Consider the following 144,179-nt stretch of genomic DNA (forward strand, 5'->3'; position numbering starts at 1 on the left):
AGTTGTGAGATCACTCTCCTTTGTGCTGCCATTCTTTCTTTGCTTATACGCAAGTTTCATATTATTTGTTTCACATTCTTCCTAGCCATGGTGGCAACACAATTGTAAAGAAAGTAACAAGAAATCATAATTTTTGTGTGTGTATATTTGAATATTCAATATCAATTAATGTATAACAAAGAAAAGTTTTTTTTTCCTCAATTTTTTTTTTTGACATAGAAAAGTTTTTATTTTGACAAGAGCAACAAAGAAAAGTTGTTACAAATTATTTTATTTTTATGAATTATTTAAAATTATTAGATTTTAGGCCAAATACCTCCCGCGTTCCTTTAAGTTATATGTTTATAATAGATTAGTCCTTTAAAATTTTTTTCGCTACCAATTGGTCCTTTAAGTTGCTTTTTATTACAAATTGATCCTTTAAGTAATAAAATATTTACAATATATTCCATCTTTTCAGCCAAATTCGTTAAAAAGTGCTCATGAACCATTTAACATTAAGATGGTAGGTTCAAAAGTGCTTATGACATCCAACATGATTAATTATACACATCTTCTTCTTCTTCTTCTTCTTCTTCTTCTTCTTCTTCTTCTTCTTCTTCTTCTTCTTCTTCTTCTTCTTCTTCTTCTTCTTCTTCTTCTTCTTCTTCTTCTTCTTCTTCTTCTTCTTCTTCTTCTCTTCTTCTTCTTCTTCTTCTTCTTCTTCTTCTTCTTCTTCTTCTTTCTTCTTCTTCTTCTTCTTCTTCTTCTTCTTTCTTCTTCTTCTTCTTCTTCTTCTTCTTCTTCTTCTTCTTCTTCTTCTCTTCTTCTTCTTCTTCTTCTTCTTCTTCTTCTTCTTCTCTTCTTCTTCTTCTTCTTCTTCTTCTTCTTCTTCTTCTTCTTCTTCTTCTCTTCTTCTTCTTCTTCTTCTTCTTCTTTCTTCTTCTTCTTCTTCTTCTTCTTCTTCTTCTTCTTCTTCTTCTTCTTCTTCTTCTTCTTCTTCTTCTTCTTCTTTCTTCTTCTTCTTCTTCTTCTTCTTCTTCTTCTTCTTCTTCTCTTCTTCTTCTTCTTCTTCTTCTTCTTCTTCTTCTTCTTCTTCTTCTTCTTCTTCTTCTTCTTCTTCTTCTTCTTCTTCTTCTCTTCTTCTTCTTCTTCTTCTTCTTCTTCTTCTTCTCTTCTTCTTCTTCTTCTTCTTCTTCTTCTTCTTCTTCTTCTTCTTCTTCTTCTTCTTCTTCTTCTTCTTCTCTTCTTCTTCTTCTTCTTCTTCTTCTTCTTCTTCTTCTTCTTCTTCTTCTTCTTCTTCTTCTTCTTCTTCTTCTTCTTCTTCTTCTTCTCTTCTTCTTCTTCTTCTTCTTCTTCTTCTTCTTCTTCTTCTTCTTCTTCTTCTTCTTCTTCTTCTTCTTCTTCTTCTTCTTCTTCTTCTTCTTCTTCTTCTTCTCTTCTTCTTCTTCTTCTTCTTCTTCTTCTTCTTCTTCTTCTTCTTCTTCTTCTTCTTCTTCTTCTTCTTCTTCTTCTTCTTCTTCTTCTTCTTCTTCTTCTTCTTCTTCTTCTTCTTCTTCTTCTTCTTCTTCTTCTTCTTCTTCTTCTTCTTCTTCTTCTTCTTCTTCTTCTTCTTCTTCTTCTTCTTTCTTCTTCTTCTTCTTCTTCTTCTTCTTCTTCTTCTTCTTCTTCTTTCTTCTTCTTCTTCTTCTTTCTTCTTCTTCTTCTTCTTCTTCTTCTTCTTCTTCTTCTTCTTCTTCTTCTTCTTCTTCTTCTTCTTCTTCTTCTTCTTCTTCTTCTTTCTTCTTCTTCTTCTTCTTCTTCTTCTTCTTCTTCTTCTTCTTCTTCTTCTTCTTCTTTCTTCTTCTTCTTCTTCTTCTTCTTCTTCTTCTTCTTCTTCTTCTTCTTCTTCTTCTTTTTTTTAGACCGAATAACACACATATGAGCTATAGTTTTGAGAGCAATGAATTTGGACAAACCAACTTAACACATTAAGCATCCACATAAATACTTTTTGATTAAGTTTGATGAAATTAGGATAATGATGCAAATATTTTATGACTTAAAGGAACCAATTTATAACAAAAAAAACTTACAAGACTAACTTGTTATAATCATGTAACTTTAAGGACGGAAAATGGTTATTGGAAAAAACTCAAATCCCACATCGGATAGATAAGACTCTTGATGAAAATATATAAAGAGGAGGCAATCATCACCTTACAAGCTGGTTTAGTGAAGATACAAAAAAAATTGACGTGGTTAATAAATTAATTACCCACCATTCTTCAAAGATAATCTAAAAAAAGCTTGAAACAATCATCAACCAAACTTTACTTACTTTTAAGAATATTTTTGTTTTTTTGTTTTTTACAAAAAAATATTATTCTCGCATGTTGCCATAGTGGTGCCAACCTAAGGTTGAGGATTCATGTTTTATGGTTGGAAAAATATTTATTATTTCCTAAAATAATATGTAAATGGTTAAGGTACCGTTTGACCCGACTTTTTTTTGAGCTTTTCTAAGTTTTTAAGGAGAAGCTAGGCCAAACACAATATCAATAAAATACCTTCGAAAAAAAGTACTTTTTTTAGAATGCATAAAATTGAATGGAATGAGCTTTAACCAAAAGTTGTTGAATGCTACTTCAAAAAACTATTTCTCCTCAATTTATTTCACAAGCACCTCTCTTCAACTCCCGCCGGCAACCTTTTGTTTTATTTTTTCAATATGCTTTTTTCTTTCATTTTATTATTATTTTTTTTTTAACCGGTTCATTTAATTTTTTAATGAGGTTCCATTTAAGTTTATTATCTATTTTTTTAAGGAATTTTATTATCTTTTTATCACTTATATATTAATTTCAATATCTTTTGATCATCACAACCTCGCAAATATTTGTATTCACGCTGTCAATGAATGACACCGAATATTTTTATTCCCTTTCTTCAACCACGGAAATACACACACACGTTAGCGTTTAGAGTAATACTTTATGTTCTTCTTTCTGTTTTTTTTTGTTATGCTAATGCTTATAATTTTTGTTAGTGTTGTGTAATGCGTATAATTATTTTTATAAAATTTTGATTTTAATTAAAAGTACAAGTGTAGTTGCCTAAAAAAATTATACTTATATATAATTTACACATATGTATTGTAAGAAACTATGCATATCTTTTTCTTATTAAAAAAACTAAACATATCTTTTTCAGTGACACCAACAATGTAACAAATATAATATTATATAATATAAATTCTTATCTTTTTGACCAACACTAAAAATATGGCATTCTTATAACAAAATTTGTTATAGAGTATAATTGGAAAAGATACTGTACAAATTTGTATTCATGTTACACAAAATAAACGTCATTGAGTAAATATAGTATTGGTAAAAATATATCTTTTATATTTTAAACATTTTTTCCCTCCAAAAAATATTTTAGACATTTTTTTATTTATTATGTTAATTCATAATGAATTCAAAGTTTTTTTATTTATAGACAATGCATAAATATATGCAAGGTCCCGGGTTCGAACCCCAGACACCACCAAAAAATAATAAATTCAAAGTTTTGTACAATATTTTGCCAAACAGCTTTTAACTCAAAAATAACTTTAGAACTAAAAAAAATAAAGAAACCAAACAGCTTTGGCCTTTTTCTTAAAGAGCTTTATTTTAATTTGTTTTAAAGTAGCTTTTAGACCGAAAAAAAGCCTGGCCAAACGGTACCTAAAATAAGAGAGAGACGTGAAAGTGAAAGTGAAAATTCCATTTCAGCAATAACTGCAAAAACCGTTTTTCAGTTATCTCTTCCCTTTGAATGCACATTCTTCTTCATTCTCATTTTTTCTAATTTTTGATCCATAAACGGTTATACATTCTTCACTCTTTTTCATTCATTCATCTTAATCTGATTCAAAAATGGCGACTATGACGAGTTTGATCGGTCTGATCAACAAGATCCAACGTGCATGCACTGTCTTAGGTGATCATGGAGGTGAGGGTTTGTCACTCTGGGAGGCTCTTCCTTCCGTCGCCGTCGTTGGTGGACAGGTCTCACTTTTTTCATTTTGATAATTATATATCTTTTGTGTCTAGAACATTTACTTGTATATTGTGTTATTCATTTTTGGTAATGTATGTGGAAAATGAATACCAGAGTTCAGGGAAATCGTCAGTGTTAGAGAGTGTTGTTGGAAGGGATTTTCTACCACGTGGATCTGGTATGTAATTAATTTGTTTTAATTTTTTTGATTATTATCTGTTTATCAAAATCTAAATCATAGTAGTTATTTATTGATGTCCTTGATACCAAGTGTGAGTAATGGAATTGGATGTGGTATTTGATTAAGATCATTGAGTGCATTTAGATCAACAACTTAATTAAATGTCTATTATATATGTTAAGAACCAACACGAGAATAAAATAATCGTAGCAGAGATGAGGATGTTGCGTAGATGTGGAAAATAAGCTTAGGTGGTTTGGGCATGTGAAGAAAAGACTTGTAGTTTCTACAATAAGGAGAGTAGATATGATGGAGGATAGTTAGATCACATGAGGCTAGAGATTAATGAATTGGACCCAAATATGGTCTATGATAAAACATTATGGTATAATTTGATCCATCTAACCGACTCCACTTAGTGGGATAAGACTTGATTGTTGTTGTTGTATAAATGTTAAAAAGTCCCACAATAGATGAGATATGGCCTGACCATGTTCTCACCTTTCAAATCGATTTTGTTAGGCTGAGTTAGGTCCAACCCAAATTCTAATATGGTATCAGAGTCTACCCAAGATCTTTTTGGGCTACTGCTGTCAGGTCACCACTATCAGGCTTATATATTAACTATATCTATAATCAAAGGCATAATTTGGTTAAATTGTTTCATATAAATTACATTGGAGAGCTTATTAAAATATGCTTAAAGCAGTTTATGAACATGTCATAAATTATTTTCATAAGCTCTTCCAAACTCTTACACATTTCTTTATTGCATAAGATAAACTTAAATAACATGTAAGTTCTTCCAAACACACTCTTAGTAGATGCCTTTATGATATGGTGGTCATGATGTTTTTTCTTTATATTTGAAGATAAATATCATTTCATTGATGTGTGGAGAGTGTGTTTTTTTTATTTATTTTTATTAACTATTTGCAAGGTATTGTCACACGGAGGCCGTTAGTGTTGCAACTACACAAGACAGATGATGGACAACAAGATTATGCCGAGTTTCTTCATGCACCTAGAAAGAGATACACTGATTTTGGTAATAAAGTTTCTCAGAACATTTCTTTTAATATTTCAGTAATGATAAGCTTCCGACATCAGGTAGCGAATGCCAATTTTTTAGTCTTCGATTGATGATGGTCGGTTTAACCATCTGCTGCAAATTTGCTGCTTAATATGATACAAAAACCCACCCTATTTGCTATAATTTGCGACATAGTTAGTTTTCTTCAGAACCAACGATAAAATAGAAAAGTCTAACATGGACAACAGAAACATTAAGATAAGGTATCTTTCCACAAAGGAGCCAAAGATACCTGAATATAAATATTTTGGATTGGGTGAATTTCATAAAATATGATAGCTGTAGGAGATAAGGGAAATGCCTCCATCGAAGAAATGTTTCCCACAGTTTCCATATCTTTGTTAGATGCATATCTTTCTTTGATTTGCAGTTTCCAAAATTTACTAGACTGATGAAGGCCCTTCATTCTTCTACACACTTCCACAAGAAAGTCGCCTTTATTTATACATTTTATATCCCTTTCATTTTTAAATTCAATTGTTTTTTGACAAATGAAAATGGTGGAATTTATGAAAATGATATTGACATTAAAGATTGTTATGTATATAATATGAAAACCATCCATGCATGTTCACTTAACAACTTAAACTGTTAGATAATTGGTTTATGACAGTGTCTCAGACCTTCTTGACCAAGTGGTGTTCAGTTTAATCATTGATTTCCCCATTCTTCTAATAAAAAGTTGAGTTTTAGTAAAATAGGTGAGCTTGTGCTTTATTCTTTTTCCAATTTCAATGTGCTGATGCGAGGAGGATTATTATCGATATAATACAAAACCATTTACGTAATATGGGATAGTTAGTTCACGAAAAAGTTATTAATTGTAGATAGTAGCTGATCTTTTTGTCCAAAAAAAAAGATACGATTTTCTATTTTATCCCATGCAGCTGCTGTAAGGCAGGAAATTTCAGATGAAACAGATCGTATAACTGGGAAGTCAAAGGCAATTTCAAACATTCCAATTCAACTCAGCATACATTCTCCAAATGGTATTTATTTACATTACCTCTTCATATCATGATAGACGAAAACAATTCTATTTATGTTTTATAACCATTTTTACTTAGCAATTAGTGGCAGAATGTGTTGAAAAGTAAGGCTAATCATAGTAGATTAGTTGAAATAATGTTCTCTACTAAATATTGAAGGACTTTTTGTCAGATATGAGGAAGGCACATATTTGAATAACTAAGTTTTGACTGGTTGATCCAGTGTGAAAGGAGAGCCGTGGGGTTTCTCTTTTTCAGTTTTTCTTAATTAGCATTCTTTGGTCTTTTAAAAATAAACATTATAACTTAATGGGTTAATAGTGTTTTTCGCCCCTGTAATATATGTCATTTTCGGTTTTCGCCCCTATAAAATTTTCGGTTTGATTTGCACCCTTGTAAAATTTTTATTTTCCGGAAAACACCCTTAATAGGCCATTCAAAAACCAAAATTTCTTGAAAAAAAATTCTGAAAATGGCCTATAAGGGGTGTTTTCTGGAAAATAAAAATTTTACGATGGTGCAAACCAAACCGAAAATTTTATAGGGGCGAAAACCGGAAATGACATATATTACAGGGGTGAAAAACACTATTAACCCTAACTTAATTTGTAAGAAGCTACTCTATGGCGAACTTTAAGGATGAAAGAGATGAGAAAAGCTCATTGATATGTTCGAATAGATAAACGTTGAACAGATTGATCGCTGAGATAGATCACAATTGGGGGAGTTCCTGGTGGTGGCCACTTGCAGATACTTTGACAATCAAGTCAGTCAAGTGTGGGAGATGGATGTATAGATTGGGAATGAAAATGTCAATTTATATAGGAGCCTTTGGGGAACGTAAGCTAGAGTCCGTTGGTAGAATATATGGAAAGTATCGTATAATGTCATGATATTCTCTTCTCAGAGTTTTAGTTTCTTATGTTCTAACAATAAAAGGATATTTTTGCAATCTTATCGGGGACGAGGACCTCGCAGGAGGAAGAGTATGGTCCTCGTCCCTAAAATGCCTTTGCGGGAGATTTTCTTCACCGTCTTCTTGGGGAAATTATTCACTTGTGCACCCCAAATGAGGCAGTCTGAATTTTCTTATTTCTTGTGAAACATAAAATGACAGTATCTTCTTTCATAGATAATGTCCTATTTTTGTAGAACTTTAATTTGAGTTGCATGATTATTTTGCATGGTTTTGTTGGCAGTTGTGAACTTAACCCTCATAGATCTTCCTGGATTGACAAAGGTTGCTGTAGGTAACACTTTCACACATTTTTTTTAACAATTTCAGACAAATTTGTTGTTATTTTGAGAGGAATCATCATAATAATGTTTGAATAACAGAATTTATGCTTCGTACACAGAGGGACAGTCAGAAAGTATTGTTCAAGATATTGAAAACATGGTCCGTTCATACATTGAGAAGGTAATTGTTGTCTTGATTTAAGATTAAGTAGATACGATGGAAATTTTTAATAAACAAGCATGCTTCAATACATGAACTAAATCAAAGCTATTAAAGGAGGAAAGTTAGTTCTATTTAATATAAACTCCCTCTAAAGAAGACACCCTATTCAAGTAACCAACCTTTTATGTTTTCATTAACAAGTACAAAAGTTCCATCTTGTTTTCACAGTTTTCTATACAAATTTTTAAAAGAGAAAAATATTATAACACAATCACATTTTGTGACGAGTAGTGAAAACAAAATGTGATCTGATTGAATCTTATGTTTGTGCAGCCTAACTGCATTATATTGGCCATCTCTCCTGCAAACCAAGATATTGCCACTTCAGATGCAATCAAAATTGCAAAAGAAGTTGATCCCTCAGGTCTGTCATTTTATGCCCGATCAAATTTCAAGTTTAGATACTGTTTCCTTTGATCAATATCTCTCTTTTGCCTTTCTGTTTTAGCCAAGATTCTTTTTGGAAAACAGTAGTTATTTTATTCTTGTTTCAGGTGAAAGAACATTTGGAGTGTTGACAAAACTTGATCTTATGGATAAAGGAACAAATGCCGTTGATGTATAATTTCTCAAACAAAGTCATGGTTATCTATTGTTTTGATTTTCGACACCAAATTAAGTCATGTTATTATGTGATTCTTAAAGGTTCTGGAAGGAAAGCATTACAGGCTGCAGCATCCATGGGTTGGAATTGTTAACCGTTCACAAGCTGATATTAATAAAAATGTTGACATGATTATTGCTCGCAAAAAGGAGCGTGAATATTTTGAGACGAGCCCCGAATATGGACATCTGGCACATAAAATGGGTGCTGAATATCTTGCCAAACTTCTATCGGAGGTATTCTCATCAAAATTATTTCACATGATTTCCCTTTAGTTCTTTTTTGGCTGTAATTCATCAAATGACTGGTGATTTTCCTTCCTTTCCTTTACCGACATTGATCACTTCAGCATCTGGAGGTTGTTATTAGGCAGCGGATTCCTAGTATCATTGCCTTAATAAATAAAACCATTGACGAGCTTAATGCAGAGTTGGACCGTATTGGCAGGCCTATAGCTGTGGATTCAGGGGTCAGAACTTAGACCATTGTTGAAATCAATCTTCTAAGATTTGAAACTACTTGATTTCTGAAGTCTAAGTAGCGTCATTTTTTTTTCTTAGGCCCAACTATACACTATTTTAGAGATGTGTCGAGCATTCGACAAAGTATTTAAGGAACACATCGATGGAGGGTAAGTGCATTTCTTGAGTTTCAGAATTAGCTGCTAACTGTAGTTGACAAATTTTATATAGCTTCCCTTTTATTTAACGCCAATTCCCATGTGATAGAGTAACATAGAATATGCTATCTAGCTATGATAACCCATGTTTCTTGATAATCTGGTTCATATGCATATATGCAATCTTCAACTGGAATTTCTCTCATACATTCTGCTGGTATATTGTTTTTTTGTGTGCTTTCTTAAACTCTTTTCTATTGGATGCCTTTTTTAAAGTTTTACTTGCAGTCTCGTAGTAATTCCCCTTTTTACTATTAGTATTATTTTTCAACGAAGTGTTTGCATTCATTTTTTTTTCGAGAAAAAGAAAAGAAAAAAAGAGTAAGTTTGGACAAAGGTTTCTGATATCATTCCATGGGTCGGTAACTGCTGGAAATTGGATTAAACCAGTAACGTTTTTCAAACAAACAAAATCTTAGCTTTGACTTAGTAATGGTCATTCCAAACCAATTACCAGTGGACTGTCACTTTATTGTCAAATAATGTTATGCAATTAATTTTCCTCAACGTGCTATTCTTATCGGGAGCTAACATATTTGATCAAGTAACTGACGGCTATATTTCAGACGTCCAGGTGGGGACAAAATTTATGGTGTTTTTGACAATCAATTACCGGCTGCTTTGAAAAAGCTCCCCTTTGATCGTCATCTTTCCATAAAAAATGTCCAGAGAGTCGTTACAGAAGCCGATGGTTATCAGCCCCATCTGATTGCTCCAGAGCAAGGGTACAGAAGACTTATTGAAGGATGTTTAGGCTATTTCAAAGGCCCAGCTGATGCCTCTGTGGATGCTGTAATCCTCTTAACTCTATGTTTTGTTTAAATATTTGTTATATGTGGGAAACTCTAATAATTTTATTCTTCGATCAATTTGGTCTAATATGGATGTATTGCTGACAATGTACATCTACTTGGTGCCGGTGCACTCATATATCCGGAGTTGTAACCATTAGATTAGCTAATGACTTGATTGTTTGGAATTTCTGCAAATATTGCCTCCTCCTTGGATTTCTCTTATCCTTTTTTCTCCACTTAGAAATTGTTTATTGTCATCTGCTTTCAGGTCCACCTGGTTTTAAAGGAACTCGTGCGGAAGGCAGTTGCAGCAACTGAGGTTAGCAATGCTTTAAGATGTGCTAAAATACAAGTAAAACATTATAATATCTTGAAATTATCTTGAACTATTTCATTGGATTAGTTTCTTGTTTTAGATCATCTTTTAAGAATAGTTTTCGTATTTACTTAGTTATTACCAGATTTGATTCCCTATCCGTTTAGAATTAGGAGTCTTGTATCCCTATAAATATGGGTTAGCACTTAGTATTTTTTTTATCTAGTCAATCATCAATCATTTTACCGCATAATTATGTTTTAATAATATTTATTCTTTCTCTTCTCCGTATATCTAAGACCCATAACTTCAACAAGTTGATATAACTCTTTAAGATAATGCATGCTTCAATTCTGTTTTGCTGGAAGAAAAAAAAAAAATCTGTCTTCCAGTAGAATCTATAACAAAAGTCTAACTCTCACATTGCTTGAATTTTATAATTTGTAGTCAGGAAAACCAAGCATAGCTTTTCCACTAGGAAGTTTGAAAGAATAGCCAAGAAACGATTAATCTTTTGTCTTGTTAACTTGCTTTTCATAAAATGTGGCTTTACATGAATGGAAATTTAACATTACCTTTTTTTTTCTTTCTTTATAGGCAAATGTTAGCAATTAGTGGTTATGTTAGTGATGTTAATATTATTAGGAGAAACCCGAGTCCCACATCGGATAGACAAGACTCTTGAGAAGAGTTTATAAAGAGGAGGCAATCCTCACCTCACAAGCCGGTTTTGTGATGATGAGTTAGGCTACAATTTCAACATGGTATCAGAGCTTGTCGAATTCAAGGGCCGCCTACCTATTCACGCACCAAGCCCCAAAGAGTGCTGGGCGTGAGGGGGGTGTATTAGGAGAAGAGTTTATAAAGAGGAGGCAATCCTCACCTCACAAGCCGGTTTTGTGATGATGAGTTAGGCTCCAATTTCAACATGGTATCAGAACTTGTCGAATTCAAGGGCCGCCTACCTATTCACGCACCAAACCCCAAAGAGTGCTGGGCGTGAGGGGGGTACAAGCCGGTTTTGTGATGATGAGTTAGGCTCCAATTTCAACAAATATTACCTAGAATGACCCCCTAATTCACTCAAGATTCAGGAAGTCCGAGGTAAAATGAATAATATACTGTTATAACTTAATGGCATGCAGGAATTGAAGAGGTTTCCAACACTTAAAAATGAAATAGCCACAGCTGCAAACGATTCTTTAGAAAGATTCCGAGATGAAAGTAGGAAGACAGTCACCCGGCTAGTTGATATGGAGTCGAGCTATCTAACAGTAGAATTTTTTCGGAAGATTAATCTTGAACAAGATCAACCGAACCAGAACCCAAATCGGAATACTCCTAATCCCAATATGGAAAACTTCACAGATAATCACCTCAGGAAAATTGGTAAGTAACTTTATAAATCCCTCCTCAGTCCTCACTACATGAAAGACACAATCATTGATAATTCATTTATTTTGAGTTTAAATGTTGTGGCACGGATGTTTGAAATGCTGTTAAAAGTTATTATAATAAGCTACTAGGGTTTTAGTCTTGAGTGTACGAGCTCGTCTCACCTTTGTTTCTTGTGTACTACTCTCTTATCTATAGATGTGGTCCATGACCTGATATTATGTTGTTCTTCCTACCTAGTGGTTGTTACTAATACTATTCCTACTTGTTTTGGATTTTAACTCTACAATATTTACAATCTGTAAAAATCGGAAATTCATGATTCTGAGATTTTCCTTTTTAAAATCTCATTTTTCATTCTTGGTTGTTAAAACATTTTATGATTCTTATTTCAGGATCAAATGTTAATGCCTATATCAACATGATTTGTGACACACTTAAAAATTCTATACCAAAGGCTGTTGTTCATTGTCAAGTCAGAGAGGCAAAGAGATCATTGCTTAATCGCTTTTATGTTCAAGTTGGGAGAAAAGAGGTATGAGTCTGTATCTTTTTATTTAAATATTTTCAATTATATCGATCCAACTTCAACCTTTTGAAATGTGTTCTTGTCATGTGATTTACACTTAAATTTAGTGGGATCTGTATATATTTCAACGGAAGATAGTATGTTAAAAGAAAATTAGTGTGTGTGGTTGGAATTTCTCTTATGTGCCTTTAGTATTTACTTTTACGCTTTGCGTTTATGAGACTCTCATGCAAATGAGATCTTGGTGGTAAGGTTAAAACAAAAATGTGTGGTGAATGCAGAAAGAGCAACTCGGAAATATGTTGGATGAAGATCCTGCACTTATGGAAAAGAGATTACAATTAGCTAAAAGGCTTGAATTGTACAAGCAAGCTAGGGATGACATTGATTCAGTGGCTTGGAAATAATATGTTGCAAGTTGCAACAAAGATTGAGTTCAATTTTGTCGATCGAACTGGAAAAATAAAATATAAAGGATTGTTTTACTATGTCTTGTTTTACTATTTTTGAATACTGTATATTCCAAAACAAAACTATTTAGTAATGTTAATTTACAGACAATGCTATAGGGAAGAAAACAAACTTGTTTTGATAAATTTACAGACCATCTTGGTGGTCAACGGGCATCGAGCGAGCAACAACAGCGATGGAAGATGCCGGGTTACAATAGTGATAGTGAAAGGTAGATGAAGTGACAATAGTAATGATACAAACCAACAATAATGAAGAGTGTTTACTAGCGATGATGGTGGTGGAGCATCATAGGAGTCAAAACATATCCATTACGCCGAGTATTTTGGTTGCATGAGGTGTCCCTCAGATACAAGGTAGAGACTAATTGTCCGAGGTACGGAGATTCACCCAAGAGAACACATCTTTTAACAGGGGTTCTTCCTTAGACACTTGCTAACGATCGAATCTTTGACCATATGCTTAAGGGCACAATTTTCTATCAACCATGCCACAATATGATGATCCATTACATCAAGTTTGGTTCAACTTTTATGTTGCTAAATGACAAGGTCCTAAAATCTCATTGGCTAAATAAAAAGGATTACTAACTATATATGGGAACCTAAATAGTAAATAACATTCCCATTGAAGGATTTCTTATCAATTATTATAGCTATCAAAATGAAATGAACCACAAAGAAAAGAGTTTGATTTTGACAAATTTTCAATGTCAGAATTTTCTTAGTCAATCAATCAGAAATCAGCATAGATGCGATATTTAAAGTTGTTATAATTAAAGTCGAACATTTTTAATGATCTCAAGGTTATATTTGTTTGACAATATAAAATTTGTTACGGCGACAAAGTATACAAATTAAATCACAGAGAAAAAATTATTGAAAAAAATTTAAGAAGCTAACTACACTGTCTTTAGCTAGAAAGAAGATTTGTCTTGAATTCTTCCCATGGCACATCCTTCTGCAGATACTCTATATTGGCAGGGTCAAAAGGCCCTTTGATTCTATCTATAGACTTTATCACTGCCCTGGCTGGAAGAATGCTTCTTGTTGGGTCAGGGGAAGTACCATAGCTCAAGGATGAAGAAAACCCCTGTAATAAAATGGTTTGTTACTAAATTTCTTTCAAGAAATTTCTTTCTACATCAATTAGCCTACCATTATTTGTAAAACAAAAATTTGGTAAAATCACAAGAATTTTTAATGTACTTCTTGCCTTTTTCTAATCAGAAAAAAAGTAGATTCATATATTTATAAATAATTTGTTTGTTTTATTGGTTATTGGATAGCAAGACTCTTAAAATCAATTATTGACATATAGATTTCAAACTTACCTTGAAGATAAGCACTTCTACTTCATTTTGGTCCACAAGTGCATGAACAATGAGTGCTTCTCCTCTTGCTGATTGACTATAGAATTCCAACTTTGAAATTTCCTCATTGTGTCCAGACTCATCATCTCTTTCTTCATCCTCGTCTTGGTATCTAATTTGCCTCCTTGCTCCACACAAAAGGCTTATACCTCTTTGGTTGCTCAAATCTAAGTCTTTAAAGTCAAAACACAAGCTTACATTGTGAGTTGGAAATTTGACAATTGATAATGGTATAGGTAGCCTAGGCCATGGCATCATTGTCCATTTGGCCATACCCTTGGGAAGTATAGTAGGATGCATATTGTTTGGTACTAAATATGGTAGCTCTTGTGTTTTGTCAAATTATTATTACCTTATTTGCTTAAACAACCAAAGATGGGTGGAATTTGGAAATGTCTTGAAGATAAGGTTGGGATGGTGCTTTGGCAATTATACAAAGGTTGAAGAATGACACTTTTGGGCTCATAAACAAACTACTTTTTCCATCCCACAATTACAATGAAATTTAACTATTTCATATAAATTTGATAAATTAAAAAGAGAATGGTGATTTTATTATATTTATTTATTAATTAAATAATTACTTTAAGTGATGCACATAATATTAACTAGATGATAGATTTAAAAATAATCTATTAAAGCTACATTGAAAATTAAACATGACACATTTTTTATTAAAAAAATCAAAGGACTAACGTGACATTAATTCTCTTAAGACACTTTTTTAGTATGAGTAAATATATAATACGAAAAAACATTTATCGATTGTTTTCATTCCCCTCACCTTAAAGCGTCCACAATGGAATGGAAGTTGTTTTACTTAAGGAAATATATAGACACACAATATGTTGGTTGATAATTGATGTTTTTAAAAAAATTAAGAAAGTTATTTTAAAATAATCTATTTTATTTTATAAAAAAAACTCCATAGAATCTACTTATTTGTACGGCTTGAAGATGAAGTATGTTTAGTTTCCGTACGATAACCACCAACGAAGAATTAAAAACCTTCACAAAACACACAAGCCGTTAGATCTTAATTGAACGAATGAGATTAAACTCTCGAGATTCCCTCATTATCATATCCATTTTGGAATATTTCTTTTCGCACCTTTCTTTTCCTTTTTTGTACTCCCCTTCTCGCTTTAATTCAGATCTTTCTACTTTCTCCTTCCAAGTTCAAATCAAACTCTCTTTGATTTAATAGCTTCATATTTTCTCCACAGTTTCTTCTTCAGCTACCTCTCTCACTCTCTCATATTACATAATTGCCCCTACGGAAGAAGCAGCTATGCCTGCGTCGTTGCAGAGCTCCGGTGAGTTTCCGGCTGGGTTAAGGGTTCTTGTTGTTGATGATGACGTCACTACGTTGAAGATAATTGAACAAATGTCTCTTCGCTGTCATTATCAAGGTTAGTTTTTTCATTTCTCCAAATAATTTCGCTGAGTTAGTATTGTTAAGTCAAATATGTGTTCTTTTTACACAAATAATTTACATGGTTAATTCAATTCAACAGATGGTTAATGAATATACCAAAGTGTTGCAACTCATTGATCATTCATTGCACATAAATAATTAACCATGATTTTAAACTTCATTTACCACCACTTTGGTGTTCAAATGTAGATGATATTCATTATCCAATGATTCAGTTCAAAAAAACTTTAAAATTGTGGTTAATTGTATTTAGTGAATGATTAATGAGTTGCGACACATTTAATATTCATTAGTCATCTATATTGTTGTCAAATTGTTGGAAATTCTACCTTTATTGCGGTCCATCTTCATTGCAGCATCCAACACCTTATTGTGTTGGCTTTAGTCTCACATCGGATAGATAGGAGTCTTGATAAAAGTTTATAAAGACGAGACACGCCTCACCTTAAAAGCAGTTTTCTAAGGATGAGTTATGCTCAACTCAAATTTCAAGACGAATTTTTATGGCAAATTGGGTCAAAATATCATTTCTCTTTCAAATAGAGCTATGTTGCCGAAGCATTTATACCCGTGGTTGTCAAATTCACGAGTCAACTGTAAACTAGGAGGCCAAAACGAGTTGAGTCGGTCATACTAAGATAGACTGTTCATTTTGTTGCTGTTTGTATGAATGCTCTGTTTTTGTTTCACTCTTTTTTTTTTTTTTGTCTAAGGCGAGTGCTTAATGTTTCTGTTATCTCTATTCTCCAAAACTAGCATTGTTTTTAATGTTTTTTTTATTGCTCGTGTCCCTTGTGTGTCTCAAAAAAATGTCCCTTTGTATTGTTACAGTTTGAAATTGAAAATTTTATATTAATTGGTGTCCTAATATATATGTGTCATTTTAAAGTCATTTTTTATTTTCCATGGACTCTTACAATCTGCGAGTGGAGTCTACGAACCCTACACGACTCTATGTAGACTTGCCAGTTTGACAACCTTATCTATGTCGATGAAGACTAGACGGTGAATTAACTTTTACCGTGAAAGTTTATTTATGAAGTTGAAACTTGAAACATTACACTAATAAAAGGAAACATCGGCATTAAGTGCTAATAGGAAAGAAGGAAAAGCTATATCAACATGAGTACATATAAAGAAACAAGCGAAGTTTTACATGAAGCTGGTGAGGAAGAATGTGAAAGTGTCAACGATAGTGTTGATTCGCTTAGTGAAATGGGCTATGTTGAAGTCAAAGTTCACTTTTGGATTGATGTCTTGGGAATTTTTTAGTTACTATAGTATAGTTGTTGACATGCACGTTGAAGGCAAGGACAACTGCCATATATGTGACATGATGACAGATAGGTAGTTACAATGTAACGGCATCTATAAATAAGAGTTTTTATGGTGAAGAACAAGTTAATAACTTGAAATCTGAAGTCTAACTCCGAAACTGGAAATGGATTAGTGCTCTTAGAGATCAAGTACACCATCATTTGTCGACTTCCTGTATTTTTGCTTTAAATCAAGTTAAATATTCAAAGTCCTTTTATCATCTTTATTTGTTCTGATTGTTTTATGCTATTGCCTTTACCGCTGCTTTCCATTGCCACTTTCTCATTTGCATCATTCAATTTTTTCTTTCAAATTATTACTAAACCTTACTTGGCGCAACGGTAAAGTGGCTGTCATGTGACTGAAATGTCACGGGTTCAAGTCCTAGAAACAACCTCTTGTGTAAAAACAGGGTAAGGCTGCGTATAATACACCAAATGGTGGGACCCCTTCCTGGACCCTGCGTATGCGGGAGCTTTGTGAACAGGGCTTCCCTTTTTTATTACTAAACCTTACTTCAAACGTGCATTCTTAAATATATTTACTTACTCAACCATCCCAATTCAAGTGCCATTTGCTTTTATGTCTTTAGTTTCCTTGCAATTATCTTCTTTTCCATTTACATTTCATTCAACTTATCTTTCTGCAATTTAAAATCTTTCCTTTACTCTTGGTGTCATTTAACAGTTTTCACTCTCATTTAAAGTCTTTTCTTTTCTTTTTATGAATTTTCCTTCATTCTTTTGTTCTATGTTCTGTGCATGTTTACACATTGGTCTTTACTCTTAACAACTGTTTGCGTTTTTTGAATTCGATGTTTAATATCTATGTCCTCAACAGAATATCAATCAATTAAGAATGGTGTTCAAATTGTTTTTTAAATCCATCATTTATGAATTAGATTTACCTTATAACTCGTTAAACTTCACCATTTACTGATTAAATAATTATTTGTTGTTGGATTTGGTATGTGTCTCATTAAACCGAAATAACGGTACACAACTCAATGCTTGTTTTTGAAGATAACCATACTTGACTTAGGAGGAGGGTTAAAAGGAGGGTTTTTATTTCAAGTAAGTTTATAAATTCTACTTTTTATGACAAAGGAAAAAAAAATTAATTTGTAGGAAGTTTAATGTTTATTCATTTATTTATTTGAAGGGTTAAATATTTTTTTCTTTGCCTTTATACATTGTGGTAAATTTCTATTTTGGTTCCTATTAAAATTTAGGGTTCCTTAGGTGGACACGATATGACATCGATAAATCGAATAAGAGAGTTGAATAACAGGAGGATCAAATATGAACACAATATATGTAATATGCACAACATAATCCACCAAATAGTATATGTTACCCAATCTTATGTTAGAGGCAGATTAGATAATGACATGATGTAAATTATAATTATACAATAAAATCACCCTTATGTTAAGTATTGGTAGGGCGTGATCAGTTGTGGAGGTTTTAGATTTTTGAGAAATGATATCTGTACAACCAATTTGTGACAACTTTCTCTGCCATACTCACATTATGTTTTTACTTTCTCTCTCTATTGTTTTGGTTTTCGTGCTAATATCTACTTTTCTTTGTAAATCTATGGTTGTCCCATAAGTTGTCAAGCAAATGGATGTTCAAATAACACACCTCTAGATTTTTATATTTAGCCCAACTCATCCTTACAAAACCGGCTTGTAAGGTGAAGGATGCCCCCCTAGATTATTTCAGTCATTATCTCTATTCTATGCGAGACTTGAGCTTTTCCAATAGGTGTTGACAGCTACAAACTGTGTGGGGTGGTAGAAGTAATGTTTGGAAATGTCAAGTTTGCAATGGAGGTTGATTTTGAATATCTGTGGTGGCGGAGGGTCCTAAGTGGCAATTAGAATGGTGGAGGGTGCAGAGCAGCAGTTGCAAAGGATGCTAGGTGGTGATGACAATTATAGAGGGTATTGAGCAATGATAGTGGAAGGTGTCAGGCGGAGGTGATCTGAGAGGGTGATAGGTGGCATATGTCGTCGTGGGGGGAGGGAGGGTAAAGGAAGAAAGCGTGGGTCATAGGTAAGGGTGAAAAAGGGAAAAACTCTACACTATTATGTTTATTTCTAATTTAATTTAATGGCATTAAATTTGCAATTGACTTCCATAGATATGGTAGACCTAGTTCGTGTACGGGATGGGTTCCTGTAAATTCGAATAATATATTTTCTTCTTAATTTGTAATATATTTTTATTTTCATTTATCCTGCAGTCACTACATGCTCTGAGGCTACTGTTGCTTTGAAAATTCTGCGGGAAAGGAAAGGCTGTTTTGATGTTGTGCTGAGTGATGTTCATATGCCAGACATGGATGGCTATAAACTCCTTGAACATGTTGGGTTGGAAATGGACCTTCCTGTTATTAGTAAGAACTGGTTTCCTGTTCTTGTTCGTTGAATTAATTTAGTGTACTTGTAATACTTAATACTGAAAACTGGTTATGTTCTGCACGGTGCAGTGATGTCTGTTGATGATAGGACAAGTACTGTCATGAAGGGAATTAGACACGGGGCTTGTGATTTTTTTATTAAGCCTGTACGGATGGAAGAACTAAGGAATATATGGCAGCATGTTGCTAGGAAAATTTTGAATGAAAATAAGGAACATGATAATTCTGGCAGCATAGAAGATAATGATCGCAATACACAGGGGAATGATGATAATGACAACACTTCTTCTGTTGCTGGTGCAACAAAAGGAATAGTAAAAGAACAAAAAAAGAGGAGCAATTTAAAAGATGAAGATGTTGAGTTGGAGAATGATGATCCATCTGCATCTAAGAAGCCTCGTGTAGTGTGGTCAGTAGAACTGCATCAACAATTTGTCAGTGCTGTAAATCAACTAGGACTTGACAGTAAGATTTCCAACTTTTTTTTCTTTCTATTTCTTTTGCTTTTGCATTCAACGACGAAGACTTCTTTGGATTTAATAATCATAAAGCGTTTTAAGCATTTATTGCTTATCATTTATTTGTTATCCTTGTATTTCAGAGGCCGTGCCAAAGAGAATACTTGAAATGATGAATGTCCCTGGTCTGACAAGAGAAAATGTTGCAAGTCATTTACAGGTATTAGTCCAATTTGTGAAGTCATTGCTTACAATCTTCCTTGAGAACCATTTGCATTATTTGATGTACAATAGTTGAACATGTAACTGACCTAAAGTTTATGCTATTAGTCTCTTTTTTCTTCTTCAATTTTCATATCTTATTATGTGCTATATTTCATGTTTGGCCTTCAGGCTACCTTTCTTTTATGAAATGCTAGATGTACGGATTTCTACTGCCTTGATGGGAATTTCATACGTTGTCTTGACTTTTTTGTTGCAATTGTTGAATCTTCTGGGTATAAATGAACACTGCATAGACTTGGGCCTGATTTGACTGGTAGAAATCACATCAATCTGTTGTTAGGCTAGTTTTTGTATCTGTTTATATCCTATCATACATGCTACCACCTTAGTAGCTCTTGTAAAGAGCCTGTGTCAAAACTATCAGTACAACATGGAGTTGCTGTGTTTTGTCACTCCTTGATAGGATATTCACCAAAAAGAATCTATTTGCATGATTAGTCGTTCGTAATATTGATGTGTCAACAAGAGTATATTATCTATGAATGTTTTGTATGTCACAGAGAGGGTCTACAAGCTCAAAGTTGTTATGATAAAAGGCAATGAGCATTGATGAAAATGAAGAAGTTTAATTGTATCTTTTTATTATTCCCATTTTGGAGGGGGAGGTTAAAACTAATGCTGTTGGGGTTTCACAGTGGTGTTGTTTTGGGTTTTAAATATTAGGAAGAAATAATATGTTGAAAATTGATTCCAGTTGAGATGAGAATCTCTATTGGGTCATGCGGAAGGACAGCCTAAAAAATCATTACAGAACGTTAATACTATCATTGATTTGACTCAAGTTGTCCTATACTAATTTAAATACTATGTTATAAATATACGACATTGGTAAAGGTAATAATATCCTGGAATGAGACTAGTGATGTATGAGAAAGGTTAGGTTGATCAAGAATAATGACATGAACCCAAGTGATAGAATGAACTACTTTCTTATTAAAAATAATTAGATGTTAAGATTAAAAGAACAAAGATATGTGGTAATGAATATAGTCTGTTATTTAGTGATATATGCCGTTATATATGTATGTTTTCGAACGGGTGAGAAATATTATCTGCTCATATTTAAGTTTTTGATATTTTTGCAAACCGAGTCACTAGATTGTAGATAAATGAACTTGTGTTTTGCAGTGCTTTACTGTGGTTAACATTACCATTTTGAATTGGCAGAAATTTAGGCTTTATTTGAAGAGGTTAAGTGTAGTGGCACATCAACAGAATGGGATGTTAAACACAGTTCATGGGACTATAGAATCCAAGCTGGCTGCTACTGGAAGATATGACATACAGGCTTTGGCTGGTTCTGGCCATGTTTCCCCTGAAACACTTGCAGCTCTTCAGGCGGAGCTCTTAGGTCACCCGGCAACTAACATAATGCCTACAGTGGACCGGACTGCACTAATGCATGCATCTGTACAGGGGACAAAACATTCTCTTGCTGATGATCATGCTGTAGCATGTGGTCAGCCTCTTGTAAAATATCCTTCCAACATTGTCAATAATTTCCCTCAATCCATCTTAAAAGTAGATGATTCATCATCAATATATGGAGCATGGCCGCCATCTAGTACACTCGGGTCAGTCTCAAGTGGAAGGTTAGGCGTTCAGAATAATAACACGCTGGTTGATATATTGCAGCACCAACAACAGCACCAGCATCAGCAAAAACAACAGCAGTCTCAGATACATGATCAAAATCGATCAATCAATGTTCAACCATCTTGCTTGGTGGTTCCTGCTCAATCTTCTAATACCTTCCAGGCAGTAAATAGTGTTGCTTCTGTCAACAAGGATTGCAGTTTTAGCAGAAATGCCATTATTGATTATAGTCAATCATCACAAAAATCAAGTAATTCATCGAGTTCATCTCAATATCCTGGCGGAGAAACCAGAGCTACCTCCATTTCTCCTCAAATATCCTCTTTTTCAGTAGGATCCAGAAATAACAATATTCAGCAGATTCAAAACTCAACTTTAACATTTGGTGCTGCTAGACCTTTGCCTGGCCTTCTCCCCTTGACACTTAGACAAGTTCCATATGATATTAAATCCAGCGATTCACTTGATGAAGTATGTCTTAGGAATCTAGGATTTGTTGGAAAAGGCACCTGCATACCAAGTTTTGAAAATAAAATCCAATCATCTGCAAATGATTTTAGTCAAATGAAAGTATTCATGGCTAGCAATGGTAACACAGTGAAGGAGGAATTAGAGGAGGAACCAAGTCTTATCAGATATCCAAATGCGAGCCAGCCAGTTCTTCAGAATTATCCATCTCATGATCATTCAAGTGCATTCACTTAATAGGTAACTTCAACAATTTCTTCTACCATTATTTTTTATTTATGATGATGAATATGCGTTATACTATTTGATCAGTGAATGGGCACTTTATATTAGTTGGGCATAATGTGAATGTAACAATGGCTTTATTTTTGTTTCATAATCTCTAGAATAACAATGAAGGGGCTATTTAACTACTTTGATCTTAACCGTTAACTGTTTATCTTATTTCTCTGCATAGGCTGTCTAAACATTAATAATTTAAACTTCTAGACCACCTACCCGTCAAACACTATCTTATATGAAAATGTTTTCAGGTTGAAATGGAGAGAGAAGACCTTACCTCCAAAGGTACATATTGTTTCCTCTTTAGTTGTTTAGAAAAATAGTTGTTATAGTTCTATGCAGTATTGTTAGCTGCATTCTAGAGCCCAATGGTGACTCTAATTCTGTATAAAGGTTAGTATATATGAATGTTGGTTTAATCCTCAATAGCTGCACATGTAACTTGGATTGGTTTATAATTTATAAACTAGTCTGTAGGAAAAGAAAGTTCATCAGATTTCAACTGATTGAACTAATGGCTTCTTGCTGGAAAATTGGTATTTATAGGGCTTCTTTGTTTATAATGTATAATGGTTTGTATTTCAGATTAACTATCAACTTCTTCGAACTGTTGGTTACAACTTTTAGTATTTTGGATAGATTACATTATTTTGTGCATAGCTTGTCCTTTTTTTACCTTTCAAAGTTTATCGTATTTTCCATTCCAATTTATTGAGTGCATTTTCCCGATCTATTTACTTTTGAAGATAATTCTGAACTACAATAGTCAAGATGAAGACTCTGAGTATGGAATCCTCCCAGGGAATGGTTTGCTGTTTAAGCCTTTAACCACTTCTAAATTGTCTAGAAGGTTTTCTTATCTAACCCAAGTTAATGGACTGCCACTAACCAAGTACTAAAAACGCTTAATCAAGTTTTTGGTCCCTTATATTTATTTTAAATTTCAATTTGGTCCCTTGTGTTACAAATTTCTTTTCCCTCCAAAATGGTAAATGTCTTTTCCCTCCAAAAAGGTAGAGGATACTTGTCTGTAGATTTGCCAGAGACAAAAAGCAAAGATCCTTGAACGATTCCACTTGCTGCAGTAACAGATGGATCAACTGCCATAAGTTCCGAGCATTCCAAACAACTTTTGTATAATCACAAGTTAATAATATCTCCTACAAATTTTTGAAGACATGAAAACAACGAAGGCAAAAGAGGGGACATTGAAAACCATAATGCCTTGGTTTGTCTCTAGTCGGAACACAATCTGTACAACTCCAAAAAAAAGGTTTCACTCTTGGAGGAACCTCCATCTTCCATATACATTTCCAATTTCCTTCTTCATGCAAACAAGATGTGTTAATGAATTCTAACTCAGCAAACCTGTCTGAAACAGATCGATAGGATTTGGACCATAATGTGTTTCTCTTTGTTCAATATTAGTATTGCTCTTTTAGGATTTGACCTTGTTAAAAAGGCAAAAACAACACATCAATGTACTCTAGAGGCATTTAATAATGATTATGATTTTAAGAATAGCTTCTTGCAGCTCCATAGGGGAGGAAAAATATTTAGTTGAATAAATTAGAGCATGTTGTTTTACATTATAAAATGATGAAACAATTATTTCATGATTGCAGCAAATTATTGTCTTTCCGACCTTGATTGTCCAAACAATGTGTGTGACCCTCCTAAAGTTTTAAAATGCGGTTGGTATTATTTATTGTTCTTGTGCTAATGAATAACAGTTAAGTTTAAAAGAAATTCTTTATTACATAGACGTTTTTAATTGTTAGTAATTTGCAAATACATCTTAGAGGTCTTTTCTTAGTAATTTTATAAATTAAATTGATCAACAAAAAACACATTAAATGACAAAATTGACTAAAAATCGCATCTGAAGACCAAAATAAATAAAGATCATGAGGTTTTTGAAGTAGCGTTCAACAACTTTTGGTCAAAGGTCATTTCATTCAATTTTATACATTCTAACAAAAGTACTTTTTTTAAAAGGTACTTTATTGGTATTGTGTTTGGCCTAGCTTCTCCTTAAAAATGGTAGATAAGTTGAAAAAAAAAGTCGGACCAAACAGTATCTTATAGACGTATTTGCAATTTTGATACATTTAAAAACAAGTGACAACGATTTCACACTTTTAGAGACTAAAATGTTTGTTTACCATTAAGTTTATACTTATGTCGTAATATTGGAATTAATATACATTTATTTAGACTTCAATTTATATTTCTCTAACATTTTAAATTTTTGACAAGTTTGTATATCATGTTGGTGTTGTTAACCCATGTTCTATTTTAGAATACATAGAAAACAAGAGCCTCACAACATAATTACGATTAATTACTTTAAGTGCAATATGATTAAGTAAAGTTGATCCGAAATGGAAGAACGATGACAGATGGTTGTGAAAATATGTAATCAATTGGATGAGTGGTGCTAAACATTTGTGGCTTAACTTTGTACGGGCATTAAAATCAAATTAAAAAGAAAAGGTATTGACATTTGGTTTGATTCTGCAGTGTTTAAATGTGAAGCTCTAGTTGAGTACCATATAGATTAATAGATTTGTACAATACTCTTTTTTAAACACTAGTACTAGGTGAAAATAAAAATGCATTGAAAAGGAGAACTCAATTTAAATATTAGAATTCTGAATTTGATAAAGGTTTGCTTCGTGAAAAAATGTTACTTTATTGGTTCTTGCTGGTTAATAGTACTCCTTCCATCTCATTTTAACCATCGCTTTTACATTTTGCGATTCTTAAAGAAATGATTAGTTGTGTCAATTTTAATAGTATAATTTATTAAAATATTTATATTAATTATAGTTAGTGGAGTAGTTAAATGAAGTAAAATTCACTAAATATGGATATATGAGTAAGAGAAAAATAAAAAATGTTGTATTCATATTCTAAATGATAATTATTGTGAGACAAAAAAAATGCAAAAGCGATAATTGAAATAAGACAGTAAGAGTATATCGTATCTTACGAGAGAGCAATTATGGTGTGGACACATTATTTAATCACACTCATAAAAATGCACATCTTGTTGCACAAAAATAATGCCGATCTTATAATTATTTAAAAAAAAATGTTAAATATATTTTTGAGTCGTATAAATATACCAATTTTTAGTTTTAGTATCTCTAAAATTTTCCTTTAACTGTCGATAGAATCGGAGGTAGTTAACTACCGATCGAACCGACATTAGTTAACTACCGATCGAACCGACATTAGTTAACTACCAATGGGGTTAAAATGGTTATTTCGTGATGTTTCTTAGCATTCTTTGAAGTCTAAACATCAATTTTCAGGATGCATTGATTCCATATTTTTTGGCCCAACCCAATTTTTGATAGTTGCGATCTTTTAAATGATAGTTCTCTGTTAGAGATATGATTTCAGATCAGCAAGTCAAGATCCGCACATGAAGGGTTACTTGTTGAATAAGATATCTTAGGTTTGGGAAGATTAGCTCCAAATCAGCTAGGATATAGCATTAATTATCAAAGATAAATCACAAGAGGGGAACCACACCACTTGTCATGCCAAAATATGATAATGGAGCTAACTTTTGTTTCAAGCGAGGAACTCCTTTTGGCGAAATAATTCTTTAATTCCTTATCCTATTTTTGACACAAGGTTAGGGGGGGAGTTGTGCAAAGGATTGCTTTGGTTTCTGGGTAAGGAATTGTGAAGGCTTGCACATTGAATCGGAAGTGAAAATTGGTGGCGGTGGGTGGTTGTTAAGCTTACCTCAAAGAGAAGAAAGGTGAGAAATGTTGGTGGTGAACAATGTCATTTTCACTAGAGCAACTTTTTTTTGCAATCGAATAATTGTCAATGTGTTATATACTTTAAAAATGGGAGAAAAGATTGAATATTTTATTAAAATATATTAAAAATGATACGAGTTTTTATTTGGACTATTTTTTTTAGGTTCATATTAAACTTACTCTTAAATATTAGAATTTTTGTTATTAGAAATATTTTCTCATCAAAAAGCATGTTTAGAACAAATGTTACCTTTTGTACCTCATGAAACCCCACAATCAAAAACATTTTCGCGAGTGTACAAGTCCTTTGCACACCATCCAGACCATGGGAAAGTTGAGTTGTTGAATTCCATTGGATCCTCAACACTCATTCAGTCATTTGTTTCGGCTTCCTCAACTGCGTAACTACGAGGCACATACACTTTATAGATTAGGTGTGTTCCGGTGTCAGACATGTATCATATCTGATACCAACACATGTAATTTCACTGAATTATATGATTTTTTCAAATTATTAGCGATGTCGATGTTTAAGTGTCTGTATCCATACTTCATTGCGTACATATTATGCTTGAATGAGATTATCGAAAATGATAAACTGAAAGATGAAGGAAAATTGGTAGGTTGTGTGGAAATTAGTGGTACCTTCTAAAGTGTGTAATTGTGTTTGGTGAACAATTTGGAATTGCTTACCAACTTGAGCTAGATTGATCGATATGATGTTAATGTTGACATCCATTGTCTGTGGTGTAGTAGTAGTAGTCCAGAGACAACTGATAACTTGTTGTACAAGAAATGCAAGTTAGATTTTCGGCTGTCTTCTACAACTTAATAAAATGACATCATCTTTTATCATTCTTTGATTTTTAATAAAATGACTTAGGTACCGTTTGGTCAGGTTTTTTTTACGATCTTAAAGCTACTTTAAAATAAAGTTAAAATAAATGTCTTTAAGAAATAAGTTAAAGTTGTTTGGTTTCTTTATTTTTTATTTTTTAGTTTTAAAGCTATTTCTAAATTAAAAGTTGTTTGGCAAAATATTGTACAAAACTTTAAATTTATTATGAATTAACATAATAAATAAAAAAATGTTTCAAATATTTTTTGAAGGAAAAAATGTTTAGAATATAAAATATTTTTTTTTTACAAATACTATATTTACTCAATGACGTTTATTATGTGTAAAAGGAATACACATTTGTATCTTCATATAAAGGATTTGTTAAATATGTGAATATGAGAAATAATTTAAAGAGGCTCAAATAATAACATAAATAATATCAAAATAGTTTGAAAAATTAAAAACATAAATCATCTTATTTAATAAAACATAAATCATCACAAATTTTGTTATAAGAATACCATATTTTTTGTGTCATTCAAAAAGATAAGAATTTATATTATATGATATTATATTTGTTACATTGTTGGTATCATTGAAAATGATATGTTTAGTTTTTTTAATAAGAAAAAGATATGCATAGTTTGTTACAATATAAATGTGCAAAATATATATATATATATAAGTATAATTTTTTTAGACATCTATACTTGTACTTGTGCTTTTAATTAAAATCAAAATTTTATAAAAATAATTATACGGATTATGCAACACTAAAAAAAAATTATACGCATTAGCGTAACAAAAAAAAAAACAGACAGCGGACATAAAGTATTACCCTAAACTCCAATGTGTGTGTGTATTTGCGAGGTTGAAGAAGGGGAATAAAAATATTCGGTGTCATTCAATGAGAGCGTGAATAAAAATATTTGCGAGGTTCTGATAGTTAAACGATATTGAAATTAAATATATAAGTGATAAAAAAAAGATAATAAAATTCCTTCAAAAATAGATAATAAAATTAAATGGACCCTCCTTCAAAAAAATAAATTAAATGGACCGGTTAAAAAAAAAATTGAAGAAAAAAGCATATTGAAATATAATATTAAAAAATAAAATAAAAGGTTGTCAGCGTAAGTTAAAGATAGGTGTTTCTGAAATAAATTGCGGACAAGTAATTTTTTGAAGTAACATTCAATAACTTTTGGTCAAAGCTCATTTCATTAAGTATTTTTTTTAGTAGATACTTTATTGATATTTTGTTTGATCTAACTTCTCCTTAAAAATATAGAGAAATTGAAAAAAAATCGGATCAAACGTACCTTAGTCAGGTTTTAGACGGTCTTCTAAGTTAGGGAACCGTATAGATAAACAACTTATATGTAAGCTTACATAAGCTATTTTTACAACAAATAATAAAAGATTAAATTGTTTTTCATATTATAAGTTGTTTTCATAACCTATTTTAGTGAACTTATGAAAATAAATATAATTTTTTTATAAAAAATATATCATAAACTATATTTAAATGTTCCCATACAGTCTCGCAAAATTTATATCAAATAAGTTCCTTAAAAAAAAAAAGTGATTTACAAATAAGTTGCTCAAAATAAAAAATAAAAAATCATGAAAAAGTCAATCCCATATAGATAGATTATTTTTCAATGCATATATTTTTCCTGGCAGTCTAATATTCAGCTCAGTTCCGTTATGTCAACGTAATTGTTGCTTTACTGGCTTCTCTAACCTCCACGTTCTTCTTATTCACCTCTCTTCAACACATGTTCTTGCCGCCACTCTCAAATAGTGAAACCCAATCATTTTTCCTCTGTCAAATACTCTTTTCTTCTGCCCCCAAATGGCTGATGCAACAACAGACTTTGCACTCACCAAGCTCAAAAAGTCTGTTGAAAACCTTGGTTCTTCTACACAGGTAAACCTTGGTTCTTCAAGATTTTAAATTGTAGTAACTTTGTTTGAATTTGGATTCCCCACGGTCAGGAATCTCATCTCATCAGTCACAGTGAAATATGACAGATTTCAGTCAAATAGGACTGATGTGATTTTTTATAATATCACTGACGTAAATCATGGTAGCATATTATTTTTTTATATTAACTTGCAGGGTTATGGGGACCCTACACTGATGAGGTTTTTGATTGCTCGATCAATGGATTCAGATAAAGCAGCAAAGATGTTTGTCCAATGGCAGAAATGGAGGGCTACTATGGTGCCTAATGATGGGTTCATTTCAGATTCTGAAGTTCCTGATGAATTGGAAACTAGAAAGATCTTTTTGCAGGGTTTGTCTAAGGATAAATATCCTGTGATGATTGTCCAAGCAAGTAGACATTTCCCTTCCAAGGATCAGATTCAATTCAAGAGTAATTTCTTACTTTAACTTTATTAATTTACAAAACACTTTATGTTTTTATTTTATTTTTCATGGATTTAATTAGTATACACTGTCAGGTGCATCCTACCACGGCTCAATATGAAGATGTTTCCGAATATATTTTAGGAACTAACATACCAAAGTGTAATTATAGTGTGATTTGATTGGATCTATGTGTTAAAATGTTTTACACCGTTAATGCGTAGAAGAAACTGATTTAATTTTTTATATATAAAAGTAAAACTTCCATGGCTAATAGTAGCATTTTGTTATTTGACTTTTGAAAATTTGATGCTAATACAATTCGTTCAAAGATGCCAAATTGGTGTATTTTCTCCAAGTGGGGACCATTGGGAAAAGATTAGTCTAGAGAGAGGTACAGTTTAATTTATTATGTGACCAGTTAGAAACCCCATGCTTCACTTTCATTGTCCTTTTCCTTTGCCATGTGGAATTTATTGAGATACAGTTTAATTTATTGAGGTACAGTTTAAGTGATTTTGTTGTTTCCTCAAAATCAATTTTTTTTAGATAAGTCACTTATCAAGGTTACTTTCAATGTTCTTCTACATTGTGTTTGGTTGGAGGAAACTAGAGGAGAGAGTATAAATTATTTTATATTTAGTTGTTTGATTCAAAATCAATTTTTGTCACCTCAGAAGATCAACTCAATTGCAACTCTATTGTGATCCATTATTCATATCTGACTCTTTATTTCTCCACTTTTAACATGATCAAATTATTTTTTACTTAAATAGAATAAAGTGCTGGGCTTATCCAGATACTTGCACTAGAATTTGGTGGTTGAAGATTAGAATAAAACTGCAGTTATTGCCTCTAATATTGAACATCTTCCATTTGTCTTCTAGTATTTGTCACCCTTTACTTTCAAATGATATGGTTCATGAATTATTTTCTTTTATTTATTATCAAGAGATACCTTTAAAGTATTATAGCTGGTGCAACTCTCCAATAATTTCATATTCATGGTTAGTCACCACACATTGAGTTACTCTGTAGTTATGTTCTATTAGGTCCTCATGTCACACACTCGTGTGTACAACTTTTATATGAAATATTAGTATGAGTTGTGTTTGTGACCTTTTGGTTTTCTTGATCATGGTTGTTGAGAGTCTCATATTGGTTGAGATATGATCTGAAAATGTGTTTATAAGTGGGAGATATCATTGCCTCAAAAGCCAGTTTTGCAAGGTTGAGTTAGGCCTAACCTAAATTTTAAGAATGGTTGTTTAAGGGACTAATGCCATTTGTTCAGAGTGTATCCAATCCTCGGTCTGTTTGTACATTTTATCATTTCTGTATATCAAATTCTCTCCTCCTACTATGATAAAAAAGGAAAAGAAAGATGTTTTTAATGTTTGATATAGTGAGGTATTGCAGAAGATTCTGGTTAATAACTTGAAGGATTTTTATTCAGCTACACCAAAAACTAGTTGAAGTCATTAATGGGACACCTTAGTGATGGAGCATGGGGTACTCATCTTGATGGTGCAAGGTTAAGACAATTGGGGTTAGGTGGGGTGCGTGGGATAGGTGGAAAGGATACTTTCAAGCACATGTCTAAGATTGGATATCTAAAGTTTGACTTGTTTGAGTTTAATAGACTGTGGCCCAACAAATCTTCGATAAACTCTACTATAATATTAGGTTTTTATATTGGGCCCAACTCATCCTTACAAAGTTAACGAGCTTATAAGATGAGAGATGTCTTTCACTTTTAAACATATTTTCAGGTCATATCTTATTCAATGTGGAACTCTCATAACACCTCATTTTGCGTAGCCTCCATGGCTAATGGAAATTTGTTATCTGGTTTTTGAAAATTTGATGCTAGTACAGTTTGTTCAAAGATGACTTTTGATGATTTTTTCCAAGAGGGGACCATTAGGCAAATATCATTGTAGAGACTAGTCCAATTTGAATTTATGTGACCATATGAGTTCCCCCTTGGTTCACATTCTGTCTTTTTCTTTTGCTATGTGGAATTAAAGGATTTTGTTGTTTCCCCAAAATCCAATTTTTTAGATAAGTCACTTATCAAGTTTATTTTGACTGTTCTTTTTGATGGTGTTTGGTTGGAGTGAAATAGAGCAGATGACAGAAAATGGATTATTTTAAATTTTAATTGTTTAGTTCAATTTTTTTTTGCAAGGGATGAGATACAAAAGTGTCTTAATTAATGTTAAATCCCCTCCATTATAGGGAGATTTGAAAGGGAGATAAAATGTGTTAATAAATTTTTTAATTGATAGACAAAGTTGTGATCAGCTATTCATGTCTAACTCTCTGTTTTGACATGATCTAATTTTACTTGTTGTTATATGAGAAGTTAGGAAATGAAACTATCAAATAGAATGAAGTGTTGGGCTTATCCAGATACTTGCAGTAGAATTTTGTGGTTGCAGATTAAGTAAAACTGCAATAATTGAGACCTGAAGATTGTTTAGTTATCTCAAATATTTAACATGTTCCATTTGTCTTCTTTTATTTGTTATCTTTTGCTTTCAAATTTATTGTTCATGTTTTTTTATTTTATTTGTCATCAAGACATACATTCAGAAGATAATCTGGTATGCTTGAAGAAGATAATAACTTTTTCCTATCAATCAAATGAAAGAGTGAATAGGTAGCAGAGTAGAGAATAGAGATATGATATTGAAAAAATTGAAATGCTCTGACTTGGTATTCGTATATTTCATAACGACGACAACTATATAGCTGATTACTCTGCTTTGTTTATTGTTTCAGAATTTATTGTACATTTACTGGACAAGACAATTGCGAGGTACTGTCTAGTTTTACTACTACTTTGATGCTTTCTTATCTTATCTATTGTTCAAAGGAACTTGGGTCATGTGTGGCAAAAAAATAGCAGATAAACTAGTTGATAGTGGATAGTTGATATGCCATCTGATTGAATTTGAAGTGTTTGGTAAAATTAGCGGTTGAACTGGATAAAATGACATAGAATATACTTTTTATGGATATTTGAACTTTTAAATTAAGGACGAGGATAAAAAATGAGAGAAAAAATGACACGCTACTTGAAGTAGCTCTGGAAAAATACTATAAGCTCATGAAAGAACATTATAAACTCATGAGAGAATAAACGTTACCAAACAGTTATACAAGCTTATACGCTATAATATATCCGCTACAAACTAGCAATTTGGCCTCGACAAATATAGCATACCATTCGACAAAAGCATTGAAATTTACGTACTGTTATATTTCATGGGAACATACTTCAGCACCACTTTCCTTCCTTTGCATTCATTTTTGACAGAAATGGCTTTTGAGAGGAAAACCTATGCAAACAGTGTCTTTTTTGGGCATTGAAACACCTTAGAGTGATTAATTAGGAATGAATTGTTGGTAATAATGGCGTTATTGTTAAAGAGTAATTTTCATGTGTTCCAACTTCTACTCTCCTTTATCATCAGAAACTGAGAAACTAATTGTTAACTTTTTATTTTATTTTCAGTGCTTTCAAGGGAAGGGAGGTAGGAAATGAAAAGTTGATTGGGGTTCTGGATCTGCAGGGTATTTCGTATAAGAATGTTGACGCACGTGGTTTAATTACAGGATTTCAATTTTTACAGGTGACAATCTTCTCTTTTTTCTTGAAATTTTCACGTATAACATAAATGAAAATATATAAAATCATGCTTCTCTGTTTTCTTTTTCAATTTTTTTCACAATCACACTATTTCATAGCTTCTAAATTTGAGTGATTATTGCTTGAATTGCAGTCTTACTACCCTGAATGTTTAGCGAAGTGCTATATTTTACATATGCCATGGTTTTTTGTGAGTGTTTGGAGATTTGTTTCCGGCTTCCTAGACAAGGCAACACAAGAAAAGGTACTTTTTCCAATCTTAAGCTGAAAATTAGTGCACTGTGTGTTGTACTGATTCACATTGGCTATATATATGCATCACATATTTTTCAATGGCCCGTCTCTCAGTAACATGTTAGAGGGTATGTTACTAGCACTGGTCATTGACCAGATTGTATTAGTATCCCATCAAAGCAGACAAAATGTGATGCAAAATATACTAGGAATGCTCATGATTTTCAATCTGTTAGTTTCCATATGCGATGTCCTTAGTTAATATCATTATTCGATAGTATACAGTAATATACTAATATGGATAGAAATACAAGTAATTTGTATGTGTTTCAATGTTTACTTTTAATGTCAAGCATATCATTTTTCTTATTCTTAAATATCTAAAGCATCAGAATATAATATTATGATTGAAAAATAGTGTTGTCAAATAGCGATACTCTATTGTCCCACGAACGGTGTAGTGAAATTTGAACAAATCCCTATTGTCCCACGATACCTTTTCTAGTACAAAGTGTTGTCCAATAGCGGTGCAGTAACACTGTACCGTAGTGGAATTTGAACAAACTTCTATCTTTCGTGGTCCACGTTTGACAACACTGTTGGAAAACTTCTTCTTTTAAGGTTTTTTGAATATATAGGTAACTAGAAAACCATAAAAGTTTCTTTTGCGGTGCTATAGAAATACTCATATGATACCATAGCCGTTTGTAGAGGTTGAGACCTTTGGCAAAATATAGAGACCTAATATAAAGTAAAGTATCAATCTTCATATGCTATTCTTTTAACTTTTTCAATTGCAAAATCATTTACTTTTAACTTTTTCAATTGCAGAATCATATATTGAAGTTTATAATCAAGTAATTTTAACCATTAATGCATGCATCCCATTTTCACGACTTTGGTTGATGAATGCAGATTGTAATTATAAGCAACGAGGAAGAGAAAAAGTTGTTCGTAAGTGAAGTTGGCGAAGACATTCTCCCAGAAGAGTATGGTGGAAGAGCAAAGCTTGTACCTATCCAAGAGGTTGAAGTGAAACCCCCGGAAAACGGAAGAACGACTTGAATATAGTGTCTTCTTGGCAATCAAACAATCATTTGAGTCTAAGTAGGGGGCATCTGATGCTTGTAGTCCTAACCCCATTATCATCTAATAAAATTTCAACTATAGAGGACAGGTGGATATGATATATAGAAGTTTCATATTCTATTCTACTGGAAAACCAAATATGAATAGAGATATGATAAGATAATTTATCCTATTTTGTCTATTTTAATGTCTTGCTTTACTTAGGTAATGACTCCTAACTGCACAAAAGGAAGAAAGATTATCTTATCTTATTTTGGTACTTTTCGTAGGTACAATAGGACGTTAAGAAAAGAATGAGCTTCCTCTTTTTATGCTATACTTAGCTACGCATAGAAGAAAAAGCAAGGCACATATACTTAGCCAATTGCACAAAAATATGGAGAAGAAAGAATATGAATAAGAAAATCAAAAAGTTAAAGGAAAACAAAATTGTAGATAAAATATGAAATATATAAACTAACATAAGAACTCTGACAGGAGATTTGAAAATAAAGTAAATATCAAATAAAGTTGTAGAAGAAAATTTAAAATATAGACGAGGAGAGAAAATATTATGTTATTGATACGAAATTTCCGATGTCGTTTAATAGTGACAAATCTTCGTATGGGAATCTGTGAGACACATAAAGTGGGTTCTCCACTTTCAACTGAATTTTTTTTTCCATATGCATGAGTCGTAGACCAAACCTCTAATCATTTGCTTAAGGGGTCCAAGTCTTTTACCATTTGAACTAATTCGTTGGTAATGAAAATTATTATATTATTACAAAATATAATCTCACAATCATATAAAAGTGACCGTGGCATAATTTGGTGTAAAGAGACACTCTTTAGTAATTTCTTTGGTTCCTTTTGGAATGTGCTTTGGTTTCTCAAACTGCATTTGGTTATAGAGATTAACTTCAAATTTCATGTGAGTCTTTTATCCTCCTTGCATGTTGATGAATCACATTTATAGGTTCTTCACTTTCTTTTAATTTCTTTGAAGCTTTTAATTTCTTTGAATCACATTTACTCACGTTTTCTAGGAATCCTGTGTTTAGTTTTCATTTATCTATAAATTTCAGATAAACTAGCTATGTGTAAGACAATTCAAATACATGGATTCCCATCTAATGTTTCTGCTGAAGAGGTAATGAAATTTTTGGAGCAACATGCTGGATTCCAAACTGTTCTAGCTGTAGAGATTAAGCATCATAAAGATGGAGATTCTATGACACATGTTAATGTTCAATTCACAGACAAAAAAAGTGTTGAAACAATCTTAAACTTAGTTGCTAAACACCTATCTTACAGTGGAAATGTTCTAAATGCTACATTAATAAAACCTGACATTTTGTCAAAGCCAAGGATCTTTGCTTACAACGTGGATGGCGTTGGAATACACTTTGGATGTCAAACATCCAAGAGAAAACTTAGTGTACTTTGGGAACATTCAAATGCTTCTGTTAAATTCGGAGCCAGATTAAGAAAAATGTATATATTTTTCTGCTATTTGTCTAAGGATTATAAGATGCAGATCAATTCCGAGAGCATATCGCGAATTGAGATGCATCGCTCACATTGTCGTACCAAGAAACTTCTCCTTTTTCAGGTTAGTTGCTTTAGTTTCAGGGTTAAATATGTTTTTAATCCCTGTAAAATATTCCTTTTTTGAATGTAGTCCCTATAAAGTTTTAGTCATTTTTAGTCCCTATCTTAATTGTCAGTTACGCAGTGCTCCTCGGATCTACGAAAAAGATGTTTCTGAAATCAAGTACTTTAAGGAAGCTTATGACAACCATTGGTTTAGAAGTGTTGATTTCACCCCATCATGCTGCATTGGCCAATCATCATCTTTATGTTTTGAGCTTCCACAAAATACCGAGGTTCCGAATTTTTGTCAGTATTATAGAAATTTTTATAAAGTTGATAACACCTTTGATCTTGAGAAACAACTTGGTTTCTCATCAAATTTGAATTTTGTCCCCATGGTGATTCCGCCAGAAGGATTCAACTTGCCATACAAAATTCTGTTCAAAATCAACTCACTAGTTCAACATAGTTGCCTTCCTTTGCAAGCAATTGACACTAATCTTTTTCATATGGTTGATCCACAAAGAATAAAATTTGAATATGTAGAAAGTGCTTTGAATAAGTTATATCAGATGAAAGAATGTTGCTATGATCCTGTTCAATGGTTGGAGAAACAATATCAAAGATACTCAACAAATAGTTCAATTCCTATATCTAGTTCCATTTCTTTAGATGATGGATTGGTGTATGTTCATAGAGTAAAAGTAACTCCCTCCAAAATATATTTCTGTGGTCCTGAAGTGAATCTTTCGAATCGAGTTTTGCGCAACTATCCTGAAGACACCGATAACTTCCTCCGCGTTTCTTTTGTTGATGAGAACATGGATAAACTCCGTTCATCTGATTTGTTGTCAGGTTCCTCTCGTATAGATGTGGACGGAGAATCAAAGGTTCATCAAAGGGTACTGTCTACACTAACGAACGGCATAGAAATCGGTGACAAGAAGTTCGAGTTTCTTGCTTTCTCGTCAAGTCAATTGCGCGATAACTCAGCGTGGATGTTTGCACCGAGAACTGGACTAACTACGGGTGATATAAGAAAATGGATGGGAGATTTTCATGAAATCAAGAACGTGGCAAAATACGCGGCAAGGCTTGGTCAATCATTCAGTTCTTCAAGGGAAACAGTGAGTGTTGGAAGACACGAAATCGAAATCATTCCTGATATAGAATTGAAACGAGGCAAAATCAAATACTGTTTCTCTGATGGAATAGGGAAAATATCGTATGAATTGGCTCAAGAAGTTGCTGAAAAATGTGGTTGCAAGGATCATATAATTCCATCTGCATTTCAAATCAGATATGGTGGATACAAAGGTGTTGTTGCTGTTGATCCTAACTCATCAACTAAACTTTCCTTGAGAAATAGCATGTGCAAGTTTAAGTCAGAAAACACGAAACTAGATGTATTGTCATGGAGCAAAAACAAACCGTGCTTTCTTAACCGTCAAGTAATTGTTCTGTTGTCCACACTCGGTGTCAAGGATCGAATCTTTAAAAGGAAGCAAAGGGAGATTGTTAATAAACTCAAAATGATATCAAGAAAACCATTCAATGCACTAGACATGATGTCACAAGGAACAATTACAGACATGTTAAGGGAAATGATTATTTGTGGATTCAATCCGACAAATGAACCTTTTCTTTCCATGATGTTGAGAACAATATGTGCAACAAAGTTACAAGAGTTGCAGCTCAAAACTAGGATTTTTGTTCGGAAAGGAAGATCAATGTTAGGATGCTTGGATGAAACAAGGACATTAAAATATGGTGAGGTATTTGTGCAGATATCTCTTCCAAGAAAAAATGTTATGTCCTCAATTTCTTCTAAGGACATTGGAGCAAAAAAAGGAAAATATATTGTTAAGGGGAAGGTAGTTGTAGCCAAGAATCCATGTCTTCATCCAGGAGATGTAAGGATTTTGAGAGCGATCGATGTACCCTCCTTACATCATATGGTAGATTGTGTTGTTTTCCCACAGAAGGGGAGAAGGTAAGATTTTATTTAAGATTCCATAAATTTCTTATCCATTCAACATTTGTTTCAAAAACAACATAACTTAATGTAACTATATTTTGCAGTTGATAATATAGCTAGGTATGAGTAAAATAGTATAGGTTTAATATATTTCCTATCCATTCAATCATTTGTTACAAAATCGTCCATGCAAATATACCACTTTAGAAGATTGATAGCGAAGATTATATTCATTATGCGTATGATGATGTTTTCTGACTTCAAAGTGATTTCTTGTGTAGACCACATCCTAATGAATGTTCAGGAAGTGATTTGGATGGAGATATCTACTTTGTCTGTTGGGACCCTGCCCTTATTCCTCCTCATCAGGAAAATCCAATGGATCATTCACCACCTAAAGTCATGCATGTTGATCATGATGTCACATTACAGGTATTGATCTAAAAAAATTAGAATTACAAGTTTTGATAAAAGGACTAGTTTGACATGAAAAAAAGATAAAGATCTATTTGAAACTCTAAATTAAGTTAAAGAGCCTCAATGTGAGAGCTTTCTCATGTGTTACATTTTGTTGGCTATAACATATTACTACTACTTGGCTACAGGATGTAGAGGAGCATTTCACTCACTACATTGTCAAAGACACCTTAGGAGTTATTGCAACTGCACACACTGTGTTTGCTGATAAGGAACCTGAAAAGGCAATGAGCCATTCATGCATAGAGCTTGCGAAACTACACTCGATCGCCGTCGATTTTGCAAAATCCGGCGTGCCGGCTGAAGTACCACAACATCTGCATGTAAAACAGTATCCAGATTTCATGGAAAAGCAAGACAAACCAACTTATCAATCAAACAGCATAATCGGAAAGCTTTACCGCGAGGTGAAGAATGTTGCACAACAAAAAAGCCTAAAAAAATCATTCACTAAAAAAGCTGCAAACAAGTTCTATGATCATGACATGAAAATTGATGGTTTTGAGAAATACACAAAAATTGCTTGTGAATACAAACAAATGTATGATACCAAGTTGATGAATTTAATGGATTACTATGGTATAGAAACAGAAGCAGAAATAATTAGTGGCAATATTTTGAAGATGTCAAAATCTTTCAATGATAGAAAGGATAAAGAAGGAATAAATCATGCAGTGATGTCACTAAGGAATGAAGCTAGAAGTTGGTTTAGTGAGATGATAAGAAAATCAAATTCTCAAGGTGGTGGTGGTGATGATGATTCTTATGCTATTGCTTCTGCTTGGTATCATGTAACATATCATCCTAGTTATTGGGGATGCTACAATGAGGGACTAAATAAGGATCATTTCCTAAGTTTTCCATGGTGTGTTCATGATACTCTTATTCAGATAAAGAAGGATAAAACCAATAGTAGAATCTATGGAATGAAAGTTTGGAGAATGCTGAAAATGTTTTTCATCACATTAATGTTTTGCATTTTATTGTGGATAGTAGTGCATTATCATATGAATTTGTATAGCTAAATGTTGCTAATTCAAATTACTTGTTGTACAATTTATTACATGCGTAGTAATATACATTATCTATTTGTGATTGCCCTTTGTATTTTCATAATTATATTTCAAGGTTTACCTCATTTAGGTTTGTATAACATGAAGCTAACTAAGTCAAATTGTTGTTTCAGTCAACCACGTAACAACTTTCTTAACCCTCTTGTGTTGTTGAGATGGGACTTTGGAGTGTGACTAAGGAGAGGATGATCACTCTTCTCACTATCACTTTTGCTCAGAAGCACCTTGCAAATACTAAAATACTTTGACGGTAGTTAACCGCTGCTGGTTAATGCTGTCGGAAGTATTTTGATATTTTCATGGTGCTAGTTAGAAAAATGAAAGTGAGAAGAACAATTTTCTAAAAGGAGTAATTTACTTAAAAAAAAAGGGAAATGCTAAAGAATAAGGGTGGAAAAAAAACTAAAAATTTGAACTAAACTGCTGAACTGAACCGAACCAAACAAAAAAAACTGAACCATTATTAACAATTTTGGAACTGAACTGAAATAGTTCGGTTTAGTTTAAAACAATTTAGTTCGTTTCGAAACCGTTTGGTTTAGTTTTAAAAACTTTTAAAATTCAATTTTGTTTTGTTTTTTATATTTTTTTCAACGGTACCAATAATAACAGTTCGGTTCGGAACACTTCAGTTCGGTTAAGTTATTTTAAATTTAACAAACAATCTAGTTCCATACCAAACCATGTCCACCCCAGAATAGCACTTGAGTGACATTGGGTTGCCAATGTCATGCGACATTGGCAAACCACAATGTCACTAAAGTGCTACTCGTCCACCCCCTACTAACGAGTGTCTTGGGACGATTGTTAACAGTATAGGTGTTTGCGGTGCGGTTTGGATCAGTTTTGAGGCAGAATGTCATCCGATCCAAAATAAAAATCACATGTGGTTCGGTTTGGACGACTATTTTAAAAAAAATTGAACCGATTCAATCCAAATATATACGGTTTAATTTGGATTGGTAAAATAATGGATTTGATGCAAAATATATTAAAAAAATTAAAACTAGAGTATGAAAATTATTGATTAATTTTTTAAACATATGAAGTAATAATAATATAGATTAAATTAATGCAATATATAAGATTAAAAACCATCAAGCAACATAATAATTTAATATATATATATATATATATAATCCTAATAAAAGAATAAATAAGTAGGGGTGTAAGTGGTTCGGACAAAACCAACGAAACCGAAAACCAAAAAAATATCCGATCTTGTTTGGTTCAGTTTGAAACCGATCCAAACTAATCGAAACCGATCTAGTTTGGTTTGGTTCATGGTTTTTCATTTTGAGATCTGTGAAACCGATGAACCAATCCGATGATACTCACACTACTTATTTTACTAATATTATCCTACCTCACAAACTTATGGTTAAACCCAAAATTAAACATGAAATACTTTTTAATCAATTCACTTTCTCCCATCTTCATCTCATCTCATCAGTTACACTCTTTCATTCCTACTAAAAAAGAAACCCTAGCCGTTAACCACACCAAACCCATTGTTCATCGCCACCGGTCACCGCTGAGATCGTTCATTTCTTGGTTAGTTTTACATGTTTATGCCATTGATTTATAGTCATTCATCTGGCATGGATTTATTATTTTGACTATGTTTTAATTTTAGGATGTTCTTTTTGAAATTTTTGTATTTGTTGATGAATGATGCATGGATGGGTCATGAATGATTAAAATATTTGAGTTTGATGAAGTTGTTTTTGAAGAATATGAAATATTGAGTAAGATTAGTTATAAAAAGTAGTTTGAAAAATAGAGAACATGAAAATGAAAAAACAAAATATTATACAAAGTTCTATTAAATTTTGTGAGAATATGAATTTGTTTAATTGTATTTTTAAATAAACTGATCAACCGACCGATCCAAACCGATTAATTTGGTTCGGTTTATTTTTTAAAAAACAGTGAAAACCGAACCAATCCAAACCAACGAAGGTTTCATCAGTTCGGACATTTTTTTGACTGAAACTCAATCCAAACTGAACCGTTACAAACCTATAAATAAGTATTAATACTTTTGTGATTCGATTCGATTTTGAAAAAGTGATCCAAAATCCGATCCAATACAAAACAACATCTAAATACATTAAAAAATATTTAGTTTTTTTCGATCTTCGATTTTGTAGTTTTATTTTGGATGGATTTAAATTTGAACATAACACATGGCAAAGAAAGTTAAAAAAAGCTAAGGAGAGGACAGGTGTTAGGATATAGTTTGGACAGTGGCTCGTGGAAGACACAAGCTGAATGCGCGTGCTTGCCTTTCTTCCCTTCCCACTCAAAATAAACAACAACACTTCAATTGTGAACCACTTTACCGGAATGCAACACATGATCAATCAATGGAAACCACCGCCGCCGCCGCTAAACACCTCCAAAACTCCATCCCTTACGGCGGAAGATTCACCTCCTCTGCCCATCACCAATCGTAGGTATAAAAGATCGTTATTGCGGTTAGTTTTTTATTTTATTTTTTATGTTTAAGTGAGTAATGAATAGAGTGTGTTGTTGTTTCTGTAGAGAGAGGAGTGAGATGGTGGAAGTTGGAGATCCGACTGTTGTTGCTAGAAAAGTTCAGAAGGCTGACCGTGAGAAAATCAGGAGAGATCGCTTGAATGATCATTTTCATCAATTGGGTACCGTCATAGGTACGTTATTTAATCATGTGATTTTAGGAGTTAATTGTGTTTTTTTTAATGAATTCAAGATTTTTTCCATGGTTTAAATTGTGGTACTTGTAGTATTCCTTTGTTTATCTGTGGGAAAGACCTGTGGAAGCTCCCCAAAGGAGGGTAGATATTAGAATTCTCACATGAGCCGCCGGCCCAACAGACTAGATTAGATAAGCGGGCCAACGTTTTCCACTGGGCTACAAATACTATGGGTTGTGCGGGCTAACCGGCCTGCTCTGCACGCAGTCATAAGTCCAGAATAAGATAAGATATCATCTATTGGATGAAGAGTAGATTACTACATATCAAAATACATAGAAAATCTGAATTTTGAAATTTTTTGGTCAAGTTGCTTATAAAAATTTAGATTTAGAGTAAATATCCAAATTAGTCATGACAAAATACATAGAGACCTATTTAGTTCCTAAGAAATGAAAAATATTAATTCGATCCTAAAGAATTAGAAACGTAGGTCAAATTAGTCATTTTTAGGATAATTTTCAGAGACATTTGTCCCACATTGAAGAATCTCTAGGGTCATATTGTATTTTTCATTTCTTAGATTTGCTATAATATGTTATGGCATTGCTGTTTGATCCACATAGTTGACTGCATTGGGGGAAAATGCATTTGTTGATTGTTGTATTTTAACAAGCCAATTTATAAATTATTCATGCATTGCCGATTTGAAATCGGTGGTTGTTATGCAGTTGAGATGTTTATGTTCTGTTTAAATGATGCAGATCCTGATAGACCACGGAATGACAAGGCAACCATCATCACTGAGACAATCCAAGTGCTAAAGGACATAACATCTGAAGTTGATAGACTGAAAACAGAGCACAAATCCCTTTCTGAAGAGTCACGTGAAGTAAGGTTCTTATTATTTGTTCAATTTGTCTTTAAGATCAAGCTTTTGTGCAGCTTATTTATTCATTTGATTTTATATTCACAGCTAATACAAGAAAAGACTGAACTCCGAGAAGAGAAAGCGTCTTTAAAATCCGATATAGAAAATCTTAATTCCCAGTATCAGCAGAGAGTAGGAGTCATGCCGCCATGGACTGCAATTGACCATTCTGTTGTCATGAGTAGCCCTTATACGTACCCCGTTCCTATGCCAATGCCAATCCCTGCTGGTCCAGTTTCCATTCACCCACCACCTATGCAACCTTTTCCTTACTTTGGAAACCAAAATCCTGGTCATATTCCAAGTCTATCCTCAATGTATATTCCATTCTCGGCTCCAGCTATCCCTCCAATGGAGATGGCATCAGCTCAATATCCTTCTACATCCCACGTGTTTAGTCGAAAAGAGTCTCGAAGCAAGTCACTGGGTCACAGAAGAAGACCTAGTGTTGCAGAAAGATGTAGTGTATCTCCAGATGTGGCAACAGAGCTTGAGCTTAAGATGCCTGGATCATCAACACAACAGGTATATTATAAACAATTTATATATATCTTAAAAATCCAAACTTGTTTCAGTGCTAAAACTTACCGACCTTCATTCTGATTTCTGTAGGATTGCACATCTAGAGGAAAAAAGGAAAAGCATTCGGTGATGAGTGATAGAATCATCGTAGATGAGAGTGCTTCGAGCCGGTATTCTGCATCTCAGGGACTTCAAGATAGCTCCAACAGCGTCAGCAACACTCCAAAGGCCGGTTAATTGACTTTGTATATGGATTCTTGTTCCACTTGACCATATGTTAATTCAGGTCATTTAATTTACTAATACATATAGTTGTTTCCAATTCATAGTTTTTCCTGGTCTTGGGGTATAACTTGGCTATAGGTTCCTATAATTTCTACAACAAAATGATCAATAGAACAGTTCTTCCTCTTGCAGCTAAAACTAAAGCTGGGATCTTGCTGAGTTTCGCCTCTGCAACTTGGGTAGCTCAATGATGGTTCTTTGTCTAGATGTATGCATCATAACCCTCATGTGTAGGTTACATACCACATATATAACTAATTTTTGAGCCATTTGAATGCTTAAGAATCTCCCAGACAGTGTAAATATAGATTAGCATGTCATATTGTAGATTGTCAAGTTAATTGATGCAATACTATGTGAATTTTCGATGTGACTTTTCTGCCTATTTTCATCATCTTTTGGGATTTGGACCTATGCTTGCTATTTAACTGTTTAAGCACCCCCACAATCTAATTGACTGAGTTTCTTTTTTGTATATGCTTCTTGTAAACATTACATGGTTTGCTTCAGAGGAGCTATTGTCATCCTTCGTAGTGCTTCCATAACTCTGATTCTCGATCAAAGGCTCCAGATTACAATCATTTATATGTGTGATTTTAGAAGTAGATATAATTAATTTCACCAAAAAAAGAAAGAAATGGATATGATTAAAGCCAAACAAATATGATTTAATAGTTATGATTAGTGGTTAGTGTGCAAATTCTTTATATTTACCTTTAGAGAGGAGCCAACAGATGTTAGGTTTGTTTGGTTTACACCGAACATGGAAAAACATATTTAAAAATGAAACAATTTTATTTGGTTTGAGATTTTTACGGTGGTCAATATTTTACAATTTATTGATTATTGTAAGGGAAATGTTAACGAGTGTCTTGCAGCACTCTTTAAGCACCAAAAGTGGTAAGATTTTATGAAAGTTTGTGCATTTATTGCATTGGAATTGAAGTTTTTAATTTTTGTTAAAGGATAATTTCTTCACTAGGAATGTTTAAAGAGTGTCCCGGGATGCTCGTTAAAAAGACCGTTATTTAAAAATATATTTTTTAGAGAATTATTTTAAAATATCGATATGAGGATGTTTGATAAGACTGATTTTTGAGTTTATAGGAAATATCTTATAGTTTATAGGTTTATATCACCGAAATAAACCAGTTTAATAACTTTTTTTTTTATCACAAGCTTATAACTTATCATTCTTTTCTCGATTTTAGCTTTATTATCTTAATTAAAAAATTAAATATTAAATTATTTTTTTATGTTATTTCATATTTATCAACTAATTTAACCACTAATTTTACAAAATTTAACCAATTCAATCAAATAACTTCTTGTCAATTAATTTATTCGTTACCAACTAACCATGAGTCATCCATTACCTTTTAATTAAACAATTTTTTTGGTTTAAAAGCCTAATAAAGAGAATCGCACACGAAAATGGATCCTCTTAATTGATTTTTTTAGACAATAATGTGGAGATTAATAGTTAAAATCTTCCCATTATTCTTCAATTTTTTTTTCCCTTCTCAATTGGAAGAATCAACACCCATCCCACACATCAATTATGGATAAATGAAGAATCTATTTTGACTTGCGTTCCAAAACATTTGTGGAACGATTAAACATTTTTTAACGAGAGAAGTAAACAATTGAGAAAAGTTTAAAAAAATCAATACTTCCATAGATCTTTTTTTATAAGAAACAAAATATATCATTCATCAAGACCAATGAAACATATAGAAAATGGTTATTCACATTACTCCTATAAATAATCTAAAAGTATTTCATACATACCCTTATGCTAATTACTCTTAATTCTATCAACTTATTTTTAATATTTTCTTTCATAATAAATAAGGGTATAAATGAAACTTATCATCCAATACATTTAAAAATTGATCAATGTTTATAAAACTTTTGTTTCTTATAAAAAGAAAAAATGGAAGGGGATATTTTACTAATAAACGCTTGATAATTCTGATTCGAAGATGAAAAGGGTGGTGTAATAAACAGAAATAAAAGAAAATGTTTGTGAGTGGATTGATTCATTGACTGTATATTAGAATATTGGACGTCATTTTCACTGACTTCAAATGCTTGAAGATTGCTTTTTAGGCCCCCCAATATCTCTTTAGGCCCCCTAAAAATACAAAAATAACTTTTATAATACATCCGGTAGTTACATACCGGTAGTGCATTTTAAATTTTCACATTTTACACCTTCGGTATGTACATACCAGAGGCACATTTACAAATTTTCGCGTTTATCGCATTATGTTATTTAAATGTACATGTTCTGCTATGTTGGAAAATTCACAAACTTTTGGTAGGGTGCATAAAATTTACAGAAATAAAAGGATCAAACTTTTCATTGAATATGACAGAACTCTAAAAAAATTATGCAGAAACAATACGAGAGAGGAAGAAGCAAGGTTTACCTTCTAAATGATTGCAATTGAGTAAAGATTGACGCCATTTATTCTATTAATTGTGATGAAAACACAACAAAAATTGGCCAAAAAACGTAAGGTATGGAACAATATTGAAGCTTAGAAAATAACTCTTAAAAACCTGCACCGTTTTATACAGATAACAACGTGGGTGGAGTACGGTATATATATACCGAAGGTGTAATTGAGAAATTGCAAAATGAATGTTCCTCCAGAACATAACTACCGAATGCGATAAACGTGAAAATTTGTAAATGTGCCTCCGGTATGTACATACCGAAGGTGTAAAATGTGAAAATTTAAAATGCACTACCGGTATGTAACTACCGGATGTATTATAAAGATTATTTTTGTATTTTTAGGGGGCCTAAAGAGATATTGGGGGGGCCTAAAAAGCAATCTTCCAAATACTTAGTGAAGTGGAAATGCTGAGACATTCTTAATCTCTCTCTCTTTGGGATTCTCACTTCTTCCGGTTTCTCAAGGTGTGTTTTGTTTTTGGTCATCACTTTTTCATGCTTTTTTCTCTTTTCATTTTTGTTCTTATCAAGCTTTTCATGCACTGTTCATTGTTAATGTTTGATGATTGAATTGTATGTCTTTCTTCCATCTAGTTATAGTACCTTCATTTTTTGTTTTCTATATTATTTGAGTAAAGATTCTTTCTTCTCTTTTCTTTGTTTCTTTTTCTGAATTTCACCACAATTTATATTTTTTACTATCAAGGCAAGGGTCAATTTGGTTTTTGGTATGAGAGTCACAAATTCTTCAATCAGTTGTAAATTACAAAGCTGTATTTGATAATAATGTAGTCAATTTTGTATTGAAAAGATTATTTTACAAACATAATAGTAAAAGATATGATAAGAAAAAAACATAATCAAGCATTGCTATGGTAAAGTAACATATAATAAATCACATAATTTTTCCAAAAGGACGTATAATAAGATATTTACTTGGATCAAAATGGAGGTTTCAAATTTGAGTAATTTTGAGTTGCGTTCTTGTTTATTGCGGGGAATTGTGGTCAAATACAGCTGATAATGCGAACTAATTACTAAAATTCATGTCCGTGCTCACATTTTCTATATGAAAGGCATTTCAGGCAATGCTTGAACATAGATCTCTTGGGAAAGTCGTTTTTTCAAGGAATAAAGAACATTGTGTGTGTATTATTGAAAATCATTTCTCTTGTTGATAGGTGGGAAACTTAAATCTGTTCAAGAGAAAGAATTCAAATTCTTATAAACTTTCACTACTTGGATTGGACCATAGAAAATCATTGACTGTGCTTGTAAAATGTAAATTTAGATTGACATCATTTACTTGATGTCATAGTTTAACAGTACAGTCTTTTTAACATTAATTTTTTGAATTATTTTCTTCTCCTATCCTATTTAGGAAAATCAAAAGAGTTGGCATTGAAGATGGTTAAAAGTAAAACAATTGAGTTGTATGGATTCCCTCATTATGTGACTGTGCCTGATGTTAAGAGATTTGTAGAGCAGTATACTGGTGAAGGAAGTGTGGTTGCTATAAAGATAAGAGAAGGCAAAGCCCGTATTCGAACAGCATTTGCAATTATCCAATTCACTACTAAAGATCATGTTACAGATATGATGGCCTTACCTAGCAGAAGTTTGTCACCATTGCAGTACGGGAGCTCCTATTTAAAAGTTCGGGAAATGGAAAGAGATATTGTTCGAAGGCCAAGGGAAATTTTGCACAGTTTGAATGATGTGAAACTGTATTTTTGCTGTCAAATCTCAGAGGAAAGATTATCTGTTTTATGGAGAGAGGTGGATGTTAGAGTTGATTTTGGGATTGGAATGAGAAAGTGGCGATTCACTTTGTGCCATGACAATAAGACATTCAAACTTGAGCTTTCATATGAGAATATTTGGAAGATTGAGCTGCATCAACCACGGAGCAAAACTACAAAGTATCTATTGATTCAGGTTGTTAATTTCAACTTTTCATTAAGTTTTTTAAACCATGTTCTTCATTTTCCTTTTCATTAACTATCTATTGATTTATCTTCATTATATAGTGCTAAATTTGCTGCACATCATATATGATGGATCTTTTTTGTTTCTCTTCTGTTTGTAGTTAATTGGTGCTCCTCGGGTTTTTGAGCTTTATTCTCCTACTTCAGATGATGCATATAACGTATACGAAGATCTTTCCAAGAACTATTTTAGCGATCCCCCTGATGACCAATGGATCCGTGCAGTAGATTTCACTCCATGCAGTTGTATTGGGCAGTCTTCTGCTTTATGTCTAGAGCTTCCTAGCAACAGAGATTTTCCGAATTTCAGGGAAAACTTTGCTCAGTACGAGGAAAGTGCGGGTCCATACATGTTGGAGAGCGGATCACCTTTTTCTTGCAATCTGGATGTTGTCCCCATGGTTTCTCCTCCTCAAGGAATTCAAATTCCATTTGACATCTTGTTTAAAGTTAATTCATTGGTTCAGCACGGGTGTCTTTCAGGTTCTGAACTCGATAATGCTTTCTATCATCTAGTTGATCCAACTAGAGTGAATGTTGAGCTTATTGAGAATGCTTTAGAAAAGATGTACTATTCAAATGATTTCTGTTATGAACCTGTGAGATGGCTGAAAGATCAGTACAAAATGTACCATAGTTCAAATAATCTGCCTCGGTCACCAACTATATCTTTGGATAACGGTTTGGTATATGTTCGCAGGGCACAGATAACACCTTGCAAAGTATACTTTTGTGGTCCAGAGATTAATGTCTCAAATCGTGTTCTGCGTAAATACAAAAAACATATGGATAACTTTCTACGTGTTTCGTTTGTTGATGAGGAGTTGGATAAACTGTATTCATCAGATTTATCTTCACGTATTTCCGTGGGTGGAAGAACTGATATATACTATAGAATTCTTTCCATCCTTAGAAATGGCATAGTTATTGGTGATAAGAAGTTTGAATTTCTAGCTTTTTCATCAAGTCAATTGCGTGAAAGTTCGCTATGGATGTTTGCTCGTACACCAACTGGAGATACCGCTGGTTCCATAAGGGAATGGATGGGAGATTTTAGCCGGATAAAAAATGTAGCTAAATATGCTGCTAGACTTGGACAATCTTTTGGTTCCTCTACCGAAACTACAACGGTCAGCAGCACCGAAATTGAAATTATTCTTGATGTACATAATAAAACCAAATATGTCTTCTCTGATGGAATTGGCAAAATATCTCTTGAACTTGCCAGGAGAGTGGCTCAAAAATGTGGTTATGATTCTATGCCGTCCGCCTTCCAGATTCGGTATGGTGGGTACAAAGGAGTTGTGGCTGTTGATCCAACCTCATCGGTGAAATTGTCACTGAGGATGAGCATGCTCAAGTATGATTCAGACAACACAGATTTGGATGTTTTGGCATGTAGTAAGTTTCGGCCTTGTTATCTGAATCGACAGTTGATTACTCTCTTATCCACTCTTGATGTCGAGGACAGTGTTTTCGAGAAAAAACAAAAAGAAGCTGTTGATCAACTGAACACAATACTAACTGATTCGACAAAGGCACACGAGGTTTTGGACTTGATGTCTTCCGGGGAGGTCACTAATATTCTGAAGGAGATGCTTATTTGTGGTTACAAGCCTAATGTTGAACCATTTCTTTCAATGATGCTGCAGACATTTAGGGCCTCGAAACTTTTGGAATTGCGGCAAAAAACTAGGATATTTATTCCAAAAGGAAGAGCAATGATGGGAGTTCTAGATGAAACTAGAACCCTAGAATATGGTGAAGTTTTTGTTCAATATTCTAACAATAGGGAAGACAGTCTTTCTCATGTAGTTAACGGCAAGGTTGTTGTAGCAAAAAACCCGTGCTTGTACCCAGGTGATGTTCGTGTTTTGAAGGCTGTGGATGTGCCAGCTTTGCGCCACATGGTGGACTGTGTTGTTTTTCCTCAAAAAGGTCACAGGTAGATATATTCTTAAACATCTCAACCATTATGCATGTTCAACAAAACACTATTTTTATAGGATTATTTATGTAATATAACATTTAATTTTTGCTTTCCATAAATAACTAACTTTCTCCAAAATTTGTGTAAGTGAACTTGGGAAAAGTTATTAGAGTGCTACATTTCTCTACTAAATATGTTGCTGATACTTCTTACAAAATAATGCATCCAATCCAATGCTTAAAATGTTCAAAAAAAAATTCCTTATTACTTGACATGGTTTCTTTCTATTTTCTCATGGAACATTGCTATTTTACCGTAGACAGCGGCTCGTTTTAATGCTTCATCTATATCCTCAAAGATTTAATATTTAAATGTCCTTTGTTTATTCATTCAATGTAATAACTTTTCTATATTTTGAATATTCTTTTGTAAAAAACTAGACATATAAGGTTTTATTGTGAATTTGCTTCAAGAAAACCTTGCAATATGTTCTTAAGACTCCTATTTTGATCATCTTCATTTCTTTTAACCCTTTTACATAAACAGTTATGAGTTTTAATTCGCATTTGTAATTACATATAAACTAAATAAAATTAGTAAAATATAAAACATTTCATCCGTAAATATACATTTTTTTGCAAAGTTTGTTCCCTGTGAATATGAACTCGTCCACAGAAGTAGGTTTCAAATATTTTTCCGTTATTTATAGGTTTATCATTTAGAATGTTATTTTGGCAAGTGGAAATCAAGATGTTACTTACCTCTAGTTAAGTTTTTTTCTTTTAAAATTGTCTGTCTACACTCATAACTGATTTCTAATACCAGGCCACATCCAAATGAATGTTCCGGAAGTGATCTAGACGGGGACATCTACTTTGTTTGTTGGGATTCTGAATTGATTCCACCCAAGACAATTGATCCAATGGAGTATGATTCTGCGAAACCTATTGTATTGGATCATGATGTGGAGATTGAGGTATTGTCCTTTTAGCTTTACATCCGTAGGCAATTTTTCTTGTATATTATGTATGGTTTTAGCAACTTGTGTAATGTGATCTCTAGTTGTTTTGACATTCTTTGCTGTTTTTATTAATATATCACTCACAACATGGTATAAATCTTTTGGATTTAACCCCTTTGGTTTCTGAGGGAAATGGGTTGTGGTAATCTGGAGCAATAATTGTTTCAGCTAGGATTCAAACTCGGGTTCTACAAAAAGATTCATACTTAACTGAAGCTTATTAACTCTGCAACATGCAGTCTAATATAAGTTAATAACATGGTTTTATGGTGCAGGAAGTGCAGAAGTATTTTACCGATTACATACTCAATGATTGTCTTGGAATAATTGCCAATGCACACACTGTCTTTGCAGACAAAGAACCTGGAAAAGCAATGGCTGATCCATGTGTTGAGCTTGCAAAGCTATTCTCAACAGCAGTTGACTTTCCAAAAACCGGTATCCCAGCAGAAATACCTCGTGGTCTTTTCCCCACAGAATATCCAGATTTCATGGAGAAGCCTGACAAACCTATCTACAAATCAAAGAATGTAATAGGAAAACTTTTTAGGGAAATTCAAGGTATTTCAACAAAGGACGGCTCTATTACATCTTTCACATTGGAAGTGGCTAAAGAGTCCTATGATTCCGACATGGAATTCGAGGGCTTTATGGATTATGTTGACGATGCATTCTATCACAAAACCAATTATGACTACAAGTTGGGAAATCTGATGGACTACTATGGTATCAAAACTGAAGCAGAAATCCTAAGTGGAAATATTATGAAAATGTCAAAATCTTTCACGAAAAAAAGGGATGCGGATGCGATTACTATGGCCGTAAGGTCCCTAAGGAAAGAGGCAAGGAGTTGGTTCACTGACAGCGGGGCTGGTGTAGATTCTGGGAGTGATGATGCATATGCAAAAGCTTCTGCTTGGTACTATGTTACTTACCATCATAGTTACTATGGTTTGTACAATGAAGGTATGCAGAGGGACCATTTTCTAAGCTTTCCATGGTGTGTTTACCATTTGCTTGTCCAAATTAAGAAGGAGAAAGCCAGGATGAAGATGCATTCGAGAATGGAACAAAGTTTCAGTCACAGGTTGCGTCTTGATTGACATATCTGCTTATAGTATTGAACTCTGCATTTCATATTTATGGTAAGGTCAAGATACAGTTTTAAGTATAATGCAAACTCATTCAAGGTATTATGAATGAGTTGTTTTTTTCTTCAATGTTTCTTGTTTTGATTGTAAATATTATGAAGACCTGTAGTGGTATTATTCATGGGTATTTTCTATCTACTTATTTGCTTTTAGTGGGTGAATGCACTGTCATTTCAAAACATGCTAGGCTTTGGAGAGCTTTATGGACTTCTATTATGAGTACAAAGTGGAAATAAAATGAATATAATTTTTTTTTTGACAAAAAAATGAATATAATTTTAATTTGTGTTATTACGGTCATAGATATTTACCACAAAAAACCTGGCTTTTATAGCATATTTCGATGGAAAGTTTTGAGTAGTTAAGTCTATATTTTACTCACTCGTCCCTATTTATAAGATCTTTTTTACTTTTTTGTCTTTTAATATATGATGATTATTTACAAAACGCCACATGCGCTATGGATGAATATGTAAACTTACACAAATTTATTTTCCCTAACAATTTTTCTTGATACCTTGAGTTTTGCTAGATGATCTGATCATTTGTTCTTCTCAAATTCTCAAGTTGAAATCATAGAGAGTTTATTTTCGCTCGACTTTTTCTACTTTTGTATTGTTGTCAAACTAAGTCTATAACACCTTAAACCCTACAATATAATATTTAAAGATAATAAAACAACTTATAGCATAAAAACTGTTAGTTTAAAAATTATTTTGAATAAGGTAAAGGATTTCTCAATTCATACGCATCTCAAACGAGTATATGAAAAAAAAGTCATGATAATACTTGAGAATCAAGTTTTGGTACCGAATGACTTTAAGAAATTAACTCTCAACTTGCTATTATTTATAATGAAATTGTAAATAAGACCTTTTTCAAGAGCTCATTTGATGTACCTTAAGATTCTAACCACAACATCTAAATGGCTATGAATTGACAATGATGAAAATAATAGAATGCTTATGCAAGAAGAAGTTGCAGTGGATTGGTTGCAAAAAAGTACAATGATGAAATGAACCCACATATTATCCTTTGTCCCATTTCCTAGTTACTTTGATTCCTTTCGCATGTGAATCAATCCGACCTTTTTTTTCTTTATAAAGTAAAGTTTATGACTTTAGTCATTAAAAAACAAAAATGGGTAGCAAGGTTGATATTCGAACCTCAGATATCTTATTTGTTCATTTTAATCCTTCTATTGTTATCCCAAAAAAACCTCTAATAAAATTTAAACTTTGATATTATATTAATAGAATAACAAAACTATACTTCTAGTGGTAAACAAATAAATACTTGAGTTTTGTGAGCTGAAGACGAATAAGCTCATTGGAATTTCGAAACTCTTCGCAAGAATTTAGAGTTCGATCGAAGGTAAGTAAAGTGTAACCTTAAGAGTCGAACTCGTGTTCATCTGAACTATTCATTTTAAAGAATTTATTAGGGAGATTAGTCACTTTAATCCATGAATAGGAAAGAAGTCGTCACTTTGGTTCTTGAAAGCAGATAAATTGTAAAATAGTTCATGAATGTAGATTATGTTAGTCACTTTAGTCCTTGAAATTGACCAATAGAGTCTGCATTTAGGGACTGTTATACAATTTCTCTACATTCAGGAACTAAAATGACTACTCATTTTCCATTCAGGGACAAAAGAGACCCAATTTATTAACTACTTGAATCCAATTATACTCATATAATTTAACTAATAATAAACAAAATATTGTACAAAAAAAAAAAAAAAAAAAAAAAAAAAAAGATGTTCGTGATTCATTATTTATTGATCAAATAATCAAGTAATTCTTTTTAATGTAGCAAAATTAGAAAGTAATTGTTGATTATACGATTCCTTTGTCGAAATAGTTGTGCGTGCATTGAGTTATTAGTGAGAATAGAATGCACAATCAAAGTGGAATTTCGAAACTCATCACTCTTTCACTTCACACTGACTTGAAATAGTTTGGGGAAGTGGAACAGTTGAGTGTTGACCTGACATTGACTACATTCTTTCTTCTTCCTCAAAATCTCTCTGTCATCGTCATCGTCATCGTCATCGTCATCGTCATCATCATCATCGGTGATCACTTTCTTTCTCAACACCATTTTTTTCCTTCATATTTTTGTCTTTCTTCTCTTCTGTTTTCTTTATGTTGGATAAGGTGTTGATTTTTTTTTACTTAATTATTGATTTGTGAAGCACTTACATCTAACACTGACACCGTCAACAAAGGTAAAATTTGAGAAAATAAATTAATCCAATGTAACCACATGTGTCAGAGCTGGACACTCAACACACCTTTAAGTTGAATTATCCGTGTGTGAAGCACGGACACTCTTCGGATTTGGTGTGTCCTGGTGTCGGACACGCGTACCGACACTCACACGACACCTATGATTACATTAAATTATGTTGTTTTCTCAAATTATTATCCGGTGTCGGTGTCCGGTGTCCGTGTCGGTGTCTGTGCTTCATACTTGATGCCATGTGTTAAATATCATGCTTAGGACTGCTGATGTGGAGTCATTATGTATTATGTGTTGGTTATTTTTATTTTAGTAACTGCTGTTCAGTGTTCGTGGTAGTTATTGGAAGTTTTAGTATTGTTAAACTATGTAAAAGTGGTTGTGTATGTTTAGTTTGTATCATCAGACCAATTATTTGAATGAAAGCAGTTATTTCTCCTCTGTCTTGTTCATATCCTGCAACTATTTTCTTGTTCAATTAACAAGTTGTGAAGACTTGAAATTTGCTTTATTTCCTGATTCAGTTGAGAAATGTTTTTCATTCTTCAAATGAGCAAACCTATTGTTCTCATGGCACTATAGGGTATGTTCTGTAATTTATAATTAATGTGGTTGTAAAGTATGACTATGGTTTGACTGTATGGAATGTTAAAACACTTTTATGGAATGATGTGTATAAATTTTCACCGTTTGGACCATAGACAATCATTGATTATTCTTGTAAAATGTAAATTTAGATTTAAATCTATAACTTGATGTATTATCATAACAGTACCGCGTCTTTTTAACATTTTTTTTTTTTAAATTTTTTTTTCTTCTGCTATCCTATTCAGGAAAGTAAAAATAAGTTAGCACTGAACATGGGTAAAAGTAAAACAATTGAGTTGTATGGATTCCCTTCTTTTGTGAACGTGTCTCAAGTAAAGATATTTGTAGAGCATTATACCGGTGAAGGAAGTGTGGTTGCTATGAAGATTAGAGTAGGCAATGGCCGGGTTAAAAGAGCATTTGCAATTATTCAGTTCACTACTGCAAAACATGCTACATTCATGATGGCCTTACCTAGCAGAACAAAATTGCGGTTCGGAGACTCCTATTTAAAAGTTAGGGAATTGGAAAGAGATATTGATCCAAAGCCAAGGGCATTCTTGGACAGTTTAGACGATGTTAAACTGTATTTTGGCTGTCAGATCTCAAAGGAAAGATTCTCTAAATTATGGAAGGTGGATGCTAGTGTAGATTTTGGGATTGGTATGAGAAAGTGGCGATTCTCTATGCACCATGAAAATAAGAAGTTCAAACTTGAGCTTTCGTATGAGAATATTTGGAAGATTGAGCTGCATCAACCACAGGGTAAAACTGCAAAGTATCTATTGATTCAGGTTGTTAAATTCAACCTTTCATTAAATGTTTTAAACCATGTTCTTCATTTTCCTTTTTTATTTTAAATTATGTTTTTCATGTAATGCTTATTTTTCGCATTTAATGCATGCTATGTTTTATTTATGCTCCATAAGAACTATGGTGGATGTTTTCATAATATTATTATTTTTTTAAAATTGCCATGGTATATCTGATTTTGGATTACTTTCAGCAGTCATCTAACTTTGTCAGGAACATATATTTTTCATGTGTGTTGTCTCAAATTGACATGACTTTTGAGTAGTTTTATCTTTGTGAAATAGTGTTGATTTTTTTAATGAACATTGTTGGCTTTTTTTTCCATGTAAACCGGGTATCCTCCGCGTGCGCAGTCGCGGAGACTAATCCATCGAGCCTTGTGGAACATTGTTAGTTTATGGAGTATTAATATGGAAATAATATTATTTTGGTTTGTAGCTCAAGGTAAATTCAAATATTTAATTTGAGAAGAATTTAACTTTAATGTTAAAAAATAGCTGTTCAATTAAAACCCAAGATTAGTTCTCTTGAGAACATTGGTTTATGGTACATCTATGGCTATTCATGACACTATGTGCTATTATATTATACAGCTAGATTGGCAGTAAGATTTGAAGGAGAATGTGTTCTATTTTTTTGTTTCTTTGATTTCATGTTGAGCAAGTTTTCTTTCAATATCATTTCTTCCACAAGAGTTGCAGCTCTTAGGTTTTTATACCGGGCTTAACTCATCCTTACAAAACCAACTTGTACGGTGAGAATTGTCCAAGCTTTGTAAGCGCTGCATATGCCATATCTCTGGGCAATGTGTTGGAGGCTGCAATGAAGACAACCCAAATGCTGCAATTAGATGGCTAGAGGGGGACCACAATGAAAGCGGAATTTCCAGCAGCAGCAATTTTTATTTCTTTCTTTGTGCTAGATGACTTGCTATTTTTAAAGATAAACATTTTTATGCAATTTAATGTATACTAAATTGTGTATTAATTAAAGCCAATTTTGATCTCTTCAACTTTGAACTCTTATCGTTATTCTAAAATTTTTTGCTCTGTAATTGTATTGTGCTAAAATTTGATGCACATCCCATATGGTGAATCTTATTTGTTTCTCTTCTGCTTGTAGTTAATTGGTGCTCCTCGTGTTTTTGAGTGTAATGTTCCTACATCAACAAGTGTATATAAAGATCCTTTGAAGAACTATTACAGAGATTCCCCTGATGACCAATGGATCCGTGCGATAGATTTCACTCCTTGCAACTGTATTGGGCAGTCTTCCGCTATATGTCTAGAGCTTTCTAGTAACAGAGATTTTCCGAATTTCAAGGAAAACTGTGTTCATTATGAGGAAATCGAGGGTCAATACACATTGGAGAGCGGATCATCTTTTTCTTGCAATCCGGATGTTGTCCCCATGGTTGCTCCTCCTCAAGGAATTCAAATACCATTTGACATCTTGTTTAAAGTTAATTCCTTGGTTCAGCACGGGTGTCTTTCAGGTTCTGAACTTGATAATGATTTCTATCGTCTAGTTGATCCACTCGGAATAAATGTTGAGCTTATCAAGCATGCTTTAGAAAAGATGTACTATTCAAAGGATTTCTGTTATGAACCTGCCAGATGGCTGAAAGGTCAGTACAGAAGGTACCTCCGTGCAAATAATCCGCCTCGGTCACCGACTATATCTTTGGATAACGGGTTGGTATATGTTCGCAGGGTTCAGATAACACCATGCAAAGTATACTTTTGTGGTCCAGAGATTAATGTCTCAAATCGGGTTCTCCGTCATTTCCATCAACATATTGATAATTTTCTACGTGTTTCATTTGTCGACGAGGAGTTGGATAATATGTACTCAGCCGATTTATCTTCACGTATTTCTGAGAATGGGAGAACTGAGATATACTATAGAATTCTTTCCATCCTTAGAAATGGCATAGATATTGGTGGTATGAAGTTTGAATTTCTAGCTTTCTCATCAAGTCAGTTGCGTGAAAACTCGCTATGGATGTTTGCTCGTACAACAACTGGGCTTACTGCCGATTCCATAAGGGAATGGATGGGAGATTTTAGCCGTATAAAAAATGTGGCTAAATATGCTGCTAGACTTGGACAATCTTTTGGTTCGTCTACCGAAACTCTAAGCGTCCGAAGGAACGAAATTGAAATTATTCCTGACGCGAAGGTTAAACATGGTGCAACCGAATATGTCTTCTCTGATGGAATCGGAAAAATATCTCTTGAACTTGCCAGGAGGGTGGCTAAAAAATGTGGTCATGATTCAGTGCCATCTGCGTTTCAGATTAGGTATGGCGGGTACAAAGGAGTCGTAGCTGTTGATCCAACCTCGTCTGTGAAGTTGTCACTGAGGAAGAGTATGCACAAGTATGATTCAGATAACATAAAATTGGATGTTCTGGCATGTAGTAAGTTTCAGCCTTGTTATCTCAATCGACAATTGATTACTCTCTTATGTACTCTTGATGTCAAGGACAGTGTTTTCGAGAAAAAACAAAAAGAAGCTGTTACTCAACTGAACACGATACTAACAGATTCAACTAAGGCACATGAGGTTTTGGACTTGATGTGTTCCGGTGAAGTCACTAATATTCTCAAGGAGATGCTTATCTGTGGCTACAAGCCTGATGTTGAGCCATTTCTTTCAATGATGCTGCAGACATTTAGGGCATCAAAGTTGTTGGAATTGCGACAAAAAACTAGGATATTTATTCCAAAAGGAAGAGCAATGATGGGAGTTCTAGATGAAACTAGAACCTTAGAATATGGGGAAGTTTTTGTTCAATATTCTAGCAATAGGTTCAGCAGTCATTCTCGTGTAGTTAAGGGTATGGTCATAGTAGCGAAAAATCCCTGCTTGCACCCGGGCGATGTTCGTGTTTTGAAAGCCGTGGATGTGCCTGCTTTGCGCCACATGGTGGATTGTGTTGTTTTTCCTCAAAAAGGTCACAGGTAGATCTATTCTTAAATATCTCAACCATTGTGCATGGTCAATAGAACACTATTTTTATAGGATCATATGCGATCTAACATTTAAATATTGCATCTAATGAAAATTTACTCTCTAAAATTTAAGTGATTGAACTTAGTGAAAAGTGACTAGAGAGCTTAATACTACATTTATTTAGTAAATATTCAGTGATACTTATTACAAAATAATGCATCCAATCCAACACTTAAAGTTTTCTGCATTTTTTTCTTCGTCAGTCAATTCCATTTTCTCATTGGACATTACTGTTTTACTATAGATTTATCATTTACAATGTTATTTTGGAAAGTGGAAATTGATATGTTGCTTCCCTCTTCTGTCATTTTTTTTTAATAAAACCGTGTATTGTCTCCGATAACTTGATTTCTAATACCAGGCCACATCCAAACGAGTGTTCCGGAAGTGATCTAGATGGGGACATCTACTTTGTTTGTTGGGATTCTGAATTGATTCCACCCTTGACAATTGATCCAATGGAGTATGATTCTGCCCAACCTATTGTATTGGATCATGATGTTGAGATTGAGGTATTGTCCTTTGAGTGTGTAACGTGATCTTTCTAGTTGATTTGACATTCTTTTCTGTTTTTATCAGTAAAGTATTCACAACTTGTGCACATCTTTTCACATACACTACACACATCATCTTCTACAATATTCAGTAATGATGATCAACGAGGGGGTTAATGATATTAAATTTGATTACATGATTTTGTTTTTCTTTTCGGTAGGAGATGGATGAATGAAAGTGAAAGACTTGACATATCTTGTTTTAGATTTTTTTTAACTAAACAAATTGTTCAATTTAGATGCTTTTGCTCTTAATTTATATAGTTTATGACTAATGGTACTGTAAAAAAAAAATTATGTTCATACATGTAACCGTGATAATGTCCTATGTTTTTGACATTAGCAGTGTCAACGTGTTGTGTTCGATGTCTGTATCAGGTCAAAGTCCATGCTTCATAAATAAGGCATAAGAACTTTTGAGACAATTTAGAAGAGCTTATGAAAACAGCTTATGACATGTCCATAAGCTGTTTTTAGCTTATTTTCATAAGCTCTCTAGAATAACTTATGCAAACAGTTTATATGAATTATGAAAACAATTTGGTTTTATTTTATCTTGTCATAAAAATAGCTTACACATAAGGACTTACATGATAAGTGTTTATACTATAAGTGCTTAATTAAGTATTCAAGCAGGGATATGTTGGTAACATGGTTTAATGGTGCAGGAGGTGGAGGAGTATTTCACCAATTATATACTCAATGACAGTCTCGGAATAATTGCCAATGCACACACAGTCTTTGCAGATAAAGAACCTGCTAAAGCAATGTCTGAGCCATGTATCGAGCTTGCAAAGCTATTCTCAATAGCAGTTGACTTTCCAAAGACTGGTATCCCAGCCGTTATACCTCGTGAACTTTTCGCCAAAGAATATCCAGATTTCATGGAGAAGGCTGACAAAACAACATACAAATCAGATAATGTAATAGGAAAACTGTTTAGGGAAATTCAAGGAATTTCAACAAAGGACGGCTCCATTACATCCTTCACACTGGAAGTGGCTAAAAAGTCATATGATCCCGACATGGAAGTTGATGGATTTATGGATTATGTCGATGATGCCTTCTACTACAAATCCAATTATGATGAGAAGTTGGGAAATCTGATGGACTACTATGGTATCAAAACTGAATCAGAAATCCTCAGTGGGAATATTATGAAAATGGCTAAATCTTTCACCAAAAGAAGGGATGCGGATGCTATTACTATGGCTGTTAGGTCCCTAAGAAAAGAGGCGAGGAGTTGGTTCAATGATGGCAGTGCCAGTGTTGATTCTGGAAGTGATGATGCATATGCAAAAGCTTCTGCTTGGTACTATGTTACTTACCATCATAGTTACTATGGTTTGTACAATGAAGGTATGCAGAGGGACCATTTTCTAAGCTTTCCATGGTGTGTTTACCATTTGCTTGTCCAAATCAAGAAGGAGAAAGCCAGAATGAGGATGCATTCGAGCATAGAACAAAGTTTCAGTTGCAGGTTGCGTCTTGATTGACAAATCAGCTTATAATTATTGAACTTTAAATGTAGATATTTTTGGAAATATTGTGACATATAATGTTGAGTTGATATACAAGTTTCATCAACAATTTCCTTTGTATATTATATTATGAAGCAAACTCGTTTGTGATATTATCAAGGGTTTTTTTTTCTATGTTTCTTATTTTGGTTGTAAATATGATGAAGACTCATTAGTGGTATTATTCACTGGTTTTATCTGTGTGAAAAGTTAATTGATATGGAGTGAATGCATTGTCCTTTCAAAACATGCTATGCTTTGGAATTTGGAAAGCATTATGGACTTAATTATATTATGGGTACAAAGTTAAATTGTCCCATTACTTAGATTTTACACTAAATCAGCTATATAAGTAATAAAATGAATATTGTAAAATTGTCCCATTATCATAGATATTAACACACAAACATGGTTTTTTAGGTTATGTTTGGATGAAATTTTTAAAGAGTCAAGTCTATATTTTGATGTATACTTGAGATTTAAAAAATATATTAAAAGATAACATAATAGTTGATCATTTATCATTTCAGTTAACACTAAATTCATTTTTAAAACATTTTATAGCTTTCTTATTTTTAATATATACTCCCTCCGTTTCAAAATACATGTCCAAGTCAACCACTTCACATATGCCAATGCATAATTTTGACTGTTAATATCTTTAATTTTCTAAAGTAAAAAATTATAAAAATTTAATATTTTGAAAATATTTGTCGAGACAAATCAAACAACATCTTACATGCTAATATTTGTATTTATATATTAGTTAAAAAGTATGGTCAAAGTAAGTCAAGTGAATAGTGCACATTGCAAAAATTGGACATGTATTTTGAAATGGAGGGAGTATATTTTTTTTGTCAAATAATCTGGTGGCTAGAGCTCACACAGTTTAATTGTGGAAAAGTGGAGTGTCCGAGGTTCCCCTGTATATAATATGGAATATTCCCACCAACGGAACTAAGTTTACGAGGATAAAATAATTTCCTTTTTGTTTATGAATTTAAGGTTTAGTTGAGGTTCTCTTAAAAAGAAAACTTTATTTGAGGTTTGACAATGTCGACCAAGACATATCCATAAAGTATTGCCTGTTATACTTACATAACCATTTTTTATGGTCATAATATATATATATATATATATATATATATATATATATTAGAATCTTACGGTCATAGAATATTAATTCTCCTATAAGAATATAAAAAAAATATTATAGACAATAACTAAAATAAAAAAACTCCTTTAAAGAAAAACTAAAATAAAAAACTAATCAAATTCAATCCCAATTAAAAATTCAATCCCAATAAATTGGATCAATATGATTTTTTTTATAATACGATTAATTTATTTTCAATATCAAACTGATTGGATAATTAAATAACAAAGTCAAAGGGATATAATATAGATCAAATATTATTTTTTGCTCAAAATCAATCAAATCCAATCAGCAAATAACCCTAGAATTGGGTTTCAAACTTAAGAAAAAATCCTCTCAAAAAGAAAACTTAAGCAGAAATAGTATTTTAAGGAAAGGAGGATGCCAGTATAGGAGGTGGGGGTGTAGTTATGGTGCAAACCCTTGCAGAAATAATATTTAGAATCCTTATTTTTTGTTGTTTTTCTAGTCTCAAATTATTTGTCTATTTTATTACAACATTTATTATTCTTTTCCACTAATATACAATTATTTATTGTATTTCGATCATGTACAGCTACTCTACTAACTATAATTAATAAATGTGTTTTAGTAAATATATTTTACCATTAAAATCAACAATATTAATCATTTTCTTAATAACCATGTAAAACTCAAATGAGACACATAATGTGTGAGATGGAGGAAGTAATTAATTTTTGTTTGAAGTGCGCAAAATTTAAAATATGTAAAAAGTTCAATGCTCAATGATAAAACTCTAGCTTTGTAACTTTAATGGAATGTTCACTCTTATTAAAAAAAAGTTGGTAGTGTAGTTATAATATGTCTATTTTATTTATGAATAATGTATTTAAAATACTTTTTGTTTGTATGTGTAATGAATTTTGATTTTTTATATTCCAAGACATTCGGTAATATTGGTTAAGGGTTTATTTGAAAAAAGAAGCAGTATATGTATCTAGTAATTTGAAAAGGGGCCTATGTTTATGGTCAATTTTTTTTAATCAAATAGATTTTTATATTTAGGGATGGAGGGAGTATTAAAATAATCATTCATCCTTTTGGTCAAATTGTATATGAATTTTCAAGATTTAAATCTATGATTTTATTTTAATATGAGCTCTTATTAGTGTTAAAATTTATGATCTTCCACTTGTGTTTGATAAGAATTTTGGATTAGCTGCATGAAAGTTTATATGCCAATAGCCAAATAAACAAAAATAATGTGGAAAAAAGATAAAAGACGAAATCGTTATTTAAAATTAAGTTAAGAGACGGATGGAATCTGGCTGTCAACGTCTGGCATAAACAAGTTCCATCAAAGGTGTCCTTGTTTGTCTGGCCTAAACAACTCCAGATTTTATATTCTCGATGGTAAAACATAGTTTTGTAACGTGTTTAATTATGTTTGATTGTTTAATCTTGTACTAGTTTAGATTGTATATTTAGGATGTATGTAAAACACAATTTCACAACATGTTTGATTGTGTAATGTCTGTGACTATAGTTTGTAAAATGCGAACGTAGAAAATTACCCAAACTGAACGTCTGGATTCTAGGATCAGAACGTGTAAAAAAAAACTATCAAATTAGTTTGCAAGTCACATATAATACTTGATGTGTAATTAGACATAAATTGAAAATAACAAAAAAAAAAGGCCTTAAAACAATAATATGAGAGCAAAAATATAGTAACCAAAACGTTAATTTGTATGCAAGTACTCAAATTGGTGCAATACTTGCTTTGGTAGGTAACATACCATACTTGATTTGGATATGGTTCATCCTAAATAGAATCAAATTTAAGGTGTCGTCTGCAAATTGCAAATGAGATACTGAAACTAGAGCACTCCTCCCAACCGAATACCCATGAAAAAAAATTAATATCAGACAGAGATTTCATTAACACAAATAAAGCAAAGAGTATCTCAATAGCAGAATGAGACCGAATATAATTCATGCTGAATTTTCGACATTCCAAGGAAGACGTTAATGCTAGAAAATGGTTTGACATAACACACATTTCGCGCACCTGACTTCCACCTCCGTCCCTAATTATAGGACCCTTTTGAATAAAACACGAGAATTAAGAAAGTTGATTGTTGAATTAATTTTGTTGACAATTGTTATTGTTTTACATGTTTACCCTTTATGAAAAATAATTAGTTGATGTTTTCATAGAGTATTTATTATATATTGCAGAAAAATATGCAACATAAATTGAGATATAATGGTAAAAAAATAATTAATGTACATTGAAATTTGAAAGGGTCTTATAAAAAGAGACAAAGAAAAAACACAAAAGAGTCTTATAATTAGGGACATAAGTAATATATTCGAAATTTGTAATTTATACCAGTACAACAACAAATACAACATTCATTAAAAAACTAACACATGTTAAATCTAGGCCACGCCGTCCATATAAAATTGGAGGCCCGACTCTCGTAGTAAAGATAAACTTCTGGAAAAAAAATACATTTTTTTAAAAGAGCAATAAAGAACTTTATATTGTTTGTTTTATTTTATTTTTTAAGGAATTTTTATGAAAATAATTATAATGTTTGTTGTTAGAACTTGATATTCTATACAACACCGAGGTTGCAAATGTTGTCTACTGCTCAAATTGAGACAATCGTCGCCATAATGTGGAGTATTTGGAAAGCTAAGAATCTCAAATTATGGCAACAGGTGTCAGACTCGACTGTCACAATCCTGGAAAGAGCAAAACACCTTCTAGAAGGCTGGAGAAATGCTAATCGTAAGCAAATTTCTACAAGGCAGAAAAATGCATCTTCCGTTCCAAGTTCTTTCCACCACAATGGGGATGAAAACTTCAGATGGAGGAAACCGAGAAGTGGCAGATATAAATGCAATATCGATGCCTCCTTTTCAAATACCACAAATAAGGTAGGATTGGGAATGTGCATCCGAGACTCATATGGGAATCATATCCGCTCTAAAACAATGTGGTTTACATGAACTTCAACTCACAAATGTTGTGTTCAAGGTTGACTCAAAAAGAGTAGCTGATTATTTCAACAAAGGTCGTGAAGATGTCACTGACTTTGGTTCTATTATGCACAGTAGCATCCATTTCTGTAACACTTATTTAACAAACTCTCATGTCGAGTTTATTAGGAGGCAAACAAATGAGGTTGCGCATACTTTAGCTAAGGCAGTCACATCTAATACTAACTTCCAGATCTTTGATGATATTCCAACATATATTACTGATTTTATTTTTAATGAAAGCAATCAATTGTTTTATATGTAAATAGAAAGCAATCAATTCTACTTACCTATCTTTAGTGTAACACCAATTTTCCTTTTCCATGGTCAATACTTTTTGTTTTCTCATTTTTTCCTAATAAGCTTTAGTCTTCATCAAGTCTACACTCCATAAAAAAGGTGAGTCTCTTCCTCCCTTTTCCATCTCTGCCAAAACAAACAGAAAACAGAATTTGGTTTTATTTCATCTTATGGTTATAATGATGTATCATTAGAAGAATTGTATCCTATAAATCGAGAACAAAGGAATCACACATTCAAAACCATTAATTTATCAATCAATTACCATCACATTCGAAACTTGTAAATTTTTTACCATACATCAAATTTATCTTCATCATTTTCATTTCAAGAAACAAGAAACCCACGGCTTACAAACACCATAAAAAATGCTTCTAACACACTCATCGTTCAAGCCATTATAGTTTCAGCTTCAAATATGTTTCTACTAATTCATCACAACACAAAATATAAACAAAGAAGGAAGTGTTTGAGATGAAAACCATAGAGCAATAAGAAGAATAAGAGAGGAGGAAAAAATAAATGACCTTCCACTTCCGGAAATCAACCACCACGGCGTCCCTCCTCGCAAATGGCCATAACCATTGTAAGCTTCTTCATTTAAGGGTTTATGAAATAATATCTTCTCGTTGATACAAAATGGCAACTCCAATCAGCCAATCGCAAACCAAATGATATACAATATCCAATATCAACAAAATCCCATTTTAATTTTTAAATTAGTATGAAAACCATAAGTCTTAATAACAAAAACTGTTTTAGAAAGAAATAATCCAAATTATAGTACACCTCTGACTAACCATATTCATAACAAATTATAATTCTTAGAGCCTTTTATAAAGAAATAACCTGTTAAATCTAAATCATCACATAAACAAAAATCCATATATCAACATGCATCATTATCAAATGAAAAATTGGAATAAAGTTAGATGAATCCGATAACCACTTTTTAATATTTTGAAGAAAAAAAGTTGGAAATCAGATTCTAAAACAATGAATTGAATATGAGATTTTGATTTTGTGGCCTCTTTATTTTTCATTGGCAGTAATCTTAGAGTAAATTCGTTAGATGAATGAGTTCCAAGAACAAACGGTGTTCCAAGATCAAATGGTTTATGAAAATGAGTTGTTTTTTTCCATTTTTTTTTGTTGGTGGTGGACGAAGTTTCAACCCCGACCTTACATATATTATACACCGTCCTTGCTAAGCTAAGCTCATGAGGACTTTTTTTTCATATCTGAATTTAGGAAAAGATTAATGGTTCCCCGGAAGAATCACATGAAGATGAATAGTGTTTTCTTATTAAAAGAATGTGTTCTTTAAAAAGGAAAGAAACAAATTAGATATGTCAGATTTCCTTTCCTTTTGGTCCTAAGTACTCACTCATTGGTGCAAATGATAGATTTATGAACAAGTTATTACATTAGATTGAACCGATGGAGATAAGAAAAGGGTCAATTTTGAAGAAAAACAATTAATGAAATGTTTTGTTAATTTCCATAGGTGAGTTTAATTAATTAAAGGGAAAGTTTTCAATCAAGTTATGACGCACACTCCTCTTTTCACCTTCTCTTTTCTTAGTTTCTGAGAGTCAAACCCTAAAATTGATTTGTTATCACCCTCTTCACACACGTTGTATATTCATTCTATCCCTCTTATGTCTCCAACTGTCATCTTTATTGGTTCTCTGATGTCTTCTTTCATATTGTCGTTTGTCTACCATATTCGTAAAGGAGCGCGAATAGTGTGAGAAAATGCTCATTGAACAGTCTTTGGTTGTTTCTCAATTCACTCAACTTCTTTTGTTTCAAGCTTTACTCCGTATTGGATTGTGGCACTCAACATTTATGTGTCTTCTCTATCATGATTAGTGAATTGAATGAGAAAACAAATGAATGGTGGACGTCCCAGTTACAACCTGAAATGACGGCAACGGAATGAATCGATAAACGAAGATGGAGGAGAGGTCAAAGAGCATTTTATCGCACTAGTCACGGTTTCGTAAAAAATGGTGGACAAATTATTGTGGAAAGACGATGTCAGACTAAGAGATCCATGTAAGACGAAAGTACGAGACAAAAAGTGTGAGAATGGATAAATGTATGACGTGATAGCCAGGGGCGGAGCCACCCCCAGCTAGCCTGAGCACTATCCGAGACTCAACTTCTACTTTCTTTGTAGCAAGCCAAGCCATTACAAGAACCTCTCGCTTTTCCTGCGGATTTTGGTTTAAATTCCGCAGGAAGCCAAGGATTTAGGTTCCCGAGTAAATATAATACCTTCGTGGGTAATTGTTTTCTTAGGATTTGAGGATCCGTAAGAAATGTGCAATTATCCGTAGGAAGGAAGTAATATAATATGGGAAGTCTTTAAAATTATCCGCAGAAAATGTGCAATTTTTGCCCAGGCTCTATAAAATTCCTGGCTCCACCACTAGTGATAGCGGGAGACTGAAAAAGAGAAGATCTTTAGGGTTTGAGACCGAGGGAGTCTGAAATGAGAGAAAACTTAGAGAAAAGAGCCACGAACATGATAACTTAAGGATTAGAAACTTTTTCTTTTAACTAATTAAACCCATCAATGGAAAATACTTAAAACATTTCATTATAATTCCGAAATATGTCTTTTTTTCTTCATCATATTCTATCTGACGTAATATCCAGCTGGAAAGTCTATCTTTTGCACAGGTGTATATTAGTTGTCATTTTAAATGTTACATTTTAGTACTTTCTTAAGGTCCTTAAGATTTTATACCACATGGTTGATTATAATTTATTTATTAAAAGAGGTTAAAATACACTTTTTATTAAAATAGGTTTAAACACACTAAAAGTTGAAGGAACTTTTTAGATGGACTAAATCAAAAAGTTGATATATTTATAGAGACAAATAATATATTTAACCCTTAAATCAAACACAAAAACCTAATTATATTTATATAAGATAACACGAAATTGAAATTAAGGTTAATACCAAAGATATAAATTGAAAACATAAAATAAGCACAAACATGATTACATATGAGCCAAGGTAGTAGCAGTCTTGCAAGATGACTTGCTTTCTTGATTGAGTTCAATCATGCACGCCGCAAATTTTTTGATTATCATGGGACAAATAATATTTGTCTCAGTAGATTGAACATATATAAACAAGATAGCGTCTAAATTGACCGGTCTCTTACAACTACATTTAGTGACTATACAGAACATGATTTTACATCATCATTGTTTTGAAGTTTAATTTTGGTTAAAGAAAGACATCCATCCGAGCCGATCAATTAACGTCGATATTCAACAATGATCACCATTCTCGTATCATTGTAGTTAAGAAGACCATTCAGTTGGCTCTTCAAATCATAAAGTGTAACATTATCATTGATTCTAATTAACAAATTTAGTTTGCCACTGTTATAGTAAACTCGAGCTAGGTTAAAATTCATTTTGAATGAGTAAGGGTGTTTGTGAATGATAATAAACCAAATATACCAATTTATAATAATTCCGTGCATTGTATAGAAAATGTTGGTACATTTTAAACTACACAAATTGTTGGTGCAAAGTAGACCACATATTAGAAATTGTAAATGTTCAAGGTCTGAAATCCGGATGTGTAATTTACATTTTTTCGACAACTCAATTTTTTTTTGAACAAACTAAAATGATATATTAACAACTGTGATTTACCCCGCACAAGGTGTGCAAAACACAAATCACATAAGAGTATTTACAAACTCAAGGTGCAAAACACAAAGAAAGCACCAATCAACACCGACAAGAAAACTTACAAGTGGACACCCATACAAAGAAGCAGGTGTTTCCACTAATCATGATAACTGTAGTTAAACGTCGCCTATTTTGATTTCAACCATAAAAAAGAGTAGAGTTTAACCTTTTCGATAAGAGTTGAAGAATTAGAAGCCATGTTTTGGAATACACGGTGATTCCTCTCCTTCCATATAACCCAAATAGAGGCAAACCAAATGATTGTGAAGAATGAATGAGTGAATCTTGGCAAGTCCGCCATATTAGTAACTTGAACAAGATGTTGTCGGAGATCATTGGAAAAAACCGAAGAGATACCCAACCAAAGCCACACATGAGACCAAAGAGAGCTGAAAATATGACAGCCTAAAAATAGATGTGTCGCCGTCTCTGTATTCCCACAACCTGACACAAACGCACTATCATCGTGATGAAGGACAAGCCGCCGCACCAAGTTGTCTTTTGTTGGAAGTCTATTGCGAAGAAGACGCCACACACACAAAGACACCTTTGAAGGAATGTTATTATATACGAGATGTTGTCAACCTGATTCCTATCCATTAACTCGCTAAAGGTAGTGAGAAAGCAGTATGCTTCCCGCACCGAGTAGCCATGAACAGGGTCTAAAGACCACCTCCACACGTCATGGGCATTTTCCTGCAAAACAATGTTATGAAGTAAAACAGAACACTCCCTCACACTCTCCTCCACCCAAGCCAATGAACGCCGATGCCACATTCCATCCATTTCCCCATCCTCCCCCAAAATCCTCTTCATATCCACCACTTAACTCTCCTTATTCAAGGCCAAATCATAAAGTCGGGGAAATTTTATTTTTAGAGGAATTTCCCCTACCCAAATGTCATGCCAGAATAAAGTATCCCTTCCATCCCCGACCACCCTAAGAGTGTTATTTTCAAACCAATATAATTGCCTACTCCCTCACCAACCCCCTCGCGAATCCTACATAAGGAACGCCACCAAGCCGAGCAATGGCTGCCTCCCTCTTTCAAACGCCCTCCCTCCTCCCCATACTGAGCTTTTAAGACACGATACCACAAACCATCCTTATCAACCAACATCCTCCAACACCACTTCCCTAACAGAGCAATATTGAAAGCACCCTTCCGCCTAACCCCCAACTCTCCATTCTCCTTTGGAGTACAAATTGACTCCCAGTTTATCCAATAGAAGAAATTATACCTGCAGGGGCTTTGAAAAATGAAAGAAAGTAAACCGGTAGAGAGGATAGGACAAACTTCAGAAGTACCAGATTCGACAACTCAATTTTGATACTCCATCCGTTTTAAAATGTGTGTAACTTTAGCAAAAAAAAATATTGTTTCAAAATGAATGTCACTTTACATTTTCAATACAACTTTAATTTTTTTCTTCCAACTTTACCCTCAATAAATACTCCAATTTTTCTCTCACACAATTTCCAATGCAACTTTAAGTTTGTCTTTTTCTTTTAAAGTAAGGGCAGTTTAGTAAAAATACTATATCTAATGGTTATTTCATTCAATTTCTTAATCTGTATGTCGAAACCTTAGACGACGCTCATTATGAAATGGAGAGAGTAAAATAGGAAATGCTGTATTCAATACTCTTTAAATGACAACATCAATACATGCATCTGTTACTATTACCATTGCCCTTTAACCTTCCTTCTCTTTCTAGCTTCTCAATTTCTTAAGTAATTGTATACTGCATCTCTCTTTTATGCAGGTTCTAGCTCTTGTTTGATTTTTATTTTTTTAAACTCATTCTTTTATATTTTTTTTGGGGGTTGAATTGGCTCTTTCTATTATATTGGTATGCATTCGTGTATATATATATTAAAAACTTATTTTCTTTCAAAATTTAGGTACTATTCAAGTTTTTTTTTACCTTCTTGTTTTAATATGTTATTGTGTTTTTCTTGAGGGAATATATGTTATTGTTTTTACATCCTGTCTTTATGTTTTTTTTCCCTTGAATTGGTTCGAAAGAAAAAAATTATTAAAAAAATTTCACGGAAAAAAAATCGGACATAGTAAAATTCACATGTGGAAGAATTTTTTTTGATAAGACATGAAACGAAGCAAGTGGATTAAAAATAATGACTCGAAAAAAGTTCACAGGACAAACAAATGAAAGGAAGCACGTGTTGTGTAGCTATCTTTCTAAAGAGTATTAAATACAGCATTTTCCTAATTTAATTAAGTTGACTAACATTTCACTTTAATTGAGCTAAATTAAATAGGATCTATTAATTTTATAGTTTCTTAACCAGTGCCTCGGGAGCACCGGTTAGCAGCATCCTTTACATATTTAGGCACATCCAGATTTTATATTCTCGATGTGTAAAATGTAGTTTTGTAACATGTTTAATTTTGTTTGATTATTACTAGTTCAGATTGTAAAATTAGGATGTGTAAAACACAATTTTACAACATGTTTGATTGTGTAATGTCCGTGACTAGTTTGTAAAATGCGAATGTAGAAAATTAACCAAACTGAACGTCTGGATTCTAGGATCAGAACGTGTAAAAAAAACTGTGAAATTAGTTTGCTAGTCGCATATAATACTTGATGTGCGATTAGGGTTTTGCAGCTATAAAACAGTGATCTATATTTTAAAGTTTAAACAATTAATTAAATAAAGTAGTGCCATGTAATCAATCTGCTACTTTATCTTGAACTCACAAGCACCCTTTAGCTAGCTATAAAAGCATGCCTTGACAATAGTGCCCCATGCAAAGATGTCAACCATATCCATTTCTTGGAAGAACACCAAGAATGCCAGAAGAACATAGATGATATACTATGATTGACCTCTTGTGCATTTCTTTGCCCACTTAATCCTCTTCGCCATCACACGTCTTTGTTGCCTTAGAATGTTTTCAACTGTTGCACATGGTTTCAACCTCAAGGAAGGTAAAACTTTTAATTGTATTCTACGGCAGAAACATGATCTCATAATGAAACATGAATCGCTTCCTATTACAATGAGTCGCAAACAAACAATTTTTATTTTAGTCTTACTTTTGAAAGAGTTGTTTTGCATTGTATTTAAATACTCCCTCCGATCATCGTAATAAACAAATATTATTTTTTAAGGTTCATTGAATAACTGATATATCTGAATTATACTATAAATTAGATAAATCAATTATTCAATAAATCTAATTAAGAGAATCTTTGTTGATAATAGTGACCGGAGGTAGTGCATTTTTGTATAAAGGTCATGGTTATGCCATTTTGTCTATTGAAGTTGGTATCCCACTCCAAGATATTTGTATCTATCCATCATCTACTTTATAAAGTATTGCTAATAAAATCACACTACCCTGATTTCTATCTATATTTGATTCATAGCCCTAAACATATGATATTTTATTTTTTAGAGAGAGCTATAAGATCTCAATTGTTGTTTCACCTTATGGAATACATCTGCTATCAATAGAAATAGATTGAAAAATACTGTGAGTCTTTTCCTATTATTAACATATGAATGCAATAGGATGAAACAACAATGAGACCTTCATGAACCCTCTTAAAAACAAGATACTAAATGTCTAAGGTTACGATCGAATATGGAGAGAAATAAGTGAGTGTTTACCAATTTATAAAGATATGATAGATAGAGAAATTTTTTGTAGTAGTGAGATGCCAACGCCACTGTAATACTTACAAAACATATTTCACTATATAATGTAAACCAACTCTTTTAAAAGCAATACTAGAACAAAAGTTTGTTTGTGTGATTCGGTGTAAGTCACTGCAATTTAACAAACATACATTCTTAAAAAACACTTTAAACACATGCAATGAGAAGGAAAAAAAAGAGAGAAAAAAGAGAGTAGAGAAAGAGAAAGAAGGAATACATGCCACTTTAGAGTGGTGGCGGTGGATGGACCGATGGACGTTCCAACGTAGGCCGTGGTGGTTGCTACTTCCGCGAATGATTAAAGTGATGATGAAAAATGGTTTTTTCTCCTTTTATGATATCTATGTCTCTCCCTTTCTTATTGTTTCTAGTTTTTTTGTGAGGATTGGGGTTGGGTTTATGGTGGCTACTAGTTTAAGTGGGAAATAATCATGATCGTATAATGATTGTGAGGTAAAGGGGAGGTATGAATTAAAAAGTGATCCTTCTTTCTTATGTTTTTTTTTTGGCTTAATTACTCTTTTGGTCCCTTAACTTATTTTTTGGTTTCGTTTTGGTCCCTTAACTATTAAAAGTTTCGTTTTCGTCCCTTAACTTATTTTTTGGTTTCGTTTTGGTCCCTTAACTATTAAAAGTTTCGCTTTGGTCCTTTAACTTACTTTTTGGTTTTGTTTTGGTCCCTTAACTCTTCCTCCGTCAACCACTTTGGTCCTTTATGATAGGATGAATGTATTAGAGTTAAGGGACCAAAATGAAACCAAAAAATAAGTTAAAGGACCAAAACGAAACCAAAAAATAAGTTAAGAAACCAAAACGAAACTTTTAATAGTTAAGGGACCAAAAGAAAACCCAAAAATAAGTTATGGGACCGAAACGAAACTTTTAATAGTTAAGGAATCAAAACGAAACTAAAAAATAAGTTAAAGGACCAAAAGAGTACTTTTTTTTTTGCTACATTGATTATGTTGTTACAACTTACAACTCCCCCTTCTTCTTTTTTTGTATATTTATCCAGTTTTTTTTTTTTTTTTTCTGACGTTTCTCCTCTCCTCTTTTCACTCTTTTTTGCCTCATTATGGTGAGGAGTAATAAAGAAAAATGCATTACTCTACATGTGCTTTGGAGATAATACCAAAAGTCTGTGTGATGTTTTATGTAAAAATAGAAAAAGGAAAAAGCAAGTTAGAAAGTAAAAATGGGAGGATGTTCAAAATATAAAAACACAAGTTGGAATATAAGTAAGTGCATTGCAAAATTGTGGAAACTGGAAAAAGATCATATGGAAAGTGTTTTTGACTTATGTTTTTTGAGTGGAATCTTGACCAGTCTTGTTAATTAAGGACTAATATTGTAAACCCTTTAGTCATTGTTACAAGTAAAAAACCACTTTTTATAATTTAATAAATAATCGATCTATCTGGTTTATAGATTAGATACGTCGGTTATTTAATTAATCTTAAAAATGATTTTTAGTTTATAATAGAAGTTAGAAGCTGTCCTTTTTTTTTTTAAAGAAGTAGATGTCCTATTGTTTTGTAGCAAAATTAAAAGAAAGATAGTGTAGGCAGTGTTTTGTTCCATTCAAAAGTATATTTTGTAGAGGTCGCACTTTAAATATCTCACTCACAAGTTTAAACATGTGTTATAAATTTGTTATAAATATTAATAGTGGATATCCAAATAGCAAATGTGTTAGTGGATCATACTACTATGTTATTGGGCTTAATTCATAAGCTATTCTATTTCCCTATAAATAGAGTTCATTTGTAACATTGATATACACATCAATGAATAAGAATACTGCTCCTATTCTCTCTTCTTCTCCTTCTCTCTATTATTATCATCTCTATTTACTTGTATTCATAACACGTTATCAGGCTATTGTTACAATTCCATTAATTGGAATCAGTGCCTTATAGATACACAGTATCGTTATTTTGTAAATTATATACTGTTTATTTATTTCTAATTTAGCATTCTTGCATCCCCGAAGGATTGCATGAGAGATTGATCACATCTATCTATAGTATAATCTCGGAAGAACCATATTTATTAAGAAAAAAACGCATCCATCGCTTTAAGAAATCTATATTTTTAGATGAATTCTTGAAGAATTCAACAGTACTCTGAAGGATTGTACAAATAAATTTTTCTAATGAATTTTTGAAGAATTCAAGAGTAGTAAATCCCTGAAGGATTGCTTAAAACCTCTATTTTTATTCTCCATGAATTCTTGAAGAATTCAATTGTGACTTTGAATGATTGCACAATAAATGATTGATTGTAAACAGAAACTCAAATTTTATCCTGAAGAATAAATTCAATAATATACATCTATGAAGGATTGCTTAAACATAAAGTATTTTATTGTTACTATATTATATAGTTCCTGAAGAAGTAAAGTTCAATTTTTATCCTCTTTGGATTACTGAATAAATCAATATTGATCCTTCCGAGAAGAATTGAAGAATTCAATTATAATGCATTAACGAAGGATTGCATATAATATTGATGTGATTGTGTATAGTTTCTCTAAAGAACTTAAAGAATTGAATAGTGATGCATATATGAAGATGATTGCATAAGTATTTGATCTGATTGTAATTGTTGTTATTAACAACGTCACGCTTAAATGTTTTTGTGCCATCATAGCAAGTTAATTATTTTTTTGATTACATGGTTTTTATTTTTGTCAAGTTTCGGTTACAAGGTTTAATTACTTAATATCAATCCAAAACAAATATTTACTTGTACTGTTGTACATCAGCTGTACATGTGATGTCAATCCGAAAGAAAGACCAAATCATATGTACACGTGACTGTTTGATATGTTTGTGAAAAGAAATAGTCAAAGAGTTTTATACATTATTCATGTTTGATTTAATGGAATTGAATGGTTACATATTAGGCATTGAATAATATTTATTATAATTAAATACTTATAAGTATGTTGGTGTTGTATGTCTCGGTTTTAGCTTGATGCATGTTTCGATTGTACCTTAACCTTTTTGAATTAGTTAAAGAATTTTCTTCTTCGGCAAATTTGTTTTGTTTTTAAAGAAATTGTATGTTTTTTTTAGAAATATCGATTCAATTTAGCACGTCTGATATAGATCTAAAATAATGGTTTGTTAATTTTTCCTTAACAAATCTGATTTAATTTTTTTTTATCTTCATGAGTATATAAATATATTAATTTTATCTATGAATTCCAGAAGAATTCAATAGCAATGCATCTATGTTGAATAGTTCATTAATAACTTCAAAACTCGGTTTTCTATAAATTCTTGAAGAATTTGGTGATGATACATACTAAAGTATCATATGGTTATATAGTTCTTGAAGAACTTAAAAACTAAATTTTATTCTATGAGTCCTTGAGGAATCATCATTGAAGGATTCCACGTAATTGGTTTGATCGTGAATAATATTAGCCTTGAATTCTTGAAGAATTCAATACAATATTAAGACCAAATAAGCTCCGCTTGCGAGTGATTAGCATGTTAACGAAAAGTCGTAAAAAATTGTTTTTGGATTCAGGACATGAATTTGACAATCAATTGGTTTGGACTTGAATCTAAATATGATGATTGGTTTATTCTCAACAAATCTCTCATTAAAATGATCAGCACATGGTTCATAAGGTTTGAATCAAATACATACATATTTCTAAAATATGTGCGATATTTCTAAAATGATCAGCACATTAAAATGATCGGCAGTATTGGATTCTGCTTCATCATTGAATTTACTATTATTTAATGAGATTAATTTTTGAATATTATGATTATGTTTTTAGAGAAACATTATGATTCATTATTGCCTTCAATTACCATGAGTTTAATTTGATTAAATGACATGATTGGCCGAAGATAAATACAAAAGGAAATACATTTTGCTAAGGAAAATATGTTATTTTAGAATAACTATGATTACAAGTAATGCTATATTTCGATTGTATCTTAAGTCTTTTTAATGTGTTAAAAGAATTTTGAAAGGATTTATCAGACAATTTTGTTTTATTTTGAAAACTTAAGTTATTTTTCGCTAAAATTATGGATTCAGTTTGGCACGTCAGTGTATATCTAAAAAGTGGTTGTTTCCTTAATCTTGGTAGCTAATTTTTTTGTATAACAAATCTGATTTTTTTTATATTGATGTATAAATTTGATTGTAAGTTTCTGAAGAACTACACATATACATCTATGAATATGAGTTCCCAAAGAACTATACATTTAGATCATGATAAAGTTTAAAAGATCTATTTGATTTTCGCATTGATGCGGAAAAAAAGGAAAAGAGAAAAAAAAGACAATATGTTAATCTATACACCACTCAAATATGCTCCTGAAGTAGCACAATTAAGAAAACATCTCTTCAAAAAATATTTTTGAAATATTAGTTAAATTTATAAGTGGTTATTGATTAAAATAGTGAAATGTCACATCATAAATTGAACGTCATTCCCAGAAGTGAATGATTCATGCTATTTGTTTTATATATCCAACACTTTGGTTATGGAAGTTCATTTAGTACATATTACTATTGATATGATACATGTCAAAGTCATAAAATTCCACTAGTATGAACTTAGATGAGTTGAAAATTAGTATCAAAGAATTTTTGTTTGAGGTAATATTTTAAACTTCTATGCTTTGTTTTCTTTCATAAACTTACAAGATTGTTCTCATATTCTATGAACAAATATATTTGATTAAGATTTTCTTCTTCCTTATTCCACAAGATTTTTATCTTGTAAATATTACATGAGAGATATCCATATTTATTTATGTCAAACTTTGAAAATATATCTTATTGACAGATTGTGTTGCCTTATTACTCACATGAGAAATGTGTATGATTTATAAAGTCTTGTTTATTGAAGAAATTTTATGTTAATCTATATTTCTATCTATGGTAATGCAAAAGATAAATTTAGAATATTTATTATATTGTTTCACTTGGATATTTTTTTTTTTGGTCATTATTGTTTCAAATAGATAAGAACATATGAAACACGTAATATTGTAAACCAGAAGTTTACAAATCATGTTTAGAATGCTCATTTTGAGTGTATTAAAGATTGCTCAAATAATGATTTATCTTGATCATTTATGATATAGTTCCTCAAGAACTACATGATTAATGAAGGCTTCTGAAGAGCATGATTTTTTCTTTTGTTATTCGGTGAAATATACTCTGAAGAAAATAAGTGTTGTGGAAAAGTTATTTTCCTCTGATCTGTACTACACTTATATTAGTGCAACGGAAGCACATATTATTGTAAACCAGAAGTTTACAAATTATATTAAGTTTGTAGTTGGCAATACTGGTTGGGTTGTCCCGGATTCGTTATGATGCGAAAAATAAATAAATTTTAATGAATTTGTATTGAAGAGCCAGAAGATTTTTCAATAAAATACTTTTTGTGTCTTAACTATTTTTTCAAAGTAGAAAATTTGAGAATTTTGGTCTCTCAATATATGTAAATGCGTATAAGTTGATATTTATGAATCAATACATCGAAAGTGTAGATGAACTAAATGACATGTATGGTTATTATTAACCCACAAACCAGAAGTTTGTGCGATTATCTTGTCAACAAATTTGACAAAGAGTTTATTTTCTGAACTTTTCAAAAAAACATTTGATAAGTATTATCAATTGAAATTGATATTAAACAACTTGTAGCATATGCTCATAAAATGGACTTGAAGATCCATTCTTTAGACGTCTAAAGTTAATTGTATGATTTATACTTATGAGACCATACCTTCAAAACTCTACTTTGGGAATAACCAATATGTTGAAATATTGATTCGCATCAAGCCAACAAGTTACCATATGTAAGTCCTCCCCTTATTTTATAATTTATATTTTGGTTAAGAACTTAATATTTCTCATCTAAGTAAATTTTTGGATGTGTTGTGTCTATTACAATTACTCCAATATAATGCACTTAGATTGAATATGATATAATATTGGGAAAATCTATATGATATGAATCTTCATCTATTATAAAATGTATTGAGCCAACTTGTTTACAGCCTAGTAGGCTGATTAGTTTTCCCAATATTAGGGGGAGAGAATAAGCAGCTGAAAATGTGAACATGAAGTTCAAATGAATTATTTGAAAGAAAATATTACTGTCTCATCTTGATCCTCAAAATATAACTCGTTTGCAAAGTTAAACAAATAAAATAAGCAGCTGCTAATGCTCCAAACAAAATAGATGTCCTTGTCGATTATTGCAAATGAGTCTCAACTGTGCATGAAGCGTGGTAGACCAATCAGTTCCACATACAAAATCCTCAAACAATAAAAGGAGCTAAAAATAAAGATAACTCAAATAAGGATGTGTAAACTCTAAAAGAGTCATCTGACATATTTGATTTTAAGTTCCAGAAGAACCGACCAGGTACCTGAGATGTATGAAAAATAAAGAGATCTCGATAAATTGTGTCATGAATGGAATGAGGTGGAACAAAATTAAAAGTCAACGTTGACGATGTTTTTGCTTATAACATAGCGCTATATGTGATGAGTGTTAATGAGGATCATGGATTAAAATAGCGATGAGATTTTTCGCGCACTTAAAGATGTGAAGTTAATTAGATATATAAGATTTTTCGCGCGAAAGAGAATTACATTGATAAAATACATATGTAAAGAGTTTGATATGTTCACCGGAAGTGAGTTGATATATGTCTAACGTTTATGTTTAAGAGACATATTTACCTGAAGTGAATTCAAGAACTTTTTCTTGCTTGATTAAGTTTAGTATTACATGAAAGGCTCAATTTATATGAAAGATGTGTTGCAATATAGTTGTATGAATCACGTGATAGTGATGAATATATGAAACTCTCCGATAAAATTAATTTTCGTGAGATATTGAAGAAATGACATCATATGTCCATTCTAAATCTTTGAAAATGAATTTGTTATAACCATTTTAATGATGATGGTATAAATATTATTGAACTCCTGAAGAAATATTTGAAATTAAATATGTTGCATGCACAAAGTTTGTTTGGATTTGCAGATTTATTATTTAATTGAGATTTTGTGCATCAAGAAACTTATATAACAAATGTATTTGATATGGACACATCTAGTTGACTGTGTACTATAATGATTGTGATGTTACTTGATATTAGTATAGATTATGTCCTCAAGAAAATGATAAACAACTTGAATTGGTCCTGAAGTACCATATCCTAGTTCAAACGAGGACATCAATGTATTTTGTTAATGATATTTATTGTGGTATTTTGGTTTGCAAATGTTAGTAAATACAGATATCAGAATAAAGTCAAGCATATATTTTGTATCTTAAAGAAGCAACATAATCAAGGAAGTGAAGAACACTCTTTTATCAAGGATGATGATTTTACAAGTACAAGAAACTTGTTGATTTCTTAAAGGGGTTCTTGCAACAACTCAATATGAAGAAACTTCTCAAGCACTACTAATTTGAAGAAGACTATGAATATAAACCAGATATTTCAACAAAGTCGCTGCAAGTAAACTTTTGAGTAACTAGAACAAATATTATTTGACTTTCTTCGTCTCATATATGATTGTCTTTATGAGGGGGAGACATAAATGTGTTCTGCACTCTTTTTCCCTTAACCATGGTTTTGTCCCATTGGGTTTTCCTGATAAGGTTTTTAACGAGGCAGATTATCATACACAAAAGGGATATTGTACTCTTTTTCCTTCACTAGAATTTTTCTCCTATTAGGTTTTCTCTAGTAAGGTTTTAATGAGGCATATCCTCAATGGACATCCAAGGGGGAGTGTTATAAATATTAATAGTGGATGTCCAAGTAACAAATGTGTTAGTGGGCCATACTACTATGTTATTGGGCTTAATTCATAAGCTACTCTATTTCCCTATAAATAGAGCTCATTTGTAACATTGATATACACATCAGTGAATAAGAATACTGCTCATATTCTCTCTTCTTCTCCTTCTCTCTATTATTATCATCTCTATTTACTTGTATTCATAACAGAACAACACTTATTAGGTTCATTAATATTATTTTGATTGTATTCTAAAACTCTACTAGGACATATTGTGCTCAGATGGTCTGCTACCAAATTTATTTTGAAAATTACTTTCAATAAAAAAAGAATAAATAGAGCATTGATCAACAAAGTGAAGTTATTATTGTAAAAAAAAAGTGAAATAATATGCTGGGATTTTGTTTAATGGGATTGTTAATATGCTGTATATTTTTTCCTTTCTGAGTATCAAAGTTTAAATTAATTAGCTCAAATTAATTACCACATATATTAATATGTTTTAAACACATTATCATAGTTTCTCTAAAATCAAATTACAATATTTTAAACATATTTCCTTCCATTTTTTTAGAGGTTTAAACATATTTTGATGTTGACCATTGATACCATGCAAGAACGTAACAAATCAATCATTTTGTTCAAATATTCTCAATTCAAAGCCATAATCAAAGAGAGATCTTCTTAGCTTTACAGAATACACCTTTGATGTGCTTCATACCAATGTGACCAACACCATCAATCTACTTCATGGACTAATTGCAAAAAGTGCTAGTAATTTCAACTTAGCATATTTTGTCATGCTGGTTGCTACTTTTGTTTTATATATAATATAAGACTCCTTTGGAAAGATCACAAGAATTAAAAAAAGTTCTGTTTGCATTGAACATGTCAATACTATCTTTCTGAAATTACGCTTCAATTATTAAGTGGGAAAAATGATTAAAATGAACTACTTAAACTTATGGGTCTTGCATGTAGAAACCATTGTATTTTAGCTATTGTTAAAGATTTAAAAATAAAAATAATTGACATCTTTCATTAAAGACATATTGTTTTTTATGTTTCAATGTGTTAGAATACACAAATCTCAAGATAAAAATTTTACCTTAAACTTTTTATCAAATATCATTAGGACACTTGTTAGTATTTATCTAAACTTATTTTATAATTTACCTCTTAATTGCATGTATCATCATAAACACATCATTAGAGTGTCCTCGTGAGCTTAACTCAGTTGGTAGGAACAACACATAATATTATCATGTCAGGGTTCAAATCTCGATCACCACGGAAAAAGAAAAAAACATCATTAGAGTGACGCTTATGAGGTGTGCAATCAATATGTGACAATGGGATTGACTAAAATCTAGTGTTAAAAGTTAGGCTTAATTGGACATTTAGTCCCTTAATTAATATTGATATTTTATTTTGGTCCCCTAATTAATAAAAAATATGTTTTGTTCCTTTCATTCTAGCTCTGTTGTTAATTTTGTCCCTCTTGATAATTTTAACCCAAAATTATGAGGTGGACCAACCTTGTAGGTGGTTCACCGTAAAACTTATTAATTTATTTAATTTTAACTCTTTGATCATTTTAAAACAAAATAGACCATTGGATCATGCAAGACTATTAATACTGAATCACCAACACATAATTTTTCATTCCTTTTCTTCATCTTCTACCTTTTTATTATTTCTCCATCTTCATGATTTTCAAACCATATTCATCAACTTCAAACAAAACAAAAACAAAATAATAAAAGAACATAACCCAAAAAAAATCCAACACCGCCACCATCATCACCACTACCACCATCGCGGCCGCCACCACCACCACCGTAACCCACAAATTAATTTGAGCACCACCAACATCACACCACCATCTTTAATAAAATCATCTCAGCACCAAAAACATGATCAATAAAACTATGAAACAACAAATAAGCAACACAGTAACAACAAATAAATCCTAAATCTCAATTTCTTAGCTAAATCCCTAAATCCTTCTCCAAACTCCATCATTTCCAATCAACAACAACACCAATAACAACAATGATTTTGTTCACTGAATCTTTTCAATTCCTTCAACACCCTCACTGAGTTTTTTTAATCAAATGAGGAGTGTTTCATTGAAGAGTTGTTACAATACTTCATCTATTCAATGTCTTTTTCATCAACTCTTTTTTTCTGCTATAGCAAGGTCAAAGATTTGGATCTGTAATTTCTATATAAAAAAGGGTTTCGATAGAATATTGTTTTGGAGATTTTGGATCTTTTCTTCTTCTTTCGGGTTTATGATTTCTTTGAGTTTTGTTTTGTGATTCTTTAAAACATTGATTTCTTTCGGGTTTATAGTGGTGCATCGGGGAGGGAGGTGTTTGGATGGTGGTTTGGGTGGAATTCTTAAGGAGGAGAAGAAATATAAGAATGATAAAAATATACCCTTAGATCATGATTGGGCATGAGTTAAGTCACGTTGAGTGCTCAACGTGAGTTAATTCACGTAGATGGAAGGGCAACGTGACTTAATTCACGTTGGTGTCTAGAATTTGAATTTTTGCGCCAGCTTTTTTTTTCCTTTCTTAGGCTTGTTGCACAAGTTATTCATAATTTTTTTTCCTTGTTATTTCTTATTCAATGAATATAGTGATGGTTGAAAATGTGGTGGATGATGGTGTTGAGCCGAAACCGGCCATCATTGAAGCTTCCATTAAAACTTCTGTTGATGTCAAACCTACCGTTGAAGGTTCGGTTAATGTCAAGATTCCATTTCAAGCTTACATTCAAGCAAAACCTACCGGTGTTTCCAAGCTTCGTTATTATGAAGTAAACACCGCCTCATTTTTTTAACAAATGCTAATTTGGTGACACCTAGGAATGATCAACTTTACTTCAACAAACGACAACGAGTGTCAATCTGGAGGAATCTTCCATAAAATTTACCAGACCCAATACATTTTAGCATACCGTGTTGCATTAGTACTCGCTTTATGGGAGAAGCACCTTTTAATTCAGGTTTGAGTATTAATTTTATTTCTTTCTCCACTCTAAATAAATTCCAAGACATGATGCTAAAGTACACATTAATGCAAGTTGGCCTTGCCAAATGAACTTCAATAAAACCATATAGGAAGATAAGCTATTCTTATGAATGTCATTATTATCAACTACCAATTCAGTGATGAACTTTTGAAGTGGAGCACCAATCCCGGGGTACAAGGATGAATACTCTACTCTCTACCTACAGTATTTGTACGGAGGCGCACGAGGAAGCAGTTGAAGAAGCATGTTACAAAGTAAAAGAGGAGACGAGATAAGGGATCAAGATAAATGGAGGCCATCAGGAGGAGGCCTCCACCGGAGAACCTTATAGATGAAGCGTCAAGCTGCTGGCACCAAAATTATTCCCTGGAATAAAAGGTGTGAACTTTATTTCAAGGAATGTTCAAAAAATATGTTTGGTTGAAAATTTAAGTTCCTGGGAATTATTTTTAAAAAATATATATAATTATCAAAATACCCTTATATCATATTTGATAATAGAGATGTGTCTTCAGTTTTCTCTATTATTTCAAATTATTACTGTTCTTATCAGTGAACAATCAAATTATTTGATAGTTTTATTTCATACATCAATTCATCTATGTTTTCTTTTATTGATGCAATCAAAATATAATATGACTTGTAATAATAGAAAAAACAATGTGACATTTATTGTTCCAATAAAAGTGCACCGCCTAAACATCCAAATATTAAAAGTCGTATGATCTGTCCCATGGCAAAATTAGTGCAGAGAAGAAAAAATTCTGAGTGGCACATAAATTGGTGTATAAACGTGGATATGTAACCAAAAAACGTGGGTATATTGCGGTTATTTATGAGGGTAGAAATGGTCTTTCAAAACACAGAGGATGTTAACTGCCGGGAATAAATAAAACCCACCCTTTTTGTTGGGAATAAAAACAATGCAGTATAGTGTAAAAGAAAATTTTTGGGTGCATGTCTACCAAATATGGGAATAAATTTTTGGGTGCATGTCTATCAAATATGGGAATAAATGATTCCCATCTTAGATTTCTGAGAATTCAATTTGTAACCATGAAACAAGCGCCCCCTAAAAGAACGTTGTACGGAAGGCAACCCATGTTTTCTATTACTTTCCATTTGATTCAGTCTTGTTATTTACATTTCCTAAGGCAGTTATGACTTAATTTTTTACGTTTTGGCAACACCACTTGAGATGTTAAAATTATTATTGCTTTATCATGAGAATTTTCGGTTTGCTAATATTCTTGTTTGAATGATTTGAATGCCAAAGATAAAATATTTCATTTTTGTGGGATTATTTTTTAAAGCACCGCTTAGAAGTGTAAAATGGATGAAGAAGGAAAGATCACATGGCTATCAAAATCTTCAACTAATCATGATCGGTGAGATATTTGAGCAAAATATATAAATTTCATTGTTTACTTCCATTGTCTACTTATTCTTTATGGAGGAATGATTTTATCTTTGTGTTCATTTTCTGAGTTTGCGTTATTCTTTACATGCTTTTCATTTTATTGTACATGCACACATTGTGGCCATATTTCTATAACTAGAGCCTTTTTCAAGCCACCTTTTATGTTTATGATATCTTTGCTAAACCAAATATGAGCGTTCGAGAAATCACCTGTTTTCTTCTGTGACAAACCACAATATAAACCGGTTTAGACCTTTAGAATTGTTGTACTATTATTTACTCTCCTTGGAGTAAGGTAGAGGAATCAACATGATTCACTTAGGTTTAAAATTAAGTTGGGGGTTTCTTTTAGAATTAGCAACACTCTAAGTTGGGGACGGGGTACAAGAGAATCATGAGACAAAAATCAAGAATAAGTCTCTCAAAAAAATTATGAAGAAAAAAGACCACAAATATTAAAAAATTAGGTCCCTTCACAACAAAACTATTATAACAAATATTTTCTTTGTACTCAACCCAATTGATTTATGCTCGGTAGTTGTGGAAACATTAGATAGAGAAAAAAATAGGATAAACTTAACTCCACTACTTTTCCAAATTATCCACTCTAATCCTAAGCCAAGTTATAACCCACAAAAAGTTTTCTAATAATGTGTGTATTGTATGTACTGTTCAGTCTGAACAATGAATCGCTTCATGGGAAATCAAAATCATATCGTGAGTGTTGGAAGGAAAAATGGTATAATCAACCTCTTCAAGGTTCTCCTCGCTATATATTTCTCGAGTCGTGGTCCAACTTTGCGAAATCATTGGGAAACATGTGCCTATATAAATCTGACCTCTAGATTGACACTTTTGACGAGCAGAAAATAACGAAAGCGCGATCTAAGGCATTTCAGAACCATCAAAAGCATTTCTTGTTGAGCGGATGAATCATCACCGATGATTCTTTTCTTATGTTTGTTTATTCGTATAGTTTAGCATGTGTTTAGATATCCTGAGTAATTAAACCTCTCTAGGTTAGATCATGAAAGAGGAGCTTCTTGTAATCATGTAACTTAAAATAATTATTTGGATTTCAATTGATTGCTAAATATTTACTTATGTTTCATGCTATTTTTGTTTATCTGAGTATTGATGAATATATCTGAATCGAAGGACAACTAACCCTAGCCTCGATAGTAAACTAGTAAATATTGTTCAATTATTACCTAGCATAGACATATTCTACGAGTAATTGTGTACTTAATTTTACGTTCTTAAACCTTAAATGAGCATAGACTCACGTAAGACATTATGGAGCATGATCATTGAAGAGAGTTAGTGACAAAGATGTTGGTCTAACTATTTTGATCAAATGTCCTAAAGTAATGTGGTTATACTAGTGACTCAATGCGGCTTATATTTATATATAAATGAAAATAAATTATTATTTTCAAAAACAATTATGCCTAGTATATTTATCTTGTGTTATTTCAATCCCTAATTTGAAATGTGAACTTACAAAGTAAAAAGGAATTATTGGTAAATAACTTATTTGATGGTGGAAGCCTTCCATTCGAGTACAATTTCATATTTGAAATGTCAACTTAATAAGATGTAATGACAATTTTTTTTATATGATTCTTATCTTATTACCTCATATAGTGATTCTTGCATTATTGTATAAATAAAATTTGAAATGTGCACTAAATAATGTAAATATATTTTAAAAATGAACTATCTTTTAATCAATACAAAAAAATATAAATTATGTGCAAATAAATTTCTTGTAAGAACTTCTCTCGTATAGGAAGTCTTTTATTTGTGACCAACTCCAATTTTAAATGTATAAATAAGTGTAAATAAGTTATAAGTGTGCAAAAAACAATGCATAGTATATTTATCTTATTCTATTACACCCCGAATTTGAATGGGACGTTGTTAATACAAGTAAAAAAAATATTATTGCTTAAATTAACATAAACATATGTTTACTATATTCAAACTTCTTGTTTTAATTTTATTTGATTTTGGAAGCCTTGCATTAGAGTATAATACCATATTTGAAATGTCAACAAAATAATATAAATACTTGTAAAAATGAATGTTTCCTTCAATAAATATGAATGATAGATTTTTAGCAAGTCTACCAAAACTATCGAAGTAATAAAATTAAAGTTCGTTTCCACAAGGACCGTGATAATATCAATAAAACAGTAGCGTTAATAAATAGGATGTGTAAAGGTTATTTTGTTGCCCTAGGCAGTAGATTTGGTTTGATTGCAAAAAAAATTAAATAACAGAAAGTAAAGATTTGATTAGAAAATATAGACAAAGATGGGATCATGTCTTTCGAATCCTCTGATTTCCCTAATTGGTATACTGCACCTATTTCTTACGAATGAATCTCTAATTTCACAATGGTTAACAAAATAGCCCTAATCAATCCCTTGACTTAGGATCCTCTTCTCAGATTACAGCCCCTAATTCCTTAGGTGGTCTAATATTATTTGAAGGTTTTGTTGGGTATTTGTATTGACTCCATTGTTGATTAAACAAATATCCTTGTTTGTGTTGTTGGAACCAATGTTCCAACATGTGTTTAGACATCTCTGTAAGATGTTGGATACGATGTTCCAACATCATGGCACAGTTAAGTGTGTCTGGGTTCATGCCTATTTGTACGCGGACCCTTTATTGTTTAAGGAAAAACTATTTCCTTATCTTATTGACCAAGCAACGCGCATATCTTTACAGAATAAGTTGTGGAATATTTCTAAAGTAGTATTTATATTTTAGGAAATATTTGTTATTGTTTTGGACGATCCTAAAGATGTTACAACATTTTAGGATTTTCCATATTTGTTTCTAATTCTTGTTTTGCAGGTTAGCTGAACTGATCTGCTTTGTTTTGAAGCCCAACTAAAGTATTTGGTCCAAGCTGCTTCAGTATATAAGGGATACTTCAGTATTTGGTTTTGAGTCTACATGTGTTCTACTTTTGTATCGTTTGTGATTCAAGTTTAGAACCTTTATTGTGATCCTTTCTTGTATCGTTTGTGATACATGTTAAGGACTGTGTGTTGAGTTTGATACTCTTGTGTACTACACCGAAGTTATGAAACAAGGTGTTAGTTGTTTGTTTGAATGTAACTTCATATTTGAGTTTGTGTTTAGGTCTGATAGGTCACAGGGGTTGTGACTGACCATATAGGATAGTGAGATGGAATCTCAGATCTAGGAGTTCCTAGGTTGAAGTCTATACGGGTAGGTCCATGGTCTTTAGTGTAAACGAGGAGTTTGCTGAGAGCTATAGAATAAGGACTACACTAGTAGATTTCCTTCCTGGCTTGGTAGCCCCCAGAGTAGGTGTGTTTCTCATCGAACTGGGTCAACAAACTCACTGTGTTCTTTACTTTCTTTTCATTTATTTTCTTGTTTTTATTTATGTTTATTTTTTGATGTTGGAACATTGAACGGAACATTGTAAACGTTGAAACATCTTACAAACATATTAAAACAAGTGCGCTAGAATTTCAGGTTTTAAGAACGTTAACTTAATATCACAAATAAACGATTATCCATTCCTAGAGTAACCATATTTATTTGAAAAATTCAATTCGGTCTAAGTTGAAAGCTATGGTCAGTAGTCATTAATTCTCACAAAATCATGTTTATATTTGATCGGGATATAAAAAGCATTAAGAACAATTGAATTGAATAAAAACTAGATTATCATTCACAATAGATAGAGTTTCACAGCAACATGTTTTAATTAGGGTTACACAGAATCATCTAAGACCTAATCTCTAAGAGATTTAGCTACCCATAATCGAGTTTACAAATAGCATAATCAATATAGGAATCAAAACATACATGAACTGATAGAAGGTTGAAGAAGTCGCCCTCCTAGCCGTCTCTAGGTCTCAAAATCACACTATGCTCTCTCCGATTCGTCACCCTCGTTTTCAGAATAAACTTCAGAATAAATAGGCACAAAAAATCGCCCAAACATGTCACGATTTAAGTAAATCGTGTCACAATTATGTCTTGTGTAACAAACCAACTAAATTAGGGTTTCTCAAATCGTGTCACGAAAAGGCAACTGTGACACGTTTTCATCAATGTCGAATGCATGTTTTCAAGGCTTCAAACCATGACACGTTTTTCAACAGCCGTGTCACGATTTCATCTTCATATTCTTCAGTTTTTTTATCTTTTTCTTGCTGCTTAAGTTGCTTTGTGAACTCAAAATGTGATGAAATTCCATAAAAAATTACATGATGACAAGGTGTCATCAATGAACAATAGTATACTATGGACAAACCTTATTTTATAAATCTTATCTTATTATCTCATATAATGAGTCTTGCATTAGTGTGCAAATACAAACATTAAATTATCTTGAAATGTGAGCTAAATAATGTAAGTACATTTTAAAATGAATTATCTTTTAACCAATACAAACAAAGTATAAATATATGTATATTATGTGCAATTCAATTTGTTGTAAGAGTTTATCTCATATTGAAAGTATTGTATTAGTGACCAACTTCAATTTTAAATGTATATATAAGTGTAAATAATGTATAAGTGTCAAAAAATAAAATATATGCTTAGTATATTTATCATTTTTTTATTACAATCTCAAAATTGAAATGGGAACTTTATAATACAAGTATAAAAGAATTATTGCTTCAATCAATATTAACATATGTTTACTAAGCACAAACTTCTTGTTTGAGTTTTATTTGATATTTGAGGAAGTCTTATATTGGTGTATAATTCTAAATATGAATGTGAACCTAGTAATATAAATAAAAAGGAATTATTGCTTAAATCAATATTAACATATGTTTATTAAGCACAAATTTTTTGTTTAAATTTTATTTGATATTTGAGAAAGCCTTACATTGGTGTATAATTTTAAATATGAATGAAAACCTAGTAGTAAAAATAAAAAGGAATTATCGCTTAAATCAATATTAACATATGTTTACTAAGCACAAAATTCTTGTTTGAATTTTATTTGATATTTGAGGAAGTCTTACAATGGTGTATAATTCTAAATGTGAATGTGAACCTAGTAATATAAATAAAAAGGAATTATTGCATAAATCAATATTAAATATGTTTACTAAGTACAAACTTCTTGTTTGAATTTTATTTGATATTTGAGGAAGCCTTACATTGGTGTATAATTCTAAATATGAATGTGAACCTAGTAATAAAAATAAAAAGGAATTATTGCTTAAATCAATATTAACATATGTTTACTAAGCACAAACTTCTTGTTTGAATTTTATTTGATATTTGAGAAAGCCTTACATTTAGTTTATAATTATAAATATCAATGTGAACCTAGTAATATAAATACATGTAAAAATGAATTTTTCCTTTAATCAATAAAAACAAAGTAGAAAACGCACATGAATATAATTCACAATTAAATTTCTTGTAAGAACTTATCACATATAGGAAGTCTTATTTTAGTGACCAACTCCAATTTCAATATCACGTGGTTTACTCATATATAGGTGTAAATTGTAAAGCATTGCATAGTATTTGAATTCAATTTTCGTAGTACTGTTTCATTTCATTTCATTACTATGACTCATTGTTATACCACTATCTTGTACTCAATAGTCTTCTTCTTGGCTATGTTCTCCTTTTTCACTTTAAGAAAAACTAATGGCGAGGATATTCCTAATGTTAATGTTGCTCAGGACGGAAGTGGGATATACACTGAAGTTATGGATGTGGTAGGGCAGGCCCAATATATATTTAGGCCTAAAGCGAAATTTAAATAGAGGCCTTTTAAGTGCGTTTGGAGATAATAAGACAAAATATAGAAAAAAAAATTCCATAAGTTCCCTCAATCGAAAATAATTTTATATGATGTGTGTCTGACACTAATTAAATATGAATATTTTGTCAGCTATAAATCAAACATTTGTTTGTCACAGTGTAAGAGTATATCCCCTTTCACTATAATAAACCTCGGTAATGTGTGACCTTTTTAATATATATATATATATATATATATATATATATATATATATATGTGTGTGTGTGTGTGTGTGTGTGTGTGTGTGGGTGGGTGCGCGCGCGCACGCACGTGATTGTGTGTGTAGGCGCACACGCATGCGCGTGTGCATGCTTATGTGTTGAAAATAATATTTCATATAAACATTATTTATCAATTGCTATAGATCTTAAAATAACAAAATAATATTGAAATGATATAAATATAAATTATTTTTTTTACTTTTACAAACTTTGATTACACACTACTTGTCCTAATATATTTAGAACAACCGACAACAAATTACATTGATAAAAATCTGAAGGCAAAAAGAATTCAAGGTTCAAATAACCAATAAAATAGTTAGCATTGAAATCGAACTTGCTACATGAACCATGACTCCTCATTTACATACCACTTGAGCTTCGGGTGAATATGTTAACAAAATTTGACGTACGAAAATATAAACCCTAATACGGAACCTAAAAAACTTGGCGGCCTAAATACTTTGCTTTAGTGGCAGCCCCTTGTGCCGACCTGGGATGTGGTACTTTCTGCACCTAACACGAGCATGACACGCTATGTCATATTTGTAAAGAAAGGTGTCTACAAAGGGAAAATTGTGATTGGTCGCGTAAAGTGGAACATCGTAGTGATTGGAGAGGGAATGGATCCCACCATCATCTTGGGTAGCATCGGTTGTCATGGAAACAAGTCGAATGCATGCACATACGACTCGACTACATTTGGTAAGGATATGAATCCTTCAATCCTATTCTACTCGAATTTTCCCTCCTTTTTCTATGTTTTTTATTTGTTATCTTCGTGTTTGTCTTAGAAACTATAATAGTAGTAAAAATATCTCGCATGGGAATATTGAATTTGATATGTATCCGGTGATTAAGGATCTTTTTTCAATACAAAACTAAATCATGAAGAAGATGAATTGAATGTGAAAAATGAATTATGATTCAATTAGTTTGAAATTTACATTGCAAGAGTTTATATAGCTGTAGACTATACCAGTTTGTCATAACTGTCCTAACTAATTAAATGTGAGTGAAATGAAACTCAAATTACAAATGAAATTCAAACTCCTAAATGTAACTTGTAGCACAAGCTAAGTGACTTTTGCCTCATATGTTGTACATTCTTCCTCTTCTTTGTTTATGCTAATATATTTTTGTTTCTAAAAAAAGTAGAGCTCAATTATTAAGGTTTTTGGTGTATATAAATCTTAGATTATAAAATATGGTTACATATGGCTCATTGTTATACCACTATCTTCTACTCATTTGTCTTCTTCTTAGATGTGTTCTCCTTTTTCACTTTAAAGAAAACTAATGGCGAGGTTATTCCCAATGTCACTGTTGCTCAGGACGAAAATGGAAAGTACACTAAAGTTATGGATGCGGTAGGGCAGGCCCAATATATTTTTAGGCCTAAAGCGAAATTTAAATAGAGACCTTTTAAGTGCATTTAGAGAGAATAAGACAAAATTTAAAAAAAAATTCCATAAGTTCCTTCAATCGAAAATAATTTTATATGATGTGTGATTGACACTAATTAAATATGAGTATTTTGATAGCTAGAAGTCAAACTTTGGTTAGTCACATTGTAAGAGTATATCCTCTTTCGCTATAATCAACTCCGTTAATGTGACCTTTTTAATATATATGTGTGTGTGCGCGCGCGGGCACACATGAACGTGCGTGTGGGCGCACAAGCATGCGCGTGTGCATGCTTACGTGTTGAAAATAATATTTCATATAGACATTATTTACCAATTGTTAGAGATCTTAAAATAACAAAATAATATTGAATGACATAAATATAAATTATTTTTTTTACTTTTACAAACTTTGATTACACACTATTTGTCCTAATATATTCAGAACAACCGACATCGAATTAGATTGATCGAAATCTGAAGGCAAAAAGAATTCAAGGTTCAAATAACCAATAAAATAGTTAGCATTGAAATGAAACTTGCTTGCATATATGACTAGGCTACATTTGGTAAGGATATGAATCCTTCAACCCTATTCTACTCGAATTTTCCCTCTTTTTTTTTATGTTTTTTATTTGTTATCTTTATGTTTGTCTTAGAAACTATAATAGTAGTAAAAATGTCTCACATGGGAATATTGAATTTGATATGTATCCCGTGATTAAGGATTTTTTTTTAATTCAAAACTCAATCATGAAGAAGATGAATTGAATTTGAAAAATGAATTATGATTCAATTAGTTTGAAATGTACATTGCAAGAGTTTATATAGCTGTAGACTATATCAGTTTGTCATAAGTGTCCTAACTAATTAAATGCCAGTGGAATGAAGCTCAAATTACAAATGAAATTCAAACTCCTAAATGTAACTTGTAGCACAAGCTAAGTGACTTTTGCCACATATGTTGTGCATTCTTCCTCTTCTTTGTTTATTGCTAATATTTTTTGTTTCTAAAAATATGGAGAGTTCAATTATTAAGGTTTTTGGTGTATTTAAAACTTATATTATAAAATATGGTTACATATATATTATTTAAGCTTTATATACCCATATTATAGCAATGAAGCTCTATTAGTTTAGATATGGAGAAGATCCTAATCTTTGTATCCGTTGAAATTGCATGTATTGGTATAAACGTAATATCATAGTGTTATTTTAAAAAAGGAAATTAGATAGAAAATATGGCTTATTTCATTATATCATAGTTTGAATCTCTTGTCCTTTTTAATACTGCTGGTCCGTAATCTCTTGTCCTTTTTAATACGGCTGGTCCTTAAAATGACCAAGCAGTAGCACTAAAATCTGACTCCGACCTTTCTGCATTCTATAAAGTTGGGATATTTGGTTACCATGGAGGGCCAGTCCAATATATTTTTAAGCTTAAAATGAAATTTAAATAGAGGTTTTTAAGTGTGGTTAAAGAGAATAAGACAAAATTAAGAAGAAAAAAAAAAAAGTCATAAGTTCCCTCAATCGAAAATAATTTATATGATGTGTGTCTGACACTAATTAAATATAAGTATTTTGTTACCTAAAAATCAAACTTTAATTTGTCACATGGTGATAGTATATCATCTTTCGTTATAATCAACTATGTTAGTGTGGATGGCCTGTTTAATATATATATATATATATATATATATATATATATATATATATATATATATATATATATGTGTGTGTGTGTGCGCGCGTGTACGTGAGCGTGTAGGCGTACACGCGTGCACGCTTGCATGTTGAAAATAATATTAATATAAACATTATTTACCAACTGTTAGGATCTTAAAATAACAAAATAAGATTGGTATGATACAAATATAAATTAATATTTTACTCTTAGAAATTTGATTACATACTATTTGTCCTAATATATTCAAAACAAAAAGAATTCAAGGTTCAAATAACCATTTGTGAAATTAGTGGTACCGTAGATTTATTGGCCAACATAGTATATATCTAATATTGGCCAGAAAAGGGACGTCAGGAGAAAAGAACAATAACGGCTCAAGTTGGATTAAATGGAACGCCAGCTGGTTTTGTTTTTCAGTTCTGCAACATATAAGCAGATTTTGACCTTGGCATCCAAACTGGAGACTAGTTTTCATGCAATCAAATGTTGGTGATGTCTAAAGTCCCGAAGGGTGGTTAGAGTGGGAAGGGTCCTCCGAATATAAGAAATCAGGACCAGGAGCAATTCTAGAAAAAAGAGTGAAATGGTCAGGATACCATGTGCTGAATTCTATTCAGGCGAGTAACTTCACGGTGACCAACTTCATTTCAGGTGATCAATGGTTACCTTTAATCGGGATACCGTTTATTAGTGGATTACGAGATGGAAACACCACTCGGTGAAACATGTAATGAAAAATCAACTATTCGGTTGTTCTTCAAGAAAAACTCAGTTTAAACCTATCACTATTGAACTTCTCACGTCATTTCTCATTCTCTGCACAAAAAAATGTAGATATATTTGTAAGAAAATTAGATTTTATTTAGTCTGTGAAATGGCTTAAATCTATTAAACCAAGTTCCACACAAACTAGATTAAAGAAAATTACCCTTATTAGAGTTACAAATTACAATAGTAGTAATAATTGATGCATCAATGGAAACATGATCTTGTTGAAATTGGAAATGTCAAACATAGCGGTGCAATGAAGAAACTAGCATAATGGAGAGTCTATGCCATCTAGATATGTATTATCAGCATTACATATCGTGACATTACCATAAATATCTACATGCAAAGTTCAATAACTATAAGTAGATTTGTCAGTCGAGACGCAACCTGCGACTGAAACTTTGTTCCATGCTCGAATGCATCCTCATCCTGGCTTTCTCCTTCTTGATTTGGACAAGCAGATGGTAAACACACCATGGAAAGCTTAGAAAATGGTCCCTTTTCATACCTTCATTGTACAAACCATAGTAACTATGATGGTAAGAAACATAGTACCAAGCAGAAGCTTTTGCATAAGCATCATCACTCCCAGCATCTACATCAGCCGCACCGTCATTGAACCAACTCCTCGCCTCTTTCCTTAGGGACCTTACAGCCATAGTAATCGCATCTGCATCCCTTCTTTTGGTGAAAGATTTCGACATTTTCATAATATTCCCACTTAGGATTTCTGATTCAGTTTTGATACCATAGTAGTCCATCAGATTTCCCAACTTGTAGTCATAATTGGTTTTGTGATAGAAGGCATCGTCGACATAATCCATAAAGCCCTCGAATTCCATATCCGAATCATATGACTCCTTAGCCACTTCAAGTGTAAAGGATGTAAGAGAACCACCCTCAGTTGAAATACCTTGAATTTCCCTAAAAAGTTTTCCTATTACATTCTTTGATTTGTAGGTGGTTTTGTCAGGCTTTTCCATGAAGTCTGGATATTCTTTGGCGAAAAGATGAGGGGGTATAACTGCTGGGATACCGGTTTTTGGAAAATCAACTGCTATTGAGAATAGCTTTGCAAGTTCAATACATGGCTCAGACATTGCTTTAGCAGGTTCTTTATCTGCAAAGACAGTGTGTGCATTGGAAATTATTCCAAGACTGTCATTGAGCATGTAATTGGTAAAATACTCCTCCACCTCCTGCACCATAAAACCATGTTATGATTTATGAATATTAGCACTGCTATTTTTCATGAAGGATGCTTCAACAAGAAATAGAAAAATGTACGAAAATTAGGATACTTAGCAAGTGTTACTTCCGTCCACATATTATTCTTCCACAGATCACATTACATAAGTACAAGAAAAAATTTCCTATGAATGTAAATCTCAAAGAACAATACCTCAATCTCCACATCATGATTCAATAGAGTCGATTGGGCAGAATTATACTCCATTGGTTCAATTGTTCTAGGTGGAATCAATTCAGGATCCCAACAAACAAAGTAGATGTCCCCGTCAAGATCACTTCCGGAACATTCATTTGGATGCGGCCTGGTATAAGAAATCAGTTATTAGTGTAGACACAGTTTTAAAGGGAAAAAAAAATTGCCAATAAAGGGAAGCAACATCTTAATTTCCATTTGCCAATTAACATTATAAATGATTAACATATAACTGCAAATTATTCAAAGCCTACTTCTCTAAATGATAATGTATTATTTTGCAAGAAGTATCAGCAGCATAATTCACATAGAAATGAAGTATTTCGCTCTCTAATCATTTTCACCAAGTTGATTTACTCAAATTTAAGACAGTAATTTTTTATTGGACCCGATATTTAAATGTTAGATCAGATTCATATTGAAGAATATACCTACCTGTGACCTTTTTGAGGGAAAACAACACAATCCACCATGTGGCGCAAAGCAGGCACGTCCACAGCCTTCAAAACACGCACATCACCCGGGTGCAAGCAGGGATTTTTTGCTACTACTACCTCACCTTTCACAACATGAGAAAGACAGCTGTGCCTTTTGTGAGAATATTGAACAAAAACTTCACCATATTCTAGGGTTCTAGTTTCATCTAGAACACCCATCATTGCTCTTCCTTTCGGAATAAATATCCTAGTTCTTTGTCGCAATTCTAACAACTTTGATGCCCTAAATGTCTGGAGCATCATTGAAAGAAATGGTTCTATATTAGGCTTGTAGCCACAAATAAGCATATCCTTCAGAATATTAGCGACCTCTCCAGAAAACATCAAGTCCAAAACCTCGTGTGCCTTCATTGAATCAGTTAGTATTGTGTTCAGTTGATTAACAACTTTTCTCTGTTTTTTTTCGAAAACACTGTCCTTGACATCGAGAGTGGATAAGAGAGTAATCAACTGCCGATTCAGATAACAAGGCTGGAACTTACTACATGCCAAAACATCCAAATCTGCGTTAACTGAATCATACTTGCGCATGCTCATCCTCAGTGACAACTTCACAGATGAGGTTGGATCAACAGCCACAACTCCTTTGAATCCACGATACCGAATCTGAAAGGCAGATGGCATAGAATCATAATCACATGCTTTAGCCACTGTCCTGGCAAGTTCAAGAGATATTTTCCCAATTCCATCAGAGAAGACATATTCGATTGCACCATGTTTAACTTTCACGTCAGGAATTATTTCATATTCGTCCCTGCTGATGTCTAGAGCTTCGGTAGATGAACCAAAAGAGAGTCCGAGCCTAGCAGCATACTTGGCTACATTTTTTATCTGGCTAAAATCTCCCATCCAAAACCTTATGCTATCGGCGGTAAGTCTAAGTCCAGTTGTTGTAGGAGCAAACATCCATAGCGAATTTTCACGCAACTGACTTGATGAGAAAGCTAGAAATTCAAACTTCTTATTACCAATAACTATGCCATTTTTAATTATGGAAAGAATTCTATAGTATATCTCAGTTCTACCACTCTCAGAAATGCGAGAAGATAAATCTGCTGAATACAGTTTATCCAACTCCTCATCAACAAATGAAACACGTAGAAAGTTGTTGATATGTTTACGGAAACGACGGAGAACACGATTCGAGACATTAATCTCTGGACCACAAAAGTATACTTTGCAAGGTGTTATCTGAACCCTGCGAACATACACCAATCCATTATCCAAATTTATAGTCGGTGACTGAGGCGGATTATTTGATTGAAGGTACATTCTGTACTGATCTTTCAGCCATCTTGCGGGTTCATAACAAAAATCCTTTGAATAGTACATCTTTTCTAAAGCATGCTCGATAAATTCAACATTTATTCTAAGTGGATCAACTAGATGATAGAAAGCATTATCAAGAGCAGAACCTGAAAGACACCCATTCTGAACCAATGAATTAACTTTAAACAAGATCTCGAATGGAATATGAATGCCTTGAGGAGGTGCAACAATGGGGACAACATCCAGATTGCAAGAAAAAGGTAATTCTCTCTCCAAAGTGTATTGCCCCTCAATTTCCTCATAATGAGCAAAGTTTTCCCAAAAATTTGGAAAATCTCTGTCACTAGGAAGCTCTAGACATAAAGCCGAAGACTGCCCAATACAATTGCAAGGAGTGAAATCTATGGAACGGATCCATTGCTCGTCGGGGAAATCTTTATAATAATCCATAAAAGGATCGTATACATTTATTGAATTGGGAATATCAAGCTCAAAAACCCGAGGAGCACCAATTAACTACAAACAGAAGAGAAACAAATAAGATTTGTATAATGTGATGCAGCAAATTTAGTAGTATACAACAAATAAAGAGCAGACAATTTTAGAATTATCCATAAGAGTTCAGAGTTAAACATTAAATTACCTCCACCATAGTTCATCACAAGAATAAATGAGATATATCACGAATTAATGCAACAAACAAGCATTACATGAAAATCAAATTTAAAATAAAAGGAAAAGCAATGTACATATCATGACAAGGATTTTATTCATCATATAAAAGTTTAATTTAGCAAACCTGAATCAATAGATACTTTGCAGTTTTACCCCGTGGTCGATGCAGCTCAATCTTCCAAATGTTCTCATATGAAAGCTCAAGTTTGAACATCTTATCGTCATGGCGCATAGAGAATTGCCACTTTCTCATTCCAATCCCAAATTCTACACTAACATCCACATCTCTCCATAATGCAGAGAATCTTTCCTTTGATATCGGACAGCCAAAATGCAGTTTCACATGATCTAAACTTTCCAAAAATGCTATTGGTCTTGGATCAATATCTCTTTCCATTTCCCGAACTTTTAAATCGTAGCCCCCATACCGCCATGTTGGCAAACTTATGTTAGACAAGGTCATCATATACGTAGCATGTTTAGCAGTGGTGAATTGAATAATTGCAAATGCTCTTCGAACATGGCCTTTGCCTTCTCTTATCTTCATAGCAACCACACTTCCTTCACCGGTATAGTGCTCTACGAAACTCTTTACATCATATACAGTCTCATAACAAGGGAATCCAGATAACTCAATTGTTTTACTTTTACCCATCCTCAATGCCAACTCTTTTGATTTCCCTGAAATCGATCTATGTTAAAAAAAAATAAAAAATTATGAATGTCATCACTACATCAAGTTATAGATGTCAATCTAAGTTTACATTTTACAAGCATAATCAATTATTTTCTATGCTTAAAGCAGTGAAAGTTTATACACACCACATTCATATTTCAGAACATACCTATTGTGCCACAGGACAATAGTTATGTTTAATATCTTGAAAAAAATAAAATATCTCTTAACAGGTGAAAATAATTGTAACATATAGGTATGGGTATAGAAACAAAATCAAAGCTACATAGGTTATTACTTATTACATTAGATCTTCTTTGACTAATCAATAATCTATCATCAAAGTAATAAAAATATTGATATTAATTCAAATGCATAAGAATTTAACTTCTTCAACATAATCTAAGTAAAAACATGTAGAATTAATGCAAAATATACTCTTCACAACTCAACCCTGCACATTGAAGTTCAAACTCCAAGTGTGACCCTCACCCTGCTGCAATAAAGAATAAGTTCAAGCATGTAAAGACAACTTGTATATATCTTAGGACCATTTTAATCCCTTGATTACATATAAAGAAGATGAAGATAGAAAAAAAAATATTAAAACCAAATCGTTATTTTTTTTGAAGAAACTAAATTAACATTGAACATGAGACCTCGAAAAGGAGCACACTTCCAGATCCCAAGTCAATGCCACTGGACCAACCCAAGTGGGTTTAAAACCAAATCGTTATTAAATGACTGTATACACAAAACTTGACAACCTTAGCATCACCTCTATGCTTGAACCATGTAAACTCTATGCTACCTCATTACTCTAAATAATCAATGTTAGAGCCTTTGTTTTAGTTCAATACGTTGATTCAAACATCATAAAAATCAAATGTATCTCCAATAAAAAAAATAAAAAATTGAAAAATTAGGTTAAAAATTTGATCTTGTTGTTTTAAATACTATGTAGGGTTGATTATACTTTACAGAATCAATTGTTTACACTCATACCAAAATTGACCCTTCAAAGTAAAAAATTACAGCTTATCAAAAAATAACTTCAGCTGAAATTCAGAAAAAGAAGCAGAAGACCACCAATTTAAAAAAAAAAAGTAAATACTTGAGTTCACTTCTAATATATATTAAAAAATTAAAATATGAAGGTGTGATAAAAACGTAAACTTTATAGATGTAAGATACAAAAAAAAAAATGTTAACTTTACTTGAGAGATGAAAAACACAAAAGTGTAAGTTTCCGTTCACTTCAAATATATATAAGAAAGAAAAAGTCTAGAAGTCCTAGCTCAACTGACAAATATCGAAATTGCAAGCCCGAACGTTGTGACCCTGGTTCGAATTCAGGACTTCAGAGTTGTGTGTGAGTTTATTTTCAGTGGATTACCACTTCATCCAAGACCAAAAAAAAAATATAAGAAAGAAGAAAAAAGACTAAAGGATTTTTCATTCTATTATACAACCGTACATGAAAAGCTTCATTAGAATATAAAAAGAAAATAAAATATTAATGAGGGTATATGTTATAAGCAAGAGAAAATGATCAGCACTTACCTTGATAAACAAAGATTTAAGAAAATAAAATGTTAATGAAGGTATAATGTCGTTGTGTTGAGGAGCATGAAGACACGGAGAGAGAAAGAATGTACATGTCCTCAATGCCAGTGCAACACTTTTACATTGCCAACCCAACTATTTGAACTCAGTATCGTGAGCTCCAAGACTACGAATTTAATATATATATATATATATATATATATATATATATATATATCATAAAAAAAAGCTTTATACATGCATTCAATCAAAAATATCTTTAAAATTATTTATTTAACGTGATTTGATTAGATCTATGTGTAAATTTTTTATTTTTTTTTATCTTTAATGTATGAAATTTAATCTATTTTTTCACTAATTTATAAAATTAATAATATTTTATGTACTTTTTTAGAGGAATATTTCATGTACTTATCAACAATATATCATTCAAAAAATCATTTGAAACATAAAACTAAAATCTTGTAAAACAATAAATTAACATTGAAAATAAAATATTTATATAGACAAAAAGTGAAAAAGAAATTTAGAAGAATTAAAACAAAAATATATTTTGAGGAATTAAAAATATATTTAACATCAAATTCAGTTTTGACAAATGGAAAGTTGACAATACAATGCATAATATATGCAAGGTCTGGGGTTCAAACCCCGGACACTACAAAAAAATGGAAAGTTGACAACAACCTCTTTACCAGAGTATTAAGATTAAAACAAAAACATTGAGAGTTTCTCTCAAAAAATAAATGAAAATAAAAAAAAAATGTTAACAAGCTCTGCTTCTTCAAAAAAAAAAAAAAACGTTAACTAGGTCTGGAACCGAATAAAATTGATATATTACTAAACGAGAGAAGAATTGTGAAAAAGAAAATAAAAGTTTTATTTTCTTTAAACGGCACGCAGCGAGTGAGGCTTTGTTCGGGGCGCATGAAGCTAACAGAGAGCAAATGCTCTATGTCCCATGCGCCTGGGGCCCGTGGCCTCAATCTTCACAAAAAAGCTCATCTAAGTTGTTGCATCTCATTAAAGGCATTCATGTTTGAAAATCCTTCACACACAATGAAAAACCGAAATGATCAAACTCAAAAGAAATATTATTGTCAATGGTAAGTTTTCTAACATAAATAAGATTTTGAACTAGTTTTTGTTCATGCAAGACATTTTTTTTTTATAGGATTCTTGCAAGACATTTTTTTCATGAATTATAGGGGAATTAAGCTAAAGAGTCATACCATCAAATTATGGGAAAGGGTGATTGAGCGAAGACTAAGAAAAGAGACTTGAGTTACCGATAATCAAATTGGTTTTATGTCTGGGAAAAATCAACTATTCAGTTGGTTTTCTAGAAAAACTCAGGTTAAAGGCCCTCTTATAGGTTGATGTTTGAAATTAAACCTATCACTATTGGACCTCTCACGTCATATCTCATTCTCTTGTAAAAAAAAAATGTAGATATATTTGTAAGAAAATTAGATTTTATTTAATCTGCGAAATGTCTTAAATCTATTAAACCAAGTTCGACACAAACTAGATTAAAGCAAATTACCCTTAAGATAAAAATAAATGAAGGAATTAACCTAATTAGAGTTAAAATAGTAGTAATAATTAATGCATCAATGGAAACACGATCTTGTTGAAATTGGAAATGTCAACATAGTGGTTCAATGAAGAAACTAGCATGCTATGGTGGTGGCAATGGAGAGTCTATGCCATCTAGATATGTATTATCAGCATTACATATCATGACATTACCATAAATATCTACATGCAAAGTTCAATATCTCTTGAGAAGATTTGTCAGTCAAGACGCAACCTGCGACTGAAACTTTGTTCCATCCTAGAAAGCATCCTCATCCTGACTTTCTCCTTCTTGATTTGGACAAGCAAATGGTAAACACACCATGGAAAGCTTAGAAAATGGTCCCTCTGCATACCTTCATTGTACAAACCATAGTAACTATGATGGTAAGTAACAAAATACCAAGCAGAAGCTTTTGCATATGGACAATCACTCCCAGAATCTGCACCAGTATTGTCTTCATTGAACCAACTCCTCGCCTCTTTCCGTAGGGACTTAATAGCCATAGCAATTGCATCTGCGTCCCTTCTTTTGGTGAAAGATTTCGACATTTTCATAATATTCCCACTAATGATTTCTGATTCAGTTTTGATACCATAGTAGTCCATCAGATTTCCCAACTTGTAGTCATAATTGGTTTTGTGATAGAAAGCATCGTCGGCATAATCCATAAAGCCCACGAATTCCATATCTGGATCATGTGACTCTTTAGCCACTTCAAGTGTGAAGGATGTAATAGAACCGTCATTTGTTGAAATACCTTGAATTTCCCTAAAAAGTTTTCCTATTACATTCTTTGATTTGTAGGTGGTTTTGTCAGGCTTTTCCATGAAGTCTGGATATTCTTTGGCAAAAAGATGAGGAGGTATAACTGCTGGGATACCGGTTTTTGGAAAATCAACTGCTACTGAGAATAGCTTTGCAAGTTCAATACATGGCTCAGCCATTGCTTTACCAGGTTCCTTATCTGCAAAGACAATGTGTGCATTGGCAATTATTCCAAGACTGTCATTGAGTATGTAATTGGTAAAATATTCCTCCACCTCCTGCAGCATTAAACCATGTTATGAATATGAGCACCGCAATTTTTCATGAAAGAGAAAAATGTACGAAAATAGAATAGTTTACCTAGTAGAAAGTAGGTGGTTATTATTATAAAGTGTTACTGCATTTCACATATTTATTCTGTGAGCATATATTAAATTACATGTTGCTTGCATGAGTCCTTTTTTTTTATTGAAAAGGTGTAAAATTTTCGATAAAATTGTTGTGAGTTCTTATTAATAAAAACAGCAAAGAATGTCAAAACAAATACGAAAATCACATTAAACAAGTTGCTAAAACCATACGAAAAGTACAAGAAAAAACTCCTATGGATGTAAATCTCAAAGGAATACCTCAATCTCAACATCATGATCCAATACAGTCGGTTGGGCAGAATCATACTCCATTGGTTCAATTGTTCTAGGTGGAATCAATTCAGAATCCCAGCAAACAAAGTATATGTCCCCGTCTAGATCACTTCCGGAACATTCATTTGGATGTGGCCTGGTATTAGAAATCAGTTATTAGTGTAGACAGACAGTTTTAAAAGAAAAAAAAAATTGCCGATAAAGAGAAGCAACATCTTAATTTCCATTTACCAAAGTAACATTCTATATGATAAACCTATAACTGCAAATTATTCAAAGCCTACTTCTCTAAATGATAATGTATTTTTTGCAAGAAGTACCAGCAGCATATTTAATATAGAAATGAAGTATTTTGCTATCTAATCATTTTCACCAAGTTGATTTACTAAAATTTAAGACATTGATGATTTTTTATTGGACCCGATATTTAAATGTTAGATCAGATTCATATTAAAGAATATATCTACCTGTGGCCTTTTTGAGGGAATACAACACAATCCACCATGTGGCGCAAAGCAGGCACGTCCACAGCCTTCAAAACACGCACATCACCCGGGTGCAAGCATGGATTTTTTGCTACTACTACCTTACCTTTCACAACATGAGAAAGACCGCTGAGCCTTTTGTTGGAATATTGAACAAAAACTTCACCATATTCTAGGGTTCTAGTTTCATCTAGAACACCCATCATTGTTCTTCCTTTCGGAATAAATATCCTAGTTCTTTGTCGCAATTCTAACAACTTTGATGCCCTAAATGTCTGGAGCATCATTGAAAGAAATGGTTCTATATTAGGCTTGTAGCCACATATAAGCATCTCCTTCAGAATATTAGAGACCTCTCCGGAAAACATCAAGTCCAAAACCTCGTGGGCCTTCGTTGAATCAGTTAGTATTGTGTTCAGTTGATTAACAGCTTCTCTCTGTTTTTTCTCGAAAACACTGTCCTTGACATCGAGAGTGGATAAGAGAGTAATCAACTGCCGATTCAGATAACAAGGCTGGAACTTACTACATGCCAAAACATCCAATTTTATGTTATCTGAATCATACTTGTGCATACTCTTCCTCAGTGACAACTTCAAAGATGAGGTTGGATCAACAGCCACAACTCCTTTGAATCCACCATACCGAATCTGAAAGGCAGATGGCATTGAATCATGACCACATTTTTTAGCCACTCTCCTGGCAAGTTCAATAGATATTTTCCCGATTCCATCAGAGAAGACATATTTGGTTGCACCATGTTTAACCTTCACGTCAGAAATAGTTTCAATTTCGTTCCTGCTGACGCTTAGAGTTTCGGTAGACGAACCAAATGACTGTCCAAGTCTAGCAGCATATTTAGCCACATTTTTTATACGGCTAAAATCTCCCATCCATTCCCTTATGGAATCGGCGGTAAGTCCAGTTGTTGTAGGAGAAAACATCCATAGCGAGTTTTCACGCAACTGACTTGATGAGAAAGCCAGAAATTCAAACTTCTTACCACCAATATCTATGCCATTTCTAAGGATGGAAAGAATTCTATAGTATATCTTAGTTCGCCCACTCTCAGAAATGTGTGAAGATAAATCTGCTGAATACAGTTTATCCAACCCCTCATCAACAAAAGAAACACGTAGAAAGTTATCGATATGTTTATGAAAACGACGGAGAACACGATTAGATACATTAATCTCTGGACCACAAAAGTATACTTTGGAAGGTGTTATCTGAACCCTGCGAACATATACCAACCCGTCATCTAAAGATATAGTCGGTGACGGAGGCAGGTAATTTGACTTGATATACATTTTGTACTGGTCTTTCAGCCACCTTGCGGGTTCATAACAGAAATCCTTTGAATAGTACATTTTTTCTAAAGCGTGCTCGACGCAATCACTGGTCATTTTAAGTGGATCAACTAGACGGTAGAAATCATTATCGAGTTCAGAACCTGAAAGACAACCATGCTGAACCAATGCATTAACTTTAAACATGATATCAAATGGAATATTAATGCCTCGAGGAGGAGCAACAATAGGGACAACATCCAGATTGCGAGAAAAAGGTAACCCTCTCTCCAAAGTGTAATTCCCCTCAATTTCCTCATAATGAGCAAAGTTTTCCCTGAAATTCGGAAAATCTCTGTTACTAGGAAGCTCTATACATAATGCCGAAGAGTGCCCAATACAACTGAAAGGTGTGAAATCTATGGAACGGGTCCATTGCTCATCAGGGGAATCTTTATAATAATTCTTCGCAGGATCTTCGTATACATTTTTTGAATTGGGAATATAAAGCTCAAAAACCTGAGGAGCACCAATTAACTACAAACAGAAGAGAAACAAATAAGATTCGTCAAACGTTATGCAGCAAATTTAGTAGTATACAAATAAAGAGCAGACAATTTTAGAAGTATCGATAAGAGTTCAGAGCTAAAGACTGAAATTGGCATTAAGTAACACATTATTCAGTAAACATTAAATTGCGTGAAACTGTTTATCTTTAATAAGTAACAAGTTATCCAGTATATGCACAAAAATTTCCTGCAATGCTATGGAAGAAATGGTATCCATTGAAATCTTACTTAATATGAAATGAAAATTGTGAAAACATCTACCACAGTTCATGAAGCATAAATGAGATATAGCACGCATTAATGAAACGAAAAAGCTTTGCATGTCAGGGATTTTATTCATCATATAAAAGTTACATTTAACAACCTGAATCAATAGATACTTGGCAGTTTTACCCCGTGGTCGATGCAGCTCAATCTTCCCAATGTTCTCATATGAAAGCTCAAGTTTGAACTTCTTATCATGATGGCGCATAGAGAATCGCCACTTTCTCATTCCAATGCCAAATTCAACACTAACATCCACCTCTCTCCATAATGCAGAGAATCTTTCCTTTGAGATCTGACAGCCAAAATGCAGTTTCACATCATCTAAACTTTCCAAAAATGCTCTTGGTCTTGGATTAATATCTCTTTCCATTTCCCGAACTTTTAAATCGTAGCCCCCGTACCGCCATGTTGGCAAACTTATGTTAGACAAGGTCATCATATATGTAGCATGTTTAGCAGTAGTGAATTGAATAATTGCAAATGTTCTTCGAACATGGCCTTTGCCTTCCCTTATCTTCATAGCAACCACACTTCCTTCACCGGTATAGTGCTCTACGAAACTCTTTACATCATATACAGTCTCATAACAAGGGAATCCAGATAACTCAATTGTTTTACTTTTACCCATCCTCAATGCTAACTCTTTTGATTCTCCTGAATTGAATTTATTTTTTTTTAAAAAATTAAGAGAAAAAATTTAGGTATGTATATCACTACCTCAAGTTAAAGATATCAATCTAAGTTTACATTTTACAAGCATAATCAATGATTTTCTTCTATGCTCAAGAATTTAACTTCTGCAACATAATCTAAGTAAAAACATTTAGAATTAATGCAAAATATACTCTTCACAAGTCAAATGTGTACCTCTTCAGCATGGGATTCAATCATCATTGTTAAACCACTCAAATTTAAAACCTTCATTTTTTTTAATTTTGTAATTTGCAACTTATTCAAGAATTTTGTCCTTCCATTTTTACCCTCATACCAAAACTGACCCTTCAAAGTAAAAATATTAAAGCTTATCCAAAAATAAATTCAGATGAAATTCAGAAAAATAAGCAGAAGACCACCAATTTAGGAGCAACACCAGAGACATAAAAAAAAATAAAAAAAAATAAAAAGACACTTGAGTTCACTTCAAATATATATTAAAAAAATTAAAATATAAAGGTGTGATAAAAATGTAAACTTGAGAGATGAAAAACACAAAAAGGTAAGCTTCAGTTCACTTGAAATATATAAAAAAAAAGACTAAAGCATTTTTTTTTTATTCTATTATACAACACAACACCATGAATCATCAAACATTAACAACGAACCGTACATGAAAAGCTTCATTAGAATATAAAAAGAAAATAAAATATTAATGAAGTTATATATAGTAATAAGCAAGAGAAAATAATCAGCACTGACCTTAATAAAACAAAGATTTAAGAAAGTGATATTAGCAAGTACAATGTTGTTGTGTTGAGGAACATGAAGACACGGAGAGAGAAAGAATGTATGTCCTCAATATATGCCAGTGCAACACTTTTACACTGCCAACCCAAATATTTGAACTAAGTATCGTGAGCTCCAAGACTAAGAATTTCTTTTTTTATGTTTAAAATGTACGATACAACGATCAAATATTTTATTCTCGGGAGCGTCTAGGGTTCAAACCCTGACCATCTCAAAAAAAAAAATCAACATTTTCTTTTATTTATTTATTTGATTTTGTTTGTGTATTTCTTTTTATTTATTTATCTATTTAATTTATGTACACCGATAGCGCAAAAAGCTTTGCACTACATCCAATCAAATTATATATGTGTGTTTTAGATTACTTTTTAAAATATCTTTACAAAAAATTGTTGAAGAAATTTATAAAAATATTTAAGGAATTTAAAAAATATTTAACCTCAAATTTGGTTTTGGCAAATGGAAAGTTGACAGAGCAACCACTTTACCAAAGTGTTAATATTTTATTAAAACAAAAATATTGAGAGTTTCTTTCAAAAAATAAATGAAAATCAAAATTGTCCCATCAAAGAACAAAAGATATCTGCATTCTCTCTTGTACTTTCCAACAACTACGGCTTAGCCTAAAAAGACTTGCTATGTCTCAACTTGATCGGTTCGTTTGCTCTAGCAAATTCACACAGTTTCTCGCAGTAGCAAATCAACATGATCTAAAGAAACGATCAAAATCTGATATTGTGTGAAATTGTTGAAATCGGTATTGTGAATTTGAAACGATCAGGTTATGGATTGATGGCTGAGATTTTCTACTACAGCAAACTGCGTGAATTTGCTACACCAGCATATCCAGATCATCTGCAATCTTATGGCAAAATTAGTTTTGCATATCCTTTTTTAAATAAGATTTTATGATATAAATAGATGATAGATAGATTTTTTACATAGTCAATCAATTACAAATATTAAATCGTTACATTGTCAAGCAATTACAAATATTGAATCATTAAAAATACCCGACTTTAGATAATATTGTTATTTAATACAGATTGTTCAAATTCTATTATTTATATGTAAAGAATAAGGATTGAAAATAAAAATCTCTATGCTTACGTATAGCCAATGTGATACACAATGCATATTACAAACTCTTTTTTGGACGAAAATACATAATAAAATGTGTTCACTTCTAAAAACACATAATATTCCCTAAAAAAAAAACACATAATATAAAATGCATAAGGAAAAAAAATAATAATAATAAGTGCATTCGAGCATGTCTTCAAAAGACAAGACTTGTTGATCAAATGCATACCTTAGAGCAAATACATTGTGTGGCATGATTAGAAAGAAACTTAGAATTTTGTTGTGAATTCGTTAAAAATCACACCAATAAAATAGTTATGTGCGGAGTAAATTAATCAAGCAATCAATATCAACTTGAGTGACAATTATGAACACAAGCAAGAGTTAAAACAGCAAGATAGAAGAAGAAGAAACATAAGAGAATTTGTTTACCCAGTTCAGTTCAATACTGACCTAAGGGAGAGAGCAGTTCTCCGTTCCACTATAATGATGAGTAACTTTTCAAAGGGTTACAAGAATCGGTTCCACACCATATAACCCATGTTTTCTACTACTCTCAACGCTCTTTTCATCCGATGCAAAATCTAATATGTATTTATAGAGAAGTAAAACTCGTAAATTTGGAACAGATATCACATAGAATATACGTTTTTTTTTTCTCTCCTTCAGCGCAAAAATATTTGCATTGAATATTCCCTTTAAAAATATATTTGCATCAAATCTTCCTTCATACGGTACAAAAATATATTTATTGTCCATAAATATATTTTCAGCAACAATCTTTTGAAAGCACGAAATATATTTAAAACAAAATTTTTATAATTTTAGCAATAATCTTCTTCATCCATCAAATTTTGAGTCAATTTCAACAAATCTCAACGAAGAATTATTGTCAATCTAGATTAGTTAGACCAAATGACCCTATGTGGATCAGTGATGTGGGGTACTATATGTTTGTTTATTTGTTTGTAAGACCTAGTTTATCTGGTATTGTCAATACTCAAAAATTGTTAGATTGGATATTTTATGTAGATGCTTAGGTTTGAACCTATAAACTTTCTTTTTTATGTGTGACTTTATAAGTGGTGTTTTGTACTAATCCGTTCGGACACTAAAAAAATACATATTGATCTACATTTATATGTGACGTTAAGCATTTGTCTCATCTAAAGAAAATATCTCTTGATTGAAGCAAAACAAGATTCGAGCTAACTTGTAGTTTTGTGAAAGCGAAGTGGAGAACAAACTGTGTAGTTTTAATTGAATAAGAGAAACTTTTTTATCAAACGCATCTCATTTAAACAAACAAGGTTATAAGTTTTTCTAAGTTGTAAGCTAATAAGCATTACCAAAGAGAGCCTAATTGTGAAGAACCGTAATAGAATTTAACAAGACTACTTGATTTAATTGTGCATAAAGATGGTGTGCTGTAGGTTTTTCAAATGTATATTTATAGATGTTTTGTTTAAACATATTTTTTGGCTAATTATGTAACACACAAATGAGATAAGTCTTGGCCTAAAAAAAGTGAGGTATGTTTTACTCCTTTCTTAAGTTCTATTAAGTGTTACATTGAGAAGTTTCACTTATGAATCATAGAATTATCTTAGTTCTTGACCTAAACCTATATTTGGAATGGAAATTCAGGTACAATTTAATCCACTATTTTTTTGGAAAAATATTATTAATCCACTATTAAAAAGTTAAACAGAGAAAATTTGAAAATAACCTAAATAAACAACTACCTTTTTTTAGTTTATGTATTATAATTTTATTTGATGAACTTCATTTAAGGATAAATCGTTCAATTGAATACAAGTTTAAATACTTACTAAAATAATCTTTAACCAGATTTTATCTGCCTCACGTGCAAATTCTGAATTAGCAAGACACCTTGTGTTATAACCCTTTCATACTTTACTTACTTCATGTGCGAACTCCGAATTACAAGGAAAATTTGTTTGATTTTTTTTGGGTTTTTATAGCTTAAAAATGTTGTGGAAAAAATTATAAATTTGTATAAATGAATTTTTTTGGGTTTTTATAGCTTAAACGGTATAAGTAAAATAGCAACAGGGATAAACATATACAGTATTACATTTTTTTTCTAATAATAATCAATAACCATACACAAACATGACTCTCTAAAAAAAATATATTTTTATTGAACTAGTCCATAATAAATGACCCAATCTTAAAAAAAGTTCCCACTAAAAGATTTTGTAAATAATGAGACCCTAGCTCTAGTTAGTATTACAATAAATAAAACTAATAATTTTCAAAATAGAATTTTAGTCCAAAACAGAATGCAGCATGTCACAGCACAACATAACATAATTTATAGCTGATAACCAAATATATACAAGTTCTCTGAGTAACAACTTCCTTCAATACATGACATGGAATATCAAATATATCAAAGATCATAATTAAGCTTATATGCTCAATAACAAAGAAAAGCAACCATAACACCATTCACCATCAACTATCCTGAGCTTAGAATAATATTTTTTGGTCTGAAACACAGGCTAAACCCTGAATCAATCTCACAATTTCAGCAGTATCATCTAGATAATACTTAGCCTTACTTGGTTTCCGACAAACGGTACAAGCAAATACTTCAGCTTTCGGTGCTATTGGACCGTTCATTGAACTCGTGATTACCTCAAACATATCTTCGTCAGATCTGTCATCTCCTATGCACAAAACAAAATCAGGTGACATCTCCTTTTCTTGCATGGATGAAAGTAAGCGTTTCGCCACTAATCCCTTGCTCACACCCTGCACGTACATACATGTATTTAGTAGAGGCTATATAGTTTGTGCGTGAAGTAAAACCATCAAGACCCGGTTTGCCTTTAAAAACAAAAAACAAACCCGGGTTTGGATAAACCACTTATACCATAAGCGCTTATGTACAAAGTATATCTATAACAAATGAAATAGAATCCAATTGTTTTCAAATAAGCTATAAAATGTTTTTATAGACTATTCTGGAAAGCTTATGAAAATAAGTTGAAAACAGCTTATGGACATGTCATAAACTGTTTCCATATGCTTTCCCAAACAATCTCACAGGAGTCTTATGCTAATAAATAAGCTCAAATAAGTCAATCCAAACAGCCCTAATGGAATAACATAAAAGTTGAAGTAAATCACTATTTCGCAAATTTGAGGACTAAATTGACCGACCATTACAATTTCAAGGAATATAATGCCTATTTACTCAAAAGTTGGCATTTCACAAAAACAAAGTCTAGAATCAGTTGGTTTAATAATGAACTGATGATGTGGCTGCTAACATCAACATCTAGTATATAGATTGAATCAATGACTAAAACTCATGCATGGAATGTTATACACACCTGCGGTTTAACCTCTACATAATTCTGGCCACTTTTGACAGTCACTGGTTCATTTGCCAGCACGCTTTCAAGATGATCGAGTAGTTCCTTAGCTTGGCATGATCCAAAATCTGGATCTGCATCTTCATAGCACCAAACAAGTGCAGTCTCCTTATCTTCAATGGTGGATCCATCAGTTGTTTCAGTATAAAGTTTCATCACAGGCTCTGCAATTTGTTTCCAACTACAATCTGTTGCAGGAACACAGGTTTCCCATTCACCGTCTCGCTTCATTCTGAAACCACGCAAATCATATAAAAAGTAATATCAGACATTACCTAACCTAATGAAAGCACCAATCATCAAAAGGTTTGAAACAATGTTTTAAAAACTGAACAGATTCAGCCATTGAACTAGGAACCATCCAGTTTGTCGGTTGGTTTGATCCCCCGTTGTATTGTAGTTTAAGAATCGGGATGAACCCCAACCATGACCCAAAGGTCTCGCCGGTTCAATCTCCAGTCAGTTTTTAAACATTAATTAGAAGCATTGAACAAATCTTACCTCAGAAAGTAACCATGCTCGGCCGCAAGCCCCATATTTTCGCAAGGCGAAAACCATTCCGAAAGTGTCGCTCGGCTTCGCGCACTAACAAGAAACACCATATTGTTCTTGTCTCTACACAAGCTATTAAGAATATCAATGGATTTACCTGTCGGACTCTTATCAATGGAAACCTGAGGCATTAGTGTACCATCATAGTCTAGAAGGATTGCCCTACATGTGGTCCGCCTGTAAGCTGAAACTATGTGATCCACTGAAAGCTTCCTGAAGTTTGGATCGAGTGCTACAACTTTAAAACTTAATCCAAATCCAATTCCCCACCACCTTCGTCGTACGTGATCACAACAAGCCCTTTCCAAATCCTGCAAGAAGCTACGAGCCCAGTACCCAACATCATGAGTACTAACATATCTATAATGCTTTTCATGTCGTAGCTCTTTTTCCGAATCGGCCATTCCTAACGCAGAATCCATTGCATCAGCCACAGCATCAATATTCCATGGGTTCACTCTGATTGCTCCACTTAAAGATGGCGAACAACCAATGAACTCGGACACAACTAACATGCTTTTCTTCTTAGGGGAAGATCCTATTTTCAAAACTTTATCCAACGTTTCATTTCCTTGACGACTGACTATATATTCGTACGGTATGAGATTCATTCCATCCCTTACCGCGGTGACTAAACAACACTCGGCAACAACATAGTAAGCAACTCTCTCATAAAACCTCAGTGGCTCCTCAATCAGAATAACAGGATCATACCCTGGTTTCCCGAACCTTTCATTGATCCGTTTCACCGTGGCCTTTGTCTCCTCTTGCATTTCTTTCACGTCTTTCCCTCGTCCCCTAGCAGGATTCGCGATCTGAACTAATACCACTTTTCCTCGATACCGGGGATGCTGAACAAGAAGCTGCTCCATGGCCAAAAGCTTCAAACTTATTCCCTTAAAGATATCCATATCATCCACACCAAGCAACATTGTTCTACCTTGATCAGAAAACTGTTGAATGAGCTCACATACTTTCTCCTCAGTTTCTTGCAGCCTTAAAACTGACTGAATCTGACCCATATGTATACCAACAGGAAGAATCTTGATATTAACAGTCCTACCATAATACTCAATCCCGATATATCCTCGCTTTGATTCATAGGTAAGACCTAGCATCCGACTGCAACACGAGAGGAAATGCCGCGCGTAATCAAAAGTATGGAACCCAATCAAATCAGAATTAAGTAAAGCTCTCAACAACTCTTCCCTAATAGGCAATGTTTTGTAAATTTCTGATGAAGGGAATGGACTATGAAGGAAAAATCCAAGTTTCACCCTATTAAACCTCTTTCTCAAGAAAGTTGGTAACACCATAAGATGATAATCATGTATCCAAACATAATCATCTTCAGGGTTAATAACTTCCATAATCCTATCAGCAAAAATCTTATTAACAGATACATAAGCTTGCCACAAAGACCTATTAAACCTACCACCAAGTTCCGGTGACAAAGGCAACATGTAATGAAAAAGTGGCCACAATTGCTGTTTGCAAAAACCATGATAGTACTTGGTAAACATTTCAGGTGGAAGAAAAGTAGGGACACATTTGAAATTCTCAAGAAGTGTCATTGAAACCTCATCTTGTTCATTAGGATGAACATCTTCCTTTAAGCAACCAACATAAATAACCTCAATATCATCATCACCTATTCCATCTTTCAATTGAAGAAGTGAATTCTCATCCCAATCAAAAGACCAATAACTCCTATTACCATCATGATTCTTTTGAGCTTTTATAGGAAGCTGATTAGCCACTATTATGATCCGGTCGCGATGTACCGAAGATGAAGATAGATCAGAGGCAACACTCTCTACTTGATCATCATCAATATTAACTTCAGATATCAAACCAGCCACAGTCATAATCCTTGGAATTCTTCTATTCATTAAACCAAATGATGGAGTTTCACCAGAAGCTAACTCTACTAGGTTTGAATAAGATCTTGAAACCATTTTTGTAACACTAAATCCAAGGTAACAATCTCTCACAAACAACTTTGGAAAATCCAATTCAACCAAAAGGGTCAAAGAAAAACTAAAGATTGAACTAAAAAGACAATTTTTTGAGATGTGGGTCAGCTAATACCAGTTCTAAACTTTGTGAAAGAAAAGTTACAAAGCATAAAATGACAAGAGATACAAGTTGTGAATCTATGATGAGAAACAAAGGAAAGCATCAAAAGGGTGTTAGGAATTTGTTTAAAGACAATAACTTTAGAGATTGGTTTCATAAAGGAATGAAACAGAACAGATTCAGATCACATAAACAAGAAACAGAAACAAAACAAAACACAAAGAGATTGATGTCAGAAACTGAAACAGCAACACAAAATGGAATTAGTAACAGTTTGAAAGAAATTTACCAGTTTTGGTTGAAACTTGGATTTCAATATCACTTTAATTTAGTGGATATAGTGGAGAAGAATATAAATATTACTATATTAGAAGATTTTGATGTGAATGATTTTTTTTTTCAAACTTCAGAGGCTTCTCGTTGATCACAATGGCCACCCAAGTCCATAGTGTCTCTCTCTCTCTCTCTCTTTCTCTCTCTTACCACTGAACAAAACCAGCATGCAACAGTGTTATGATCTTTTTAGAAGCTCACTTGCTTTCATGGGTCAACTACTATTTTTTTTCTTCTTCATTTTTTTTTTTTTATTAATGAAAGTTTAGATGAGTTAAGTCTTGACGATGACTCGTACGTCAGAGTAAACTTTAAAACTCAAATAATATTGACAAAATTATTTAAAGATCATTGACTAAAAAGATCGTCATATAGACTATGGAAGTTGAACTCAAATCCATACGACAATCGAGTCAATTCTTTACAATTGAAACCACTTTCATCAGACATTTTTTGACATAAACTACGAGATTCACAATTTGAACATCTAAAGACGTTCAACTTAACAAAACAAACCCTGTTCAAAAAAAACTTAACAAAACAATTTCGATATTATCAGTTGAGTTGAGTTAGAAGCTTAAGATAGAAGCCATTTTTCGTGTTTTATTTAAGATAAATATGATAATGGATTTAAGCCGTTGGATGCATGAGGATGGTTTTGTGGTAATCAAAATGGACGGTGGTGATTACGTGGTTGATTATGAATTATGCATGTGAGGTGTATTTTATAAATTCTTAATTGAGTTTGATCTTATCCATTGTTTTTCGGCAAGTCCGTCACCGAGGATTATGTTTAAAGTGGGACCCACTTAAGAGACTTGTCTAAAATTATCTGCTTTCCTCGTTTGTCAAGCCACGTTCCTAACATTCATTGGTTGAGTTAGCTCCACCGTACACGTGGTGGGTTTTAAACCCTTCTTTAACTTCGATATTCCAAACAGGTCTTGAATCAATGAATACCATGATTCTCTTTTTTGACAAAATATTTCTCTGCCTATTCCAAACATTTGGACGTTCTTACTTAAAATAAAAAATTGGATTTTTCAAGAAAAATTATATTTGTACCACTATTTTGTGTTCATATTGACATTATATTATTATGGATGTTATTAACGAGTGTCTTCGGAGCATTTTTTTAAGCATTCTTAATGAAAAATTATTCTTTTAAAAAAGTATAGACTTCAATTTCCAATGCAATAAATGCACAAACTTTCATAAAAACTTTACTACTTTAGGTGCTTAAAGAGTGCTCGGGTCACTCGCTAACATTTTCCTATTTTTATTTTATTTCTCTATTTTTTAAGAAGGTTTTATCTCCCTATTATTTTTATCAATATTTTTATTTCTTTATAAATTTAGGTTGATGTTACCCGATGTCTGATGACACTGATTAAGAATACTAAAAAAAGGAAGTTATGATTAAAAAATAATTTTTTTTAACTTTTATAGATTGATTACACAATTTTCACTCTTTACATGTATTGAATAATTAATATATCTAGTATTATGTATCAAGTCTACCTGATACATTAATTAGGGCTATTTTGAACTTTTTGTCATAAAGTTGGTGCCTTCTCCATGTTTATGTCCATGGAGGTGCATAAAGGTTTTGAGCGTGGGTCCCACCTCAAAACTTTCTTTCCTTTTTTATTGAAGTGCTGCCAAACAATGGAAAGTCACTTTTCCACTCACTTTTTTTTCTTATCCTTTCTTTCCTTTATCTTTCACCTATTCCAAACAGCCCCTAACCGTCCATAACGTTTCCAATTTTGGAAGTATGTTTCCAACAAACTTTGAGACAAGTTTTTGATAATGAAAATTGCTTTTCACAATGACACAAGTAATTTACTAAATAGCCTCCAGCGGTAGTTAACTACCGTTCATATTGATGAGAGAGAAAAGTATCTACAGTGCAATTTACTTTCTTCATTCTTGTGGGTTTGATTCTTCACACTTGTTGCTGTTGTTGCTCTTGTTTAGGAACAAGAATGGGTTTCAATCACATAAAACAAATACAAATAAATTGAATCAATGTCAACAAAACCTGAACCCATTTTTTTTCTTTCTGTTTTTCTTCCTCTGACATTTTACAACCAAAAATGGTGAATTGGTTTTTTTTGTGTCTTATGCTTTTCTATTCAAAATTAATAATTTAAGAACATAAAATCAATCCTAATAAAATCCAATTGTTAATTCTTCCATGGCAGATTGTGATTGTGGTCTTCAACAAATGTTCCTCTTTTGATGGCTTTCAAACAAAAGTTGAGATTATGTTTTTTAACAATAAAATAAAATAAAAATAATGATTCCAATTTCTAATAGAGAAAGAAATGATAAGATGAAGAAATCATCCCACAACAACAACAACACAAGGAAGAAGAAAGCTTAAGAAAAAAATTTGACTCACCCATGCGTTTCACTTTCCTGCAATGTCACATTTTTCTTTTAACTTGTATCTTATGAACGATGGTTAACTACCGCTGGAGTCCAGCGGTTGTTAATTGCCGCCGCTTAGCCCAACGGTAGTTAACTACTGTTGGAGGCTATTTAGTAAATTATTTGTGTTATTGTAAAGTTCTCAATATCAAAAACATTTTTCTTTGAGAATTGATTCCCATACCGAAGAACTTGAGAGAGGTGTGTTGGGCCGGCTAATAGTTGGGGTCACATGTTTTTCCTTATATTCATCACTTAGTTGTCCTCGTGAGCTTAATTCAGTTGGTTGGGACAATGCATAAAATATGTAAGGTCCAGGGTGCAAACCCTGACCACTACCAAAAAAAATATTCATCACTTAGTTACCCCCAACTTCTTCTACAACATCTCGGCTAGCCACCCTCTTTGTGAACAAACTTGCAACACTCAAGTTAATAAAAAAAATGACATAATACTTACAAAAGTAAGAAAATTGAAGTGACCGAAATACTTATATCTTCAGATATGCAACATTGATGTTCAAAATATTATAATTGAAGTTGTTACAATGAGTCAAAGTCAATACGTTGTTCTGAATGGAGCAAACACCGCAACAAGACGATAAAAAAATTACCTAGCAAGATGGAAAAATCAAACTGTGTTGCAGTTAAACAACCAAATAACACAAACAATTAATTGTTGAAGCACACTTAATAATTTTTTGGAAACTTCTTTTGACACCTCTTTTAGAATTATTATCCAAAGTGAAAGAAAAATTAAAACGTTTGTTTTCGAATTTACCCAAGCAGTTGGGGGAAATTTTTGTTTATTAATTTAGCAATCCAGACGCGAAAAAGAATTACATTTCTTTCTTTGTTTAGATGGGTAAATTTGGAGGGGTGTGGTTTTTTAAAAAATGGTGTGGATAAAAGTTTTTTTTTTTTTTTTTCATAGAAGGATCACTTTAGCCCCTTTCTCTACTAAGTCCATATCTTTTTACAATCCACACCAAGGAAAAATTTATTTTGTACCCTACATTTCTAGTTCTACCCTTACAAACCACTTAAAATGTCAGTTTTTTCCTTTTTTCATTTAACTTTTTACACCTTCATTTTTCACTCTCTTTTAGCTTAAACTGTGCTAATCAAAGATGAGAAATTGTGTTTTCTAGAAAATTTTGTTATCTTATGGAAAAATAGAAAATGTAGTGTTAATCCTTTAATGCTAGTACTTCATACGTTGGAAGAAGAATGATTTAAATGGTTCTTAATTCCATGCAAGCCATATTTGGTTTTCTTTGGTGTATGATTGGCAACGATGTTATTTTTGGAGCTCATGAGAAATATGGAAGGTGTTTTCCAAATAAAAACTTAATGTGATGAGTTTTTAAATTGGACTAATGTGAATAATCTTATAACAAAGTGGTTTCTTTAGAGGGTTGAAAGATGCATATAAATGTGTTATGACTCTTATTTTGGGAAGTTTGTTCTTCAAAGATGTATTCAAACTCCTCATGACAAGAGCAGCTAGGCAAAAACTATCCAAGCTTCCTCTATTGCTCCTGCTGAATCCTTGGTTCCTTGGAGACTCATGCACAATGCAATTGCCAAATATGACAATGTCATTTAAAAGAGGTCTTAAAAATGCATATAAATGTGGACTTTAATCTCATTAAAATAGGGTTCAATGATATTGATGTTCGCATGTGGTGTGGCTCTACTATTTAGAAATTGTTCTTCAAAAATGCATATAAATGTGGTATTCAAACTCCTCTTGACAAGAGCTAGGCAAAAACTATATATACTTCCTTTATTGCTCATTCTGAATCTTTGATTCCTTGAAGATTCATGCACAATGTAATTGCCAAATATGACAATCTCATTAAAAGAGGTTTCAAAGATGCATATAGATGTGTGTCTGTGGCTCTAATTTTGGGAAATTGTTCTTCAAAGATGCATATAAATGTGGTATTTAATCTCATTAAGAAAGGTTCAATGATAGTTGGAATGCTACAAAACTTTTCAAATCCTCTCTATGTATTTTATAGAGGTGTTTGTAAAAAAAACCAACTCAAAACTCGATTTCTATGTTGAGATTTCTGTTGCTTTGTTTTTTAAGTTTATGGTGCTTTAAAAATTCATAATAAATCCATCTGATATTGGAAATTGTAATTTTATGTGAAAATTCATAATTTAATGTCCTAAATATGCAATAAAAAAATAATGAACAAATTCAACATGTGGGTCCCATTTTCTGGACTTTATGTCTACAAGGAAACAACGATGCTATTCATCGCAATGGAAATCCTCACGAGGGACTCACGAAATGAGTTTCTTAGTTATATTGGTCCAATTGAATAAAAGGCTGAATTAATGGAATTCAGGTGTCGCTGATGTCATGTAGTACAAATATATATATATATATATATATATAGGATCCGTTGACACCAAATTTCAACCATCTATCTATTTAATCCAAAGGCACATATTAATGGTGTAGTGAACTGGCGTGAGGTTTTCCTGTACGCAACGTTTTGCCGCCGACTGTGTTTTCAGAAACAGTGGAAGCCTGTCATCTTTATCGATTCAATTACACAATAACCTCCTTGTTCATTTTTCTCAACAAAAAAAAACCTTGTTCATTGTGATTTCAATCACACAATAACCTCCATCTTCATCGACTTTTCAATCAAATCAGTAGGAGGGATGAATGAGATTGCAATGAAGCCATGTTGTGCAAATCTAGAAAAGCTTATGTTTTATTATCATCCTCTTCCATGGTTTTTCAATTTCATCGAAACCATTAAATTAATTCTTCATATCCATGCTCATGAGTCATAGAGATTTTCCATATATTGAAGAACAAGAGGTTATTGCTCATAAAATTGATCTCCAATCTATAAATTAATGATTTTCAATCTATATAATTGATATCTAATCGATTGGAGAAAGGATGAGAACAATGAGATTTTTGATCGTATAAATTTCCAATCTATAGAGTAATGGTATACAGTGAGAGAAAGGATGAAGAAAAGAAAAAAAAAGAGGTATTAAAGTGTGAAAGTAAATTTGATGTCATGGTGCACTTTTAAGTGAATAATTAATAGCCTTTAGATTAAACCAATTTAATGGATGAGATTTGGTGTCAACGAATCCGTTGACACTTGGTGTCAATGGATCCTAACTCATATATATATATATATATATATATATATATATAGATCGGGATAAATTCGAGAAATTTATGTCGTTGTACATAGCATTTTTCACAAGGTAAATATGAGGTCAAAAATAGAAAGAATATCATAGTACATGATAGAATTTCTGCATTTTTTTTTATAGGGTCATTTTTCAAGCTTCACATATATTATAGGGCCACTTTAAACAACTAACCCTTAAATCATATATGAAATAGTAATCTCTTAATGCTTCTATTGGAGATATAAATTTTTTGAAGTAAGAAAATTATGGAGAGAAAGAAGAAAGAATAGCTTAGAGAGAAGAAAGAATGTAGAAAGAAAGTGTAAAATGGAAGATTATATAAAGGAAAAAATTGACCATTAACCTTTATGGCGGCCTCATTTCGCTGCAAATCCGTTGAATTTTGGTTGTTAGCCTTTGCGTCGATTTCTATCTACCGCAAATGTTAAGTTGTTTAAATTTATTTTCGCCCTTACATCTGAGTGAGATGTAGGTCGCCATGAAAAAGTGACCACCGTAAATATTTTCTCATTAAAAAATGCCACTTACATTTGCGCGGGCCTTGTGCTTACCGCAAATACAAGGCCGCCACAAATTTGCGTGGGCATTGTATCAGACGTAAATTTGGGAAGCAAATCAAGGAAATTTTTGTAGTGTCTGGAGCTCTAAGATTCATGATCTTATTCTTGATATATACAATTGTTAATATCTTTGATTTATGTTAAGAGTTTTATTCACGAGTCAGCTCAACATTCTAAGGGGTGTATTTTTTCTTCCATCAAATAATTTGTGATTCTCAAGCATTTTGAAGTGAAATATCATCCTCCTCCTCCTTCCATCAAGCAAGTTAACTAGAACATGCCTATGGGGGGACACTGATATATTCGTCATTGAGTTTCTTCATGCTAAGGGATGGACCAACATGTGACTTTGACGTGAGTCTTTTAACAATTCTATTTTTATTTTTTTAAAATCTCAGCCAGTTACAACATATTTGTCTGAAAAATAAAAGTTGAACTTCCTTCCTCCAAATGAACCATCTCTATGATAGAGTTTTGATATAAGAAATCACATGGGTGTAATTTACATCATTCTTGAAAAAATAATTTATTAGGTAAATAATATTGGGAAGCAAATTGTTCTTTATAAAAATTATAATGTGATGAACACAAACAAATGAACATAATACTGTAAACAAAAATTATTCACAAAAACTTACTATATTAATTTTTTTTTTTTTTTTTTTTGTGTGAATCCATGCATCTCTAGCCTCCAGTTGAAAGCCAAATACTAATCATTCAAAATACTAAAATTTATTTATTTAGACATCTATTGACATATGCAGTTCTTTTACGATAGGGATATCAATCATTTTCATTGTATGTTTAATTAAGATGCATGCTCACTATCTATTATGCCAGATTTGATTCATGGCATTGGTATACAGCTCAAATATATACTGATTTAAATGCATAATTAATGATTTAGTTAGATTGCATTAATTGCACAAGAGAGACTGGAGGGGAACCTAAATCACAAGGGGATTATCATATTAGACTAAAAGTATATTATACAAATAGTTTGAACAGCACGTCTTCACTTAAATTTGTAACGTTTAGTTTATGGATTCTTTTATTTATATGTTTATTAACATCTATGTATATTTCATCCAATATGATTAGACGAGACTTATAAATACTTGATACACCAACAATCTCTCGATCCTTCAAATGTGAGACTCCGAACATCAAACTGCACTCCAACTCTTCTATCAAGTCGAGTTAGGATATGATACTATAGTTGGGACTTAACAAGAGCCAAAAACATTAGATAATTATCGAGTAAATAGTCAATTTCCCCTCTGAAATTGTAAGTTTCGTCAATTACCCCTCCGAAATTAACAAAACTTCAATTACCCCACTGAAATTGCATAACATTAATCAATTTACCCCTCTGTCAAATTTTTCTGTTAACTGTTTACGATTATGATCAAATACCCCCATGAAATTTTGCACTTATGTGCAAAATGCCCCCTAAACTTAAAAATTTAGATTTTTTTTCTTACCAAAAATCATACATTTTGTTCTTCAAGTAGTATATTGTACCTATTGTCATAAAAATTCTATTCACAAGAAAATGAATGAATATATGCCAAAGAAATCATGGTTTTGTCATGTGCAGTCTTTTCATTCATATTTCATATTTATCAACAAGCATTGTTTCTTCTTCCTTCTGCAGATATTAACCTATGAATTTTCTTTATGGACACACAATTATCAAAGACTCGTGTACTTTATGACTGCATACTCTAACATAATTACCAACTTGTGTAAAAAAAAAGTCTTCTATATATATGTATATATTTAAAACACATGAGAGTAACATACCTTCCATAAAGATTTATATGACCAATAGCTGCATAAACATACATTCCATACAGATTTATATGATCAATAATTGTTAATTTGTTTGCCTTTAATATCTTTTGAGTCAAGGATAAAAAAAAATATAAATTTTCAAGTTTAGGGGGCATTTTGCACATAAGTGCAAAATTTCAGGGGGGTATTTGATCATAACCGTAAACAGTTAACAGAAAAATTTGACGGAGGGGGTAAATTGATTAACGTTATGCAATTTCAGGGGAGTAATTAAAGTTTTGTTAATTTCAGGAGGATAATTGACGAAACCTACAATTTCAGAGAAAAAATTGACTATTTACTCAATAATTATCACATTAAACTAAGAGCAACAAAAAAATATTTAAATACCACACTTTTGCCAAAAACCTTAAAATATTCTTTATACAAATTATCTCAATTATATATTGAACACCCACTTTTTCTATCCAATATGAAACTGTCAAAGATAATGCTTTTATCATCGCACTTTTAATAAGTTGATCTTTACTAACAAAGTAGGTGTAACTAGCTGTTTACCTCGTAAGGAAAATGATGCAACAAAGTGAGGAGTTCCACTTGTGAACAGTGTAGTCAGAAAAATTTGTCAAAGGAAATGAAAAATTGCCTATGATAGGGGGGAATATAGAATATGTCCAAAAATATGGTACAGGTAACAAAGACCTGAAACATACTTTAATCATATCATAAAAAACTTTGACATGTTACTTTCAAGACCAAAAAAGAGAAACAGGTGAAGCCCACATAGTTTTAACCTTTTATTCTTTTTCTCATACATTCACTTGTATTCATACTGATTTTTACCTCTAAAAGTTAAATAACTTCAAAGAGTACTTCTTGATAACCACGTTTCTATCACTTACACTTAGTACCAATTGGTTAATAACCATAATACAATAATTTTTTTTGTTTTGGATGAAAAATTTCTATATATGCACCTAGTGCTTGTTTGTTTGTGCCAAAGTCTTTGATTCGGTTGCTACATTTGTATAAGACATAGAGGGTTTGGATTGTGATAGATAGAGAGAGAGAGAGATGGAGAGTAAAGAAATTGGAAAGGGAAGTGATGTTGGAAAAGAAAGTGAAAATGAAGAGGTTCTAAAGAAGATTATTGCAAGCCATCCTTTGTTTGAAGTATTGATTGAGTCTCACATCAATTGTTTGAAGGTAATTAATTTTATTTTTTTTAAGGAAATTAATTGTATTTTTGTTTAGTTTTTTTTTTAAAATCAAAATATCATCCTTAAATTTTTATTTAAGAGATTGACATTTTTCGACATATATTTTTCCAATTTTTGCTCTCACTGTTTTACTATATTTTAAATAAAACTTTGTATAAAGAATACTATAGTGTATAATCATGGAAAGATTTCTTAGGACCATATTCACTATGAGGAATACATACAATATTACATATTAATATATACACGAAAAGGGTAAACAATCCCTAAAAAAAAAGGTGTAAACAAGACAACAAGAGGGTAGAGAACAATATCAATAGAAAATAGATAAAAAAAATAATAGTCTAATTTCCAATGTATTTTGATCTTGCTTTCACTTTAATTTATTTTTCAAGAGAGAGCAAATTAACTTGATATTTTAATACAGCTACGTGTATGGAATGAAATTAATTATTTATCGTCATTCCTTTATTTCTTCTTAGGTTGGATCTGAGGATGCAGGAGAGTTAGATATAACAAGTGATGCATGGAAGAAATTGGTCAACACAAAGTCCAAAACAACGACTAGTCCAAACAATTCAGAGCTTGATCACTTCATGGTATTACATACATTAATTAATGGTCATAGTTGAATCATTCGATATCTAAAAAGATTTTACTTGTTTTTATGGTGAAGTTATATGTATTATCTGTTATATTATAACGATTAATTGTTGAACATTTTTTGTGTGTATAAAATAGATATATAAATTCTTTACGGAGCCAAAACATCCAAATTAATTACCAAGTAACAATTTTTATGGTTAAAATTATATATTTACTGCAATACTTCAAAACTTTCGATTTTCGTAGCCCTAATGTCAAGTTTTAGTTAGTTACATACCGAACCCTCAATCCACATGCAAAACCATACGTACGTTACAACGTATTTTAAACTATGAGTCAGTTTGATACTGTAAAAAAAAAAAAAAACTATGAGTAAGGTTTTTTTTTTTTTTTTTTGACAAAAATAAAATGATATTCATTCATTCAAATCGAGAGATTACATCATTCAACACCACTAAAAACGTAAAGGATGAATCTGCGAACAAACTCACAACATCTAAATTAATAGCATATCACGGCATAATGCCTACAAAAATATATGATAAAATTAAAGTGACCGGAATATATATCGCTTTATGTGGGATCCATTTCCAATGTGTGGTACCCACATGAATTTCACTCAATAAGAGAGTGAGTGTTAGAGAGAGTGTCCATAGCACTCCTCTTAAGAATAATGATCATTTAAAAAAAATCATGAAGAGCTTATATATGTTTAAATGAAAAGTTATTTTGAGTAGTTTATTATTAAAATCATCTTTTATAGATTATTGTTTTACAAGTGACTTTTATAAATCTCTATCTTTAAATTATTGAATACAAAATTCATATATATATATATATATATATATATATGTATAATTATTTTGTATATGTTAGCCTAGCTCACATATAATATGATTCATTTGTGTATATAGGAAGCATTTTGCATGGCACTGAGCAACCTCAAAGAAGTGATTGATGAACCGACAAAAGAAGCAAAAGCTTTCATCGATGCTACATATATTCAACTGCAGGAACTTGGTGAAGGAAATAACCTGCACCTTAATTATGATAATACTAATTAGCAAGAATGTTGATGATGGAAAATTGTCTCGTTACTTTTTGTAACTAAAGATTTTCTCTTAATTGTTAGCACGATTTGCCGATTAGTGCATATTTTGAATTAATGTTTGTTTTAAGACATGAATCAAATGAAATCTCCCAATTTATATCGATACCCTAGAGAATTACTAAGAACTCTCTTCTAACACCATGTAACATTTATTATCTTATCGAGTGAAATCTATGTGAGTCTCGTCACTTTATGTGAAATCAATTTTTAAAATATGATACTTATAATTTTATTATGTGTTAGGAAAAAGAGTGTTCATAAATATCAATATTATATGAATTTAATTACAAAAACATTGTTGATGTATAATTAATTTACACATACATCTAATGATATATTGTCACATTAATTAATAAAGGCTAAAATATGTTTTTGATCCCTGTAAATATAACGAGGTTGGGTTTTGGTCCCTGGTAAAAAAAACTTTTGAAATACGCCCCTGCAAAATTTTTTGTTTTTTAAAATAGTCCTTGCACCTACTTTCTTGATGATGTGGCGAGTTTTCGCTTATGTGGCACCAAAATTTTTTGTTTTTTAAATTTTTTTGTTTTTTCAATTAAACCATTTTTCTCACTGTTCTTGTAACACTGTTATCGCTGGGATTTGGGTGGTTTGATGGCGTTGCCTCTACCGGCATTCTTGTAACACCGATCTGTGGTGTAGGATAAATTGTTGTATGCCGATTCAAAGAGTTAACAAAGTTGTTGTTGTTGTTGATTTCAATTGCATCTGAGTTGTTGTCCGCAACACAATCTTGTGAAGAAGAAGAAAAAGAATAAGAAGAGGAGAGGAGATACAAGGAGGAAGAGATAGCGAATGGAGGAAGAAGAAGAAGAATGACATAAACCCTAATTTTTAATCTCCCCCTTTCTTTTTTCATCTTTTAAAATAAGAAAATAAAAATAATATATCATTTTCTGAATTTTTATTTCATTTTTGAATTTCTTAATTCCAGGTAAATGCCACGTTGACAGTTTTGTACAATCAACAAGTGCCACGTAAGCGAAAATGTGCTGAATCATCAAGAAAGTGGATCCAGGGATGAATTTCAATTTTTTTTACCAGGGACCAAACCCAAATTCGCTATATTTGCAGGGACCAAAAACATATTTTAGCCATTAATGAATATAAAAATCCATAATTTGTCATATTTATTAACTAACATGACAACACAACATTGAATGAATGTGTAAAATAGCTTTACACTGTCAGTGTATACAAATTAAACTTTATTTATATTTTTTTTATGTTAACCTTTTGGTTCTCAGGGAAAAAAAGCCCCGATCATATGAAGTTTGGCCAGGAGTTGGGTAAAGTTGATCAATAATTAATTATTTTACCCAAAAATCAAACTCAGATTCTCCTAAACAATTCTTCATTCGGTAAAGTTGATTAGAATTATAAGATCATTTATCTATATCATAATACTCATTTGTGATCAGTTTCCTACATTGGCGTCGTCTCCTGATCCTTTTCATTAATAGCTACTTAGAACGTTTTATTCATAATAAAAGTTGAGATATATGATGAAGTATTTATAAATGCATAAAAATTAGCACAATATGAATTTAAACCTAGTTAAACTATGAGCAATTACGTTCACTTCTCTACAAATGTGAAGGTGAAAAACACAAGAAGGGGGGGGGGGGGGGGGGGGGGGGGGGTTTTCTCTTAAAAAATACTTCTTCTGATAAAACTTCAGAAGCAGTTTGATTGCTTCTGATGAAATGATCAGAGTCAGATTGCAGCGGAAAAGAACAGAGCAGAGAAAAGAAAGACAAAGACACAAGCAGTTATCCTGGTTCCTTCCACAACACGGAAGTAGTCCAGTCCCCCTTGCACTTCCAAGGAGATTTCACTATAATCACAAAGATTACAACTGCTCAATACTTTCTAAGTATGAGACTTCACAAAACTATGCTCAAGCACACACGCAAGAGTCTTCCAATGCTCAAGCACTAAGCAAGAGACTTCTAATGCTCAAGCACGCAGGCGAGAGACTTCTAATCAAACAAAAATACAGAGAATTGAGTTTGAATTGAACACTTGATATACAATCAGTGGTGTTCACAATACAATACAGAAAAGACTCTAGACTTTGAATTTCTAAGATGTATCAAATCAGTGCAGAAATTCAGTGTGCTTTGTAGAATCAAATTGACAGAGTTTTGGCGCTTTTAAACTTATGTATCTCTCTCATTTATCTTCAAGTCTTCACTCCTTTATATAGAGGCGTGAAAGAGACGTTGAGATAATCAGCACGTCTAAAGAGTCGTTTGAAATCCTTTGATTATCCACCAGTGATCCTTTGCCTGATTTGGGTGCAGTCCTTTGAAGAATAAACTTCAAATTCATTCCCATCTTGAGTGTACAATTCTGCAGGCATGGCTGTTGTTTTGTCTTGTAGCGTAGACAGAAAACAGAGTAGTGGAGGTAGTGGTTGTACACTTGTACTTTGTCAACTCTATTAACGAGAGACAAGAGCTCAGTGCTATCCATATATCCGTTGATACCTCCCTTTCAATTCTTCGTTCTTCTTTGATAAGACTGAATTGAGAATCAGCTACTTTGAATCTTCAGTTTGATTAAAGGATCAAATGTAGCTTCTGGTGAAGATATTGCTTCTGATGAAAACTTTTGCTTCTGATGACTTTCTGCTTCTTATGACTTTCTGCTTCTGATGACGTCATCTCTTCAGGAGCAGTTTAGCTTCAGGAGCAGTTTTCTTCAGATGCTCAGAATTTCTTTTTCTTTCCATTGTTCTTCCAAGACCTATTGAAATAACTTGAGTAGCCTTTGGTCCTGTACACTTGAACAATTATTAGTAATAACCAATTGACAATTTTTAATACCTTGTTATCATCAAAACTTAATAAGGTTCATTGTGAAACACATTTTGTTCCAACAATCTCCCCCTTTTTGATGATGACAAACAATAGTATTTAAAATGTTCAATTGTTGTTGATCTAATTAATAAGTTGACTACTGGGATAGAGGTTTGTAAGCTCCCCCTGAGTCTAATAGATCTTTAAGGTGAGGTTTGTAAGCTCCCCCTAAGTTCTATTCTTATTAATTAAATTTCAATAAAATACTTATAAAATCAAATCAGAAGTATTTAAAAGAAATTTAGAAGTGGTTATAGTAGGGCTCAGTGCCTTAAAAAATACTATACATTTACTCCCCCTTTTGTCATCAACAAAAAGAATAGAAACAAAAGAAAGAGTATCAGAGCAAGCAGCATTAAAAACAGTAAATATCATCAGAGTTAAAGCTTGTAAAACATATTGAAGGTGAAAAAGCACAAGATCCAGAAACAATGATAATATATATAAAGAAAGATTAAGATACAAAGACACAGCTACTAAGAACAAAAGTAAAAAACAAGCTAGAGTTGGGTGTGCAACTAAGGTTGGGCTTGCTTATACAACTGTTCTAAGAGATACTTGATCTGATCATCCTTCTTCTGAAGTAGCTCATCCTTTTCCCTCATTCTTCTTTTATATCCAGCCTGAATTCTAGCAGCCCTAGTGATGTACTCTTCTTCTGGATAGAAAGGAGTGATGTCCAGCAGAGGCACAAAATTCAGCTCTTTCTCCTTAGCTGCTTCATGCATATCATCCAAAAGCTTCTTCAGCATAGCAGAGTGAGATGACACACATTTAGTTCTAAGCTGATCGAGCAGCTCATCAAAGCTCTTCTGTAGATCCATCCACTGATCATAATAGTGAATAGGAGGTACAGGAACTGTTCTGCGAAGAATCAGTGCCTGAATCTCATCACTAAGTCTGATCAGTTGTTCCTCTATATACTCAGACTCCAGGATATGGTCAGGGATGGGTGAAGGTTCAGTTTGAGTTGTATTTGATGTGGAAGGTTGGTCAGAGGTTAAGTCTATTATAGTGGGTGAATCTGGTTGTTGTTGTTGTTCTGTTGTTTGGTCAGAAGGTATATGTTGGTCAGAAGTTGTTTGGTCAGGAGCAACTTGTTCAGAAGCAGTTTGCTCCTGAACAGTTTGCTCAGGGATGGTTTGGGTTTCTGTTTGGGTTTCCAAGATAGTCTTTTCAGAAACTGTCTTAGAGGCCTTAGTGGGTGTTGGTTGCATTTCACCACCTAGATGTTTTTCTAAGTTGTGAAGGGTTGAGGATTCTTGGTGTTGGGGGGTTTCTGAAGTAGTTGCATCTGAAGCTACTTCAGAGGCTTTTTGTGGAGATTGGTTATTTGGTGAGTTTGTTTGGGTAGGTTCAGGTTGTTGTATACTAACAGGTTCTGGAGTATCTGGATATAGTGGATGAGTAGTAGGCAAATTGAATTTCTCACAAAGTTTTATCCTATTTTTTGAAAATTCTATTTGAGTACTCTCATAGTCAAGTGTTCCAAATTCTGTTAGTTTGGTAGGTTTGGTTTTTAGAAGCTTGTCTATATGTTGGCTAAGGGGTTGGTCATCTGATTCTGTGGATGATGAAGAGGGTGAAGAGGGTAGAGATAGAGACTGAGTATTAGTTGGAGCTTTAGATGGATTACCTGAGGACTGAGCTTCTGGATGAATTGCTTCTGGAGCTTTTGAAACTGGTTCTGATGAAATTGCTCCTGAAGCTTGCTTATTCTTCAAGGCTTGAGAAAGCAGAGTTGCTCCATACTGAACAGTTTCTAACTCAGACGCTAAAGCAGCAATGTCAGGAGTAGGCACATACCCTGCAGCCTTGAGACGCTCATCCCTATCTTTCTCAAACAGTTCCTTCAACCTTTTCTTCTCTGCTATCTTGGATGCAGAAACCTCCCTAGCATACTGCCTCATTTCTTCAGTCATTTCGAAACTGGGCATGACTATGGGCTCAGAAGTTGCAGTCCTTTTTGCCTTCTTGGGGCTTGAGTCTTCATCCCAGTTCTCTTCCAGTTCTTTCAACATTTCTTCCCTTCTTCCTTCAGCTGTCTTCAGATTTCTTGTTAAATTAGACCTCTTCCTTTTGATGGTCTGAAGAGCAGCTTCTCTTTTATTTTTGGGACTTGAAGGCTTTTCAGAAGCAGCTTGATCAGAAGCAGCTTGTTCAGAACCAGTTTGTTCAGAAGCAGGCTGTTCTGCTGTTTCTTGAGTACTCCTTGTCCTTTTACTGATAAGAGGGACATCATCCAAATCCTCCACTTCCTCAAGAATGGTGGACATAGCAGATTTTTCCTTCTTGGCTTTCTTATGCTTCTGAGCACCCACCTCAGTAGCATCTTCAGCAAGGTATTCTTCCTTGGTGATCTGCTTCTTTTTAGATTTTCTGCCTTTGGCCACAGGCAGATCACCACCATACATTTCTTCTGGGATATCTTTCAGGCTGATTTTCTTGTTGTAGCTCTTGTAGTAGTCCAAGATGTAGGCCCTCTGCACATCCAGGGGATCTTTCTTGCAGATGGGGATGTGATGAGTGACTAGATCAGATATGACATCAGATTCATGCATATCTGTATCTAGTTTCCTGCATGTTGAAATCAGCCTCATCTTGACTAGAGTTGCCCCATTGATTATTTTTCCTGTGACTGCTCCCAGCTTCTGATTATCATAAATACCCACGTCTTTCAGGGCACTTAGGAGTCCTCCTTCTTGAAAGATTATGGAGAGCAGCCTTCCATAAGGAACGTACTTCCTGTTCTCCATCTGACTCTTCTTGAGTTCCTTGATCATGTATTTAAACATATACTTAGGAACGTTCATTGTTGTTTCCTGAGAGATGGTGTGATGCAGAAAGACTTTGTGACCAAGTGAAGGTTGATCACTTCCTCCACCTTTGGGAAAAATGTTTTCATTCTGGATCTTCAGCAGCATTTTCTTTTCCATGCTTAAGGTGCTGTAAGGCTTAGCATCCTTTGATCCGTAGATAGTGTTGTTTACTATTTCCTTCCAAGGGCTTGTTCTGGGGTTAGGAATCTCTTCTCCATCGTATGTCCCAGAAGCATCTCTCCTCATAGCTTGAGCAATCACTTGCTCATTGATTGTTACAGGAATCCCCATGACGTTTGATCTAATCTCAGTCCCAGTGAAGGCGAGTAGACCCATTTCTTCTCTGGTTTTTCCCTCCAAAGTAGGATCAACCAGAATCATCTGAGCTTCTTCCTGTTTAGCAACAACTTTGTCAAACACTGAAGCTCTTACCCAGAATTGTCTAACAAGCACTTCATAAGTAGGACCGTTGAGAAGACTGAAGTAACTCATTAGCTTCTGCTTCTTGTAGAATCTTACCAAGTCGCACCCATGGTGAGTTAGAGAAGTGAAATCCACAGGATTTTCCGCTTGAATGATTAGCTCCCATTCCTCAATAGACATAGTTCTTCCTTTGATTTCATAAGCAGGAGTATCTATATCCATATTCGATGAAGAACCACCGGCAGAACTTGAAGATGCCATTGATTTGAAGTAGAATTAGGGTTCTAAGGTGTTTTGAGAGGTTGAGAGAATGTGCTTACTTACACAGAGGGTTGAGAAGAAATTAGAAAGTGTTTGTTGTGAAGTGAGAAGTGTGTGAAATGACTTAGTGTTTTTATTAAAACGTTTGTAATTCAGAAGGGACAAACAAACACAGCATTAATGACAAATTGGGGGCGCGTGAAAGTATGTTAAAAAGCGAATAAAAACATCATTGCCCTTTTTGTTATACTCCAATACAAATAGACCACGTCAGAGACTCTTCAGAAAACTACTTTTTGGGTAATGGGACAGCTGTTACATAAAGTAACTACCAACGTTCCCACTAACCAAGCTTTTCAGAAGCAAAGAATAACTCTTCTGAAGTTTTAGTGCTGACGTCATCTTTAGAAGCACATTTTCCTCAGAACCTCAGTTAAGAGCTTCTGATGAACCAAAATGCTCCTGAATAAACTTCAGAACCAAACTTCTTATTCAGAGGCAAGCAATTTTTCAATCAGACACAAAATGCATGTTCAAATTTTTCTTAATAAAATCAAATCTTTCAACAGACAAAGGTTTTGTAAATATATCAGCCCATTGATGTTCAGTATCAATGAATTGTATATCTAAAATTCCTTTTTGAACATAGTCTCTGATAAAATGGTGTTTGATTTCAATATGCTTGGCTCTTGAATGTAGAATTGGATTCTTTGACAAACAAATAGCAGCAGTATTATCACAATAAATGGGAATACTGTTAGCATTGATCTGATAGTCTTCCAACTGATGTTTCATCCAAAGTAGTTGTGTGCAACAACTTGCAGCTGAAATGTACTCTGCTTCTGCTGTAGACATAGCAATAGTTGCTTGTCTTTTGCTTGCCCAGGATATCAGATTCTCTCCCAGGAATTGACAATTTCCACTGGTTGATTTTCTTTCAATCCTATCACCAGCATAATCAGCATCATAGAATCCAATCAACTTATAATCTAGGGATTTCCTATACAGGAGTCCAAGATTAGTTGTTCCTTTCAGATACCTGAAGATTCTCTTAACTGCAGTTAAATGAGATTCTCTAGGATCTGATTGAAATCTTGCACACAAGCATACACTGAATAAAATATCAGGTCTAGAAGCAGTGAGGTATAACAGAGAACCAATCATACCTCTGTATAGCTTCTGGTCTACTACTGTTCCAGTATCTTCTTTGCTTAAGGTGCAGGTTGGATGCATTGGAGTGTTCATCACTTTACACTCTTCTAGCTTGAACTTCTTCAGAAGCTCCTTTGTATATTTTGTTTGATGAACATATACTCCTTCTTTACTTTGGTTGATTTGAATTCCCAGAAAGAATTTCAATTCTCCCATCATACTCATTTCAAATTCATCCTGCATTAACTTAGAAAATTCTTTGCAAAGAGATGCATTAGTAGAACCAAATATTATATCATCAACATATATTTGCACAATCAAAATATCTTTCTTAAGAGTCCTTCTGAAGAGTGTTGTGTCAACTTGTCCTCTTTCAAAATCATTTTTAATTAAGAAATTACTTAGTCTATCATACCAAGCTCTGGGAGCTTGTTTCAAGCCATATAGTGATTTCTTAAGTTTATAAACATGGTCAGGATGCTTAAGATCCTCAAACCCAGGAGGTTGTTTAACATACACTTCTTCTTCAATGACACCATTAAGAAAGGCACTTTTGACATCCATTTGATATAATATTATGCCATGAATAATTGCGTAGGATAGAAGTAACCTGATTGCTTCCAATCTTGCAACTGGAGCAAATGTTTCAGTGTAATCAATGCCTTCTTGTTGACTGTAGCCTTGAGCAACAAGTCTGGCTTTGTTTCTGGTTACTTCTCCTTGTTCATTCAGCTTGTTTCTGAATACCCATTTTGTTCCAATAATGTTCTTCTGAAAAGGTTTGGGTACCAGATCCCACACATCATTCCTTTGGAATTGATTTAGCTCTTCTTGCATAGCTAATATCCATCCATCATCTGTGAGAGCTTCTTCAACAGTTTTAGGCTCAATTACTGAAAGCAGTCCTATTAATGACTCTTCTTGTCTAAAATGTGATCTTGTTCTTCTAGGACTATCTTTGCTTCCAATGATTAGCTCCTCAGGATGTGAAGATTTGTGCTTGAATTTAGGTTGAATAACCTGCTGAGTGTTATCTTGAAAGTCCTCAGAAGCAATTTCATTCTGTACTTTTGAGCTAGGTTCTGCTTCTGAATTAGACTCAGCTTCTGGAGTGATTTCAGTTTCTGGACTAGATTCAACTTCTGTATACTTTTCAGAATCAGAAGGTTGATCAGATTCTGATGCATCTTCAGAATCAGTTGTACCTGCATTACTTTCACTTTGCTCTGAAGTTTTACTTCCAGGCTCTCTATCATCAAATTTTACATGCATAGATTCTTCAACACATTGTGTTTCTGAATTATACACTCTGTATGCCTTTGACCTTTCAGAGTAACCTAAAAAGATTCCTCTTTGAGCCTTGGCATCAAATTTCTTCAGATAGTCTTTAGTGTTTAAGATGTAACAAGTACATCCAAACTGATGAAAGTAAGAGATATTGGGTCTTCTTCCTTTAAAGAGTTCATATGCTGTTTTCTCCAACATAGGTCTGATATAGATCCTATTTTGAATATAACATGAAGTATTGACTGCTTCTGCCCAAAAATGTTTAGCTAAGTTGTTTTCATGGATCATGGTTCTGGCCATTTCTTGTAAGGTTCTGTTCTTTCTTTCTACAACCCCATTTTGTTGTGGAGTTCTAGGAGAAGAAAACTCATGGAGAATCCCATGTTTTTCACAAAAAAGTTCAAATGGCTCATTTTCAAATTCTCCACCATGATCACTTCTGACTTTCAAAATTTTCAATTCTTTTTCAGATTGTATTTGAGTGCAGAAGCTGCTAAACACTTCACATGCATAGTCTTTACTTTTAATGAATTTTACCCAAGTCCATCTGCTGTAATCATCAACAATGACTAATCCATATTTACTTCCATATAAGGATGCAGTGTTAACTGGACCAAAAAGATCAATATGGAGTAATTCTAAGGGTCTGGAGGTTGATACAATGTCTTTAGATTTGAAAGAACTTTTCACAATTTTCCCTTTCTGACATGCACCACAAAGTGCATCTGAATGATAATCAATGTTAGGCAATCCTTTGACCAGTTGTAACTTGCTAATTTTAGAAATTAATCTCCAATTAGCATGTCCCAACCTTTTATGCCATAACCATTTTTTATCATTCATTGACAGAATGCAAACTACCTTCTGATCAGCCAGATCAGAGAAATTTATTTTATAGACATTCTCAACTCTCTTTCCCTTGAATGTAATGGATTTGTCATCCTTGTTGACTAGTGTGCAGTTGGTCTTACTGAACGTTACATCATACCCATTGTCACAAAATTGACTAATGCTCAATAGGTTATGCTTCAGACCATCTACTAGCCACACATTATTAATTGAGATGGAGGAATTACCAATAGTACCTGTACCAATGATCTTTCCAGTTTGGTTGCCACCAAACTTCACTTCTCCTCCATCTTTCATTGTAAGGGTAAGGAACAAAGCTTTCTCTCCAGTCATGTGCCTTGAACATCCGCTGTCTAGGTACCATGACCTTTGTTTCTCTCTTGCCCTTAAGCACACCTGCATTTTTGGCCAATTCAGATTTAGGTACCCATATCTTCATGGGTCCTTTTGGGTTAGTTTTGGAGGTTTTACTTTTCCTCCCTTGTACCTTAGGGTAAATGCTGAGTGGCTTTTGATCATTCAATACTTTAGGTTTGACACCTTTTGGTATTGTTTTCTTAGAAGCAGTAACTGCTTTGTTCTTCTGATCCTTTTGTTTTGGGATTTTAGATTCTGATTTAATCAGATTCTGATAAACAGGTTCTGATCTTTTCAGAATTTTAATCTTTTGACTCTTAGGATCAGATTTTGTCATTACCTTGATCTTAAGGTTTTCTGGCTTTGATGTAATCTTAGCCTGTGAACCAGAAGCTTCAGGTTTTGACTGAACAACAGTTTTAGCATTTGTACCTTCAGGCACAAAGGTGGATTTCAATCCATCCTTGATACAATCACAGTAGCTCTTGAGACTGTATTCTTTGGATTTCTCCTCAGAATATCCAATCCCTTTGCCTTTGTTCTTGTATGTGCTGTAGATCATAGAAGCAACTTTGCTTCTGTCTATTCCAGCCATAATAAAATCATCCAAGGCAATCTCATGTTTATTGCCTGAACCTTTATCACATTTTTCTTGTAGCTTCTGACAAAGACTCTTGAGTCTATCTTCATATGTTGTTGATATGAGGTTAAACCCTTTGAGTTCTTCTTCAGAAGCTTTTAGTTCCAATAGAGTTGACTTTTGTTGTTTCATCAAATCAACATATTTTTCTTTTAAATCTGTCAACTCATTGGTTCTGTGTTCAAACAGTGATAAAAGTTCTTTTAGAGAATCAACAAGTTCTTGTCTAGGGATTTTGGAATATACCTCATTTTCATCTTCTGAATCTGATTCAGCTTCTGATACTGCTTCTGATGATACTGTTGCCACTAACCCAACGGCTGCCTTAGCATCATCATCAGCTTCTTCTTTATCAGAACCAGATTCACTATCCAAATCTTCCCAGGTCGCCATCAAGCTCTTTTTGATTTGCTTTCTGAATTTACTGGAATTGAAGCTTGATTTCTTGGATTTGCCTTTAAACTTCTCCTTCTGAAGATCAGGGCAATCAGCAATGAAATGACCAGGCTTCTTACAATTGAAGCATCCCTTCTGATCTTCTTTCTTGGAGTTCTTGTAGCTACCTCTCTTGCTCAAAAATTTCTTCTGCTTCCTTGCCAGATACTCAAGCTTGTTGGACAGCATAGCCATTTTTACAGATTGATCTTCATCAGAATCTCCATCAGGTGATTCTTCTTCAGATTCACTGGCTTTGTAGGCTTTGGAAGATTTTGAGATCTTTCCTTTAGATGGTAAAGCAATGGATTTACTCTTCTTAGAGGTTTCATGCTCATTTAAACTCATTTCATGCACTTTGAGTGAGCTAACAAGATCTTCAACACTTAAAGTATTTAGATCCTTAGCTTCCTCAATAGCAGTTACTTTGGGTCTCCATCTTGAAGGTAAGCTTCTCAAAATCTTACTAACATGATCAGAAGCAACATAGCTTTTCTTCAGTATTTGCAATCCAGAAACTAAAGTTTGAAATCTTGAGTACATTTCTTCTATACTCTCATCATCCTTCATTCTGAAAAGTTCATACTGATGAACTAGCATCAAAGCTTTAGCCTCTTTTACTTTCTTGCTGCCTTCAAAGTTTGCACATAGAGAAGCAAACATAGCCTTCGCAGTAGATTTGTCACTCATTTTCATGTATTCGGTGCGAGGTATAGAAGCCACAATGATTCCTCTTATCTTGTGGTGTTTCTTATAAAGCTTCTTCTGAGCAGAAGTATGTATTCTTCTGTCTATAGCAGCTCCTTCTTCATCCAAATCCAGATCATCAACTCCATCTTCCAGTATATCCCATAGCTCTTCATCCAATCCCATGATAAAGCTGTACATATTAGTTTTCCACCATGAAAACTCTTCTGGATCTCCATTAAACTTTGGAGCTTTTCCAGAGTCTGTTTTCTTGTCAGCAGTATCATAGTCATGCTTGACACTTGTGTATTTTGTAGTAACTGATTCCTCATCTCCAGACATGTTTTTCTAATAGATCTTGAACTGTAACACGGTTAAGTGCTGTGATAACAGAGCAAGCTCTGATACCAATTGAAGGTGAAAAACACAAGAAGGGGGGGGGGGGGGGTTGAATTGTGTTTTCTTTTTCTCTTAAAAAATACTTCTTCTGATAAAACTTCAGAAGCAGTTTGATTGCTTCTGATGAAATGATCAGAGTCAGATTGCAGCGGAAAAGAACAGAGCAGAGAAAAGAAAGACAAAGACACAAGCAGTTATCCTGGTTCCTTCCACAACACGGAAGTAGTCCAGTCCCCCTCTCACTTCCAAGGAGATTTCACTATAATCACAAAGATTACAACTGCTCAATACTTTCTAAGTATGAGACTTCACAAAACTATGCTCAAGCACACACGCAAGAGTCTTCCAATGCTCAAGCACTAAGCAAGAGACTTCTAATGCTCAAGCACGCAGGCGAGAGACTTCTAATCAAACAAAAATACAGAGAATTGAGTTTGAATTGAACACTTGATATACAATCAGTGGTGTTCACAATACAATACAGAAAAGACTCTAGACTTTGAATTTCTAAGATGTATCAAATCAGTGCAGAAATTCAGTGTGCTTTGTAGAATCAAATTGACAGAGTTTTGGCGCTTTTAAACTTATGTATCTCTCTCATTTATCTTCAAGTCTTCACTCCTTTATATAGAGGCGTGAAAGAGACGTTGAGATAATCAGCACGTCTAAAGAGTCGTTTGAAATCCTTTGATTATCCACCAGTGATCCTTTGCCTGATTTGGGTGTAGTCCTTTGAAGAATAAACTTCAAATTCATTCCCATCTTGAGTGTACAATTCTGCAGGCATGGCTGTTGTTTTGTCTTGTAGCGTAGACAGAAAACAGAGTAGTGGAGGTAGTGGTTGTACACTTGTACTTTGTCAACTCTATTAACGAGAGACAAGAGCTCAGTGCTATCCATATATCCGTTGATACCTCCCTTTCAATTCTTCGTTCTTCTTTGATAAGACTGAATTGAGAATCAGCTACTTTGAATCTTCAGTTTGATTAAAGGATCAAATGTAGCTTCTGGTGAAGATATTGCTTCTGATGAAAACTTTTGCTTCTGATGACTTTCTGCTTCTGATGACTTTCTGCTTCTGATGACGTCATCTCTTCAGGAGCAGTTTTCTTCAAATGCTCAGAATTTCTTTTTCTTTCCATTGTTCTTCCAAGACCTATTGAAATAACTTGAGTAGCCTTTGGTCCTGTACACTTGAACAATTATTAGTAATAACCAATTGACAATTTTTAATACCTTGTTATCATCAAAACTTAATAAGGTTCATTGTGAAACACATTTTGTTCCAACAAAATGAACTTGACATTAGAGTTCACTAAATAAGAAGTAGCCGACATCTTAAACCAATTCACTTTAGCATGTGTTTTTAAGCCTTTGCACCACTGTGTTTTGATTCTATTTTACCCGTGCACCATGTGTTTTGATTCTTACGGGGACGAATAAACGCAATTTCAATATGTTATGATAATGTAACGCTTCACAATTGATGTTTTTTTAACAAATCAAACTGGAATATATTAACACACTAAATAATCTTCCCAACATAGGAAGTGCACAAGAAGACATCAAGAACAATGGTTATATATTTACAATAGATCATTTAACAACTAAGTTGTTAATCCCATAAACATCAAAGGAATAGTCGACCAATGATTAAGATCGAACACTAAACATTGATTAAGTGCTTTCACCAACCAGTTTAACCTTACCAACCAGCTAAGTTGCCATTTCAACCTTTTGACTAAAACAACGCTTATTTGTTTCTTTCGAAATCACCCCAACACATGCAAGCCATATAATATGTATATGAGACCTTATTTTTCAGGAATAGCCGCCCAATGACGTAAATTGCGACAAATGAGCACTTAAAAGAGATGGGTTAACATAATTATATACAAACCAATGCCTTATTAACACCCAAACACCTCCAAAAACAAATGATCTTCCACATGGCCACATCCTCCTACACACACATTAAGACGTGGTTGAAAAATCCCACACCTTACAATTGTTTTTTGTTGTAGGAAGTCGATTCTTCAATAACCTCCACCTGCGTAAACAAATGATACACATCGTTGACTATGTATCCTTTGTCGAGCGTAAGCAACCATCTCCACTTGTCATCAACCCCAACCTAAAGAAAAATGTTAGATAATAGTGCACAACACTTCCCCATCATATCCTCCTCTTCATAGGAAAATAAGTGGCACCACCATTTCTAAGCATCCCCCTTATCCTGCAATCTAATGCACACATCTCAAAAACCCTAGCCTCCTGATTCACATCTAAATTAAAAATTCGCGTAAGCTTCTCACACAACGCCCTCCATCCAAACATCCGACCATAAATATGTATTTAACCCATCCCCCACCTCCCTCCTCTGATGTTCAACAAACCACCCTCCAGCAGCCATCATGATGTAAGATTTTTACATGTCATAAAACTATTTACACGTAAGTATAATAGGATCATTTCCGCAGGGAGTTTCGTATTTCATAAGCATTTTCACAATAATTGTCACATTAAGTGTTTGGGTATAAATTGTTTGTTTGTGTAAAACTATTTTTCTATTTGACATAAAAGTAAAACGAGAAGAGATAGGGCTATTTCGCTTGCGGTCAGAGACATCAACCAAGCGTAACAGCTGCAATCTCTCGATCGATTAACAGATTCTAGCTTTTTAAACGATATTATCACAATCACTCGACAATATCATTCGTGTCCAAATGATATCGTTATTTCTAAGGGATCGTTTAAACATTGATTTCCCAAAAATTTAAACGATCACAAAGTCGATTGGATAGTTTAGTCGACGATTTCCCAACCGATTAAATTACCCAAAAACATTAAGTCCTAGATTAAAAGTGATTATCAAATATTAACATCCATGTCTAGAGTGATAACTTAAGATAGATTGTTATTCTATTTCTAGATTCAAAATTATGTGTCCATATCATTTTGAATCTCAGTAAAACATTAAATGCAAGAATAACAACAATATTGAATAAATAGCTAGAACCATATATTAAATGATCAAAAGATTGCATAATAGCTTGTTTGAATACCTCAAAACCACAAGAGTAGATGTAGCTACATATGTCTATGATAGCTTTGCAAAGGATGAAGAAAAGATGAAGATTCCATGACAAGATCCATGATGTGTCAACAAATCTTGGCTTGAATTTACTCCTAACTACCTTGCTTTGTGTTTCTCTCTATAGAAAATGCCCTAACCTCTCTCTAAAACCAGAAAAATGTAAAAGACAATGGAAAAGAATGGTTGGAAAGAGGAGAGAAAACTATTTATATGGGCCACTTCTGCGAAATTTCGCTAATAGCTAACTATTTCACTATTAGCGAAATGTGTGAAATATGTCTCTACACCAATGGAGTTGTTCCACGTGGCCCTTATCCACTTGATCCTCCTGAGTTTCGCCTCCAACTACGCTGATAGCGAAACTCCCTGTGAGATTTTCGCCAATAGCTACATTTTCGCCAATGGCGAATTTCTTGAAACCTGCTTCTGACTTCGCCCCCAGCTTCACTGATGGGAAACTCCCTATGAGCTTTTCGCTAATAGCAACAGTTTCGCTAATGGCGACTTTCTTGTGAACTTTTGGCAATTCTTGCTCCTTACTTGTATTTTCCTACACAAAAGGGTAAAGTAAGGCATGCAAAGCATAAATGACATTAAGGCACATAATTGAAGCTTTTCCATCAATAATTTGTAAAACAACTCATCAAACATGCCTAAACTAACACATGAATTGGATCATTTTGAGCACTTATCACATGTGAACTTTTCCATCCTTCATATTGTTAAAAAAATTCTTTGAATATACCATATTGCCTAAACTGTCATTTTTCCATCCTTCATATTGTTAAAAAAATTCTTTGAAAAAGGTGTGAAATATACCATAACAACCAATTCTACAACGCTAGAAAATGTAGCATTTCGACAACATACTCCACTAGTCGAAACTTCACTATGTTATCGATTCCACGATGAGATGAATCACCAATGAAAAGGCGATATGAATCATCGTGGTCGATCATGTGACAATCATCAACAAAAGAATGGGGAAACTCCAGACAAAATACGCATTTTTAGTCATTTGCAAGGGTGAAAGTACAAATGTAGAGGTACAAGGTAAATTTTCTTTTTCGGACTGAGTTTGGGTTGGAGGAGTTTGAGTTAATTATTGCGGTTTGGTTTATTTTGGTTGCTAAAGTAAAAACCGCAAAACAAACCAATCCATGCGGTTCAATAAAAAAAGGCCCAAATTCATCCAAACCAAATGCGGTTTTTGCGGATTTCAATTTGAATTGGTTCGAATAGTTCTTCTTATGGATCGGTTTGATTTTAATCACTCCTAAATCATATGCTGCGGTGGTTATAAGGATTCAATTTTGGAGCATTTTTTATTTGCTTTTATCTTTAATATTAAAATAGACTTTTTTTCTCTGAGAAAATATTAAAATAGACTTAAATGCAATTTTGATCCCCCTATTTTAGAATATGTGAACTTTGAATATCCATATTTTTAAAACCAACATTTTGATCCTCCTAGTTAGAAAGTCAACATAATTTTTTTTCCTCTCCACTTTGGATGATGTGGTGTTATCATTAATAACATTATTAACATGGATTCTACATGGCATTGTCTATGTGGTCCATATTTGACAGCTCATTTCCACATCATTTAAATTAAAATATTGTCATACAATTATCATACAAATAAATAATAAATTAGAATTGACAAAAAAAAAGGATGTAGGGGGATAAAATATAAACTCTAATATGTTCTTATTCCCAAAATAAAATGTATTAAAAAAATTTAATAAATAGAATTTATAAAAAATCCAAAAATAAAATATTTCCAACTTAAAGAACCCTAGCTTTGCAAAATCCCCAGATTGATTTTCCTTCCCAAATCCTTGTTCATCCTACCTCCTTCTTCCTTATTCTTCATTCCTCCCAAATCATTCCCCCTTCCTCCTTCTTCCTTCTTCCTCATTTTCCTTCCTCCTTCCTCGCATTAATATCTCTCTTCACCCAGTTCCGTCACCAGATTTTCATTCCACCTCTTCATCTTTATTTTTTAAATCATTGCCCATTTATGTTACCCATGATTTATGAAACCCAGCTTGAAAAGGAAGAAGAAACAAGTCAGTATAGGAAAAAGAAACAAGTCAATAAAGAACACAAACACATAGGTTGAAGAACACGATGAAATGGATAGCCACTTTTGCCTATCGTGTGTTTCGTGGAACAAGTTTCCCGTAATATATAACATAGCTAAAAAATGATTGTTACAAACATTTATATTATTTTTGTTTTTATTTTTCAATTTAAAAATTTAACTTTATT

At 32.8% G+C, this 144,179-nt stretch overlaps 12 protein-coding genes across 17 annotated transcripts; 8 read left to right on the forward strand and 4 right to left on the reverse strand.

The window, feature by feature from the left end:
• Positions 1 to 581: 581 nt before the first annotated feature.
• Positions 582 to 1,598, reverse strand: LOC120580105 (cilia- and flagella-associated protein 251-like; the record flags this gene model as incomplete). The annotated part of the gene is given in 4 exon segments (XM_039833122.1): positions 582 to 682; positions 841 to 1,101; positions 1,299 to 1,415; positions 1,418 to 1,598. Coding segments are annotated over 4 exon segments (660 nt in total), but the record flags the coding sequence as incomplete, so codon positions are not given.
• A 2,101-nt stretch (positions 1,599 to 3,699) lies between these two features.
• On the forward strand, positions 3,700 to 12,520 carry LOC25482556 (dynamin-related protein 1C). The gene is made up of 16 exons (XM_024774467.2): positions 3,700 to 4,016; positions 4,123 to 4,186; positions 5,130 to 5,237; positions 6,170 to 6,271; positions 7,471 to 7,521; positions 7,630 to 7,691; positions 8,007 to 8,097; positions 8,228 to 8,292; positions 8,379 to 8,573; positions 8,687 to 8,806; positions 8,898 to 8,968; positions 9,583 to 9,808; positions 10,079 to 10,129; positions 11,272 to 11,515; positions 11,917 to 12,056; positions 12,332 to 12,520. The coding sequence occupies exons 1-16, from the start codon at positions 3,885 to 3,887 to the stop codon at positions 12,455 to 12,457; spliced, it is 1,848 nt and encodes a 615-aa protein (XP_024630235.2). The 5' UTR covers positions 3,700 to 3,884; the 3' UTR covers positions 12,458 to 12,520.
• Positions 12,521 to 13,280: 760 nt separating this feature from the next.
• On the reverse strand, positions 13,281 to 14,330 carry LOC25482557 (uncharacterized). Its single transcript, XM_013611139.3, has 2 exons — positions 13,855 to 14,330; positions 13,281 to 13,613 (listed from the first exon to the last, which is right to left on the reverse strand). The coding sequence occupies exons 1-2, from the start codon at positions 14,191 to 14,193 to the stop codon at positions 13,434 to 13,436; spliced, it is 519 nt and encodes a 172-aa protein (XP_013466593.1). The 5' UTR covers positions 14,194 to 14,330; the 3' UTR covers positions 13,281 to 13,433.
• A 692-nt stretch (positions 14,331 to 15,022) lies between these two features.
• Positions 15,023 to 22,821, forward strand: LOC25482558 (two-component response regulator ORR21). 3 transcript variants are annotated; one of them, XM_024784261.2, is made up of 7 exons: positions 15,170 to 15,305; positions 18,418 to 18,708; positions 18,899 to 19,051; positions 19,145 to 19,540; positions 19,677 to 19,753; positions 20,986 to 22,122; positions 22,416 to 22,821. In XM_024784261.2, exons 3-6 carry the CDS (start codon positions 18,985 to 18,987, stop codon positions 22,117 to 22,119), a joined length of 1,674 nt encoding a protein of 557 aa, XP_024640029.1. In that variant the 5' UTR covers positions 15,170 to 15,305; positions 18,418 to 18,708; positions 18,899 to 18,984; the 3' UTR covers positions 22,120 to 22,122; positions 22,416 to 22,821. The 3 variants fall into 3 exon arrangements, with proteins under 3 accessions (XP_013466594.1, XP_024640029.1, XP_024639734.1); XM_024783966.2 differs by having other exon boundaries at positions 15,173 to 15,305; positions 18,263 to 18,708; XM_013611140.3 differs by lacking the exon at positions 18,418 to 18,708 and having other exon boundaries at positions 15,023 to 15,305.
• A 5,631-nt stretch (positions 22,822 to 28,452) lies between these two features.
• On the forward strand, positions 28,453 to 34,348 carry LOC25482559 (sec14 cytosolic factor). The gene is made up of 6 exons (XM_013611142.3): positions 28,453 to 28,720; positions 28,913 to 29,171; positions 31,952 to 31,988; positions 32,688 to 32,805; positions 32,956 to 33,066; positions 33,972 to 34,348. The coding sequence occupies exons 1-6, from the start codon at positions 28,646 to 28,648 to the stop codon at positions 34,119 to 34,121; spliced, it is 750 nt and encodes a 249-aa protein (XP_013466596.1). The 5' UTR covers positions 28,453 to 28,645; the 3' UTR covers positions 34,122 to 34,348.
• An 809-nt stretch (positions 34,349 to 35,157) lies between these two features.
• LOC25482560 (probable RNA-dependent RNA polymerase 1) lies at positions 35,158 to 39,271 on the forward strand. Its single transcript, XM_024780217.2, has 4 exons — positions 35,158 to 35,739; positions 35,855 to 37,713; positions 37,980 to 38,130; positions 38,304 to 39,271. Exons 1-4 carry the CDS (start codon positions 35,224 to 35,226, stop codon positions 39,198 to 39,200), a joined length of 3,423 nt encoding a protein of 1,140 aa, XP_024635985.1. The 5' UTR covers positions 35,158 to 35,223; the 3' UTR covers positions 39,201 to 39,271.
• A 2,215-nt stretch (positions 39,272 to 41,486) lies between these two features.
• LOC25482561 (transcription factor bHLH121) lies at positions 41,487 to 44,139 on the forward strand. 3 transcript variants are annotated; one of them, XM_024776239.2, is made up of 6 exons: positions 41,521 to 41,707; positions 41,796 to 41,923; positions 42,691 to 42,818; positions 42,903 to 43,382; positions 43,470 to 43,665; positions 43,797 to 44,139. In XM_024776239.2, exons 1-5 carry the CDS (start codon positions 41,523 to 41,525, stop codon positions 43,614 to 43,616), a joined length of 1,068 nt encoding a protein of 355 aa, XP_024632007.1. In that variant the 5' UTR covers positions 41,521 to 41,522; the 3' UTR covers positions 43,617 to 43,665; positions 43,797 to 44,139. The 3 variants fall into 3 exon arrangements, with proteins under 3 accessions (XP_039689934.1, XP_024632007.1, XP_013466599.1); XM_039834000.1 differs by having other exon boundaries at positions 41,487 to 41,703; positions 43,470 to 44,139; XM_013611145.3 differs by having other exon boundaries at positions 43,470 to 44,139.
• Positions 44,140 to 46,494: 2,355 nt separating this feature from the next.
• Positions 46,495 to 52,359, forward strand: LOC25482562 (RNA-dependent RNA polymerase 1). Its single transcript, XM_013611146.3, has 5 exons — positions 46,495 to 46,596; positions 47,513 to 48,069; positions 48,221 to 50,064; positions 50,875 to 51,025; positions 51,346 to 52,359. Exons 2-5 carry the CDS (start codon positions 47,539 to 47,541, stop codon positions 52,171 to 52,173), a joined length of 3,354 nt encoding a protein of 1,117 aa, XP_013466600.1. The 5' UTR covers positions 46,495 to 46,596; positions 47,513 to 47,538; the 3' UTR covers positions 52,174 to 52,359.
• Positions 52,360 to 54,059: 1,700 nt separating this feature from the next.
• On the forward strand, positions 54,060 to 61,068 carry LOC25482564 (RNA-dependent RNA polymerase 1). Its single transcript, XM_013611149.3, has 5 exons — positions 54,060 to 54,298; positions 55,299 to 55,847; positions 56,989 to 58,832; positions 59,246 to 59,396; positions 60,107 to 61,068. Exons 2-5 carry the CDS (start codon positions 55,326 to 55,328, stop codon positions 60,932 to 60,934), a joined length of 3,345 nt encoding a protein of 1,114 aa, XP_013466603.1. The 5' UTR covers positions 54,060 to 54,298; positions 55,299 to 55,325; the 3' UTR covers positions 60,935 to 61,068.
• A 34,163-nt stretch (positions 61,069 to 95,231) lies between these two features.
• LOC25482568 (RNA-dependent RNA polymerase 1) lies at positions 95,232 to 101,264 on the reverse strand. 2 transcript variants are annotated; one of them, XM_039834012.1, is made up of 5 exons: positions 101,163 to 101,264; positions 99,048 to 99,615; positions 96,918 to 98,764; positions 96,441 to 96,591; positions 95,232 to 96,237 (listed from the first exon to the last, which is right to left on the reverse strand). In XM_039834012.1, the coding sequence occupies exons 2-5, from the start codon at positions 99,576 to 99,578 to the stop codon at positions 95,410 to 95,412; spliced, it is 3,357 nt and encodes a 1,118-aa protein (XP_039689946.1). In that variant the 5' UTR covers positions 99,579 to 99,615; positions 101,163 to 101,264; the 3' UTR covers positions 95,232 to 95,409. The 2 variants fall into 2 exon arrangements, with proteins under 2 accessions (XP_039689946.1, XP_039689944.1); XM_039834010.1 differs by lacking the exon at positions 101,163 to 101,264 and having other exon boundaries at positions 99,048 to 99,948.
• A 10,365-nt stretch (positions 101,265 to 111,629) lies between these two features.
• LOC25482569 (alpha,alpha-trehalose-phosphate synthase [UDP-forming] 6) lies at positions 111,630 to 115,889 on the reverse strand. The gene is made up of 3 exons (XM_013611155.3): positions 113,222 to 115,889; positions 112,679 to 112,952; positions 111,630 to 112,094 (listed from the first exon to the last, which is right to left on the reverse strand). The coding sequence occupies exons 1-3, from the start codon at positions 115,228 to 115,230 to the stop codon at positions 111,810 to 111,812; spliced, it is 2,568 nt and encodes an 855-aa protein (XP_013466609.1). The 5' UTR covers positions 115,231 to 115,889; the 3' UTR covers positions 111,630 to 111,809.
• Positions 115,890 to 124,585: 8,696 nt separating this feature from the next.
• Positions 124,586 to 126,719, forward strand: LOC120579643 (protein KNATM). The gene is made up of 3 exons (XM_039832195.1): positions 124,586 to 124,883; positions 125,380 to 125,496; positions 126,418 to 126,719. The coding sequence occupies exons 1-3, from the start codon at positions 124,752 to 124,754 to the stop codon at positions 126,565 to 126,567; spliced, it is 399 nt and encodes a 132-aa protein (XP_039688129.1). The 5' UTR covers positions 124,586 to 124,751; the 3' UTR covers positions 126,568 to 126,719.
• The last annotated feature ends 17,460 nt before the right edge of the window (positions 126,720 to 144,179 follow it).

This window comes from Medicago truncatula, chromosome 1, assembly GCF_003473485.1.
Source record: "Medicago truncatula cultivar Jemalong A17 chromosome 1, MtrunA17r5.0-ANR, whole genome shotgun sequence".
NCBI classification, from domain to species: domain Eukaryota; kingdom Viridiplantae; phylum Streptophyta; class Magnoliopsida; order Fabales; family Fabaceae; genus Medicago; species Medicago truncatula.

Excerpts from the sequence above, each read along its gene's own strand:
- LOC25482556 (XM_024774467.2), top strand. The coding sequence starts at position 3,885 with ATGGCGACTATGACGAGTTTGATCGGTCTGATCAACAAGATCCAACGT. Across the intron at positions 8,098-8,227 it reads AAAAGAAGTTGATCCCTCAG|GTGAAAGAACATTTGGAGTG; the intron begins GTCTGTCATTTT and ends TTCTTGTTTCAG. Across the intron at positions 8,293-8,378 it reads AAGGAACAAATGCCGTTGAT|GTTCTGGAAGGAAAGCATTA; the intron begins GTATAATTTCTC and ends TGATTCTTAAAG.
- LOC25482557 (XM_013611139.3), bottom strand. The coding sequence starts at position 14,193 with ATGCATCCTACTATACTTCCCAAGGGTATGGCCAAATGGACAATGATG. Across the intron at positions 13,614-13,854 it reads TAGAAGTGCTTATCTTCAAG|GGGTTTTCTTCATCCTTGAG; the intron begins GTAAGTTTGAAA and ends ATTTTATTACAG.
- LOC25482558 (XM_013611140.3), top strand. The coding sequence starts at position 15,185 with ATGCCTGCGTCGTTGCAGAGCTCCGGTGAGTTTCCGGCTGGGTTAAGG. Across the intron at positions 19,052-19,144 it reads AATGGACCTTCCTGTTATTA|TGATGTCTGTTGATGATAGG; the intron begins GTAAGAACTGGT and ends TGCACGGTGCAG. Across the intron at positions 19,541-19,676 it reads AAATCAACTAGGACTTGACA|AGGCCGTGCCAAAGAGAATA; the intron begins GTAAGATTTCCA and ends CTTGTATTTCAG.
- LOC25482559 (XM_013611142.3), top strand. The coding sequence starts at position 28,646 with ATGGCTGATGCAACAACAGACTTTGCACTCACCAAGCTCAAAAAGTCT. Across the intron at positions 28,721-28,912 it reads ACCTTGGTTCTTCTACACAG|GGTTATGGGGACCCTACACT; the intron begins GTAAACCTTGGT and ends ATTAACTTGCAG. Across the intron at positions 32,806-32,955 it reads CAGGATTTCAATTTTTACAG|TCTTACTACCCTGAATGTTT; the intron begins GTGACAATCTTC and ends CTTGAATTGCAG.
- LOC25482560 (XM_024780217.2), top strand. The coding sequence starts at position 35,224 with ATGTGTAAGACAATTCAAATACATGGATTCCCATCTAATGTTTCTGCT. Across the intron at positions 37,714-37,979 it reads TTCCCACAGAAGGGGAGAAG|ACCACATCCTAATGAATGTT; the intron begins GTAAGATTTTAT and ends TTTCTTGTGTAG. Across the intron at positions 38,131-38,303 it reads ATCATGATGTCACATTACAG|GATGTAGAGGAGCATTTCAC; the intron begins GTATTGATCTAA and ends ACTTGGCTACAG.
- LOC25482561 (XM_013611145.3), top strand. The coding sequence starts at position 41,523 with ATGCGCGTGCTTGCCTTTCTTCCCTTCCCACTCAAAATAAACAACAAC. Across the intron at positions 41,708-41,795 it reads CTGCCCATCACCAATCGTAG|AGAGAGGAGTGAGATGGTGG; the intron begins GTATAAAAGATC and ends TTGTTTCTGTAG. Across the intron at positions 43,383-43,469 it reads CTGGATCATCAACACAACAG|GATTGCACATCTAGAGGAAA; the intron begins GTATATTATAAA and ends TGATTTCTGTAG.
- LOC25482562 (XM_013611146.3), top strand. The coding sequence starts at position 47,539 with ATGGTTAAAAGTAAAACAATTGAGTTGTATGGATTCCCTCATTATGTG. Across the intron at positions 50,065-50,874 it reads TTTCCTCAAAAAGGTCACAG|GCCACATCCAAATGAATGTT; the intron begins GTAGATATATTC and ends TTCTAATACCAG. Across the intron at positions 51,026-51,345 it reads ATCATGATGTGGAGATTGAG|GAAGTGCAGAAGTATTTTAC; the intron begins GTATTGTCCTTT and ends TTTATGGTGCAG.
- LOC25482564 (XM_013611149.3), top strand. The coding sequence starts at position 55,326 with ATGGGTAAAAGTAAAACAATTGAGTTGTATGGATTCCCTTCTTTTGTG. Across the intron at positions 55,848-56,988 it reads CAAAGTATCTATTGATTCAG|TTAATTGGTGCTCCTCGTGT; the intron begins GTTGTTAAATTC and ends TTCTGCTTGTAG. Across the intron at positions 58,833-59,245 it reads TTTCCTCAAAAAGGTCACAG|GCCACATCCAAACGAGTGTT; the intron begins GTAGATCTATTC and ends TTCTAATACCAG.
- LOC25482568 (XM_039834012.1), bottom strand. The coding sequence starts at position 99,578 with ATGGGTAAAAGTAAAACAATTGAGTTATCTGGATTCCCTTGTTATGAG. Across the intron at positions 98,765-99,047 it reads CAAAGTATCTATTGATTCAG|TTAATTGGTGCTCCTCGGGT; the intron begins GTTTGCTAAATT and ends TTCTGTTTGTAG. Across the intron at positions 96,238-96,440 it reads ATCATGATGTGGAGATTGAG|GAGGTGGAGGAGTATTTTAC; the intron begins GTATTGTTCTTT and ends TTTATGGTGCAG.
- LOC25482569 (XM_013611155.3), bottom strand. The coding sequence starts at position 115,230 with ATGGTTTCAAGATCTTATTCAAACCTAGTAGAGTTAGCTTCTGGTGAA. Across the intron at positions 112,953-113,221 it reads GAGCATGGTTACTTTCTGAG|AATGAAGCGAGACGGTGAAT; the intron begins GTAAGATTTGTT and ends GCGTGGTTTCAG. Across the intron at positions 112,095-112,678 it reads ATGTAGAGGTTAAACCGCAG|GGTGTGAGCAAGGGATTAGT; the intron begins GTGTGTATAACA and ends ATGTACGTGCAG.
- LOC120579643 (XM_039832195.1), top strand. The coding sequence starts at position 124,752 with ATGGAGAGTAAAGAAATTGGAAAGGGAAGTGATGTTGGAAAAGAAAGT. Across the intron at positions 124,884-125,379 it reads CTCACATCAATTGTTTGAAG|GTTGGATCTGAGGATGCAGG; the intron begins GTAATTAATTTT and ends ATTTCTTCTTAG. Across the intron at positions 125,497-126,417 it reads CAGAGCTTGATCACTTCATG|GAAGCATTTTGCATGGCACT; the intron begins GTATTACATACA and ends TTGTGTATATAG.